Source organism: Schistocerca americana, chromosome 1 (assembly GCF_021461395.2).
Source record: "Schistocerca americana isolate TAMUIC-IGC-003095 chromosome 1, iqSchAmer2.1, whole genome shotgun sequence".
Classification (NCBI taxonomy): domain Eukaryota; kingdom Metazoa; phylum Arthropoda; class Insecta; order Orthoptera; family Acrididae; genus Schistocerca; species Schistocerca americana.
Window position 1 is genome coordinate 1,099,285,789 of NC_060119.1, and position 144,179 is coordinate 1,099,429,967.

General features: G+C 41.5%; 1 protein-coding gene across 1 annotated transcript; it reads right to left on the bottom strand.

Annotated features, from left to right (window-relative positions):
• Positions 1–288: 288 nt before the first annotated feature.
• Positions 289–98,716, bottom strand: LOC124618088 (protein halfway). Its single transcript, XM_047145317.1, has 9 exons — positions 98,630–98,716; positions 58,307–58,529; positions 57,865–58,170; positions 57,535–57,704; positions 49,981–50,148; positions 48,225–48,383; positions 14,685–14,795; positions 14,533–14,604; positions 289–3,388 (listed from the first exon to the last, which is right to left on the bottom strand). Exons 2-9 carry the CDS (start codon positions 58,527–58,529, stop codon positions 3,179–3,181), a joined length of 1,419 nt encoding a protein of 472 aa, XP_047001273.1. The 5' UTR covers positions 98,630–98,716; the 3' UTR covers positions 289–3,178.
• Between the last annotated feature and the right edge of the window lie 45,463 nt (positions 98,717–144,179).

The window sequence follows — 144,179 nt, forward strand, 5'->3', positions numbered from 1 at the left end:
AATATGTTTGTGTGCCAAAATTTTTAAAGGTGCTGATGAAGCTCTCTTCTTTGTTTGTGTGATGATAGTGGCATATCATCCTTGTATTGTGTTGTCTTCTACAACTTACTCCAGGCTGCTGTTTTATTGTCTAGAACAATATGTATAAGACTCCACATTCTTGAATGTCTTGTAGTACTAACTTTTCTTTATTTCTTGGTTCTTTCTCAAAAAATTCACAAGAGTACTTAAACTAACACATGAAATGGAGCTGCAAGTGAGTCTTATTTAAAATGAAAAGCTGTTAAATTGGAAGTAAAAACTTTGTTTATTTGAAATATAAAGACATTAAAAACAGACATCAGTTCAAATCACATTTCACATTCATTTAAAAATATATATATCAAAGTGACTAAAATTGTGTACAACATATGAAGCGCAACAGAAGGCGGCATCTGACTATCTTTGAGGTTCTTTAGAACTGTTACTCATACTGCAGATGTAAATTTCAGTTGATTTGAATCTGATGATATATGAAGATATAAAGTTAGGTGATAGGCATTTCAGTTTGGCATTAGAAAAGAGTCTCTCTCTCTCTCTCTCTCTCTCTCTCTCTCTCTCTCCAACACACACACACACACACACACACACACTTATTATAACTTTACAAAAATATATGTACAAATGTAAATTTATATCTACATACAATAAAATACCATATAAAATATCAATCAGAATTACTACAGTTATCAGCAATGACTGATATGCTATATGTTTACTCAGTCCATCAGCCTACTCAATCCATTATATGCTGAATAAGTTGCAGATCAATCTTCAGTATTTAGACATTGATTTAATGACAAAGAAAACCAACAGGATACAAGAGAGCTGCAATTCACATGAAAGGTTTAGACAGAAATTAAAAGATTTCTAGTTCTTGCACTACTAAAGTCATACTGAATCAAATCTGCTTGGTTTTCAAGGCATGTCACTTTGAAAAGACATTCAAGCTTCTGACAGCTATCTCTACCACTGCCATCAGGATTAAATACCAATGACTGCTGGAGCCAGCTCGGTGTTCCACTTATATAGGCACGATACCAGTATCTGTAATCTTCCGGAGAAAGCTGAAGTGATACTTGCATGAGAAGGTGAGCTGGGCAGCTCGTAGCAGCTGCAGCCTGCCACAGGGCTGAGTGACATCAGATGATGTGAAAGGCTGGTACCACATTCGAAAATGACACTTCCACCTTCCTAACAGCATTAAGCATCCATCTTTGCTTCTGCTTGATATCCAAAGCCAGCCCTCATGCTCTACTAAGGGTGTAACTTTTTCTCTGTTAAAACTGTTGCAGTTTATTCTAATTTTGACCACCTCCTTTATAATGGAATCCCAATGTGGTGATGCATAAGCCAATACTCTTGTCTCATGGTGAGTCAGAGCCACTACAAGCTGCCCAACTCATTTTACCATGCATGCATCACTTTGGCTCTATATCAGGTGCAGATGCTGCTATCATGCCCAAATAACCATATACACAGAACAGTGTGGCAGTTCTGGCATTCAGTGGTTTTTATCCCTAATGATGATGGCAGAGCCAGCTGTCAAAAGCCCAAGTGTTTTATGTGAAGTGATATGGCTTGAAAGCTGAGATGATTTTACTCATGCATGCCACTGTGAACAAGTCGCATTGATTCAAGAATTGTTTGTCAGATGCAATATACTTGTCAACAGTGAGAAACAATTAGATTTTCTGTACTATAAGGCAGCCATTCAAATGCCTGTTTCCTCCCCTGACATAATGATTGTGACTTCTTGTATTTAAAAAAAGACATGTTCACAGTGTAAAGTAGCTTTTTCTTTCACTTATTTTCTTCACATGACAAATTAAATAAAGTTCACAGAAACACAGCACATCCAACATATGCTAAATAATAGCACTGAAACAATACATTTCTAGTTCAAGAAACACAAATAAGATAATTTTTTTTTTTAAATCAGATCTCAGAAATAAAGAAATTATTAACATCTTCAGATCTCACGTGTTGCTATGAAAGGTGTACTGGACTAGAAAGAAATGAATTGAGATTATACACCAGTAAAAAAGTTACAGATATTGTCAAAAACAGAAGTCATTTTTTCCGTAGTACTGGAGAACAATAAACAACTTTTCAGGAATCTGATCTCTACATAACTATTATAAACAAAACAAACAGAGGGGATGGGCATAAAATTTTAAGAAAACATGTACATCACAGAAAAAGCAATGCAATAAAGAAAATGAGACCATAATAAAATAAACTGGAAGTGTAAAGCACTACACAATTCAGAAAAATAGGTATTTGAAACTTGTGTTAAAAAAGTCAATACACTGTCACATCTCAGTTGCAAATTTTCTTTTTAAATTTTAGGTGCACTAAATTTTTTACACTATTGTATATTAATTTTTTTGTAAAGCCAAAAAAATATACTGGAATGAACACTACGGCATGGCCATGTCTTCACACCTATTGTGCAAACTGTCATACAGCAATTTCAACACCTCAGAGAGAGCATAAGAATTTGTATTTCCCTTAAAAATATGATGAATTGCTGTATTATTTATGTTTGCCTCTCACACTGTCTGCATGTACACAATGCAATACACGCTCTGTAAATGTAAAGCTCAAAATGAAGGAACTGCCTAGCTAGTACTATAATAACAATAATAATAAATCATATTACTAAGTTTTTGGACCCATGAAATGGAAATTCATACTCTAATAACTCTTCATATGTATCTCAATCTCTGACCATCAAATTTTAGCAAAAGCTTTCAGTTTATTCTTTAAAATATAATGTACATACATGATGCATTTGATTTGTTATAGTACCACTTTAACTTCATAAGGACATGAGCAACAGCAGTAAGCAAGATTCCACACCACTCCACTGATGTGTACGGCATCAACAACTGATAATTTATATGAAATTTGCTGAACTGTAATAATGGTTACTTTACAGTCTTCATCACATGGGTCCAGCATAAAGCAACTAATTGTAAAATTAGAGAGAGATGTTCTAATGCTTTCAGAATTATTTGTACATTTTTCAACACCAGTATAAATGGCAAGTAACATTTGTATAAAAATATACAATATGAAATTTGAGTTTCCACTACAGGAAGCTTTCAGAATAGGCAAGGCTGAATTAGTGACTTTAGGCTTCACAAAGCCAGTCACAAGGCAACTTTGGCATTTTAGAAGCAGGCCATGGTAAGTGTCCAACAGTCCTAAAGACCCAGTAATCATAAGAGACCTTACTGATCAATAGTGCCAGCAACAGTACTTCTCCAGCTATTATGTAGTAAATGTAGTCTGTTAACACACGATTGGCTGCACATATTTCACTGATTTCAAGGTTAACAACCTGCAAAATGAACAATGCTGCATCAAAATTTCATATTATGACAGATGATTGTAATAAATGATAATACACCACTACAGCAATTTCAGAAGAAAGAAATAAAATCAGTACACAACAAAACATAATATTTCTAATGCATAACAAAATTCTCCCACTTTGATAATGCTTAGTAATACAAGTCACGTGTCACCAGCTTAAATAACCTTCATGAGTTTTCAGTTCTCTCCTACTGTTTAGTAAGCAGCACATTATCTTATCACTGACAGATTCAGATGTTAAAATGTGGTTAAGCTCATTCTGTCTCCAGAAGAAACTTCCAATTAGAATTTATAAATTTGAAGATGCCAAAACTACAGTCACAGGATATCTTTTACATGCACCCAAGCTTTTATTAAAAGCAGAAAAGAATCACAAAAAGTATCAGTCAGTCTTTCCTTCTCATCCCATGCAGTAAGTCTTCCCTGACCTGACTTTCCCGAAATCTACCCCTTTTCCTAGACATCTCCAGTCCTTTTCCTTCATCCCCCCCCCCCCCCTCTTCCTTCTCCTTCAACCCTTCTGTCTGAAGGAGCCACTGGCTCCAAAAGCTTGCCAATTGCAACCATCTTTTATGTGTGTGTTCTGCCACCACTTGGTGAGTACTTTTTTATCCATCCAGTTAAATTATTTTGACAAAAAGTGACTCATTCTTCAACCACCTACAAAAAATTTTCAGCATCTAGAAGCACTAGCTGGTACATGCTTAATCAACGAAAATTCAGATCAATGTAAAACTAATGTCTGTCTGATTTTTTACAGGTGTATCGTAGTTTACAAATAAGAAACAGCTGAACTGATGAATCCTGCAACCATAAACAGAACAATATGTTCCCCATAAGTTGAGGAGCACTTATCTTTATGATCGTTGTTGTAGTTGTAGTAGTAGTAGTTGTTGTTGTTGTTGTTGTTGTTGTAGTCTTCAGTCCACAGACTGGTTTGATGCAGTTCTCCATGTTACTTTATCCTGTGCAAGCTTCTTCATCTCCAAGTAACTACTTCAACCTACATCCCTCTGAATCTAATTAGTGTATTCATCTCTTGGTCTCCTTCTATGATTTTTACCCTCCAATACTAAAATGGCAATCCCTTGATGCCTCAGAACATGTGGTACCAACCAATCCCTTCTTATATTCAAGTTTTGCCACAAATTCCTCTTCTCTCCAATTTGATTCATTATCTCCTCATTAATTATGTGATCTACTCATCTAATATTCAGCATTCTTCCGTAAAACCACATTTCGAAGGATTCTATTCTCTTCTTGTCTAAACTATTTATCGCACATGTTTCAGTTCCATACATGGCTACACTTCATACAAATACTTTCAGAAAAGACTTACTGACATTTAAATCTATACTTCATGTTAACAAATTCAAAAACACTTTTCTTGCCATGGTCAGTCTACATTTTATATCCTTCCTGCTTTGCTTCCCAAATAGCAGAACTGATCTACTACTTTAAGTGTCTTATTTCCTAATCGAATTCCCCCAGCATCACTTGATTTAATTCCATTACTTTCCATTATCCTCATTTTGCTTTTGTTTATGTTCATCTTATATCCTCCTTTCAAAACACTGCCCATTCCATTCAACTGCTCTTCCCAGTCCTTTGCTGTCTCTGACCTCAAAGTTTTTATTTTTTCTCCATGGATTTTAATTCCTACTGCTTGCTCAATGTACAGATCGAATAACATCGGGGATAGGCTACAACTCTGTTTTACTCCCTTCCGAACCACTACTTCCATTTCAAGTCCCTCAACTCTTATAATTGCCCTCTGGTTTCTGTACAAATTTTAAATAGCCTTTCACTCCCTGTATTTTACCCCTGCCACCTTCAGAATTTGAAAGAGAGAATTCCAGTCAACATTGTCAAAAGCTTTCTCTAAGTCTACAAATGCTAGAAACGTAGGTTTGCCTTTCCTTAATCTATCTTCTAAGATAAGTGGTAGGGTCAGTATTCCCTCACGTATTCCAACATTTCCATGGAATCCAAACTGATCTTCCCTAAGGTAAGCTTCTACAAGTTTTTCCATTTGTCTGTAAAGAACTCCTGTTAGTATTTTACAGCTGTGACTTATTAAACTGATAGTTTGGTAATTTTCACATCTATCAACACCTGCTTTCTTTGGGATTGGAATTATTATGTTCTTCTTGAAGTCTGAGGGTATTTCACCCGTCTCGTGCATCTTGCTCACCAGACGGTAGAGTTTTGTCAGGGCTGGCTCTCCCAAGACTATCACTGGTTCTAAGGGAATGTTGTCTACTACCGGGGCCTTGTTTAGAATTAGGTCTTTCAGTGCTCCGTCAAATTCTTCACGCAGTATCGTATCTCCCATTTCATCTTCAGCTCTTCTATTTCCATAATATTGACCTCGAGTACATTGCCCTTGTATAGACCCTCCATATCCTCCTTCCACCATTCTGGCTTTCCCTTCTTTGCTTAGAACTGGTTTTCCATCTGAGCTCATGATATTCATACAAGTGGTTCTCTTTTCATCAAACGTCTCTTTAATTTTCTAGTAAGCAGTATCTATCTTACCCCTAGTGATATATGACTACACACCTTTACATTTGTCCTCTAGTCATACCTGCTTAGCCATTTTGCACTTCCTGTCAATCTCATTTTTGAGACGTTTGTATTCCTTTTCGACAGCTTCATCTGCAACATTTTTATATTTTCTCCTTTCATCAGTTAAATTCAATATCTCTTCTTTTACCCAAGGATTTCTACAAGCACTCATCTTTTTACCTACTTGATCCTCTGCTGCCTACACTACTTCATCTCTCAAAGTTACCCATTCTCCTTCTACTGTATTTCTTTCCCCTGTTCTTGTTTCTTTGACCTGTTCGTGTCAATTGTTCCCTAATGCTCTCTCTGAAACCCTCTACAACCTCTGGTTGTTTCAGTTTATCCAGGCCATTTTTCTCCTTAAATTCCCTCCTTTTTGCAGTTTCTTCAGTTTTAATCTACAGTTCATAACCAATAGATTGTGGTCAGAGTCCACATCTGCCCCTGGAAATGTCTTACAATTTAAAACCTGGTTCCTAAACCTCGGTCTACGCATTATATAATCTATCTGAAACCTTCCAGTGTATCCAGGCCTCTCCCACATATAAAACTTCTTTCATGATTCTTAAACCAAGTGTTAGCTAAGATTAAGTTATGCTCTGTGCAAAATTCTACCAGGCAGCTTCCTCTTTCATTCCTTATCCCCATTCCATAATCACCAACTCCTTTTCCTTCTCTTCCTTTTTCCTACTATCAAATTCCAGTCCCCATGACTATTAAATTTTTGTCTCCCTTCACTATCTGGATAATTCCTTTTGCCTCATCATACATTTCTTCAATCTCTTCATCATCTGTGGAGCTAGTTGGCATATAAACTTGTACTACTGTTGTAGATGTGGGCTTTGTGTCCATCTTGGCTACAATAATGCATTCACTATGCTGTTTGTAGTAGCTTACCCGCACTCCTATTTTTTTATTGATTATTAAACCTACTCCTGCATTACCGTATTTGATTTTGTATTTATAACCCTGTATTCACCTGACGAGAAGTCTTGTTCCTCCTGCCACCAATCTTCACTAATTCCCACTATTTCTAACTTTAACCTATCTATTTCTCTTTTCAAATTTTCTAACCTCCCTAGCTGTTTAAGGATTCTGACATTCCACTCTTCGATCCGTAGAACGCCAGTTTTCTTTCTCCTGATAACAAAGTCCTCCTGAGTAGTCCCTGCCTGGAGATCTGAATGGGGACTATTTTACCTCTGGAATATTTTACCCAAGAGGAAGCCATCATCATTTAAGCATACAGTAAAGCTGCATGCCCCCAGGAGAAATTATGGCTATAGTTTCCCCTTGCTTTCAGCCATTTGCAGTACCAGGACAGCAAGGTCGTTTTGGTTAATGTTACAAAGCCAGATTAGCATGCAAGCCTCCCCACCAACGGCAAGGTCCATGGTTCATGGGAAGATGATGATCAGAAGACAGTTTATTATAACGTCAAAGCACAATATTTTGCACTTTAACATTTTATAAAATAATCATAACAAGGTTTCTGTTGACCATTACAATGGATTTCAGTTAAACACTGTTTGAAATCAGCTAGCATACATAATATTAAGAGATTGTAATAATCCAACATTAACCATGCCTACACTTAGACTTGAGTGCATTCTGAAGACTCTTCTGAGCTATTCACCCTTTGACATAGATTAACATATATTCTGGAGTGCTACACATTTTTTGTCATGTATGGGCAGTTACTACATCAGCAAGTAACAAATACATCTTTATGTGCCACAAAAGAAATATTCATTTCAGGAAATGCTATAAATATGATTATGCTCCTATCTCCAAACAAACATGCTTGATCAAACAAAACAGCTAAAATAGCCAAAAACAAGATTTCAGAAGATAATTCCAAAATAATCAAGAGAAGAAGATAAACAGAAGGAATAACATAAAAATCTGCCAAGAGCCAGAAATGTGCTATGGGCACTGATATGAGTGATAAGAATAACAAGTGGAGACCACCATAGATCTACATGTAGAAAGCTTTCCAAGCAATTTGAAATCTTCACATCTATTGCAGAATATATATTCTTCCTCATGTGTTTCATTTTAGGGGGGAAAAGGCCCCTTTTAAACCCAACAGAAAGTATCACACAGTCATGATACCTGTGTGAAGATCAAAGTTCTCAAAAACGTGTTAATATTCAGCAACAAACTACTTGAAGTCTTGATGTACAGGTTAAGGTTGTTGAAATGATTCTGTGCGCTTTGATATGTTATGTTTGAGGTACTCCTACGGCTTAGTGCGGCAGTTGGAGACCTCCATTCAGGTCGCTGAGATCAGTGCAAGTTTTTGCTGACAGTCTGCAGTACTGTACAGCATGTCACAGTGTACAATGGATTGGGAGATTCCATGGTGGAGCCATGCAACAATCACAAATACTGTATGTAGCTACAGAAAAAAGAAAAATGATACTCAATGTAAAAGAGGAGAGTTATGTTTGCTACAGTTCAAGCACTCAAGTTAGAGTCTGAAGTATTATCGTACTTTTGAGAGAATAAATCAATCATTAATATGCACGACTACTCTGCAATTCACAATAAAGTGGCAGCAGGGTGTTCTCCACACCAAATTCAGACTATTTCTCTACCATTCCACTCTCTCAAAGTGCATGCAAAAATGAACACTTAAATCTTTCTGTATAACCTCTGATTTCTCTTATTTTACCATAATGATGATCTCACCCAGAGTAGGTGGGCAACAACATAATATTTCTGCATTTGGAGGAGAAAATAAGAGAGTGAAATATTGTGCAAAAATCCTTCCGCAACTAAAAATGCCACTGTTTAATGATTGCCTCCTCAGCTCACTATATTTGTGACACTCTCTCCCCTATTTCACAATAATACAAAATAGCTGACATCCCTTGGACTTTTTCAATGTCCACCTTCAATCCTATCTGGTAAGGATGCTATATTACACGGCAACACTAGCAGTGAATGGACAACCATAGTGCACACACTCTCTTTAGTACACCTGTTGCATCTTCTAAGTGTTCTGCCAATAAAAGACAGTCTTTGATTTGCCTTCCCCATAATTTTATCTACGTGATCATTCCAATTTAAGTGTGTGAATTGTAATTCCTGGGTATTTAGTTAAATTGATAGTGTTTAATTTTATGTGATTTATTGTGTAACTGAAGTTTAGCAGACTCCTTTTAAGACTCATGTGGATGCCGTAAACTTTTTATAATTTAAGGGCAACACCATTTTTCGCAGCATACACATCACAGATTGCGAGGCAAAAGTCTTTCTGGTCTTGACTCAAGGGCCGTGGGACAAACCTGGTGGTAACACGATGCATTCCAAGATACTGTGCCAGTATTTTATCACATGATAGAACTGAAATGTTATGTTGTTCTGCAATCTTTCAGATAGTCAGTCTTCGATTGGCATGCACAATTTCATTGACATTCCTGACATGAGTGTCGTCAGTAGACATCAAAGGGCGTCCTCAAGAAGGGTCATCTTTAACTTCTCTCTAGCCATTTTTTAAACATGTGAACCATTCATACCACAGCGTATGATTTAAGCACCATAGGCTTCCTGCATCGTTTGGTGTGTCTCTGTAAAGATTTTTTTTTTCACGCAAAATTTAATGTAGACGTGTTGTTCCTTTAAATCTGCTGTCTTGAAACTCAAACTGTGCAACACAACGTTCTACTCAATACAGCACTGAAAAATAACTAACAAACATACAACAATGAACTTCCAACACATTAAACACAGACATGTGCAGGGATGCCAACCGCATTTTGCTCCAGCACACCATTTGTGCAAAATTATCAATGTTCTGAGATTTTTGAATGGACCTCGTATACAGCCCAGAGGAGGGAAGGAATGACATTACTTTCATTATGACCTTCACAAACAAGTGAACAAAATTAACAAGCTAGACCATGTTGTCATCGCTGGTAGTTTTAATGCAAGAGTTGGAAATCTACCTATACCAGGAATAGTATGATTATTTGGAGAAAAAGACCCTTAATAATGATTGATGGGAGCTATGCCAATTTGCCTCTTTTAATAATTTTAAAATTACTAACACATTTCACAGAAATAATGAAATTCACAAGTTTACTTGCAATGTACGAGGACTGATGTCTGTGATTGATTAATATACTAATTAATAAAAAAAGGAAGAACCTTATGCAAGATTTACATGTTTATAGAGGAAGCAACATAGGTAACAGCGACCAATTCATTTTAGGCAGCAAAATAATGCAACTATTAAAATGGAAGAAAACAAAGAAACCTCAAAAGAAGCCACAACATGAGTTTTTCAAAATACATCTCCTGTCAGAATATAATATTAAGAAACATTATCAAGACGGCCTCCATGAAAAGCTTGCTTCACTGCCAATCAATAAAGATGACATAGACACAGAATGGAATAATATTAAGACCTACATCAATGAAGCAGCCTCAGAAGCACTTGATAAAGGGGATGAAACAGATGAGAAAAAATGACCCAGAATTTGGAACACAGAAATTAAAGAAGCCATTACAGAAAAACAAGTAGCTTATTTGCAGTTTCTACAAACAAAAACCTCATCAGAGAGATGGGAAACATACAAAACAAACAGGAATGCAGTGGAACAAATAGTGTGCAAAGCACACCAAGAGTTATGGGACTCATTCAGAAGTATGTTAGAACATGACATACGTGGCAGACAGCAAGGGATTTCAAACTGATTCCATAATTATTTCAAATTTATTCTGTATTTCTAGTTTTCTATAAGGCTTTTGACACTGTACCTTGCAAGAAACTTGTAGTAAAACTGTGTGCTTATGGAATACCTATACAAATGATTTAGGAGACAATCTGAGCAGCCACCTTAGGTTGTTTGCAGGTGATCACCCAGTTTGCAGGTGATCATCCAGTTTGCAGTTGATCATCCAGTAAAATCATCAGAAGAGCAAAAGAAACTGCAAAATGATTTAGAAAAGATACTTGTATGGTGCAAAAATTGGCAACTGACCCTAAATAATGACAAATGCTAAAAGAAATACGTTAAACTTTGGTTACATGATAAATCAGTCAAATCTAGAGGTCATAAATTCAACTAAATGCCTAGGAATTACAAACTACTTAAATTGGAAAAAACACATAGAAAATGTTGTGGTGAAGGCAAACCAAAGACTGCATTTTATTGGCAGAACACTTAGAAGATGTAACAGATCTACTATAGAGACTGCCTACACTATGTTTGTCTGTCCTCTTTTGGAGTACTCCTTTGCGGTATGAGATCCTTACCAGAAAGGGGTAACTAAGTACATCAAGAAAGTTCAAAGAAGACCAGCACATTTTGTATTATCAAGAAATAGGGGAGAGAGTGTCACTGACATGATACAGGATTTGGGGTGGATGTCATTAAAACAAAGGCATTTTTCATGGAGACAAAATCTTCTCATGAAATTTCAATTACCAACATCCCCTTCAAATGCGAAAACATTTTGTTGATGCCAACCTACATAAGGAGAAATGATCACCATAATGAAATAAGAAATCATAGCTTGCACGGAAAGATATAGGTATCTGTTTTTTTCCACGAGCTGTTCGAGATTGGAATAATAGAGAATTATTGTGAAGGTGGTTTAATGAACCCTCTGCCAGGCACTCACATGCGGCTTGCAGAGTATCCATATAGATACTGATTTACAAGAAATACAACAGTAAAATTAGTAATAAAACAAAAATACAGTGAAACCCCTATTTTACGTTTTCCTGTGGTCCAGACTTAAAAATGCAAAATTGAGGAAAACACAGAATTGAATAAAATGTTAAAACCCCCCATAATATGAGCAAAGACACATGTAATTGCCTTATACGATTAAATATTGCAATCTTCTCCAATACTTTGTATAAAATCTAAGTACAGTACAGTAAAGTGTTTATACAATAATTTGTGGTAATGAATTTCATCAGTTCTTAAAAAGTCACAGATGTGTAACAGCATGCAAAAACTCATCAAAGAATTGAAATTGGTATCTGGGTACAAGGTAACGGAGCTATTTTACAACATGCTACAACCACAAATTATTTGTTCAAAACACACATTTTCGAGAGATCATCCTTTGTGCTTACCCAGAGAAAAGCAAAACCTAATGAACATGTTGAATTAAACCAAAAACATCACAGCAGCTAAGTGGTTAAACCAAAAGCATAAATGCGAACATCTGCTAAATGATGAACTTTGTCACCATTGCTTTCTTATGAGCCATACTTCATATGCTCACCACCATTACAGTGTTATTTCGAAATTGGTGAGAGAAACAGAGATGCAACTGTATTGTATCAGATTTGAACACAAAAGTCTTTCAAATACATTATCATAAAACTCTTGCTCTATTTCTGTGTGACATCTCTGCCATAGCACATCATCTTCATAAAAAGTATATTTTCTGCACTTCACAAAATGCTTTCGTCCGTACCTGCATTCTCATAGCTGAAGGGCCACTCCCCCTCGCCCCACATCCAGTATGGGAGCGCATTTTATGTGTGTTACTATGGTGTAGTGGCTGTGCTGCCTATTGAGTGACTTAACAAGTTGCCAGCCAATAAGAGTTCACTAGCCAGAAATGGGCAACATTTCCTCGATTATGACCGAGCATATTCTTCAAGACTCAGTGTTTGAATTTAAAAGGTTGATGACTTATATTGATGCTAAATACAGTACATCGGAAATACATGCAAAATGATGAGACTGAGTTCTAAGTGACATAAGAAAAGGTAGTGGCTGGGCCCCTTTGTCATGTATTGGCTCAGTCCAGAACACTTCACGTCAACTGCCTTGTTTTTCCATTACCACTGCATCCCAGCAGCAGTTGTATTGTAACTGTGTGGTGAAGCTAAATATTGCAAGCTGTGTTGGTAACACCGATTGTGGATTACATCAGCATTTCCTCTCTCACATCTCCCCTCTCCAGAACAGCCTAAAATATTCCCTTAACTCCACAACCACCCATGAGAACCATCTGTCTTTTGTGCCCCTTATAACTCATTCAGTCACATCAAATGTCAATAGGACGAAAATGGGATGAAGTCAAGAGAGATGACGAGTAAGAACTTAGAATCGAGGAATACTTTACTCGGAAAAAATGTAAAATTCAGGAATTTTTAGCAGTGATATTTTTTTTTTTTTTTTTTTTTTTTTTTTTTTTTTTTTTTTTTTTTTTTTTTTTTACAGGGGCTATGAATTTACAGTGTAGAATTGCGAAAACAAAATCGGAGAATGTAAAATCAAAGTACCGTTGCAATGGCAACCCGAGGAAAATACCCAGTCAAAACAAAAATTGTTTTGGATAATTCAGTTTTAGAACAAGTCTCTCAAATTTCTTATTCAGAGTGTGCTGTAAGTTTTGATTTTGATATTGATATTGAAAATAAAATATACAAATTCTAAGCTGTCTGTGGTACCATCAGGACAACATTTGGCTATAAACTACAAAACGAAACAATCACGAAATTCTATAAAGCGAATGTGGTTCCTTTGTTATCCTCTGAAAGAAAAAGCTGGGAAAAAGATACTAGAACAGAACGTTTTCAACATGAATTAAAACATTCAAAAGTGTCATGAAGATTGGAGACAACTCCTCATGAGAACACCACGTAATGGGATTCCCCAGAAGATACTGAACTACAAGCTGAAAGGGAAAAGCAAAATTGGGAGGCCTCAGAAAATATGGGAATGATTTTCTTTGTGAGTTTGGAACAAGCAACAGCCTAATCCTTGAAAAGAAGAAGAAGAAGAAGAAGAAGAAGAAGAAGAAGAAGAAGAAGAAGATGATGATGATGATGATGTTGATGACTTTTAAATTGTTCATTGTGATACCTTCCTGTTCCTTTGTCTGATTACAATCAAATGTTTTTGCTTTCTCTATGTGCTTGGAGAGGATTTTAGTGAAAATATTGTACATTAGAGAGATGAAGTTAACAGGTAAGGAATCTAATTTTTTTCTGTATTTCTTCTTATGAAATAGAATAGTTACAGCATTGTTCCAGTTTTGGAGCCATGTCTTATTTCACAGTCATTCTGCAAATAATTTTTCAAATTCCTTTGTACTGCATTTACTCCAGTTTTCATCATCCAACAATCTGACATCACACATGTCAAAACTGCTTTACCAAAACTTTTGGATTTATAGTTGGACTACATTGATAAACATTAGTTTCTCCATGCCTGCATGATGATGCCTTTGATTCCGCAACTGATGTTCAGTTTATGAAAATCTGCTCCAGTCACTGTTTTTTTTAAGAATCTTATTAAGTTAACTGCTTAGGTGAAGTTAATAAAGTTCTAAGAAAAGTAACCAGAGCAGCTTTTCATTAATTAAAATACAGCAAATTATTAGCCTGAGTGTTACATAACTCTCTTGAATGCATAATCCTTATTTCATAATCAACACAATTCAATCTGTGAACAAGTTACACTGTATGCAGAATACTTCAAATGGTGCATAGATCAATTTATACATCATTTTATTTGCCAGGTTTCCATGATCTATTAATGATATCAGCAATAAACTTACCGATATTGGAAGATTTGCACACATTACTTTGTCTGTATCTTTTATATGACCTTTATTTGATAGAAACCATTTCTGCAGACAAAAATAAATGATTAGAAACAAAACCATAAAATGAAAGGAAAATAAACAGACTTATGTACCATTTTACAAACCTTTAAGGCCTGTGCAGTATTACATTCACAAGACAGTTTATTTCCAGCCAGGTTTATACTTAACATATTTCTGTTTCGACTAAATGTGTCAGTCAGAAAATATGTTGGCACCTAAAACATTGGACAATATATCATTTTCAAAACCACATTTGGAAAACATGATAAAGATATTATAACACAAAGATTATAAAGCTGAAACATTTTGTCCAAAATCTTCAATTATATTACTGAGGTTTCTGCATTATACAGTAGAAGAAATACATTCAATCACAAATTCATTATAAATTATCAATTACACTTTGTAATACGAGTTCCTGCATGGTGAACATTTATACTGAATACATTATCAACTGTAGCTGTTATTCTGTTTGTCAGTTGGAAGACTGGTTTGCTGCAGCTCTCCATGCTACTTGATCTTGTGCAAGCCTCTTCATCCCTTTGAACCTGTTTACTGATTCATCTCTTGGTCTCTCTATGATTTTATCACCCCCCCCCCCCCCCCCCACACACACACACACACTTCCCTAAATTGGTGATACCTTGATGTCTCGGAGTGGGTACTATCAATCAATCCCTTTTTTTAGTCAAGCTGTGCCACAAGTTTCTTTCCTCCACAATTCTATTCAGTAGCTCCTCACTAATTACGCAATCTACCCATCTAATCTTGCCGAGCAAAGTGGGTGGCGTGGCGTGGTGGTTAGCACACTGGACTCGCATTCAAGAGGACAACAGTTCAAACCCAAGTCCAGCAATCCAGATTCGGTTTTCCGTGATTTCCCTAAATTGCTTCAGATAAATATCAGAATGGTTCCTTTGAAAGGGCACGCTCCATTTCTTTCCCCACCCTTGACAAAATCCAAGCTTGTGGTCAGTTTATAATGACCTTGATGTTGACAACCTTAAACCCAAACTTCCTTTCTTTCTCATCTAATCTTCAGCATTCTTCTGTAGCACCACACTTCAAAAGTTTCTTCTTGCCTGAACTGTTAATTGCCCACATTTCACTTTCGTACAAGTCTACATTCCATACAAACACCTTCAGAAAAGACTTTCTATCACTTAAATTTATATTAGATGTTAACAAATTCTTTTTCTGAAATGCTGTTCTTGTCATTGTCAGTTTACATTTTATATTCTCTCTACTTGGGCCTTCATCTGTTATTTTGCTGCCCAAATAGCAGAACCCATATACCACTTTTAGTGTCTCATTTCCTAATCTAATTCCCTCAGGATCGCCTGATTCAGATGGACTACATTCCGTTATTCTTGTTTTGCTTTTGTTAATTTCTTTCCTTTCAAGACACTGTCCATTCCATTCAACTGCTCCCCCAAGTACTTTGCTGCCTCTGACAGAATTATGTTGCTGTGAGCAAATCTCAAAGTTTTTATTTCTTCTCCTGAACTTTAATTTCTGCTCCAAATTTTTCTTTGGTTTCCTTTATTGCTTGTCCAAGGCATATACTGAACAACATCAAGGATAGGCTACAATCCTGTCTCACTCCCTTTCCAACCACTGCTTCCCTTTCATGCCCATTGACTCTTACAACAGTTGTCTGGCCCCAGTAGAAGTTGTAAATAGCCTTCTGCTGCCTGTATTTTACTCCTGCTACCATCAGAATTTCAAAGTGAGTGTTCCAATGGACATTGCCAAAAGCTTTTTCTAAATCCACATATGCCGTGAACGTAGGTTTGCCTTTCCTTAACCTATCTGTTAAGATAAGTCATTGGATCAGTACTGTCTCACGTTCCTACATTTCTCCACAATCCAAACTGATCTTCCCCAAGGTCAACTTCTACTAGTTTTTTTTTTTTTAATATTTTTCTGTAAAAAAATTAAGTTTGTGTTTTGCAACTAAGACTTACTAAACTGGTAGTTTGGTGATACTCACACCTATCAGCACCTACTTTCTTTGGAACTGGAATTATTACCTTCTTCTTTGAAGTCTGAAGGTATTTCACCTGTATCATACATCTTTCATGCCAGATGGAACAGTTTTGTCATGGCTGGCTCTCCTATGATTATCAGAAGTTTTTATGGACTATCATCTGTTCCAGAGGTCTTCTTTCAAATCAGATCTTTCAGTGTTCTGTTAAATTCTTCTCACAGTATCATATTTCTCATCTTTGTCTACATTCTCTTCACTATCTATAATACTGCCTTCAAGTTTATCTTCCTTGTATAGACTCTCTGTGTACTCCCTCCACCTCTCAACTTTCCCTTCTTTGTGTAGTACTGGTTTTACATCCAAGCTCTTGACATTCATGCAGCTGCTTTTCTTTCCTCCATGGGCCACTTTAATTTTCCTGTATGTAGTACCTATCTTACCCCTAATGCTATATGCTTCTAAATCCTTACATTTGTCCTCTAGCCATCCTTGCTTAGTATTTTTGCATTTCCTGCCACTCCCATTTTTTAGACATTTGTATTCCCTTTCGGCTGCAGCATTTGCTGCATTTTTATATTTTCTCCTTTCGTCAATTAAATTCAGTATCTCTTGTGATATTCAAGGACTCCTACTATGGTTTGCCTTTTTATCTATTTGATTCTCTACTGCATTCACTATTTCATCTTTCAAAGCTTTCCTTTTAGCCTCTGTCAGGTTAATTTAGTGCAAACTCTCAAATCAGAAAAATATTGAACACAGCAATAATTGTGACAGCACAGGTGTAGTTGCTAGTTTTCGCACATTGTATATTTCAGTAGACTGAAAGTTGTCTATCTGGAGGACATCTTAGGAAATCACCATAGCCTGTGATACTCCAAACACCATACCATTCAAAGGAATCTGTCCTCTATTGTATTCCTTTCCCCTGTTCTTGTCAATTGTTGACTAATTCTCCCTGTGAAATCCTCAACAACCTCCAGTACTTTCAATGTATCCAGATCCCACCTCCTTAATTTCCTATGTTTTTGCGATTTCTTCAGTTTCAATCTATGGTTCACAACCAATAAATTGTGGTCAGAGTACACATCTGCCCCTGGAAAGAGGCTAAAACATATTAATGAAGTCTAGTCATTACAGACAGCATTATGTGATTTTATGCACTTTCAGGAATAGTAAGTTGTGATTTACTCGAATGCTAGCATACAGATACCAATCATTTGTTCTGATTAGAGTACAAGAGACATGTAAAAAAATTGTTAATAGAACTTCACTGATATGAAACTGTAGCTAATAAGATAGAGCGTTATTCAAACTTTAATGTAATTTTTTTGTGGAAAGACATTTATATTCACATAACTAGATGACTGTTCAAATATTAGGTCATCCTTCATGAAATCTTCAACTGAGTTGTAACATTAGTCATGTAGAGTATCATGTAGCTTCCATTGCAGTGAATCTAGGTTCTTAGTCAGAATGTTCTTGGCTTTTAGTTTGTTGTAAATTTTCAGTCTCAAATATTGTGTCGTCGTAACTGCCATCTGTGTCACGTCTGCTGTGCAGCGAGCTACATTACTTTAAGTATTAACTGTATTTTTCTTACTTGTCACTTTTTCTTCCGTGTGTTTTTGCTTTTAGGAAGCTTTAATTGTCGAGTGCTAGTAATAGTGTTCCATAGATTTCGTGTTTGTTTTGAATACAGTCAGAGAGAGTCCCTTTAGTCAGCCACAGTGCCAGTAGTGCTAGTGTTTGTTTTGAATACAGTCCAGAGACAGATAGTGCTATTTTCATTGTTTTCTACAAGAAGTGTCTAGTAACCACAGTTTAGTCAACTATCAGCTGCCTTTAGTGAATTAGCAGTCTAGTTAAAAGTCAATTAACTCTCTATAGTAAATTGATTTCTTAGGATGGATAGGATGTGTGACTGCTGCGTACGGACACAGAAGGAGCTGGCCACTGTTCGCGAACTGCTGCACGTGTTGATGGCCACGATCAGCCGTCTTCAGGCTGCTGCCTCGGAGTGTAGCGGCAGTGGGGAGCCTGGTGCGTCGCATGGTACACCCCAGGTGTTACATGCTTCACCCACTGTCCCTGCTGTCGAAACATCTTCGCGGGTACCGTGCGCGGTTGGGCCACCCTCTCCCCAAGGGGAGTGGCGGGTTCAGCGGTGTTTGCGGCACACGAGGCGGACGGTCAATGTGGAGGCTAGCCGTGTGGCATCGCCCGCTCTGCCTGTGAGTGGACATGTGGCCGCTCCTTCAGCAAGGTCCGAGCAGGCACACGGGGGCAGGGGTTTATTAGTGATTGGGAGCTCCAACGTTAGGCGGGTGATGGAACCCCTTAGGGAAATTGCGGAAAGGTCGGGGAAGAAGGCCAGTGTTCACTCTGCCTGCTTGCCGGGGGGTCTCATCAGAGATGTGGAGAAGGCCCTGCCGGCGGCGATAGAGAGAACTGGGTGCACCCGACTGCAAACTGTTGCTCATGTCAACACCAATGAGTCCTGCCGTCTGGGTTCTGAGGTCATCCTCAGTTCATACAGGCGGCTGACGGAGTTGGTGAAGGCGGAAAGCCTCACTCGCAGGGTGGAATCTGAGCTAACTGTTTGTAGTATCGTTCCCAGAACCGATCGCGGTCCTCTGGTTTGGAGCCGAGTGGAAGGCTTAAACCACAGGCTCAGACGATTCTGCGGAGATCTGGGGTGCAAATTTCTCAACCTCCGCTATCGGGTGGAGAAATGTGGGGTCCCCCTGAATAGGTCAGGCATGCACTACGCACAGGAAGCGGCTACAAGGGTAGCGGAGTACGTGTGGAGTGCACATGTGGGTTTTTTAGATTAGAGAATTCCCTCCTTAGGCCCGACAAGATGCCTCCTGAGACACGGCAAGGTAGGAGTAGGCAAAATGCAACAGGGAATAACAATATTAATCTGACAACAGTAAACTGCAGGAGCGTCTATAGAAAGGTCCCAGAACTGCTCTCATTAATAAATGGTCACAATGCCCACATAGTACTAGGGACAGGAAGTTGGCTGAAACCAGATGTAAACAGTAATAAAATTCTAAACTCAGATTGGAATGTATACCGCAGAAACAGGCTGGACAGTGAAGGGGGAAGTGTGTTTATAGCGATAAGAAGTGCAACAGTATCGAAGGAAATTGACAGAGGTCTGGAATGTGAAATAATTTGGGTGAAGGTCACAGTTAAAGCAGGCTCAGACATGGTAATTGGATGTCTCTATAGGCCCCCTGGCTCAGCAGCTGTTGTGGCTGAGCACCTGAAGGATAATTTGGAAAATATTTCGAGTAGATTTCCCCATCATGTTATAGTTCTGGGTGGAGATTTTAATTTGCCAGATATAGACTGGGAGACTCAAATGTTCATAACGGGTGGCAGGGACAAAAAAATCCAGTGAAATTTTTTTAAAGTGCTTTATCTGAAAACTACCTTGAGCAGCTAAACAGAGAACTGACTTGTGGCAATAACACATTAGACCTTCTGGTGACAAACAGACCCGAACTATTTGAAACAGTTAACGCAGAACAGGGAATCAGCGAAAAGCGGTTACTGCATCGATGACTTCAGCCGTAAATAGAAATATTAAAAAAGGTAGGAAGATTTTTCTGTTTAGCAAAAGTGACAAAAAGCAGATTTCAGAGTACCTGATGGCTCAACACAAAAGTTTTGTCTCAAGTTCAAATGGTTCAAATGGCTCTGAGCACTATGGGACTTAACATCTGTGGTCATCAGTCCCCTATAACTTAGAACTACTTAAACCTAACTAATCTAAGGACATCACACACATCCATACCCGAGGCAGGATTCGAACCTGCGACCGTAGCAGTCAAGCGGTTCCGGACTGAGCGCCTAGAACCGCTAGACCACCACGGCCGGCTTTGTCTCAAGTACAGATAGTGTTGAGGGTCAGTGAACAAAGTTCAAAACTATCGTACAATATGTATTAGATGAGTATGTGCCAAGCAAGATCGTAAGAGATGGAAAAGAGCCACTGTGGTACAACAACCGAGTTAGAAAACTGCTGCGGAAGCAAAGGGAACTTCACAGCAAACATAAACATAGCCAAAGCCTGGCAGACAAACAAAAATTACGCGAAGCGAAATGTAGTGTGCGGAGGGCTATGCAAGAGGCGTTCAATGAATTCGAAAGTAAAGTTCTATGTACTGACTTGGCAGAAAATCCTAAGAAATTTTGGTCTTATGTCAAAGCAGTAGGTGGATCAAAACAAAATGTCCAGACACTCTGTGACCAAAATGGTACTGAAACAGAGGATGACAGACGAAAGGCCGAAATACTAAATGTCTTTTTCCAAAGCTGTTTCACAGAGGAAGACTGCACTGTAGTTCCTCCTATAGATTGTCGCACAGATGACAAAATGGTAGATATCGAAATAAACGACAGAGGGATAGAGAAACAATTAAAATCGCTCAAAAGAGGAAAGGCCGCTGGACCTGATGGGATACCAGTTCGATTTTACACAGAGTACACGAAGGAACTTGCCCCCCTTCTTGCAGCGGTGTACCATATGTCTCTAGAAGAGCATAGAGTTCCAAAGGATTGGAAAAGGGCACAGGTCATCTCCATTTTCAAGAAGGGACGTCGAACAGATGTGCAGAACTATAGACATATATCTCTAACGTCTATCAGTTGTAGAATTTTGGAACACGTAGTATGTTCGAGTATAATGACTTTTCTAGAGACTAAAAAATCTACTGTGTAGGAATCAGCATGGGTTTCGAAAAAGACGATCGTGTGAAACCCAGCTCGCGCTATTCGTCCATGAGACTCAGAGGGCCATAGAAATCGGTTCCCAGGTAGATGCCATGTTTCTTGACTTTCGCAAGGTGTTCAATACAGTTCCCCACAGTCATTTAATGAACAAAGTAAGAGCATATGGACTATCAGACCAATTGTGTGATTGGATTGAAGAGTTCCAAGATAACAGAACGCAGCATTTCATTCTCAATGGAGAGAAGTCTTCCGAAGTAAGAGTGATTTCAGGTGTGCCGCAGGGGAATGTCGTAGGACCATTGCTATTCACAATATACATAAATGACCTTGTGGATGACATTGGAAGTTCACTGAGGCTTTTTGCGGATGATGCTGTGGTATATCGAGAGGTTGTAACAATGGAAAATTGTGCTGAAATGCCAGAGGATCTGCAGCGAATTGACGCATGGTGCAGGGAATGGCAATTGAACCTCAATGTAGACAAGTGTAATGGGCTGCAAATACATAGAAAGAAAGATCCCTCAACATTTAGCGACAATATAGCAGGTCAGCAACTGGAAGCAGTTAATTCCATAAATTATCTGGGAGTACGCATTGGGAGTGATTTAAAATGGAATGATCATATAAAGCTGATCGTTGGTAAAGCAAATGCCAGACTGAGATTCATTGGAAGAATCCTAAGGAAATGCAATCTGAAAACAAAGGAAGTAGGTTACAGTACGCTTGTTTGCCCACTGCCTGAATACTGCTCAGCAGTGTGGGATCCGTACCAGATAGGGTTGATAGAAGAGATAGAGAAGATCCAACGGAGGGCAGCGCGCTTCATTACAGGATCATTTAGTAATCGCGAAAGCATTACAGAGATGATAGATAAACTCCAGTGGAAGACTCTGCAGGAGAGACGCTCAGTAGCTCGGTACGGGCTTTTGTTGAAGTTTCGAGAACATATCTTCACAGAGGAGTCAAGCAGTATATTGCTCTCTCCTACGTATATCTCGCGAAGAGACCATGAGGATAAAATCAGAGAGATTAGAGCCCACACAGAGGCATACCGACAATCCTTCTTTCCATGAACAATACGAGACTGGAATAGAAGGGAGAACCGATAGAGGTACTCGAGGTACCCTCCGCCACACACCGTCAGTATGGATGTAGATGTAGATGTAGATTGGGGAGGTGAAGCATATAAATTTAAACAATTTGTAGTGACTTACGTTATCTTTATTTCCTGTATTATAGGAGTGATCAAAACAGTCTAACTTGCTTGATTCTAAATAGCTATGTCAAAAGATAATAATATTGTAGATATGAATGGAAGGAACTGTTAACAATTTCAGACTTATAAATAAGGGTGATGATATGCAAGACTGTATATTTCAGTTTATTCTTCGTTCTTCTAGTGACTGATTGTTACTGATTTCTTGCATGAAAGTTAAAATAAAGTACCCTGCATCAATACCTTTCGCCAGTGCTCCTTACATTAGGGTAAAACAAGTAACTAAAGTGGTGACTCCACAATTCAAAGACTAATTCGTCCACACTGCACAATATATTACACCACCACAAAATGGTAGATCAAGAGATGCCTCCGTTCACACAGAAATATCACAATTCCCTGGTTTTGTCATCAACTTCTTTACAAATGAATATTTCACCTATAAAAAAATCAGTACGAATACTGACTTTCTGGACAACTCTTCCTAAGGAATATTCGTACAAGTGTTATGCAACTTTCAGCAATAGTGTGTACAATGACAAAGAGAAACTGAACTATATCTTCACCAACATGGATCAGGAATTGGTTAAAGTGGTGCATGATCTGGTATCACAACCAATCACCAACCAGTCATATTAAAGCTTTAAAGACACAGTAATAAAGCACTTGTTGGTGCTGAAGGAACAACATATGCAATGCATTCTACATGAGGAGGTCATCAGAAACCAAAGCGCGTCAGAACTATTGCAGCACTTGGATAATTTGGTGAATCAGAACCTTTTTTCAGAACAAGCATAATGCATGATACGGCTCAACGACCTTCCATCAACAATGAACATCATTTTGGTGACATACAACAGTTTACCAATGTTGACTTTAGCTAAGAAATTTTCCATTTTTCCCAGTCCGCACTCACTCAGTATACATGCATTACAACAAGGTCAGTTCCAGATGCTCTATGTCATGGTGATGTAATAGAAAGTAACACACCAGACATTCACACTGACACCACCTCTGCCAAAATGTATTGAGAAAAGGATACAATTTAGGTGCTTTAAGAGATCTACAACACCATTTCAGTATTTTGGAAGAGGATATCAGTGTCTACCACCACGAAAATGGTTCTCAATCTGCATGACAACAATACAACCGCAGGTCAAGGCTCAACAGAAGTCATATTTACAAGTGGTCCTGGTGTCATGTCAAATTCAGAAATAGAGCTAGGAGGTGTGAACAATAGTGCTGTTACCCAAGTGCTAAATGCAAGTGATATAGGACATTATTGGCTACAAACAAAAGTTCAATCACACTGCAGACACTGAACGAAAGTGAGTGCATGACAACTCCACCTACTCACACTGTTCATATCCGCAAGTATCAAACACTTCAGTAAAGCATATAATGCTAAAGACATAGTGACCAACATCAAATATTTAATTCACAGAGGATAATATATAAGCAACATGTTCCCACAGTGCACTACACCCACACATTTTCACCTGCAAACAATACAGTCATCCCTGCTTCTGGCATAGCTCACCTGGCAGTGAACCTCAGCATGCAAATACATGGTGAATGGACTTTTAAAGTTGGCACAGTCTCTCACTCTATCTTACGGATGGATTTTTTAAACCACTTCAGACCTCTTGTGGATGTACACAACCATCAGCTATATACAATGGATCTACAACAAATAATCCTGCAACAATGATGAAAAGTCAAATGTAACCACCACTGCTACGGAGGACAACGATCCACTTCAAAAATTTCTACAGAGCTTTCCATACTTAATCACACTAAGCATACCCAAAAGGATATGAGGCATTCAACAGTGCACTACATTCCAACAATTTCTAGACAGCCTTTTTCCACCCACACCCATCACTTAGCACAAGAATATTATGCTGCAACCAAGCAGCATTTCGACAAGTGGTTGGATGCAGGAATTACATGCAGATCAGACAGCCACTGGGCATCACCACTTCGTTCGATGGCACCATCTTGATTTTAGGGATCTGAATGTTAGGACTGTCCCAAATCATTACGTCATTACAAATGTCCAGGACTTAACATGTCCTTTACACAGTGCTATGAGTTTCAGTGCAATTTAATGGGTCTGAATTTTTATTTCACATAATACAGATAACATTCTGGTTATTTTACACGATGAATAAGAACGCAAGGAATATTTATAGTTGCTGTTTCAGTGTTTCCAGCAATATGGCTTACTCCTAAATGCAAACAAGTGCACATTAGGGAAGCCTTCTATTAAATTTTTAGGATACGAATTGTCAGCAGAAGGTATAAAACCAATCCAAGACCATGTTCAGACAATTTTGAATATGCCTCAGCCAAAAACTTATAAAGATTTAAAACATTCTGTAGGAATGATAAACTTTTACTGACGACATTTGCCAAATGTGGCCCAAATCCAAGCCCCTCTCAATGCCATTCTCAAAGAAAAATACAACACTGGCAAATGCTTAGTACTATGGACACAAATGATGACAGAAACCTTCAACAGACTTAAGGATGCACTGGCAATGGTTATCTTGCTCTTTCATCCAAATCATTCTGCACAGTTAGCTTTAACAGTAAGCACTAGCCAAACAGCCATTGGTGCAGCATTACAACAACAGGTATTGGGAGTTCGTTATTAATTTTTTTCTCATAAACTTACACAGGCTTAAACCCTTTGGTCAGTAACTGATCAAGAATTATTGGAAATGTATGAATGTTCACCATCTTCATGGATCATCGACCTCTCGTCATGGCTTTCCGGGGAATTTGTCAGTAATTAGTCAGCAAAGCCCACCACACTGCAGGACACTTTTAGGGTGTATAGGGCAGTTAACTACAGACATTCACCACATAAGCAGGTTAAAAAACATTGTCACCTGATTGCATCTCACAGCCATGCAATGCAATCAGTGGAGTGTCATGGCCGGACACGGCTGACACAACATTTTATATGGACAGAAGCCAATAAACAGTGCCAACAGCTAGCAAGAACATGTTTGCATTGCCAAAAAAACAATGTCAATCAGCACACCTTGCACCTATTGGAGATATATTCACCCCAGTAACCAAATACACATATGTGCACCTGGATATCGTTGGACTACTTCCTTACACCAACACGTACAAGTACGTTTTGATGACAATAGACCATTCTACCCGTTGGTCAGAAAATACAGCAATTATCCAGCAAAGACTGTGGCTGAAGATTTTGTTTACACATGAATTGCAAGATTTGGAGTTCCAGCTACAGTGACCAAGGATTGTGGTTGTCGACTTGATTGCTCACTTTTTACGAGCTCAAAAAACTAAGTGGAATCTCCCATCTCAAGACTATGAGCTACCACCATGCAAGTAATGGAATGGTAGAACAGCTGCACAGAATACCTAAAAGTAGCATTCATGTGCCACAACAGTACCTGCCTGTCATGCTACTCAGCTTGAGAACAGTTATTAAGCCAGTCAGAGACCTGGCCCTGACCCACCTAGTTTATGGACAGCAAATTCTTGTTCCAGCAGATCTCAAAGAAAGCCAGGAGGTTACAACTCTCCTGCCCCATGTATGGCAAGAGTTTGCACAGACACTGCAGCACACAATGCAGTGGCTCATTCTGGAAAAACCAACCTGTCATGGCATCAAGCGAACATTTTTTCAGAAGGATCTCAGAAACTGAAACTTCCTGGCAGATTAAAACTATGTGCTGGACTGAGACTCCAACTCAGGAACTTTGTCTTTCATGGGCAAGTGCTCTACCAACTGAGCTACCCAATTACAACTCATGACCCATCCTCACAGCTTCACTTCCACCAGTACCTCGTCTCCTACCTTCCAGACTTCACATAAGTTAACACGAGTTCAAGGAAGGTAACTGAAAAGAAATCATGCGTGACAGAAGAAAGACTTCAACTGATCAACAAAAGAGGGAAGTACAAAAATTTTCCTGGAAATTCAGGAATAGAGAAATACAAGTCACTTAGGAATGAGATAAACAGAAAGTGGAGGGAAGCTAAGGCGTAATTGCTGCATGAAAAGTGTGAAGAAATCCAAAAAGAAATGTCTGCCAAAAGGACTGATTCAGCAGGCACAAAAGTCAAAACGACCTCTGATGAAATTAAAAGAAACGGCAGTAATTTTAAGTGTGCAGTGGGAATTCCATTGTTAAATGCAGGGGAGAGTGTGGATAGGTGAAAAGAGTACACTGCAGGTCTCTATGAGTGGTATGACTTGATGGTGACATTACAGAAGAAAAAACAAGAGTTGACAGGGAAGAGATATGGGATCCAGTATTGGTATCAGAATTTAAAAGAACTTCGGGCAACTTAAGATTAAATAAGGCAGAAGAGAGAGATAATATTCCATAGGCAACAAAATGGCTATTCACATAGGTGTGTAGAATGTACGAGACTGGTGATATACCATACCTGCTCATCACTACTGATGCCACCTTCCTGTACACTAACATTCCTAATTCCCATGGCCTTACTGCTATCGAACACTACCTTTCCAGATGCCTTATGGATTCCAAACAAACAACCTCCTTCCTCGTCGCCATGACCAACTATATCCTCACCCACAATTACTTTTCCGTAGAAGGCATTACCTACAAACAGATCTGGAGTATGGCTGTGGGCACCCACATGGCACCATCCTATGCCAATCTATTCATGGGCCATCTAGAAGTATCCTTCCTAAAAACCCAAAATCCTAAACCCCTCACCTGGTTCACATTCCTCCAGAACCTCAACAACTTCTCCCCCATTTGCATCACCTGGTCATACTCAACCCAACAAGCCACCTTCCTAGATGTTGGCCTCCACCTCATAGATGGCTATATCAATATCTCCATCCATATCAAACCTACTAACCACCAGCGATACCTCCACTTCGACAGCTGCCACCCATTCCATACCAAGAAGTCCCTTCCGTACAGCTTAGCCAACCGTAGTAGTCGCATCTGCAGTGACGAGCAATCCCTGTCAAAATATACCGAGGGTCTCACTGAAGCCTTCACTGACCGTAATTATCCTCCCAACCCAGTATAAAAACAAATCTCACATGCCTTATCTATCCAGTCTCCCACCACCTCCCAAAGTCGCGCGGTCCAGCCACAGGGGAGCATTCCCCTCGTAACTCAGTGCCATCTGGGATTGGAGCAACTGAATTACATTCTCCTCCAGGGTTTCGATTACCTCTCATCATGCCCTGAAATGAGAAATGTCCTGCCCACTATCCTTCCCTCCCCTCCTACAATGGTATTCCGCCATCCATCGAACCTACACAATATACTTGTCCATTGTTACACAACCCCTGCTCCCAATCCCTTACCTCATGGCTCATACCCCTGTAATACACCTAGGTGCAAGACCTGTCCCATACTTCCTCCTACCACCAACTACTCCAGTCCTGTCACTAACATTAGCTATCCCATCAAAGGCAGGGCTACCTGTGAAATCAGTAATGTGATTTACAAGCTAAGCTGCAACCACTGTGCTGCAGTCTATGTAGGCATGACAACCAACAAGCTGTCTGTTCGCATGAATGGCCACTGACAAACTATGGCCAAAAAACAAATGGACCACCCTGTTGCTGAACACGTTGCCAAACATGATATCCCTCATCTCAATGACTGCTTCACAACCTGTGTCATACGGATCCTTCCCACTAACTCCAGCTCTTCTGAATTGCGCAGGTGGGAACTTTCCCTGCAATACATCCTACATTCCCATAACCCTCCTGGCCTCAATCTTCGTTAGTTACTGTCCTCACCCATCCAGCCCCCTCCTTGTTCCCGTTCCAGCACTACACAGCCATCATTTCACCGCCACACCCTGTCTTTTAATTGATTTTTATTTCTCTCCTTTCTGCTACTTACACCCCCCCTCCCCACCTTCTCTCCTGCCCTCCATCAAAACAGCAGCACTTTACTGTCCACCACCCCCACGATACTATCCCTCCTTCTCCCCATCCCAGCCTCCTCCTTACCCTCACCCAGTTGCCACTCCCATCATGCACTGGTGCTGCTGCTCGCATTGTGGTTTCAGTTGTCTGAGACTGCAGATGTGTGTGCAAGTTGCATTTGTGTGTGTGTGTGTGTGTGTGTGTGTGTGTGTGTGTGTGTGTGTGTGTGTGTGTGAGAGAGAGAGAGAGAGAGAGAGAGAGCTGCTCCGCTATATGATGAGTAGCAACTTTCCTTCTCTAATATTGAGACATTCCATCCTGGATTTTCCATTGTTTGATATACCATCAGACTTTCAGAAAAACATCATCCACATAATTCCCAAGCTTACAAGAGCCAACAAGTGTGAGAATGATTGCACTATCAGCTTAATAGCTCATGCTCCCAAGTTGCTGTCAAGAATAATGTACAAAAGACTGGAAAATAAATCGAGGTTCTGTTAGATGACAATCAGTTCGGCTTTAAGAAAGGTAAAGGTACCAGGGAGGCAGTTCTGATGCTGCAGATGATAATGGAATCACGACTGAACAAAACTCAAGACTCCTTCATAGGACTTGTGAATACAGAAAAAGTGTTCAAAAATATAAAATGATGCAAGATGTTCGAAACCCTGAGAAAAATAGGAGTAAGCTGCGGAGAAAGGTGGGTAATATATAATATGTACAAGAACCAAGAGGAAACAATAAGATTGGGAGATCAAGAACGAAGGTATTGGATTAAAAAACGTTGTGAGACAGGGATGTAGACTTTCACCCTCACTGTTCAATCTATACATCGAAGAAGCAATGATGGAAATAAAAGAGAGGTTCAAGAGTGGGATTAAAATTCGGGGTGAAAGGACATCAATGATACGATTCTCTGATGACTTTGCTATCCTCAGTGAGAGTGAGGAAGAGTTACAAGATGTGTTGAATGGAATGAAAGGTCTAATGAATACAGAGTGTGGACTGAAAGTAAATCAAAGAAAGACAAAATTAATGAGTAGTAGGAGTGAGAACAGTGAGAAATTTAACATCAGAATTGGGGATCATGAAGCAGATTAGTTAAGGAATTCTGTCACCTAGGCAGCAAAATAACCCGTGATGGATGGAGCAAGGAGGACATAAAAGGCAGGCTAGCACTGGCAAAAAGGGCATTCCTGACCAAGATAAGTCTGCTAGTATCAAACATTGGCCCCAATTTGAAGAAGAAATTTCTTAGAACATTAATTTGAAGCACAGCATTGTATGGCAGTGAAATATGCAACTGTGGAAGGAAAACTGGAACCAAAGAGACTCGAAGTCTGCAGAATCGGAGAGGAAAGGAATATATGGAGAACACTGACCAGAAGAAGGTACAGGATGATAAGATATCTGTCAAGGCATCAAGTACTTAAGGGAGCTGTAGAGGATAAAAGCTGTAGAAGAAGACAGAGATTGGAATACATTTAATCCTAAAAATTGCCGATAATCTGCTTCTTCCAGATCTTGATTTTAATGATTTATACTAATTTCCTGGGATGCTGAGTACTTTGTTCTGAACTGGAACATGCATTTTTGCGATGTTCAGGGTTAAACCATTGAGCAAACACTGTTTCTAAATGATCATGTATTGATTATGCAAAGAGGGGTGTTTTTTCATTCATAGTCCTCAATTAATACAGATGTCTCATCTTCAAATAAAGCAGATGGGTATTTACATTAATTGGCACGTCATCAATGTGGAATAGAAACAAAATAGGTCCTAGGACAGAATCTCGAGTGACACTTTGTTTCAATGTCTTCCATTTGGAAGAATAATTTGCTGCATATATTTTCTATTGATCAGGTACATAATTCCACACCTGTGAAGTTTATAGATAAGTAGCACATGATTTACTGAATTAAAGGCTTTTGTGAGGTCACGAAAGATTTCTGAAACACTATTCTTATTTTCTAATGATGTGTTAATCTTGCCAACAAATTTCTTCACTGCACCTAAAGAGCTTTTTCCACCCTGGAAGCTAAACTGATTTTTCAAAATAATCTCTCATTTTTCAGTAAAATTTTGAATCTGGACGGCAGCAACTTTTTCAAATAATTTTGCTTTTCTCTCTAGACACTTTTTTGAACAGCAGATTTACTTCTGCATACTTTTGCACCTCTGGGAAGCATTTGTGTTCAGAAGATTGGATTACTATAAATAGCGGGTGTCCTATCATTTCACGAACAAGTTTAGGGACTTTTGTGTGAATACCATACCAAACTGAAGAATTTTTTATTATCCAGTGTTAATATATTTTCTACTTCTATTGCCGAAACTATTTTAAATTTTATGAGGCACTCAGACACTCGAACTAGTTCAAAGGGACAACTTTGTTCTCACAATTTGCAACACTGACATCTGCAGTTGGCAATGTATACATAATGCTTCACTATGCAGGAAACTATGTTATAAAGAGTTACTGATAAATTACAATGAATCAGTAGTTCAATAAATTTCTTCCACTATTATAATATATTTATAGATTTATAGAAATTATATCAAAAATTAAACCAAGTGGCTGGACTGACTTCTTTTCAATCCTGTGCCCACAAGCGGAAATTTAAGTGTTAGTGTTTTCTAAAAGAATTTAGTTGGAGAGTAACCTTACAAGGAAGTGAAACATGGACAACAAACAATACAGGCAAGACCAGAATATAAATTTTTCAAATGTGATGTTACAGAAAAAGGCTGAGAATTACATGGATTTACTCTGCAACCAATGAAAAGGTACTGAATCAGACTGTGGAGAAAAGGGTATAAGGACACAACTAGACTGAAACAAGGGATACGTTAATAAGACACATACTGAGGCATCAAGGAGTAATTAATCTGTTAATAAAAAGTTGGGAGGGGGCAGTAAAAATTGTAGATGGAGAGCAAGGATTGAATAACATAAACAAGGTCAGATGGATCAGGTGCAGCTGTTATGCTCATATGAAAAGACCTGCTTAGGCTAGACTTGCATGGGTAGTTTCATCCAACCAACCATTCAAATGATGATTACAACAACAACTGTTGAATATGGGTTCTGTTTTTTAGTCACTGTGGGATTCGGGTCAACCTCTGTAATGAAGTTATTAGCATTAGCATTGTTAGGATTTTTGTGATTACCGAAAAAAATCAAACTCGACTTGTGTAACCATGACACCAACTTAACCAAATCATGAATCAAATCACATAGCAAATGAACAAGTGAAACATTTAACCCTCAAATAATGCCACATTTTATCAGAAATTGAGAGATTACTTTTTATAGCCACAACATGATGAGGTATTTTGACAAGTTTATATTTAGAAGAATACGTTGTTCCTGATGTTAAACATGGTGGAATATTATAAAGTAATGGGAGGTGGAGATGTTATGACACAAATTACAACAAATGGAGCACTTTTAATGAAAGACAAATCAGAACTATAACACATTCTTTCACTAAAACTAACACAAGGACCACACTATGAACAGAAACAACATTAAGTTAGCTAACAATGAAGGAAAAGACAGATTGTTACTTTCTATAAAGAAGACACATTAAGTTGCAGACTGGAACAATTACCAGACACTTACATAAAGCTTTTGGCCACAGCCCTCATCAGTAAAAGAAATACCCACAAGCAGGCACACCCCATGCACATGTGACCGCTAACTCCAGCACCCGGCCCAAGATGCTTGTGTGTATGAATGATGTTGTGTCTCTCCTTTACTGATGAAGGCTATGGCCAAAAGCTTTACATTAGTGTCTTTTAATTTTTCCCATACGCAGCTTAATGTGTCTTCTTTAAGATAAGTAGCAATCTGTCTTTTTCGACATTGTTAACTAACTTATCACAAACTAACAATATCTCAAAATTCTATTAACACATTTCCAATGTTTGTCAGAGTATAAATACACCAATCAGCCAGGACATTTTGAAAACCTACATAATAGCTAATAGTCCACCTTTGAAACAGATAACAGCAGTGACAGGTCATGGCATGGAAGCAATGAGGCATTGGTAGGTCACTGGAGGGAGCTGGCAACACATCTGTATACGCAAGTCACCTAATTACCACAAATTCCAATGAGGGTGGGGGCAATGAGCTCTGATGCCACTTTCAATCACATCCTAGATGTGCTCAGCTGGGTTCAGATCTGGTGAGTTGAGGGGCCGGCACATCAACTAGAACTTGCACCGTGTTCCTCAATCCATTCCATCACACTCCTAGTCTTGTGGCATGGTACATTATCTTGTTGAAAAATGTCACTGCTGTTGGGAAATGTCACTGCTGTTGGGAAACATGATTGTCATGAAGGGATTCACGTGGTCTGCAACCAGTGTACGACACTCTTTGGGTGCCATGGTGACTTGCATGAGCTCCACTGGACACATGGATGCCCATGTGAATGATCCCCAGAACATGATGGAGCTGTCACCAGCCTGTCTCCATCCTGTAGTACAGGCGTCAGGGAGCTGTTTCCCTGGAGATGACAGATTCGTGCCCTCCTATCGGCATGATGAAGAAGGTATCAGGATTCATCAGACTGTGTAACACACTGCAAATGCACCAATGTCCAGTGCCAATGGTCACGTGCCTATTTTAATCAAAGTGCTGATTTTATGGTGTTAACTCTGCACATGGAATGGATCATCGGATGTGGAAGCCCATCATTGGGACTGCTTGGTGCAATGCGCACTCAGACACATTTGTACTTTGTCCAGCATTAAATTCTGATATTAGTTCTGTGACAGTTTACCATTTGTACTGTTTCACCAGTCTGCACAGCCTATGATGTCCAACATCTGTAGAGAAGTGGGCCGCCTAACCCCATGAATTCTGGATGTGATTTCACCACATGTTAAAGACATTCACCACAGCACTCCACAAACACCCAACAAGTAGAGCAGTTTCTGAAATGCTCATACCGAGCTTCCATCACAATCTGCCCTCGATCAAACTCAGATAGATAGATTCCGTACATTCATCATTCTACACACAGACAGCACACTCATTGATACTATAGGCACCATGCAAGTGTCTGACTAGCAGTCATTTCTCACCAGGTGACTTAGCTGGATGGGTTTATATTGATGTGGGTCAGTGGTCATAATGTTCTGATTGATCAGCGTATTAAACTAGCTTAAATGGCTCACACTGAAAGGACTATAACTGCGTACATCACACCTGGATATCTGCCATGGTACCAGATTGCCGACTGCTACACTCAAATACTTCGCCAATGGCATTTGTGCGATCTGGCCAGAAGAGACTTGTGAACACCGCATAGCATATGCCATACTGTGTAACGGTGCTCTCCTCTCTATAAGCACAATGTGGCAGGCACCCATCCCCAGACTGTGTTCTATTACTTGTTGTACATTTTTCTATGTTTGTTTTTTATTTGAATGTGGATACAGAAACTCTTGTTCTTTGTGGCTGCACTACTGTTTGTGCCTAGCATTATGATACTGTAGTTGATAAGTGTGGTGTTCACTTCCATGTGCTATGTTTATTGGTTGTTCCTTTGGTTCATCTAGACATAGAGGCAGTGCTCAAATCTTTCCTCGAGCAGCAGAAGCAGGCTCTTATGGTTGCTATCACAAAGCTGCCGGTCACACTGACTATGCAGTCTCCCACGTCGTTGACGTAACCCCCCCCCCCCCCCCACCCTTCCCCTTATGACAATGTGGTCAAAGACTGGGAGTCATATGAGAAGCGGCTTCAGCAACACTTCCTCACTTTTGGTGCCAGTGATGATAACATGTATGGCTTTGTTCCTTTCTTAGATTTGCCCACCGATTTACCAGCTGTTTGCCTATTAGCCCTGCTCCAGAAACCTGCACCACTTTCATTTGATGAAATGCATACGTTGGTGACCAATTAGCCCTGTAAGTGCACACATGTCATTGTAACATGTATTGAGTCCTACATTACTGGCCATTACAATTGTTACACCAAAAAGAAATGCAGTTGATAAACGGGTATTAATTGGACAAATATATTATACTAGAACTGACATTTTCACGCAAATTGGGTGCATAGATCCTGATAAATCAGTACCCAGAACAACCATCTCTGGCCACAATAATGGCCTTGATACGCCTGGGCATTTTGCTTGGATGGTGTGCCCATGCAGCTTCAACATGATACCACAGTTCATCAAGAGTAGTGACTAGCGTATTGTGACGAGCCAGTTGCTTGGCCACCATTGACCAGACGTTTTCAGTTGGTGAGAGATCTGGAGAATCTGCTGGCGAGGGCAGCAGTCAAACATTTTCTGTATCCAGAAAGGCCCGTACAGGATCTGCAACATGTGGTCGTGCATTGTCCTGCTGAAATGTAGGGTTTCGCAGGGATCGAATGAAAGGTAGAGCCACGGGTCGTAACAATATCTAAAATGCAACATCCACTGTTCAAAGTGCCGTCAATGCGAACAAGAGGTGACCAAGACGTGTAACCAATGGCACCCCGTACCATGACGCCGGGTTATATGCCAGTATGGCGATGACGAATACACACTTCCAATGTGCGTTCACCACGATGTCGCCAAACACAGATGCGACCTTCATGATGCTGTAAACATAACCTGGATTCATCCGAAAAAAAGATGTTTTGCCATTCATGCACCCAAGTTCGTCGTTGAATACACCATCACAGGCACTCCTGTCTATGATGCAGTGTCAAGGGTAACTGCAGCCATGTTCTCCGAGCTGATAGTCCATGCTGCTGCAAACATCGTCGAACTCAAAATATCCACGGGTATGCTGCCGGTCTATAGTGTCCAACGGGCACAATATTTTGGCGATAATACATGTCGCCGTCATCAGGTGAACTGACGGGCTGAGCTCCTGTGAACGTGCCGGCACGGAGATCCGTATGCTATGGCTGCTCAGAGGGAACTGGGTTCGGTCGCGGCGGCGGCCGATTTAAATACCCTCCGCCCGCGGCACGCTCCCTCCGCCGTACGTGCCCCGTGCCACAGTCGCGCGGTGGAACAGATTGTGACGGCGTCTGAGATGACGTCGGTGTGATGGCTCTGTCCGCCGTGGTCGTCACAACTATACGTTTGCTCGACTTACTCTTGATTAACCCGATCGCTGGTTCCCCAGCCTTGCTAAGATTATAGCCACAGTCACGGTTTATGAGGTCGTCATTGGTGCGAATTTCGATGGCCTCTCTAACAACGCTGTCCCAGTATCTCGACGTCTGTACCAGAATCCTCGTGCGGTCATACTCCACGGCGTGATTTTCCGACAAACAATGTTCAGCAACCGCCGACTTGCTCGGATACATCAGTCGAGTGTGCCTCTGGTGTTCACGGCATCGATCCTCGACGGTACGCATCGTCTGACCAATATACGACTTGCCACATTGACACGGAATCTGGTACACGCCGGCCTACCTCAAACCGAGGTCATCTTTGGCGCTCCCCACCACTGCATGAGTTTTATTTGGAGGACAAAACACAGTTCTGACCCAGTGTTACTTCAGAATGCGGGCGATTTTCCCCGAGAGTGCGCTTGTGTATGGAATAAATGCAGTGCCTACCTCCTCCCTCGTGACTTCATCCATCTCAATAGGTTGTGCTGCAGTGGTTGGGCGGAGAGCACGTTGAATCTGCCACTCCGAGTACCCATTTTTTCGAAATACAGTTCTCAGATGTTCCAATTCCTGGGGTAGACTCTCTGCGTCAGAGATAGTGCGCGCCCTATGTACTAGAGTTTTAAGTACCCCATTCCTCTGTGAAGGGTGGTGGCAGCTGTCTGCGTGCAAATACAGATCAGTGTGCGTAGTCTTCCGATACACCCCATGACCTAGGGTGCCATCAGCCCCTCTCTTGACCAAGACGCCAAGGAAAGGTAATTTACCCTCCAATTCAGTCTCCATAGTGAATTTGATGTTGGGGTGTATGGAGTTTAGATGTTTAAGGACGTCAATGAGTTTATCCATACCATGTGGCCAGATGACGAACGTGTCGTCCACGTAACGGAAGAAGCAAGTAGGTTTCCATACGGATGACGACAGGGCTTCCTCCTCAAAGTTCTCCATGTACAAATTCGCTACCACCGGTGAGAGTGGGCTACCCATGGCGACTCCCTCCGTTTGTTAGTAGTATTCTCCATTAAAAAGAAAGTACGTGGAAGTCAAGACATGACTAAAAAGTTCAGTGGTCTTCTCGTCAAACTTCTGACTAATCAATTCTAGTGACTCTCGCAGGGGTACCCTCGTAAACAAGGAAACGACGTCAATACTCACCATGATATCTGACTCATCCAACCTGAAGCTATCAAGGCGTTTAACAAAATCCACGGAATTACGGATGTGATGAGGGCATTTACCCACATAAGGACTTAATATTCCCATCGGGTATTTGGCCAACAAATATGAGGTGCCCTGATGTTGCTGACAATGGGGCGTAATGGTACCCCCTCTTTGTGAACCTTCGGGAGTCCATATCGTCTAGGCGGTACCGGACGAGGGTACCCCTGCAAGAGTCACTGGAATTAATTAGTCAGAAGTTTGACGAGAAGACCACTGAACTTTTTAGGCATGTCTTGACTTCCACGTATTTTCTTTTTAATGGAGAATACTACGAACAAACGGAGGGAGTCGCCATGGGTAGCCCACTCTCACCGGTGGTAGCGAATTTGTACATGGAGAACTATGAGGAGGAAGCCCTGTCGTCATCCGTATGGAAGCCTACTTGCTTCTTCCGTTACGTGGACGACACGTTCGTCATCTGGCCACATGGTATGGATAAACTCCTTGACTTCCTTAAACATCTAAACTCCATACACCCCAACATCAAATTCACTATGGAGACTGAATTGGAGGGTAAATTACCTTTCCTTGACATCTTGGTCAAGAGAAGGGCTGATGGCACCCTAGGTCATGGGGTGTATTGGAAGACTACGCACACTGATCTGTATTTGCACGCAGACAGCTGCCACCACCCTTCACAGAGGAATGGGGTACTTAAAACTCTAGTACATAGGGCGCGCACTATCTCTGACGCAGAGAGTCTACCCCAGGAATTGGAACATCTGAGAACTGTATTTCGAAAAAATGGGTACTCAGAGTGGCAGATTCAACATGCTCTCCACCCAACCACTGCAGCACAACCTGTTGAGATGGATGAAGTCACGAGGGAGGAGGTAGGCACTGCATTTATTCCATACACAGGTGCACTCACGGGGAAAATCGCCCGCATTCTGAAGAAACACCGGGTCGGAACTGTGTTTTGTCCTCCAAATAAAACTCGTGCACTGGTGGGGAGCGCCAAAGATGACCTCGGTTTGAGGAAGGCCGGCGTGTACCAGATTCCGTGTCAATGTGGTAAGTCGTATATTGGTCAGACTATGCGTACCGTCGAGGATCGATGCCGTGAACACCAGAGGCACACTCGACTGATGTATCCGAGCAAGTCGGCGGTTGCTGAACATTGTTTGTCGGAAAATCATGCCATGGAGTATGACCGCACGAGGATTCTGGTACAGACGTCGAGATACTGGGACAACGTTGTTAGAGAGGCCATCGAAATTCGCACCAATGACGACCTCATAAACCATGACTGTGGCTATAATCTTAGCAAGGCTTGGGAACCAGCGATCGGGTTAATCAAGAGTAAATCGAGCAAACGTATAGTTGTGACGACCACGGCGGACAGAGCCATCACACCGACGTCATCTCAGACGCCGTCGCAATCTGTTCCACCACGCGAACGTGGCGCGGGGCGCGGACGGCGGAGGGAGCGCGTTACGGGCGGAGGGTATTTAAATCGGCCGCCGCCGCGACCGAACCCAGTTCCCTCTGAGCAGCCATAGCGTACGGATCTCCGTGCCGGCACGTTCACAGGAGTTCAGTCCGTCAGTTCATCTGATGATGGCGACATGTATGATCGCCAAAATATTGTGCCCGTTGGACACTATAGACCGGCAGCATACCTGTGGATATTTTGATTATCAAATACGCCGGGAGAAACTCAAGAATCACATCGTCGAACTGTTCGGGCAGATGATTGTTGTCTTGCAAACGTCCCCATCTGTTGACTCAGGGATCGAGACGTGGCTGCACAGCCATGCGGATAAGATGCCTATCATCCCAACTGCTAGTGATACGAGGCCGTTGGGATCCAGCACGGCGTTCTGTATTACCCTCCTGAACCCACTGATTCCATATTCTGCGACAGTCATTGGATCTCGACCAACACGAGCAGCAATGTCGCGATACGATAAACCGCAATCATGATAGGCTACAATCCAACCTCTATCAAAGTCGGAAACGTGATGGTACGCATTTCTCCTCCTTACACGAGGCATCACAACGTTTCAGCATGCAACACCGGTCAACTCCTGTTTGTGTATGAGAAATTGGTTGGAAACTTTTCTCATGTCAGCACATTGTAGGTGTCGCCACCAGTGCCAAGCTTGTGTGAATGCTCTGAAAAGCTAATCATTTGCATATCACAGCATCTTCTTCCTGTCGGTTAAATTTCGCGTCTGTAGCATGTCATCTTCATGGTATAGCAATTTTAATGGCCAGTAGTGTACTATTGTAATAAATAGCCTCAACAATTCTACCAGGCTTGGGCAGCCAAACTTCACAGACTCAGTTGCAAATCATAGTTTGTTACTGATGCTCATCATATTTTTCATATGCTGCTCCTGTGGTCCATGACACCATCATTTGGTAGGCTCCTGGCAAGGAGGTGTGTCAACAAGCACTACAATGTGAGAATCTACCTTTGCCTGAAGTGTTGAATATTGCTCAATCTTTCAAGGTATTTCATGTTGCTGGCGATCAGATTGAGGCTACAGCCAACCTAACATGCTTGTTCCATTTCTTATTGGCTTGCAATGTAATACCTAGATATTGAATCAATGTGACTGTGTCAAGCATCACACCACTAATATTATACGAGGGGGGACCCAAAAGAAACCAGAACCGTAATGCTGCACATCGTGTACTTATAGTAGCAGGTTGCGCCACCAGAGGGTTGTAGTAGGACCTCTGCTGTCATTCTGCCACGCAGCGTCACGCAACAGTGAGAAGTATGGTTTCTTTGGCAGTTCTTTGAGTGTGCATACAGTGCAGACGTGACACAAGGAAATGGCTAGTTCTTATGAACAACGTGCGGCAGTGAAGTTTTGTTTCTTGCTCGGCAAGAACGCAGCAGAAACTGTTGCGATGATTCAGACAGCCTACAAAGACCATGATCTTAGTAAAATGCAAGTGTATGAACAGTTTTCTAGGTTTAAGAAGGGAGAAATGGTGGTTGAAGATCAGTCCCGTTCCGGTCGACCTTCAACTGCTCAAATCGAAGACAACATCGACAAAATCTGTGGTCTCATCAGTGAAGATCGACGCAGGACAATCAACCAGCTCAAGAACTTGTTTGGGTTGTCCTGGAGCTCATTTCAGCACATCTTGACCATTGATTTGGGGATGCGAAGAGTGGCAGCAAAATTCGTGCCGAAGCTTCTTACCGGAGATCAAAGGCATCGTCGCATTCAAGCCTGTCTCGAAATGAAGGACGCGTTCAAAGATGATCCACATTTTTTCAATAAAATCATTACAGGTGATGAGTCATGGTGCTATGGGTACGACCCAGAAAGTAAACAACAGTCATCACAATGGAAGTCACCTGGCTCACCTCAACCAAAAAAAGCTCGACAAGTGAAATCGAATGTGAAAACGATGTCAATCTGTTTTTTTGACATCAAAGGGATCATACACACTGAATTTGTCCCTGAAAACCAGACAGTAAACCAACAATTCTACTTGGAGGTTATGAAACAGTTTCACAGAAGTTTGTCACGAAAATGTCCAGCTTTGTGGGATTCTGGCGTGTGGTTCTTGCATCACGACAACACTCCCACACACTCAGCTCTCAGTGTTCGCCAGTTTTTGGCCTCAATGGAGACGACTTCCTTGACCCACGTGCTCTATTCACCGGCTTTAGCACCCTCAGACTTCTTTCTGTTCTCGAGGATGAAAAGAGACTTGAGAGGGAAACGTTTCGCAGGTGTGGAAGACGTAAAACGCAATGTCATGAAAGTGCTAGCAGGTATCAAAGAGGACGAATTTAAAAGGTGCTTCAAACACTGGAATGAACATTCGGACAAGTGCATTAATGCTAATGGAGAGTACTTCGAAGGAGATTAGAGTTGTATTTGCAAACAATAAAGTATATGCTTTCTAGAAAGAAAGTCCGGTTTTTTTTGGGTCCTCCCTTGTACTCTAACATAACGGAATTGTTTTTCCTATTTATCTGAGGTGACATAAATTTTTCTACGTTTAGAGCAAGTTGCCATTCACTGTGACAAATAGAAATTCTGCCTTGGTTACCAGATATCGCCTTACAGTCACTCAACTATGACACTACCCCATACACTACAGCGTCATCAACAAACAGTCACAGGCTGCTGCTCACACACACAAGAGTTGTCCTATCACATTTTGCTGTGGTATTCCCGATGATACACTTGTCTCTGAAGAACACCCACCATCATCAAGGACAATATATGGCTTCTATACTTAGGAAGTCGTTGAGGCATTCACATATCAGAGAATGTATTCTGTACGCTCAGTCTGCAGTGGAGCATTGCATCAAACACTTTACGGAAATCTAGGAATATGGAATCTGCCTGTAGCTCACAAGTTAAAAGAAAATCATTGCTGACAATTTGAGATGAGCATGAAGCAATTCACCCCTACAATTCCAAACCTAGCCATTACAGTGTTTGAAAAACACTATCATGGTTAAAAGAGCCCTCATTTGTGACCAATATAAGCTGTAAGAAGTGTGGAACTGTAGTACTGTGCTGGATAATCCATTAACTGAACTAAACTCTGGGTTTAAAAACATTTGGCCCCACTGCTTGCACACATTGTTCATGGTAGACGTTGTAATTGCTTCTCCACCAGTACTCTTCATACCTTATTCTTAAAAGTGCGCATGCCACAAAGGCAGCTGATGGGTGTCAATTCCCAGATAATCCAACACCATCGTCTCAGTTGCTATAGTATGAATGATGGCCAGTTATCTGTGGTTTGAGTGAACCAGTCCGTGATAAATTTCTTCAGATCTGAATGGCGCTTGTAGCCAGAGCGAGTTTAATAGCCAAGTGCACAAGCAGCTGCTTGGGGCACCCACCTGAGAGGCCAGAGACACAGTTTGTGTACAGGCTGTATCATAATTAGTAACAAAAATTAACACTGCTGAAAATATACAATAATGGAAGTAAAACTGTTGGCAGAAACAATGGTCTGCAAATGATTCATCAGATAGATTGCTCCCCCCACCTCATCCATCGAGGAGACTGCCAAGGGGCCTAATTTTTTCTGCCTCATGCACAGGTCACCAGTTAATCTTCCAATGATAGGTGCAATCCTGCACACTGCGCCCAAGCACTCCTCCTCAAGAACTCACCGTAAATTCTAGTTCTCATATGCCCAGCTACGTTACACAAACAAACTAGTCATCCAAAAAACCTGTACACTGTCTGCATAATTTGTTACATAATTTTACACTTTACTGATTTTTCTGAGAAGTTTGCTTTGGCCATCTTCATCACAAAGCAGTTGCCGGAATAAAGATCAGACAACACGGCATTGTGCTGTTGCATGGAGATGTTATATTCAGTGATAAATTTCTCCAGATTACAAAGGCACATGTAGGCAGGACCTTTGTCAATGTCATCAATGTTCCACTATTGGTCAGACACTTCCTTCAAGAGTGACTACATGGTTTTAAATTTATCCTGAGAATTAGCTATTCTATTCACATATCACATGATTTTTGTCTTCCTAATAACAATTTTAAGCACTTTACAACACTGTCTGTAATGGGTTATTGCAGCTCAGTAATGACTAATTGTAACATTTTGACAAACTCCCACTTTGTTCTAAATGATATCTTTAGCCCATCAAGTCAGCCACCCATGATGCATCTTAATTCTAATAACATGTTTAAAATGTTCTAAGGGAAAGCAACTTTCAAAGAGCATGAGAAATGTGTTAAAGAAAGCATTACATTTATTGTCTATGTTATTAGCACTATAAACATCATGCCACTCTTGCTCTTCAATGAGATTTCAAAAACTCCAAATTACACTACACCGCAGTAGAAGTGTAATTAGAAGAGATTTACCTAACAGATACTGCACATAAGAAACTTAGTTCCTTCTTAAATAACTTCTAGCTGGAAGTAAATCCAGTTTTTCTTCAAAATATGCAGAACCTATTTGAACAAAGCCTATTTCACTGAGAAGGAAGAACACTATTTAATTCTCATGACCAGCTGTATCCAGAAATAAAATTATGTTATTTACAAAAGTAAATCTAATCATTAAAACAAGTAAATATCTTCCCCCTTCCCAAAAAAAAGAAAAAATCCAAGAGTAAAACAGAATTAAAACTGGACATTAATAACTGACCCATAAACCAACCTCACCCAATCTGCAATGTAATAAATTTGTCATGAAAGATGAAAATTTTTCCCATTATGGGACACAATCACAGATTTCCTATTTTTCCCTTGAGCAGCTTCCTTAGGCAGGCTGAGCACACCTCCAGATCTAGCTCAAACTTTCATTGTCACTGATGTTTCCACCTACAATTTACAAACAGTACTAGCAGTTCTCTCTCTGGATGAGCTCCCATATCACTTTTCACCAAATTCAGGTCATTTTTAAAATAATATACAAAAACTCTGGACAAATGAGCAGAAATCAACCACACATTGATGAGAGGTTAACAGTAGCATTGCACGTACAAGGGTCACTCAGTAAGTAATGACCCATATTTTTATTCTCAGAGCATATTTATTGTTAACAGTCAGAATTTTTCTACACAGTCTCCATCACGCTCCATGGCTGTACACCAACATTGTGGAAGACCATGTATTCCCTGCTGATAAAAGCTCTTTCCAGCACAGAGTGGTGCACCCAGATTTTGTCTCCCGTTACAATCCATGACAGAAAGGCCTCTCTGTCAGTCTCAAAATGCTCCAACAATTCAGTTGAAATGGCCTTTCTTTGAATCTTGTGGTCCACTGTGAGCATTCATGGAACCAATCGTGAGTATCTCTTTGGATATTCGAGAATGTCAATCATTGCAGGCACATTTCCAATGCTGACCGACAACTACAGAGCCAATTTTTGAGTTGTGATGCGCTGGTCAGAATGGATAATGGCATCCGCACGATTCAGAATGGATAATGGCATCCGCACGATTCAGCATGTCTGGAGCAGTGGCTGTGACAGGACATCCCATCACGAGTGGCTGGTCGTGGAGCTCTGTTTCTTCATTTCCTGAGGCTGAAACTTCGCCCAACTGTACTCCTATCAACTGCAGCATCCCCGTACACTGCACACAAGCGTTTATGGATGTTCACCATGGTTTCTTTTCCTGCATACAATAATTCAACAGCAGCATGTTGCTTGTAACATGAGTCATATGTAGACACCATTTTGATGCTGTACTATGGCTCTGGCATCTGCCAGAATGCTTCGAAACTTCACAGGCGCACAGAACAAATATCAAATGTGAAGCACCAAGAAAGATGTTTGTCTATGTATACTACAGGCTTTTAAAAAAAATATGGGGCATTACTTATTGAACAAACCTAGACAATTTAGATGTAAATATAAACAATAATTTCACACAGATTATATGGAAGATGATGGCACAGACACATTGTTACTGTCACTTGTGTAGTACTGTTTAGTCTGTGTATTTGCTCTAGAAGTTTATTTTCATTAAGTATCAAATTGCATAAGCCCATACAAGGGAGGCTAACAAATGTGGCTATTATCACTGTCAGAGCTTTTACTGTTTTTAATTTAAATCATTAATTACCTCCATTTGTTCACAAAGCTTAATTACAGAAAATGCTTTTTCAATTGATGCATTAGAACTGAAATAGCTAGTGAAAATTCAACCAAACTTCTAATAAGTTTTAGACAAACTCATTCTTGTGAAAATGAGTACAAATTTCCTGCCTTTTTCACTAACATTAATATTTGATTTTATATTCCAATCTAGCAGTTTACCTTCATGATATTAACATACTAAACAGCACGTGACAAACAGTTTTCTGTCATCTCAGTGAAGTTCATGACACTATATTTTATTAAACTATATATTTTTGAACGCTAATCCAGCTGATGATTTTTCTTGGGGTGGGCCACTTCATTGGCTGAAAAGGTTCCAAAAATGGTTCACATCATTCACTGGTATATCCATAGAGCAGATATCATAAAAGCTGTGGTGATACTATTAAACTAATCAAGTGTCACTTGCCCTCACTTTCCAACATGTTTAACTGCTGTCAAAAATATTTCAAAGTTTCTGGCTTCTAATTCTGGTATAACAAAATTATTTTGTCTGCAACTTCAATTACAGTTACAATTTCTTTTTCAGTGACCAGAATATTGTTCAAAAAATCGATTAATCGACTTGAAAAGAACTGAAAGATGATGAAGGAAAAAAATTGTTCAGGGTGATTGGACACTTGTCAAGGGACAGGAAATAGGATTTTAATGCTTGGAAGAGATATGTAGTTACTCTTTCAACAGCTGATAGGGGAGATAACCACCTACTTTTACTACGACCTAAATCTTTCTTATACTCCACTTCAGCAAACTCACAGGCTGATTTTCGTTTTTCAACTCATACAGAGTAAATATGGAAAGGACAGGTTTTACCAATTATGAGCTGTATATCAATGAGTAAGCTGTCTGTGCCAATTTGGACAGTATTCTGCACTATATGAGGGCATCCCACATGTACTACATTATTTTCACTCTCTTCTTCCAATTTAAAACTCTGATTTTTTTGCATCTTTCCTTTTCTTTTGCCAGATTGCAGTGTTACAAACTTTTTCTTAAGAATGAAATTTTACAATACATATAAAGCACACGAACACAAAAACCCTGCACTTAACACCAAAGGTCACCAACTCCAACACTCACATTAAGATATCTGGCTTGTAAACCTGAAGGAACCACCTTCATACCCATGTGGCAGGGAGAATCTATCACCACTGACATAGACTACGTTTCTTTCAAATCCATCATTTGTTCCATAGCAAAGGGTGATATCATGTTAATGAAAGGTGATTTGGTTTTCATGTATGACCACAAGAACTTCTTCAACACTGATTTAATTATTGCACAAGTGTGCATTCTTGCACTACAAATTGCTAATCCATATCTGAACCTACCTTCACTAATAAGTAGTTATCCAGTTTTGATCTTGAAGAGTTTACCTGAAGCACAGCTTTATCTCTGTTGATATCATATGAGTTACTATGTTGGTGTCCTCTGTATCCAAAGGTAAATTTCGCACAACAAACAAACAGGAATTCTTGCTGTTTGTTGCTGTTTAGTTTCCACTTCTTTTTTTCCATTATTAACACAGGTAACGTTAAGATAAAGTCAGTCAAACTCACTGCTGAAAGCACTTGAAACATTAAACTGTGACACAATAGAACAACACACTGAAGTTGAATATTAATGTAGCCAGGTCCTAACTGGGACCCTACAACCACCAACATTTTCCCCACATCCTGCTGGTTGCCTAGGGACTGTGCCACAGGCGTTTCATTATCCAAGGCACCAGTTTACCGCTATGCTGCATGTGCACAGTGATCATGAAACTATTAACTTCATCCAGGATCATGTGGCTACACACATCTGTGCATGCATCATTCATAGTGGCACTGTGATCACAGTCACGCAATTATGCACCTGTCAGTCCATCTGCCTTTACGGGCAACACCAAGGCCACCAGCAGGCAGACAGTTCTTCCACTCTGGGCATTTATATTGGCCTCTTGCGGCCCACCAGTCAGAGCCTCATCATCTGTCTTACCCATACATCAGTATCGTAGTGTCCTTTGTGGCCACCAGTGATCACGCCGTTACTCCCATCAGTCACTGATGCCTACCAATGTCATCACTCGCTCATCGCGGGGCCCTGCTGGTTGAGTGCCGCATCCTAGATGCCATCCATCCTTGCTGACAGTGCCATCACTGCACGGCAACATCACCCTTGCTGGAGACCACCAGCAGACAGACAGTTCTCCCATTCTGGGCAATTACACTGGCCACTTGCGGCCCAACAGTCAGAATCTAACCATCTGTCTTGTCAGCCTGTCTGTATTGTCCTGTCCTTTGTCATCACCACTGGTCATGCCATTTCTTCCCTCAGTCACTGACGCTTGCCAAAATCATCACTCCATTGGCAGCATTGCATCCCAGGGGACCTCCTGCTCAAGCACCATATCCCTGCTGCTGCCAATGTCTGTTGACCACAATCCTCTTGCCACTCTGTCAATCACCGAGCACCTGCTGCACCCTGTTGGGCATCACCAAGCACCAGCTGTATCCTAGCCACAGCACCAAGCTGGATCCAGACCACATCCGGAAGAGCTTTCTATATTTTAATACCATCCGTCTTCTTGTTGTTATGCTTGTGCAATAAACCCTTGCAGATGTCACTGGGAACCACTGTTTAATTCCTGTGTCCTTGCCACCATGCAAGGACACAAACAGAGCATGATGCCAAAGATTTCAGAACTTCAAAATTGATGTTTAAAGACAGGTGATTAGTTTAGAAACACAAAAAGACATGCTACATACCATGAAAATCCAGGACATTCCACAGACTCAAAAGAGGATTTGCGGACATTCTGTTGAATTTTGTTAAAAATTGAGACAGATCTGGAAAAATCTGTATGAATGGGAACCCTACCCATACAATATGTGGAAATGCCACCACTGGAGGTATGGAGTCAGTGGAGGACCCTGATTTACCCTCCACAAGGAGTACATAGTTACTGAGTATCAACAAATATATATTTCTTTGCACTGCATAACAACTGACACACATTCCTTGTGGTAGAACAAACCATGGTATTCTGCTGACTTTGCCGTCCTCTCCTCTCCCTCTCATGATATTGTTCCCATGTACACTGTGGAAGAACTTCTGATACCGCGGTACTGTTCAGAATCTGTAAGTGGAAACAATGGTGACAATGGTAGTTTATGTCAAGCCTAGAGGCATGCTCATATGGCCCAGTTGTTCTGGTTTGTATCTTCATCTGGCACAAAATTTTGTTAGACATAACATATTCAGGTGGAGATATACTGATTTAACTGGTCATCAAATTTTATGGAACTTTTTCACAGTGCAGCATTTAAATAACTCCAACAGACCTGACATGTACCAATAAAATATACAATTTTCACGAACTCAGTGTCAAATTGATGCTCTGAGTCAATCTACACAGCACAGAATATAAATTATTCATCACTGAACATTTTATATACACTACTTTCAGCTTGAGAAAAAGTTACCGTATGTTTGAACTGCTACTGAAAATGGGTCACACAATAAGAAAAATGTCAGAACCAATGTACAAACCAGTGGACAGATTAAATATCCTCTGAAAGTCTGTTGTGTACTTTGATTACATTAATTTGGCAGTGGTTGGGATGAGGTGGCTGGAACTAAACAATGTTCATCGGACATATCACATGATAAGGATTTCACATGTCTAAGAGCAAGTGGATAAGTAGGTATAATGAGAGATACCAATGGCCTTCACAAGCATGTTAAGAATTATGTGCCTACAGATTTTTCAAATATGTTCTCTTATATGATACGATGTGCCACACAGATCCATTATACATCAAAAGAATGCATTTGCACATGGAGATACATATTCACTTACTGATGCTATTCTATTATTCTGGAGACTAAGTACATGAAAATTGCTAATGAATTTTGTTCCTTCCAGTTCACTTATTGATGTTATGAAATTGTTATCTGCATCAAGTTCACGTATTCCTTCATAAGTAGGATCAGTGCTCAGTGCAGCTAAAGATGTAATCTGCAATAGAGAAAAACAATGTACACCCTCTGCCAGGCAGTTAATTGCAAACTGCAAATTAATCATCTAGATGCAGATGAAAGATAACATGTATTTCCAGCCAATATAGCCTGGTCAGCATAATTACATTAGAATCATACACATAATCTTCTACGACAGTATGTTCTAATCATTAAAATATATTACAAACTCATGACTTAAATAGTACAGAATTAAGGCAGCAGAAAATGCTATACAAGGAAAACTGTCAGTGCATATGCAATATCTTCAACATAAAATGTCAGAGATAAATTGCAAAACAGGAAACTTAAGTTGCTGAAGTTAATATTAATATTTCCAAAACAGGTGACAGTATTTATCGTCAAAATTTAGACCATGTCCACAGAATATATGCTATTATGGGAAAAATGGAATTCCACCATGGTATGGAAATGTAATGTTATTACCACATACATAACAAAAAAAACTCTCAGTACAAAAACAAGTTACATAAAATTGAACAGTTGAAATCACAAGAGCTAAAAGTAGCATTTCACACAAAAAAAAATAAATCACAAGGATTGAAAGTAGTGTTGTGTACAGTATGTACTGATGGGTCAAGATTGCAAAGATTTCGCAGTGGACTTTGAATAGCTCACTAGCCTGCAACAGGAGGTGGTGGGTGGGAGAGTGTATAGATCACATCCTGCTCTTGGTTTAACCACAGATAAATGAACTACAAGATGCGCTCCTGGGAGTAGAAGTGACATTGTGCTAGAGCAGAATACTGAGTGGATGTAATGAACATCAAGATGTCATTTTGGAGGTGAGGATAAGTGTTAAAGTATTATATCTGTTATCTCACAGCAGGATCAGACGTAGTCACACCCCGTCAATGTATGTGGTAGAGTTGTTCAAATTGTTAGTGAGATGGGGAAAACTGATTGGTAGCTGATTGTGCAGTGAATTTGTTACTGTCAGTGGACAATATGGTGTAGTAATTATACTTTTGGAGAAAGAGAGGGGGGGGGGGGGTGTAGACTGTAGAAAGAGGAGAATGGGAGATGTAGAAGCTACTAAAAGAGAGAAGCACATGAATATAAGCCTGTCTGTCTTAATCGCAAAAAATAACCTCTACTTAACTTGCATTCATAAGTTTGTAGGTTCCTTACAAATGGCTCTAGTCCATTATCCAGTGGGGAAGATCTGTATTTCCACCAATAAAAGTGCAAAAAAGAAACGTAAACAATGTAAGTTCATTTAAGTGCAACGAATGGAACAGTAGAGAAACTTTGAAAGGGCAGAGAATGGCTTTTTATAGAACCTGGCACCAACTCACCAGTAAAGAAGGCTATAATGTAATAGGCATCTGTAACCCAAAACACATCTATTGTGTCAGTAATGGAGTAGTAATAAGGATTACGAAAAAGAAATATTAGTTTGAAAGAAAACACAATAAACAATAATATTAACACAGGTAAAAATACTTCAGGATAACTACAATAACCAATGTAAGTCAAGAAAGAGTATTTGATTATTCAATAAAAGAAACTTGTAGCAAAAACAGTCTAATTTAAACCATACAATCTTAATAAGAACAATGTTACTTGTTACTTACATTGTTGTTAGAAACATTCAGATAATATGTATTCTGTGGTAAGTTTGGAGGTAGGCTAGTTAAATTGCTATTGGAGCAATCAGCCATCACACTGAATGATGGTTCTCTTCCAATGAACATAGTCCTTGCAGCATCACATTTGCATACTGGTGGACATGTCTGCTCCGCCTATTGGGAAAAGAAAAATCATAATATTTATTTATGTTATTCTTGAAGTTTTCCTGACAAGATAGAATATTTCATCAAGTTTCATGTGTACATCTGGGACATCATTATTCCCTCTTCCAATCAATCACCAGTTTCACCACATAACATTAAAAAACGACTTCTTCTGTTCTCATATCTACTAGTTCGATAGAGGGATGGGGGCTATAGGACATCTTGTGCACAATATATCAATCCATAAGAAGTTATACTTACCGATATTGAGCTGTCATCGTCCTTTGTAGATTCTGAATGTTGTTAGAACTTTGACTGACAGGAGACAAGTACTGTCTGATACTGACACTTACCAAGGTAAACTGGTACGCCCAAAGCTTGTGTCAAATATCTCTTCTTGAAAACAGTAATGACATTGGCATTTTTATATAATTCACAATACTTTTTAGCTCCAGCAACACTTACATAAAATTTAATAGGTAGTTTGGCCTTTCCCCTATTAAGAGACTGTATAATTTTGTTCATAGCTGTAGCTCAGCAGTTGCAGAATACTTCAACGAAGATAATAAGTCATGTGTCAGCTGCACAAGAAAACCTTTATTTGGTTCACTTTACCAGTTTCTTAAGTTTAAACTGTCATCTTCAGAAGTGAAACAGGCTCAAGTCATTGCAGGCCAACAGAAAAATAACAATCGGGCACTAGTGTCCTACAAGGGATTCGCAAAAAAATAATACATAAAGCAAGTGTTTTAAAAGCAAATGTACAAAAATTGAACAGGAAATATGAAACAGATTTTTTTTAAAACAGATGTAAAGTAGTTAAGCTTAAGAGCCACAACATACCTTTCCTACAGGGTCAATAAAACAGAGTACCATCTCTGAAAATGTATGACACGCGTGACGAGTGGCAAACAGTTAACTTTCAAATTTCATATTGTACATAGCACATGCGAGAAAAGTCAGCCACCAAACTGACGACATGAAGAGCACTGAACACACCTATGTACAAAGTGGGAGCTCTAGCGTACATACAAACCTGATTCTGCAACAGGTAATGTGCAAATACGCATTAAATCTTATAAAACCACTTAAAATGATTAACAGAAGACAGTAAACCATGGACCAAGTGTTAAGCAGACAGACACATAGAAATAACATCATTACTACGTGAAGGGAGAAAAAAAGGAAGGTAAACTGTTTAAATGTTATCATCATTTTATGGTGGCAACATCGGCTACTGGAACAGCAGTAATACATTGCACTGTTTAATATCTTGGAGATGAGGCCAGCCGCTGGATGCGCATTAGCAGGAAACACAAGTGAGTGAGCTGCAGTCCAGCTTCGATAGCAGGAAGTGGATAACACCAAGTTGAGGATGTGCGAGGGGTCCCAGCAAGTGTTTACAAGCTGCTTTACTGTGTGCAAACATTCCTGTAGCATGTCTAGGTGCTAAGTAAAACTTGGTGCATGGAAACTAAAAACCTTGGTTGGCATCTAAAAAGTCAGCAAGTGACAGTTACACATTAAAAATAAGTAGTAGTTCATGGTTATACAGAGGAGACATTGTCAGATTGTAAAAAATCTATGTTATATAAATGCGTTAGTACATGTTGGATAGAAAAGATACAATAAAATTACTTTAAAACCTGTGAGCAAGTCAGCATCAAATGAGTAGTCAGATAAAACAAGAGCTGGACATGATGTAGATCAAAGTAAATCATTTAACAGAGAAGCTATACAATCAAAAAATAATCTGTCTTTCAGTGTGATTTGTACCATTAATTTTTTACATTCTAGACAATGTCTTCTCGGTATAACCACGAACTAATACTTATTTTTAATGTGTAACTGTCACATGCTGACTTTTTAAATGTCTACCAAGGTTTATTATTTCCCAAATACCAAGTTTGGCTTAGCATCTAGATACGTTACAGGCACGTTTCCATACAGAAAGTCAACTTGTAAACATGCGCTGGGGCCCCTCGCACAGCTTCGACTCGGCAGCATCCACTTCTTACTATCGAAGCTCGACTGTAGCTCACTCACTTGTCTTTCTTGCTAACATATGTAAAGCGGCCAGCCTCATCTGCAGGAACTTAATGTATCACTGCTGTTCTCGTGGCCCATGGCGCTACTATAAAATGATGATAAAATTTGAACAGCTTACCTCCCTTTGTTTATACCTTTACATAGTAATGATGTGATTTTTAAATGTCTGCTTATTTAACACTTGGCCCATGGTTTACTGTCTTCTGTTAATCATTTTAAGTGGTTTTATAAGGATTAATGCATACTTGCTCTTTACCTGCTGCAGAATTTATGACAAATTGTGTGTACAACAGAGCTCCCACTTTGTATATAGGTGTGTTCAATCCCCTACATGTCGTCACTCTGGTGGTTGACTTCTCTAACATGTACTATGTACAATGTGAAAATTGACAGTTAACTGTTTGCCACTCATCGCACGTATAATATATTTTTAGAAATGTCACTCTGTTTTAATTGGCTCAGTCACAAAGGTATGTTGTAGCTCTTAAGCTAAACTATTTTACATTTATTTTAATGAACCTGTTTTACTTCTGCTGCTGGAACTTTGTGCATTTGTTTTTAACACAATTGCTATATGAAACTTCCTGGCAGATTAAAACTGTGTGCCGGACCGAGACTCGAACTTGGGACCTCTGAGTCTCGGTCCGGCACACAGTTTTAATCTGCCAGGAAGTTTCATATCAGCGCACACTCCGCTGTAGAGTGAAAATTTCACTCTACAATTGCTATATGGTTTACCAATGATTTGAGTCTATTTCACTTGTGTAGATGACACAAGAAGAATATGGAATCCATCCACTTTGATTTGTTTTCATTTTTCAATCATCCAATTCTGACTGACATTTTAAAACCCATTTATATTTCGAGTCATGAAATTTTGGTAAACGTTGCTTCAGTTCATGCAGTCTTTGCCTTTTTGGTTCACAGCTGCCCGACAAAAGTGTTTTGTTGCAAACCGTGCAAATGGCTATAGATAAATCAGTGGTACTTTTATTAAAGTATGTCCAAATTGGATTCTTCTCTCTCTGTTGTGACATTTTATAACCAAAAAAATTAAAGTAAATTACAGAATAAGTAAACTGAACTAGATGTAACTACCACAAAAAATTCCACATCATATTAAAAACGTTACAGCCCTGCTTATCTACTAGTAGGTAAAATATTCTTTACGTGTACTACAAAACCGCCAAGTATATGCTACAAAATGCTATAGCCTGGACATGACTAATGGCATATCACACCATAATACAAAATACAGACAAACTAATAATTTGTTTGCTTCCACAAGTAGCCTTTAAAACACCTTTCTTGGGAGCGTTAGTTTCATACAGCCATCTTCATTTCCATTTTTGCAATCGACAAACAACTCAATATATCTTCTGTTTGTCATTCCTAATTACTAGTGTACATAAGTTACAGTCAGTAAATCAACTTCAAAGAGTGCTGCGGAATCTAGTTCAAAAAATAACATCACAGTTGTGACTAAAAGTGGAATTGTTGTCGAAAAGTTATGCAAACTGAACCGGAACCACATGACCATGTTTTCTAAATTCACCTTGATTATTAAAGGAAAAAACCCCTTGCTTTCGAAGAAACTCATTAATAAAACCTTTCTATGTAAGAATAACATGACAACCCATTCTATTAAGTACAATACCAAGTCAAATTGTTACTAACTCAGTATAAGATTACCACTATCAGATACGATTACATTATATTGTGATTAACAACAAGTCACTCACACTTTTTACACATGAGGAAAGACTCTCCTAACAGTTAAATGGCACCTCACTATTAGAAGTCAAGCACTACTGTTGACTGAATCCATTCCGAACGTGACCTAACTTCATCTGTGAGTTCACAAAAACTGGTTTAGAATGAGCTGAAGATTTGGCTGATTTATGGCCAAAACCAATATTTTTGGTTGAAACTGAAATTTTGATCAGTCCTTACAAAATACATTTCAGTTGTTCTTGTCTAACTGATAGTAACCTTTTAGCAATTCCTTGTGACAATGAGAAATTGCCTCCTGCGTAAGCCATAATCAGATGGCTGAAGATGCTGTTCTCTTTTTAATAACCAGGTAGTGACCCTAAAAGTTGTCTATTCTTAACCTATTACATTTTTTCTGCGAACTAAAATAATTTTGAAAATGTTGTTATCTCTCACTTCTCTTCACTGCTACTTCAACCTCTCAATATTATCACATTTTGAGATTAACTCCAGATTCCTGAGCCACTATATGCAGTTTGTTTCTTTACATCACACCATAAGATTATTTTTATGCACAAAGGCCCACTACACACTTTCTCTGTGCATTCATACTTTTCTGTGGTTCAGAATTTATTTCTTCAAACATATTTATTTCATCTTAGGTCTTTTTTTATTTTTTATTTTTTTATTACAATATACTATATTAATTTGACAGCATATTATTTCTCCAATAGGTTCATCACCCTTCTATGTTCCCAATACTGGATTCGTTGTCTTCATGAATTCTGAAAGACATTCATAAAAATTTTCTTTGTATCATCATGGGTGTCTCCACATATTCTTTCAGAAGCAATTTTGAATTCCAGTCATATTCATCTCCCCTTGTCCTCATATCAAGTGAGTCCCTCTCATCCTGGCATATGAGTTACTTGGCCCTCATTCCCAACCTTCCAAGCCTTATCTCCCTTCCTCTCTGATGAAAGAACTAATGGTTCCAAAACCTTGGAAAAGATTTTTGTTATTTTTACTGTGTCTACTGCCAACATTGCAATTTTGACTCTTGAAAGTAAGAATTGACCAGCCATGCTGTCTTCTACATCTACCTCTACATCAACATCTACAGTCTGCGAATCACTGTTGGGTGCATGGCAGAGAATATGTTCCATTGTGCCACTTATTAAGGTTTCTTCCCATTCCATTTCCATAAGAAGTGGGAAGAATGACTGTTTGAATGTCTCTGTGCAAGCTGTAATTATTCTAATTTTGCCCTTACGATATCTATTTGAGTGACACTTAGGAGATTGTAGTATATTCCTAGAGCCATCATTTAAAGCCAGTTCTTGAAATTCTGTCAGTAAACTTTCTTGGGATAGTTCACATCCATCTTCATGAGTATGCCAGTTCAGTTTCTTCAGTGATTCTGTAACACTTTCCCACAGCTCAAACAAACATGTCACCATCTGTGCTGCCCTTCTCTGTATGCATGCAGTATCCTCTGACAGTCCTATTTGGTATGGATTCCACACAATTGAACAATATGCTAGAATGGGTCACACAAGTGATTTGTCAGCAATCTCTTTTTAGACTGACTGCACTTCCCCAATATTCTAACAATAAACTGAAGTCTACTCACAACTGAGCCTACGTGATCATCCCATTTCATGTCCTTACAAAGTGTTACATCCAGGTTTTGTACCAGTTGGCCAACTCACTGATATTATACTCATAGGACACTACATTTTTTTCATTTTGTGAAGTACAAAATTTTACATTTTTGGACATTTAAAGCAAGCTGCTAATCTGTACAGCACTTTGAAATCTTATCAAAATGTGACTGAATATTAATGCAGCTTCTTTCAGACAGTACTTCATTACACATAACTGCATTATCTGCAAAAAGTCTGCGGATACTATTAATATTTTCTTCAAGGTCATTAATATACAAAGTGAACAGCAAGGGTCCCAGCACACTTCCTTGAGGCATACCCGAAGTTGCTACTACAACTAACGATGAATCTCCATCCAAGATAACATTCTGCACCCTCCCTACCAAAAAGCCCTCAATCCAGTCACAAATTTCACTCAAAACCCCATATGATCATACATTTGAAAATAAGCATACTTGTGGTACTGAGTCAAATGCTTTTCATGAATCACGAGATATTGCATATACATGACTGCCTTGATCCAAAGCTTTCAGTATGTCATGTGACAAAAGTACAATTTGGGTTTCACATGATCAATGTTTACATAATCCATGCTGGTTGGCATGGAGGAGGTCATTATGTTCAAGATACCTTATTATGTTTGAGCTCAGAATATATTCTAAGATTCCCCTACGAATCAGTGTCAAGTATACCGGATGGTATTTTTGTGGGTCACTTCTACTACCATTCTTGTAGATGGGTGTGACCTGTGCTTTCTTCCAACTACTGGGCACAGTTTTTTGTTCGAGGGATCTACAACAGATTATAGTTAGAAGAGGGTCTAGTTCAGCTGCACGTTCAGTATAGAATCTGATAGGGATTCAATCATGCCCAGGAGCTTTATTCAATTTTAACAATTTCAGCTGTTTCTCAACATCACTGACATTAATACTGATTTCACTCACCCCTTCAGTGGTATGAAGATTAAATTGGGGCAATTCTCCTGGGTTTTCATTAGTAAAGGAATACTTGAAAACAGAGTTAAGCATTTCAGATTTTGCTTGGTTACCCTCAATTTCAGTTACTGTCTCATTTGCTAGGGACTGGACATTATCTTTGGTGCCACTCAGTTCCTTTACATATGACTAGAATTTCTTTCGGTTTTGTAAAAGATCATTTGACAAAATTCTGCTAAGGTAGTCATTGAAGACTTCATGTATCATTCCCTTGTAAAAGTGTTTCATTCAGCATCTCTCTATCTATAGTCCTACAATTTATTTTTCACTTCTTTAGAAGTTTCTTTACAGTGGTTGTATAGCATGGAGGGTTCCTCTCATTATGAACTGTTCTACCGAATTCATATCTATCCAGCACAAGGTCAACCATTCTTTTAAACAGGCAATAGTTCCTTCACATGCTCCTGCCCTCCGCTGAAAGTTTCGACTTCTCACTGAGATATGACACAACTGACTTCTTATCTAGTTTACTGAGCATATACATCTTTTGTCTTGTTTTAGTTGTCCTTTGTAGTTTAGTAATCACTGTTGCTACAACCGCATCATGGTCACTGATACTAGTTTCGACATGGACATCCTCAAAGGGGTCTATTTGTTGCCATTATATACAATATATTTCCATCATGCGTGGAATTCTGAACTATCTGTTCTAGATAGTTTTCAGGAGCAGCATTTAGTAATGTTTCACAGGATGTTTTATCATGCCCACCACTAATAAAACTGTTATTTTCCCAAAGGATTGTTGGATGATTAATGTTCCACCAACAATTACAGTTTGATTGGGGAACTTCCATACACGCTAACTGAAGTGTCCTTGTAATTTTATATTTTTTTGTAGTGCAGTGGTGGAGGGAGGGGGGGGGGGGAGAGAGAGAGAGGGGTGAGAGAGAGAGAGGGGGGGGGGGGGAGAGAGAGAGAGAGAGAGAGAGAGAGAGAGAGAGAGAGAGAGAGAGAGAGAGAGAGAGACTTACCTTGATAGATTCTTCCAGTGCTTTTAGTGAATATTTATCAGTTGAATTAAACCAGTGGAATGTCTTATTTGCTAAACAGTATGTGTCATTAGGATTTCTGAAGTCAACAGGATCACTCCGATTTGGAGCCAGCAGGCTCTTCACGTCTGTGCACCACAATTTGAAATTTCCTGAAATAAAAAGTAAAACAATTAGTGAAGTTGTTTCAGAGCTGCACATAGAAACTTCTAGCGTCTATGATAAAATATTGTTTTTTCATGTACTATTACAGTTTCCTGTTGTTTCATTAAGGTTATAACTGTTTTTAGTTACCAGACACATACTACTTACCTGAGATATCTAATGTAAGGTTCCTGATGGACATGAGGCTTTTTGGTAAGCTTGAAAGATTATTCCTCGATAGATCTAATATTTTGACCTGATTCAATGACGCAAATGTGTTGTCATCTATTTCAGAAATAGAATTGCCTGAGAAGTTTAGACATACAGTCGTGTTGTGCAGCTCACCACTGATACGCTTCAGTTTCCCACCAGTGATGCTTAGGACGTCAAAATTAAATATTTTTGTTATGCTTACATCCACTGTATCATAACTAGCATTATATACATATAGAGAACGAATATTTGCATTTTTGGCTGTTAAAAAGAGAAAAAAAATTAGTTACAAAGAGCAGGTGAATACTGCTGTAGCTGTATAATGTAATCCAGTACCAATGAAAGAAAATATGAAGAAAAATAAAATGGAATACATATATTATAAATTTAGACTTACGGGCTATTTGTGCAACAGCTTCCTTCAGGTGGAAATCACTGTCTAGGTGGCAACAGAGCAAAGTAGTGTAGTTAGTCAATGCGCAGCAGTTCTCCACACACAGGGTGGTGTTCACGTGCAAGCAACTCTCCACTTCAGTGCCTGCTGCATTCCACAGAGCTGGTAGGAACATCAGCAGCAGGCAGCATAGCGGCAGTCTAGCAACTGGCACACCACCCTGCATCTGAAATTGCACAAAATTTTATGTACAATGTGGCAAAAATTTTAAAAAAGACTATGATATGTAACAAGATAATGTTCTGCAGTGACACAGAAAAAGTAAATTGCATGTTGACTCATCAAATAAGTAACAGTATGTAAAAGTCTATGAGATAGTGGTGGTTTCTATTGAAATATTTGAAATATGAACTACAAATTTATGTTAGTACCCTGCGAACAGAGATTACAATTTAATCAATGACAATAGCTTACAACATAAACTGACACTAAAATGCATTTCAAAAACAGTAAATGCTATTCAAGCGTAAGTATTCATCCATGCATCCCAACACATGATAACGTACACAGTAAATATGCAACACGCTTTCATAAACCACTAATTAAAATGCTGTGAACACACGTTCCAGAAACATGGAAGAAAATTCGTCATTTTATTGTTACTCAATTGGTACAATGTGATACGAAACCAAGTCTTTTTTTTTTGGTCACTTTCACAGTCATGAAATGAACTTTCTGTCTCAAACTACAACTGTGTAATTTACCACAGCAAAATCACCATTAACATTTTAAATTCCCTCTATTATGGAGCATAACCACCCCCCATGAACCATGGACCTTGCCGTTGGTGGGGAGGCTTGCGTGCCTCAACAACACAGATAGCCGTACCGTAGGTGCAACCACAACGGAGGGGTATCTGTTGAGAGGCCAGACAAACATGTGGTTCCTGAAGAGGGGCAGCAGCATTTTCAGTAGTTGCAGGGGCAACAGTCTGGATGATTGACTGATCTGGCCTTGTAACATTAACCAAAACGGCCTTGCTGTTGTGGTACAGCGAACGGCTGAAAGCAAGGGGAAACTACAGTCGTAATTTTTCCTGAGGGCATGCAGCTTTACTGTATGGTTAAATGATGATGGCGTCCTCTTGGGTAAAATATTCCGGAGGTAAAATAGTCCCCCATTCGGATCTCCGGGCGGGGACTACTCAAGAGGACATCGTTATCAGGAGAAAGAAAACTGGCATTCTACGGATCGGAGCGTGGAATGTCAGATCCCTTAATCAGGCAGGTAGGTTAGAAAATTTAAAAAGGGAAATAGATAGGTTAAAGTTAGATATAGTGGGAGTTAGTGAAGTTCGGTGGCAGGAGGAACAAGACTTCTGGTCAGGTGAAAACAGGGTTACAAATACAAAATCAAATAGGGGTAATGCAGGAGTAGGTTTAATAATGAATAAAAAAAATAGGAGTGTGGGTAAGCTACTAGAAACAGCATAGTGAACGTATTATAGTGGCCAAGATAGACACGAAGCCCACGCCTACTACAGTGGTACAAGTTTATATGCCAACTAGCTCTGCAGATGATGAAGAAATTGAAGAAATGTATGATGAGATAAAAGAAATTATTCAGATAGTGGAGGGAGACGAAAATTTAATAGTCATGGGAGACTAGAATTCGACAGTAGGAAAAGGGAGAGAAGCAAACATAGTAGGTGAATATGGATTGGGGCTAAGAAATGAAAGAGGAAGCCGTCTGTTAGAATTTTGCACAGAGCATAACTTAATCATATCTAACACTTGGTTCAAGAATCATAAAAGAAGGTTGTATGCATGGAAGAATCCTGGAGATACTAAAAGGTATCAGACAGATTATATAATGGTAAAACAGAGATTTAGGAACCAGGTTTTAAATTGTAGGGCATTTCCAGGGGCAGATGTGGACTCTGACCACAATCTATTGGTTATGAACTGTAGATTAAAACTGAAGAAACTGCAAAAAGGTGGGAATTTAAGGTGATGGGACCTGGATAAACTGACTAAACCAGAGGTTGTACAGAGTTTCAGGGAGAGCATAAAGGAACAATTGACAGGAATGGGGGAAAGAAATACAGTAGAAGACGAATGGGTAGCTCTGAGGGATGAAGTAGTGAAGGCAGCAGAGAATCAAGTACGTAAAATGACGAGGGCTAGTAGAAATCCTTGGATAACAGAAGAAATATTGAATTTAATTGATGAAAGGAGAAAATATAAAAATGCAGTAAATGAAGCAGGCAAAAAGGAATACAAACGTCTCGAAAATGAGATCGACAGGAAGTGCAAAAAGTCTAAGCAGGCATGGCTAGAGGACAAATGTAAGGATGCGGAGGCTTATCTCACTAGGGGTAAGATAGTTACAGCCTACAGGAAAATTAGAGAGATCTTTGGAAAAAAGAGAGCCACTTGTATGAATATCAAGACCTCGGATGGAAACCCAGTTCTAAGCAAATAGGGGAAAGCAGAAAGGTGGAAGGAGTATATAGAGGGTCTATACAAGGGTGATGCACTTGCGGACAGTATTATGGAAATGGAAGAGGATGTAGATGAAGATGAAATGGGAGATACGATACTGCGTGAAGAGTTTGACAGAGCACTGAAAGACCTGAGTCGAAACAAGGCCCCGGGAGTAGACAACATCCCATTAGAACTACTGATGGCCTTGGGAGAGCCAGTCCTGACAAAATTCTTCCATCTGGTGAGCAAGATGTACGAGACAGGCGAAATACCCTCAGACTTCAAGAAGAATATAATAATTCCAATCCCAAAGAAAGCAGGTGTTGACAGATGTGAAAATTACCGAACTATCAGTTTAATAAGTCACAGCTGCAAAATGCTAACACGAATTATTTACAGGCGAATGGAAAAACTGATAGAAGCCGACCTCGGGGAAGATCACTTCAGATTCCGTAGAAATCTTGGAACACGTAGGCAATACTGACCTTAAGACTTATCTTAGAAGAAAGATTAAGGAAAGGCAAACCTACGTTTCTAGCATTTGTAGACTTGGAGAAAGCTTTTGACAATGTTGACAGGAATACTCTCTTTCAAATTCTAAAGGTGGCAGGGGTAAAATACAGGGAGCGAAAGGCTATTTACAATTTGTACAGAAACCAGATGGCAGTTATAAGAGTCGAGGGGCATGAAAGGGAAGCAGTGGTTGGGATGGGAGTGAGACAGGGTTGTAGCCTTTCCCCGATGTTATTCAATCTGTATATTGAGCAAGCAGTAAAGGAAACAAAAGAAAAATTTGGAGTAGGTATTAAAATCCAGGGAGAAGAAATAAAAACTTTGAGGTTCGCCGATGACATTGTAATTCTGTCAGAGACAGCAAAGGACTTGGAAGAACAATTGAATGGAATGGACAGTGTCTTGAAAGGAAGATATAAGACGAACATCAACCAAAGCAAAACAAGGCTAATGGAATGTAGTCGAGATAAGTCGGGTGATGCTGAGGGAATTAGATTAGGAAATGAGACACTTAAAGTAGTAAAGGAGTTTTGCTATTTGGGGAGCAAAATAACTGATGATGGCCGAAGTAGAGAGGATATAAAATGTAGACTGGCAATGGCAAGGAAAGCGTTTCTGAAGAAGAGAAATTTGTTAACATCGAGTATAGATTTAAGTGTCAGGAAGTCGTTCCTGAAAGTATTTGTATGTAGTGTAGCCATGTATGGAAGTGAAATATGGACAGTAAATATTTTGGACAAGAAGAGAATAGAAGCTTTTGAAATGTGGTGCTACAGAAGAATGTTGAAGATTAGGTGGGTAGATCACGTAACTAATGAGGAGGTATTGAATAGGATTGGGGAGAAGAGAAGTTTGTGGCACAACTTGACTAGAAGAAGGGATCGGCTGGTAGGACATGTCCTGAGGCATCAAGGGATCACAAATTTGGCATTGGAGGGCAGCGTGAAGGGTAAAAGTCGTAGAGGGAGACCCAAGAGATGAATACCCTAAGCAGATTCTGAAGGATGTAGGTTGCAGTAGGTACTGGTAGATGAAGGAGCTAGGACAGGATAGGTTAGCATGGAGAGCTGCATCAAACCAGTCTCAGGACTGAAGACCACAACAACAACAACAACAACAACAACAACAACAATGGAGCATAGACACATTAACAATTTAAAAATGCTAAGAATCTACAGACTGAACTGAATAGTTGTTGACAGCATCCATGTCATATTACAGCCTGTCGCATTTTTATTTTTCTCAATTTTTGCAAGACCATCAGAGGAAAAAGTACTTGGTCACATAATCACAACATTATATATTCCTAGTGACCTGCTCTGGCTTTCCATGGGAAGCACTAAATATTTATGGCCAGACAACTCGTAAATAATACACACAAACCTTTCTGGTGAATGTGTGTATCTAAAAGTGAAAACCGTATCCTAAATCTTAAAAGTCATTCTGGTGGGACCTTCATTTGTAAAATGTATAGAAGAAAAAATATACACAGATATATATATTCTGCTAAAAAATAATTTTGTTTGGCCCAGTGACCTGGTACTGAGCATTTCAATCAGATGACATTTCTGCAACTAGCATGTTCCTAACCTATCTCAGTTATCCAACCAGGGAAACGGGATCTACAGTTTAACATGGAATCCAAACCAAATTTATTTTCTGGTGAATCACCACATCACTGTGAGGAAAATGTTAGATTATAAAGCAGGCTGAAAAAATTGCGGTTCGACCGGGATTTAATAGTGTGATCTTCGCGGTTCAAGGCACGCACTTGATCGCTAGAACTCATGGTCTGAGACAGTTTCCAGTCATATTTTGCTGTTCCCTGGAGTTGCGGCAGCTGTTTATTTTACTGATTTTCTAACCAGATACTGCCTTCCTCTATAGCTGACCAGCTAATGTTGTTGTTGTGGTCTTCAGTCCTGAGACTGGTTTGATGCAGCTCTCCATGCTACTCTATCCTGTGCAAGCACCTTCATCTCCCAGTACCTACTGCAGCCCACATCCTTCTGAATCTGCTTAGTGTATTCATCTCTTGGTCTCCCTCTACGATTTTTACCCTCCACGCTGCCCTCCAATACTAAATTGGTGATCCCTCGATGTCTCAGAACATGTCCTACCAACCGATCCCTTCTTCTAGTCAAGTTGTGCCACAAGCTCCTCTTCTCCCTAATTCTATTCAATACCTCCTCAATAGTTATGTGATCTACCCATCTAATCTTCTTCAGCATTCTTCTGTAGCACCACATTTCGAAAGCTTCTATTCTCTTCTTGTCTAAACTCTTTATCGCCCATGTTTCACTTCCATACATGGCTACACTCCATACAAATACTTTCAGAAACGACTTCCTGACACTTAAATCTACACTCGATGTTAACAAATTTTTCTTCTTCAGAAACGCTTTCCTTGCCATTGCCAGTCTACATTTTATATCCTCTCTACTTCGACCATCATCAGTTATTTTGCTCCCCAAATAGCAAAACTCCTTCACTACTTTAAGTGTCTCATTTCCTAATCTAATTCCCTCAGCATCACCCGACTTAATTCGACTACACTTCATTATCCTCGTTTTGCTTTTGCTCCCATCATTTCCACGAGATGTCACTGCAAATACCAATTAAACACGGAAAAGATAATAAAACATATATGTCACATTTCTTATTATTTAATGGTAATAAACTGAGGTGACAGAAGTCATGGGGTGACGAAATGCACATATAAAGAAGGTGGTGGTATCGCGTACACAAGGTATAAAAGGGCAAATCACTGGTGGAGCTGTCATTTGTACTCAGGTGATTCATGTGAACAGATTTCTGATGCGATTAAGGCCACACAACAGGAATTAACAGGCTTTTGACTGTGGAAGAGTTGTTGGAGCTACATGCATGAGACATTCCATTTTGGAAATCATTAGGGAATTCAAGATTCAAAGATCCACAGTGTCGAGAGTGTCCCGAAAATAGCAAATTTCCCGGCATTTCCTCTCATCACAGATAATGCAGTGCCCTACAGCCTTCACTTAGCTGAGAGCTGCAGCTTTTGCGTAGAGTTGTCATTGCTAACAGACAAGCAACGATGCATGAAATAATCACAGAAATCAATGTGGGACATATGACAAATGTATCCATTAGAAGAGCGTGGTGAAATTTGATATTAGTGGGCTACTGCAGCAGACAATTGATACGAGTGCCTTTACTAACACCACGGCATCACCTGCAGTGCCTCTAGTGGGCTCCTGACCATTTTGATTGTACACTAGATGGCTGGAAAACTGTGGCCTTGTCAAATGAGTCTTGAATTCAGTTGGTAAGAGTTGATGATACGGTTCAAGTGTGGCACACACTCCACATGTCAACAAGACAGTGTGCAAGCTGGTGGTGCCTCCATAATAGTGTGGGCTGTGTTTACATGGAAAGGACTGGGTCCTCTAGTCCAACTGAACCGATCATTGACTGGAAATGGTTGTGTTCAGCTACTTGGGAGACCATTTGCAGCCATTCAAGGACTTTATGTTCCCGAACAACAATGGAAGTTTTATGGATGACAGTGCACCACATCACTGCGCCTGTCTGCACACCATCACTATTGGTGCTCTCTCTCTCTCTCTCTCTCTCTCTCTCTCTCTCTCTCTCTCTCTCTCTTACATTTTAACATTCCCTAGTCTACATCTCTCTCCTGCCTGAAAAAGGATGTAATAGTTCCTAAAGCTAGGATAGGATCATGTACTTTTACTTGCATATTGATGGTATAGACTTTGTCATCAAACACCAGCTTCAAATGTTTGACGGCTAAAGCTTTGCTCAAGTCACTTTTTGGAATGCAAGCAAAGCCTTAGAATGTGTAGGGCACATACCTCTTCTGGAGAAAAAGGACTTCTATGGCATTAGAGATAAAGACTTGAACTTATCTGTAGAGCAGTAAGCAAGTTGTCTGTGTTGACAAAGAAATGTCCGGTGAAGAACAAGTTAATGTAGGTGTGGCAGCTTTGTTATTGTTCTTAGTAATTATTAATGACTTGATTCCATTTATTAAATCCACCACAGGACTGTATGCAGATGAAATAACTTTTATTCAGAGTAGTAACATCAGTAGCCTTAAATCGTGTGACACAAAAACAATTGCTCAAGCATCCTATCCATTTAAAGCGAAAAGATTTTCCTCAAATGAGAACAAAATGCAGCAGATGGCTTTTATCTAAAAGACGAGCCTCAGTCAGATGATACAAGTTAAGTTTCCAGGGGTATATTTAGATGATAAACTGTCTTCGGGCAACATGTCCATTACATCAATGGTAAGTTGTCTACAGTAATGTGTTACGGCAGCTTATGGATTGTGTACCTGAAATGTACACTTAAGACAAAAAAAATCATTTGTTTATCTGAACATGTACATCACATCTACCAATTTCCATCCCATTTAGATAATCCTTTCATGGTGCATAGTTTTTTGACTTAAAGAGTCTATGATAGAATGTCTTATTTATCACCACATGGTATTATTTTATGGGGGAACTCTAGTTGTGTGCATGAGATCTTAATGCTGCTAAAGAGAGCTATTATGGTAGTTTCTGGTTACTCATATAAGACACACTGAAAACCTTTGTTTCGTGAACAAGAAACCATGAATGTAATAAATGTATACACACTGTGTTTTAATTTATACAAAGAAGAAATTACCAGGAGCAAAACGCTAAGAGAATGTACATTGTTACAGAATATGAACTCCTATGGCACAAATTATTTAATAATATTTCACAGACTGTACAGGATTTACCAGAACAACCATTCAAACAAACACTGCATGACTGGTTAGTTAATCCACCTATTCTACAGTATAAAGGAATCCATAAATTTTTAATGTAATGCCATAATGTTGATAACTCTCCTGTTGTTTCTTTTAAATCATCAGTTGTTTTGTGTTATGTATTCTAAATTGACAAAAGTGGTGGGGTTCCTCCTAATATCGTGTTGGACCTCCTTTTGCCGGCTTAGTGCAACAACTCGACATGGAATGGACTCAACAAGACACTGGGAGTCCCCTGCACAAATGTTGAACCACACTGCCTCTACAGCCATCCACAATTGTGAATGTGTTGCCAGTGCAGGATTTTGTGCAAGCAGTGACCTATCAATTATGTCCCATTAATGTTTGATGGAATTCATGCCAGGTGACCTGGGAGAACAATTCATTCACTCAAACTGTCCAGAATGTTTTGCAAAGCAATCCTGTTAATTCCCGTAGTGCAGCCATAATCACATTGGAAACCTTTTCACATAAATCACCTGAGTACAAATGACAGCTCCGTCAATGCACTGCCCTTTTATACCTTGTGTACGCGATAATACTGCCAAAATCCACGGCTTTTGTCATGTCAATGTATGTGGCACTGTCTGTTGTTCCAATGGCCTAATGACGATAACATGATTATTTTTATTATTATTGCTTGCTGAAGGTGAGTACTGGTCTGAAATTCTGCCTCATACTTTAATGGTTTTTCTGGATTGAATTTTTCATCCTGTACAAAAAAGAAGTAAGACAATATCCATATAACTTCTGCCACTGCTTACAGTATACTGACAAGGCAGGTACAAGTAGCTGTCAGAACATTATGTTTATATGAAAGACATACGGACCGTATAGTCACTCTCATTCATATTTTCTGTTGTATCTCTGTATCAATTTAGCAAACTGTGGGATGACTGACTGATCAAGGAAAATGCTGACTACCTCCCTCTCCCTTGCCCAGCTGAGATAGTATTTCACATCTAAAACAACTCAAGTGTCAAAATGTATTTATTTACACATCATATTCCACAAACCCTATAATGAAGGAAAGACTTCAGAGATGTGCAGCAAGCCAAGAGATGCATTAAACCATCATAGGTTACTTCTGCAATGTGCTACTACTCAATTACAACTATCACTAATCTACTTTATGTGTTAATTATGAGAAAAAGACTTCCACATCACATTTTTGAAATGCACTATACATCATGATATCATGTTCCTTGGATGAAATGCAGCTACTGCTCTTTCTCAGTTGTTGTTTTTATCTACTACTACATATGAAGTATTTATGCACCTGTTCTGATATTAGAGATTGCTATCATCTCTCTCTACATGGGAAATGTTATAAACTGTTTCACGCGAACGTTAGTGTTAGCCATAATTCACATCCTTCAGTTCACATATTCAGAAACATTATAGTTCACTTTTGAATATCTAACTATTTCCAATTTTCTTCCCCATGTCAGCCAGCAATCTGTTAGAAACTTTTGTACCTGAATATGAAACTTCATTCTGATCCCTAGATGGTAAAGGAAAATCAATATGAAAATTATATTTATTCCTATTATTGCAGCTTTTAATGTCGCTATCTGTTCTAAACTAACTCTTGTTATGCAGTTCAATTAGGATTAGGGAGTAAAGGGAATCACCACACAAGTGTAAAAACCCCAAAATTGCGTATAAAGATCCTGCAGGAGGTTCATTCCTACAGGAAAATTCTTAAATCTGGTCATAACAATTAATTTAAATAAAATTTGTTTCAAAATCAAGCAACGATTTGGGAGAAATTTTATGGCACAATAACAAAGCAGCGTATGTTAACACACTCTTACGTTTCCTGATCAGATAAAAAAGACAAGAACCTGGATAGTCACGTTTGATTTATTTCCTTATATAGCTTTGTTTCAAACACAATTAAAGTATTGTAAAATAAAATTAACTTTTTGTCATTTTTCTGACAAAGGTGCGGCGGGTGGAAAAACAATAATAAGTAATTCGCGCTCAACAATGAGGCCATGAATTGAAGAATGGCAGTGAAACGGATACTGAAGAATCCGTTCCAGTATTCGTCTGACGAGACTTACTTCCACAACGCAAAATATACACCAGGCCTTGGTTAGTGTTTACACCTTGCTGCCAGCATGTCACCAGTTCCTAACACAATCACAATACCAGCAGCGGCAAAAAAAAACTGTAATAATACCGTAGCGTTCACAGTACGTCCCAGGTGGTCAATGATAAAATTTATTTATGAATCATCTACCCTGACCCCGCACTAAAAGTTATACTTCATCTGACGCAATCTCACAAACAACTATGACAAAACATTACGAGAATGGTTGATGGCAGTAAATTTCGTCATCCCTGAGTCTTTGCTAAGAAGCGCAGACACTGGCAAGTGCCGCCTCGTGTGTTTGCCCCCATCGCCGACTGCGTCACGTTGCCATAGCAGCGGCGGCAATTTGAAGATAATAGCTCGCTACTTCTGGACGAAGCTATCGTCGAATCCACCAACACTTCTTCGGTCTCTCTAGCTGTTTACTTCCTCAGAAAGCAACGTGAGAAAGCGTAGCTCTAGTCGTAAGAGTCAAATTCTTTCGCCCCTTTCAACATGCCCCCGCATTCGCTAAGCCTATTAGTGAATTAAAATTCAGATGATTTTCTTTCACAGTTATTTCTATAACAAATAGTTTGCAAAGGGCTCTAGTTCTAGGATGTAAGTCAAATACGCACTTTATTCTTTATTCAAATAATATGTACGGTACTTACACAGTACGGTAATTACTCCAAATGATATGTAGACTTACAAGGTGTGATCAAAAATTAACGAGATTTTGTTTAATTTCGCAGGTTTATACATCCGATCAAAAAAAAAAAATTATCTGGCTGATAAACATGTTCCTGGTGTACGTTTGCATTTTTAGCTGTTCTGAATATTTAGTTTATTGTTGACAGCTTTTACTTTTGAAAACGATAGATCAAAGAATTTGTATTAAATTTTGTTTTAAAAATGAAATAAAGTATAACACTGAATTCTAAATGCTGACTTTGCCCTTTGGCGAATCTACCGTAAGTTAAGTCAAGATCTTGCGACCGATGTAAACGTTTAAAAGAGGGTCCAGAACACATTGAAGACGACGACTACCCTGGCCGCCCTTGTTGAAGTTTCGCGTTGTGAACAGTTTTTTTAATAACTTCACTGACATTCAATATCTCTGTCTTCCCAGACACGAGCTATTCTGCGTTCTTTGCCGCAACGGAAATTTACTATCGTCGTTAAGCGTTGTTCTGCAGACTTCTAATAAACCACTGTTTTTTTTATCTACAAACAACTTGTGTCATTCTTAAACAATCAAACAAGTTAATGCCCAGGTGTGCTACGGCGTAATTATTTAAACGAATTTAAGAAAGTATTGGTTAAGAACAGTCTTGGTTGCAATTTTAGTTTTTCATTTTTCAACTACGCGTTTCGCCTTACTTAGGCATCTTCAGGTTATCTTAATTTGATATTTCTTAGAAGGATCCTTTCGTCAGTGTAGCCAAAAGGCATCGTCGAATATATCAGGCCAACATAGCCTTCGTTAAACTCAGTAAAAACTTTTCTTGATGGACGCGAGTGACTCCAAGACCTGCATAACGCGTTCCCGTTCACAGGTGCGACTAACAGAATAAGATGGGGCTCAGGTAGTAATCCAGAATTACTCGATTTATTTTTAATCTTTAAAATTTTTGGCATAGTACCAAATGAGTACTGTATTTTTGTTGATAACTTGACAACTCAACTTTCTGCATATGAGAAAGCTTTGTCGAGTAAAGGAGGAGATTCTACATCGCAAGAGGTTTTTATAAGTAACTTATTGAAACAGTCTTCAACACAACCACAGTGGAAAAAGAAAGTCGTCTGTCATTACTGTAAGAAGTTACATCACTGATCAAGAAATGCGGAAAGTGGGTTGCAGATGGTCGACAACAAATGCCTCAGAAAAGTGATGTGTCTGAAGCTGCTGAAACTTCAAATACGAACATGGTTCTCTTTGCTGAAACGTCTGCTGTTACGTCATCTGAGTGTGATAATGGTAGCTGAGTTGTAGATAATGGTGCAACAAGTCATATCACCAATAGTGACAATTTTTTCAAGACATTTGAACTATTTTCTACGACACAATTACATCAGCAGATGGTGGTACTGTTGAGGCTGTTGGCGAGGGCACAACAGAAATACAAGCAACAGTGAATAGAAACTGACATGAAATCACTTAGACTGATGTATGATACGTGCCAAAATTAAAAAGAATTTGTTTTCAGTCATAACAGCACAAGACAAAAATCCAAAAACTACATTTTTATCCGCAACGGAAAGATTTTATTTTAAAATTGGTGAGTCACTAAACTACCAGGGTTGGAACTTTAATAGTGACAACTATTTATTTACAGCTCGTACAAAATAGATACGAGTTTCAAAGTTTTACTGACCTTCAAAGTAGTCACCAGCATTGTGTATAACCCGCTGTCAGTGATGTGGAATTCGTAGGATACTTTTAGCAGTGCCAGTTGTGTTGACAGTTCGAGCAGCGCTGTCTATTGCCCGACAAATTTGTAGCAGTTCTGAAGCGAAAGCCGTGAAGTGTTTCCTTCAGTTTAGAAATCGAGTTGAACTCACGAGGGCTTAAGTCTGGGGAGTGCAGTAGGTGGTATAGCACTTAGCAGCCCCATCAGTCAAACAAATCAGTAACAGCTTACACTGTACGTGCTTGAGCATTGTCCTGCAAAATGATGGTCAGTTCCCGCAGAAAGTGTCATCACTTCTGTCTCTATGCTGTTCATTTTTGGAACACAACCTACGAACAGCTCAGAGACTATGGATTTATCTTCAAAAGCGGTGAAGACAAAGGCATTCTTGAACGTTGCAGGTGTTCTCTGCCTGTACATTGGTGCACCTGGCAGTTGGATAAGTCAGCGACAAACTTCAGTTCCAATCTCTACTACACAAGCTGAAATTGTAGCGGCTAGTGAAGTAGCACGAGAAATGGTCTGGACGACGAGATCTGTAACTGAGCTTTGCCAGCTAAAAGACACGAAGCCTTACGAGGAGACAAAGAAGACCTGCAGTTCGACTAACACAAAATCCTGAATTTCACCGACGGGCAAAATACACTCCTGGAAATGGAAAAAAGAACACATTGACACCGGTGTGTCAGACCCACCATACTTGCTCCGGACACTGCGAGAGGGCTGTACAAGCAATGATCACACGCACGGCACAGCGGACACACCAGGAACCGCGGTGTTGGCCGTCGAATGGCGCTAGCTGCGCAGCATTTGTGCACCGCCGCCGTCAGAGTCAGCCAGTTTGCCGTGGCATACGGAGCTCCATCGCAGTCTTTAACACTGGTAGCATGCCGCGACAGCGTGGACGTGAACCGTATGTGCAGTTGACAGACTTTGAGCGAGGGCGTATAGTGGGCATGCGGGAGGCCGGGTGGACGTACCGCCGAATTGCTCAACACGTGGGGCGTGAGGTCTCCACAGTACATCGATGTTGTCGCCAGTGGTCGGCGGAAGGTGCACGTGCCCGTCGACCTGGGACCGGACCGCAGCGACGCACGGATGCACGCCAAGACCGTAGGATCCTACGCAGTGCCGTAGGGGACCGCACCGCCACTTCCCAGCAAATTAGGGACACTGTTGCTCCTGGGGTATCGGCGAGGACCATTCGCAACCATCTCCATGAAGCTGGGCTACGGTCCCGCACACCGTTAGGCCGTCTTCCGCTCACGCCCCAACATCGTGCAGCCCGCCTCCAGTGGTGTCGCGACAGGCGTGAATGGAGGGACGAATGGAGACGTGTCGTCTTCAGCGACGAGAGTCGCTTCTGCCTTGGTGCCAATGATGGTCGTATGCGTGTTTGGCGCCGTGCAGGTGAGCGCCACAATCAGGACTGCATACGACCGAGGCACACAGGGCCAACACCCGGCATCATGGTGTGGGGAGCGATCTCCCACACTGGCCGTACACCACTGGTGATCGTCGAGGGGACACTGAATAGTGCACGGCACATCCAAACCGTCATTGAACCCATCGTTCTACCATTCCTAGACCGGCAAGGGAACTTGCTGTTCCAACAGGACAATGCACGTCTGCATGTATCCCGTGCCACCCAACGTGCTCTAGAAGGTGTAAGTCAACTACCCTGGCCAGCAAGATCTCCGGATCTGTCCCCCATTGAGCATGTTTGGGACTGGATGAAGCGTCGTCTCACGCGGTCTGCACGTCCAGCACGAACGCTGGTCCAACTGAGGCACCAGGTGGAAATGGCATGGCAAGCCGTTCCACAGGACTACATCCAGCATCTCTAGGATCGTCTCCATGGGAGAATAGCAGCCTGCATTGCTGCGAAAGGTGGATATACACTGTACTAGTGCCGACATTGTGCATGCTCTGTTGCCTGTGTCTATGTGCCTGTGGTTCTGTCAGTGTGATCATGTGATGTATCTGACCCCAGGAATGTGTCAATAAAGTTTCTCCTTCCTGGGACAATGAATTCACGGTGTTCTTATTTCAATTTCCAGGAGTGTATATTCGTCGCAGACCCTTCTTTGTCCTGGTGAAATTACCATTTCAAGAGTAGATACAGAAAATCAGCTTGCGGATTTATTAACAAAACCATTGTTTGCTGCCCGACTAAGACAGCCGTGCAAAAATATGAGAATGTGTAAATATGGAATAGTGTTGCGGTTTTGCGTCGTGAACAGTTTTATTTAATAACGTCATTGGCATTTAAATATCTCTGTCTTTCCAGACACGGCTTGCTTTGCGTTCTTTGCCCCAATGGAAATTTATTATCGTTGTTAAGCGTTATTCCGCAGACTTCTAATAAACCAGTGCTTTTTTCCCTACGAAAAACTTGTATCATTCCTAAATCACCAAATAGCCGTAACACATTAACTACTGACGAAAATGTGTAAAACATAAGGAAAATAGTTCTGGAAAAGCGCTAAATCACAATCGAAGAGCTTTCTGGTGATGTCGGCAATCCTTTGGTTCATGGTAAGAAGCTTTTTAGGGTGTTCTGGACATGAAACGTGTTGCAGCAAAGTTTGTTCTGACATTGTTGAAGTTCGAGCAAAAACGATGTCCCGTAGACATCGCTCAGGTATTGCTGAATGAAGTCGACAAGGATCCACGAAACACGGGTATAGGGGTATGACGTCGAATCCATGGCCCAAACGTCCCAATGGAAATTGCCTGAAGAGCCAAGACAGACAAAATTTCTACACGTTCGATCACATGTGAACGTCCTTTTCACAGTTTTCTTCGACTACAGTGGGATAGTGCATCATGCGTTCCTGCCTTATGGTCGTACGGTCAATAAGGAATACTGCCTGAAAGTTAGGCGTCGTTTGCGTGAAGCAATCCAAAGAAAACGACCAGAACTGTGGCAAAACCGCCCTTGGAACTGCATCATGATAACGTTCCCAATCACACCTCACTGGTTGTTCATGATTTTTTGGCAGAAAACAAATCGTGTTGTCTCAGCCACCGTATTCGCCCTGGGGCTTCCTTCTGTTCCCGAGGCTGAAGAGAAGCACGAAAGATGTCACTTTTGCCATCACTGATGAGATAAAAATAGAATCGCCGAAGGAGCTGAACACCATAAGGAAAAAGTGAGTTCTCGGAGTGTTTCTAAGATCAGAAAAAGCGCTGCACAAGTGTAGGCTATTATATTTGAGGGGGGGGATTGCTTTGAAGGGGGCAAAGTTAATGTTGATGAATCAATAAAGATTCTGGAATAAAAACAAAATAGCCGTTACCTTTTGATCACACCTATTAGGTCTACAACTTTGCTTCCGCCGTTTTGCAATAGACGGCAGTAGCGGCAAGTGAGGTTCGGGTGGTTGGTCATAGGTGTAATACAATTAGCTTAGACATCTGTAAACATAATATCATAAAATTATTAGTCGATTTGTGATTGCATCATAAGGTTATTCTCGATTAAGTACGTCAACTTCTCGCCATTTGCGGGAAGATTTAATTTTCTGCTTTAACATGACGAAAATGTGGATGTGGCTCTTAAAATGCTGGGTAAGACCAATGATGAAGGAACTATTAGTGGAAGAACGTGCAGAGAATGTTTTCAGCGCCTTAAGAACGGTGATATTGATGTCGAAGACCGGCATGGCGGCGGAAAACAGAATGTTTTCGTAGCTACTGAAACAGACGAAGACAGTCACAGGACATCACCACGAAAGGAATTGATGCGTTCGAGCCCAGCACTGAAACACAAACGGCCACAATGCAGCGGTAGACACGTAAAGGCAATTTTGCAGCAGGTCAGTGCTCGGCCCCATGTCGCAAAACCCGACAAAATATACATGGAAAGGTTGAAATGAGAAGTCCTATCCCTCCCTCCGTATTCTCCATACATAGTTCTCTCTGACTACCGCCTTTCTCGATCAGTGGCATACAGTCTTGGCTGACCAGCACTTCCGGTCATATGAACAAGTGCAAAATTGAATCGATTCATGGATTCCCATAAAAGACGCCTAGTTCTTCCGCCACGGGATTCGTATGCTATCCGAAAGATGGGAGAATGTAATGGCCAGCGATGGGCAATACTACTAATCATATTTTTTTTGTAAGTTTTTCACAATAAAGTCCCAAACCTCGAGAAAAAACGGCGGAAGCAAAGTTGTAGAGCTAGTAGTATACTGTGAAACTGGAAAGATCAGTGTAGGGAGAAATGTAAGGGGAATCACTAGTAAAATGTACGTATTTGTGTACATATTTACTTGTATAAATGTACTTATATTAAACGCAGCCGGCCGAAGTGGCCGTGCGGTTAAAGGCGCTGCAGTCTGGAACCGCAAGACCTCTACGGTCGCAGGTTCGAATCCTGCCTCGGGCATGGATGTTTGTGATGTCCTTAGGTTAGTTAGGTTTAACTAGTTCTAAGTTCTAGGGGACTAATGACCTCAGCAGTTGAGTCCTTAGTGCTCAGAGCCATTTGAACCATTTTTATTAAACGCACTGACGAAGCCAACTGCATAGAAAACATGCTGAAAGGCTAATGAAGATTCGATTCTACTAGAAACTCCATATTCTCGAAAGAATCGAAATCCCACCTGCAAAGAACTTCAAATTTGTGATTAGAAATGAGGTAATGTATTAAATATTCGACGTCAGGTACAGGGTGTTTCAAAAATGACCGGTATATTTGAAACGGCAATAAAAACTAAACGAGCAGCGATAGAAATACACCGTTTGTTGCAATATGCTTGGGACAACAGTACATTTTCAGGCGGACAAACTTTCGACATTACAGTAGTTACAATTTTCAACAACAGATGGCGCTGCAAGTGATGTGAAAGATATAGAAGACAACGCAGTCTGTGGGTGCGCCATTCTGTACGTCGTCTTTCTGCTGTAAGCGTGTGCTGTTCACAACGTGCAAGTGTGCTGTAGACAACATGGTTTATTCCTTAAAACAGAGGATTTTTCTGGTGTTGGAATTCCACCGCCTAGAACACAGTGTTGTTGCAACAAGACGAAGCTTTCAACGGAGGTTTAATGTAACCAAAGGACCGAAAAGCGATACAATAAAGGATCTGTTTGAAAAATTTCAACGGACTGGGAACGTGACGGATGAACGTGCTGGAAAGGTAGGGCGACCGCGTACGGCAACCACAGAGGGCAACGCGCAGCTAGTGCAGCAGGTGATCCAACAGCGGCCTCGGATTTCCGTTCGCCGTGTTGCAGCTGCGGTCCAAATGACGCCAACGTCCACGTATCGTCTCATGCGCCAGAGTTTACACCTCTATCCATACAAAATTCAAACGCGGCAACCCCTCAGCGCCGCTACCATTGCTGCACGAGAGACATTCGCTAACGATATAGTGCACAGGATTGATGACGGCGATATGCATGTGGGCAGCATTTGTTTACTGACGTAGCTTATTTTTACCTGGACGGCTTCGTCAATAAACAGAACTGGCGCATATGGGGAACCGAAAAGCCCCATGTTGCAATCCCATCATCCCTGCATCCTCAAAAAGTACTGGTCTGGGCCGCCATTTCTTCCAAAGGAATCATTGGCCCATTTTTCAGATCCGAAACGATTACTGCATCACGCTATCTGGACATTCTTCGTGAATTTGTGGCGGTACAAACTGCCTTAGACGACACTGCGAACACCTCGTGGTTTATGCAAGATGGTGCCCGGCCACATCGCACGGCCGACGTCTTTAATTTCCTGAATGAATATTTCGATGATCGTGTGATTGCTTTGGGCTATCCGAAACATACAGGAGGCGGCGTGGATTGGCCTCCCTATTCGCCAGACATGAACCCTGTGACTTCCTTCTGTGGGGACACTTGAAAGACCAGGTGTACCGCCAGAATCCAGAAACAATTGAACAGCTGAAGCAGTACATCTCATCTGCATGTGAAGCCATTCCGCCAGACACGTTGTCAAAGGTTTCGGGTAATTTCATTCAGAGACTACGCCATATTATTGCTACGCATGGTGGATATGTGGAAAATATCGTACTATAGAGTTTCCCAGACCGCAGCGCCATCTGTTGTTGAAAATTGTAACTACTGTAATTTCGAAAGTTTGTCTGCCTGAAAATGTACCGTTGTCCCAAGCATATTGCAACAAACGGTGTATTTCTATCCCTGCTCGTTTAGTTTTTATTGCCGTTTCAAATATACCGGTCATTTTTGAAACACCCTGTATTTACGCGAGAAAAAGTTTAGAAAAGGGTTGAAACTGTGTTTAAAGTTCGTCGGATGTCGTTTACTGCTCTCATTATCAAATACTGAATGAATATATCCTGGGTAATTTGGGCACAGTTTTAAGCAAAAGCTAGTTTTCACGCACCCCAATTTTTGTGACGTCGTACCTTGTGAATGATGTGTCTTAGAACGAGATAATTTTGCAAGTACATACAGTGATATAAGCAGATACTGTCTGCAAAATGTGTTACGAACAGAGTTAGTAGTAAACAAGTAATAAATTGAAAGGTCACGCCTGACGTAGCAGTTTTGCTTCAGGAACAGGGAAATTGTAGTAAGCGACAAACCTTTTTCGTTTCATCATTTAATGGAGGATGTCATCGAGAAAAAGTTTCGTTAAGGTCTGAAATTATGCGTAAAGTTTGTTGCAAGTCATAAGTGCTCTCATTCTCAAATACTGAATAAATATAGTCAAGACACACCATCATCACAAGTTGTCGTTCTCATTGCTCAGCATCCAGACGCCTTGAACCAAACGTCTCCATACCGGACGGTTATCAGCTTTTGAGCCCGCTGAAGAGGCAGACTGGAGATCTCCATTTGACACACGCTTCTTCTCGCTGTTCTCCCCTTCAGTCTCGTGCCCTCGATCTCTCCTCCAATGATTATTTTCTCTCTATTTTCTCCATCTCTTCTCACAATATGTCTAAATAGCTGGAGACTTTTTTGACTGACACGAGAAGAAAAGGGCCTGGAGATACTGAGTTGCTCAGTGATGGACATATCAGTTCTTCTTTCGGCCCATTTTATGCACATCATCCTGCATCAGCACCAAAGCCGCTTGCCTCTGCCCTGAAGTGTGCATGTTTCGTAACCGTAAAAGAAGACGGAAAACACGAGTGTTTCAACAAGCCGGATCTTTGTACTGTTTGTTTATCGCTCTGTTCTGACAGATCCTCGTGAGTTTCTTCACAGCCAGTCGCCCTAGCGTGATCCGCCTTCTTATCTCGTCTTCACAACTTCCCGTGGCACAGATGGTTCAGCCAAGATATATGAAATATGCACGACTTCCAATTCCTTTAATCGACATGTGAGTTGGACCTGTACTCCTCGATCAGTTGTCTTGAGTCTGGACTTGCTGGGATTGATGTGCAGCCCATATGACTGATTCACGTACTTTACTTCTGTTAGTAGCTCAAGAAGTTCGTCCTTGTTGCTGGTTAAAAATCCTATGTCATCAGCAAATCGGAGGTTGTTAATGGTTCTTCCATCATAAGGTCTACATCAGGATCTTTCCTAATGACATGTTCGGCATAGATGTTGCACAGTTGCGGGGATAGGACACAACACTGTTTGACACTTTCTGGCACACTCAAGAAATCAAAAGTGCCAGCATTTGTCTTGACAGCTTAGCACTTGTCTTGACAGCTTAAAGTTAAGTACGGCATAGCGTTCTGATCAGTACTATCATCACGTGTGGTGGGCTACCGACCTTTTCAGGTACCTGACACAGTCCTTCCCAGAAAACACAGTCAAAGTACTTTCTATAGTCCAGGAAGCAGATGTAAACGGGAGCAGAGAACTCTCGTTATTTCTCAGTTATTTGTAACTCTCGTTATTTCTCAGTTATTTGTCGTATGTGCAGGATCTGATCGCGAGTTACTTTTCCTTCAACAATAATTGTTTCGTCTGTAAAAATATGAGGCTGAGCGTGCGGTTTCAAACGATTATTCAAGATGTAAAACAAAATTTTGCTTGCGTGGGATATGAGAGCAAGTGTTCGGTAGTAGTGCAGTTCTTGACTGATCCTTCCTTTGTAGGGGGATAAGTAAGTCAACAAGGCGACTACGCAAAAGCAAATAATTTCGTTTACCCACAGTTGATTTCCCTCTGGAGATACCCGAGCTCTTATTCCGATGCCGTCCACGTACTCCTGCGGCCTTGTGGCTGTCGAGTGGATGGACACCATCTGCACGCTATTCCTCGTGGGCAACACCTGGTCGGGTGACGTCAGTCTATTGCTCTTGCGCAACCCACTTTATAGAGCAGTTTTCCGGTTTGTATCAACGCGAGCAGGAATTACAGAGCAGGTAAAACTTGGTTGTTTAGCTTTAGTTTTATGTACGAAAAGCGGGATATAGGTCGATGATAGCTACACTGAGGGGGAAAAAAATCAGAACACAAAAGAAAAACAATTAATGTAATGACATTTCAGGAATACATTTGTCTACGTTAAACATTTAAGTGATCAACATTGCAAGATCACATGTTAATGTAAGCAAGAGATACGCCTTTGCAAATACGAAATGCTGGGATGTTAATAAAGGGTGTAACTGCCAGAATGTTGAATGTAAGCGTGCAAACGTGCATGCACTGTGTTGCACAGGTGCCGGATGTCAGTTTGTGGCATGGAGTTCCATGCCTGTTACACTTGGTCGGACAATACAAGGACGGTTATTGCTGTTTCCGGCTGATCCTGGAATTGTCATCCGATGATGTCCCATATGTGCTCGATTGGAGACAGAGCTGATGATCGAGCAGACCAAGGCAACACGACGACACTCTGCAGAGCATGTTGAGTTACAACAGCGGAATGTGTGCGGGCGTTATCCTGTTGGAAAACACCCCCTGGACTGCTGTTCATGAATCTACATCTACATAGATACTCCGAAGCCACCGTACGGTGCGTGGCGAAGGATAGGTGGAACCGCTACTGGTCATTTCCTTTCGTGTCCCACTCGCAAATAGTGTGAGGCAAAAACGACTGTCTGTACGCCTCCGGATGAGCTCTAATTTTTCGTATCTTGTGATCCTTATGCGCAATGTGTCTTGGTGGCAGTAAAATCATTCCGCAGTCAACTTCAAATGCCGGTCCTCTAAATTTTCTTAATAGTGTTCCTTGAAAAGAACGTCGCCTTCCCTCCAGGGATTCCGATTTGAGTTCCAGAAGCATCTCCGAAATACTTACGTGTTGTTCGAACCTGCCGGTAACAAATCTAGCAGCCCGCCTCTGAACTGATTCGATTACCTCCTCCAATCCGACCTGGCACGGGTCCCAAACACTAGAGCAGTATTCCACAACAGGTCTCACCAGCGTCCTATATGCTGTCTCCTTTTCAGATGAATCGCACTTTTCTAAACTTCTTCCAATAAACTGAAGTCGATCATTCGCCTTCCCTACCACAGTCCTCACATGCTCATTCCATTTCATGTCGCTTCGCAACGTTACACCAAGGTATTTAAACGACGTGTCTGAGTCAAGAAGTACACAACTAATGCTGTATCCGAACACTGTACGTTAGCTTTTCCTACTCATTCGCATTAACTACATTATCCCACTTTTAAAGCTAGCTGCCACTCATCACACCAACTAGAAAGTCCTCTTTCATCTTCCTACAGTCATTCAGTTTCGGTACCTTATCGCACATCATACACTACTGGCCATTACAATTGCTACACCAAGAAGAAATGCAGATGATAAACGGGTGTTCATTGGACAAATATATTATACTAGAACTAACATGTCATTACATTTTCACGCAACTTGGGTGCATAGATCCTGAGAAATCAGTACCCAGAACAACCACTTCTGGCAGCAATAACGGTCTTGATACGCCTGGGCATTGAGTCAAACAGAGCTTGGATGGCGTGTACAGGTACAGCTGCCCATGAAGCTTAAACACGATACCACAGTTCATCAAGAGTAGTGACTGGCGTATTGTGACGAGCCAGTTGCTCGACCACCATTGACCAGACTTTTCCGTTGGTGAGAGATCTGGAGAATGTGCTGGCCAGGGCAGCAGTCGAACATTTTCTGTATCCAGAAAGGCCCGTACAGGACCTGCAACATTCGGTCGTGCATTATCCTGCTGAAATGTAGGGTTTTGCAGGATCGAATGAAGGGTAGAGCCACGGGTCGAACACATCTGAAATGTAACGTCCACTGTTCAAAGTGCCATCAATGCGAACAAGAGGTGACCGAGACGTGTAACCAATGGCACCCCATACCATCACGCCGGGTGATAAGCCAGTATGGCGATGACGAATACACGCTTCCAATGTGCGTTCACCGCGTTGTCGCCAAACACGGATGCGACCACCATCATGATACTGTACACGGAACCTGGATTCATCCGAAAGAATGGCGTTTTGCCATTCGTGCACCCAGGTTCGTCGTTGGGTATACCATCGCAGGCGCTCCTGTCTGTGATGCAGCGTCAAGGGTAACCGCAGCCATGGTCTCCGAGCTGATAGTCGATGCTGCTGCAAACGTCGTCGAACTGTTCGTGCAGATGGTTGTTGTCTTGCAAACGTCCCCCTCTGTTGACTCAGGGATCGAGACGTGGCTGCACGATCCGTTACAGCTATGCGGTTAAGATGCCTGCCATCCAGCACGGCGTTTTGTATTACCCTCCTGAACCCACCGATTCCATATTCTGCCAACAGTCATTGGATCTTGACCAACGCGAGCAACAATGTCGCGATACGAGAAACCGCAATCGCGATAGACTACAATCCGACCTTTATCAAAGTCGGAAACGTGATGGTACGCATTTCTCCTCCTTACACGAGGCATCATAACAACGTTTCACCAGGCAACGCCGGTCAACTGCTGTTTGTGTATGAGAAATCGATTGGAAACTTTCCACATGTCAGCACGTTGTAGGTGTCGCCACCGGCGCCACCCTTGTGTGAATGCTCTGAAAAGCTAATCATTTGCATATCACAGCATCTTCTTCCTGTCGGTTAAATTTCGCGTCTGTAGCACGTCATTTTCGTGGTGTTGCAATTTTAATGGCCAGTAGTGTAGTACTACAAGCAAACAACGGCAGACTGCTGCCCACCGCGTTCGCTAAATCATTTATGTACGTAGAGAACAACAGCGGTCCCATGACACTTCCCTGGTACACTCCTGACGATGAACACTCGCCGTCGAAAACAACATACTACTTTCTATTACTAACGAATTCTTCGAGTCACTCACATGTCTGTGAACGTATTCCAAATGGCCGCACCTTCGTTAACAACCTGCAATGGGGAAAAGTGTCAAGCGCTTTCCAAAAATCTCGAAATATGGAATCTGCCTGTTGTTGCCTTCCTTCACAGTTCGCAGTATATCATGTGAGAAAAGGGCAAGCTGAGTTTAGTACGAGCGATTTTTTCTAAAACCATGTTGATTCGTGAACATAAACTTCTCAGTTTCAAGGAAATTTATTATATTCGACCTGAGAGCGCGTTCAAGGATTCTACAGCAAACCAAAGTTAGGGATGCTGCTCTGTAATTTTGCGGGTCCTTCTTATATACGTCAATGAAATAATCGGGAAATCCGGATTCGAGCACCGGTCCGCCACAAATTTTCGTTTCGTCATTCCACTACAAAGTTGCTGCTTGCCCATATTGGCAACTGCGATATAAATTTCTTGTATTTCGTAGCGGCTATAGTCGCCGCAGTGCCTGTTCCTTCGGAGATGCATGCATGCAATTCGGACTGACATGGGCACTGCAATATCGTATAATTCCGCATTTTGTCAACCGAAAATGGCCAAGAAAAAGATGTATTGCATTACTTATTGGACGCCCCTCGCATTTAGTTGATTATATTGATGAAAGCTTGAGCTCGAAGAAACGTATTACTGAGCTTAAGTTTTGCATATTTTTTTCTGCGTATTATAGCTAGTCTTGGAAACAAGCGCATCGACGTACTAACATACTCGGCATACTTCCACACAATATCGTATAGAACAGTTTTCTGGGGAACTCAACACGTAATATTTATTGCACAAAATCGAGGTACTCATATGTGGCGTTCACCGCTGTCTTCTTGTAGGTACCTCTTCAAGAAGTTCAGTATTTTAAGTAGTTATGATAAGGAAACCATGTCTGTAACTGTACCGTTTGGATATGAAATGGGTTCGAGGACCGCAACGCTTTCGTATTTCCCGCTTCACGGTACGCGATCAGCAGAGACAGTGAGCTTTGACCAGTGTGCCATACAAGGCCTGCTACAAGTCATGACCCCGCTGTTCGTTGCTCAACCGCGACACATGCTTTCGTACGAGTTCCACAAACCCTGATGTACAGCTGATGGTTGTCCATATTCACGAAACTCTTGTGTAAATGCGAAATTTATTGAGACACATCGTGGAATGTTCCGGCTTCAGCCCCTATAGTTTCATGTAGTGCCAATATATGGCAGTGCTACTCGTAGCCTTCAAAATGGCGCCTGTAACGGAGGTGCGTTCCGAGCAGAGAACTGTCACTGAGTTTCTTTTGGCGGAAAACCAGAGCATCTCAGACATTCATAGCCGCTTGCAGAAAATCTACGGAGACATGGCAATGGACAAAAGAACGGTGAGTCGTTGGGCGACTGCGTGCCAGCCAGCTGCACGCATCTGTCTCTCCTGCAACGTTGGAACGTGCGGACACTCTCACTCGAGATGACCGACGGATCACGATCAGAAACCGCGCCGCTCAACTAAATGTCTCTGTTGGAACTGCTGACACACTCGTCCACAAGTTTGGGGTACTCAAAGGTTCCTCGCAGCCTACTGAAGATCATAAAGAGCTTCCATCTGTTTAGCCCGATGAAGAATGGACTCCACGGGAAGCAGTATGTGGATGACGGGAAGTTTATTAATGTAGTAAGACGTTGGTCCCGACGTCGACGAGTGGACTGGTACCGTGTGGGCATACAGGCCTTCCCAGTAAGGTGGCGTAAGTAAGGCCGTTGCACTGAACAGAGATTATGTCAAAAAATAGGGTTTTGCAGGAAAGATAGTGGGGAATAATGTGATGTGTTGGAATCCTGAATGAAACCAACCTGCATCGGAAGAAAAAAATGTGCTGCATTACTTATTATGTGGGTGCCCCTCGTATTCTGAACACTGTACCGTGTTTACCGTTCCCCTATGTTTACCGTTCCCTGTTCACATGATACATTAACTGCTAGTATGGCTCTATTTGTTGTACAGAACTAGACGCAATTTGTTTTCTCAAAACTAAGGGAGTCAATTTTCAGAGAATCACTTAATGATTCATAGAAAAAAAAAACACTTAAAAATTTCTTCTGTTGCTATCTCTCGAATGGAAATTATTACATCGTCTGAAAAAAATGCCAGTTCTTCTTGGTTAAGGTTAAAAGATTTAAATTGCATGTTAGCATTACATAAACTATTATGAAGAATCAAACATAACTGAAGTGACGGTTTACATGTGGTAAAAAAATATATTATTTAGCAGTTCAGAATACTCAGAAATCAAAATGACATTACGCAAAACTGAGGTGAATTTTAACTTATCGAAAACTACTGGTTCACATTTGAGGCAGATGTAAGTGGTTGATTCGTGTGGGTGCCGACAGGTGTCTGTGGTGCAGCTATCTCGCTCGCTCGCTCATTACCCAGTGAACTTAAAGCCGAGAACATGCTGGAAGTCTCGTTTTTCAACAGTACGGAACATCGCCGCATGGGCACTTACCGGACTGTAAGAGCATTTCTTAACAATAAGCTGCCTCAACAATGAATTGGCCTAAAGCGGTGTATGTAGGGGGTGCAGTAAACGCTGCGGAGAAGCAAATGCGTTTCTTCCACTGTGCGCAGGACATCAGAGGGGAAGGCTTCGCGCTCTTATTTGTATGATGGAGGCTGTGTGACTTCGTGAGTGGTTTCGTTTTCGCTTGGTTACTTTTGTGTAGTGAGTGATTTGCAACTGTGCTGCAATTTGTGCTGTTGTTGGCCGCAATTTTCACAATCGCGATGGAGGCCTGCAAAGAGAAATTGGTCGTGGAAATGCTGTTGAAAAGACGCTGTGAATGTTGCAGATGCTAGAATATGCTCTCGTCATTTCAAAGAAACTGATTGTTCCGAACTGCTAAATTTATCCGGCAGTTGTGGCCGAGCGGTTCTAGGCGCTTCAGTCCGGAACCGCGCTGCTGCTACGGTCGCAGGTTCGAATCCTGCCTCGGGCTGGATGTGTGTGATGTCCTTAGGTTAGTTAGGTTTAAGTAGTTGTAAGTTCTAGGGGACTGATGACCTCAGATATTAAGTCCCGTAGTGCTCAGAGTCAATTGAACCATTTTTTTTTTTACTAAATTTACCACGGAAACGAGCGATTAAGAGTAATGTAATTTGCCTTGTTGTAGGAGTGCCAGTGTTAACGCACCACGTTAACAGGAGAAGCAAAAGAAAGTTACAACAAAAGTGAGACCTATTGAAGAAGCACAATGACTTTGGGAGGGTTTTATAAGAGCTTTTCTAAGGACCTTGGATACTCGGATCTCACATCACACCACTGGGCTCCGAGAAGGAACACAGAAAAAGTATCGATTGATTTTGGTATCGAGTACTTTTATCTCGATATCAATATTTTCCTACTCGACACCTTTCGAACGATACCCTTACTCATATCAGTACTTTATAGAAGATATTGTATCGAATGATCGTAGTAATGATTTATTACATTATTATTATTATTATTATATAACCAAAATTTCTGGGGCGTTACCGAGTTTCGATTCTTTTAACAACAGAACACGCTAACATCAACAGATAACAATTGAACGAGCGGTATGCGTGGGATGGGCAGATTGACTGCACCAAAACATTTGCGACGGTTCGCCAAACTTGCCAAAGTGACGTTTGCAGTTCGTTTACTTTCTGCACTGGTGTTTAAAACAGTGTAAGTGTATGAAACATGAATCATCAAAAGGCGCTTGCAAACGTGAAACTTGGCCGTATTTTGATAAACTTGATAATAATGGGATGAGGTGCAAAACCTGTTTTAAAATGCCAAAGTCTTCTGGAAATACAATAAGAGAGAGAGAGAGCCATGCACCACGAAGGAATTATCCTAACGAGACGGGAATCGATAGATGTGATGTACATGTACAGACAAACAAATGGTTACAATTCAGAAAAACTGAATGATTTATTCAAACGAAAAAGCTTCACAAATTGAGCAATTCAATAAGGCGCTGATTCACCTCTAGTCCTTACGCACGCATGCAAGTAGTTATTCGGCTTGGCATTGGTTGACAGAGCTGCTGAATGTCCTCCTGAGGGATATCGTACCAAATCCTGCCCAACTGACGCGTTCGATCGTCAAAATCCTGAGCTGGTTGGAGAGCCCTACCCATAATTCTCCAAACGGTCTCAACGGCGAGGGATCCAGTGACATGGCTGGCCAAGGTAGGGTTTGGAAAGTATGAAGACAACCAGTAGAAACTCTCGCTATGTGCAGGTGGGTGTTATCTTGCTGAAATGCAAGGCCAAGATGGTTGCCATGAAGGGCAACAAAATGGGACGCAGAATATCGTCGACGCATCGCTGTGCTGTAAATCTGCCGCAGGTGACAAGCAAAGGGGTCCTGCTATGAAATGAAACAGCACCCCAGACCATCACTCTTGGTTGTCGGGCCATATGACGAGCGTTAATCAGGTTGGTATCCCACCACTTTCCGGTGTGTCTTCAGACTCATTGCCTGGAGTAGAATTGTCCTCCGTGATGAGTTCCATTTCAAACTGAGACCCGACGATCAAAGATTTCTGACAGGCGCAGAATAGTAAAGGAGGACACAAAGACCCGACAAAAGGAACTGAAAGCACACAGAGTGTGACAGTGGTTGGCCGACCACAGAAACAAAAGAGGAAACGCCAACTACCAAGAAACACACTAAAAACCCCAATCTAAAACCTAGGCCAAAGGCCGAACTCGACACAAAAAAAGGAGAGAAACGCGTAGATCGAGCGATAAAAGCCCCCTGCACGAACAAAACTCAATATTAAGTCTGCCATTGCAGTGTCATCCGATAAAAGTGCAGGGAGCGTATCAGGCAGCGCAAACGTCTTCCGGAGGCGAGTTAAAAACGGACAGTCCAACAACATGTGGACCTCCGTCAATGCCGAACCGCATCGACAGAGGTGGCTCCTCGCGGCGCAACAAATATCCGTGCGTCAGCCAAGTGTGGCCGATGCGAATGCGGCAGAGGACCACAGAGTTCCTGCGAGAAACCGGCAGAGAAGACTTCCACGCAGTTGTGCTCTCCTTGATAGCGTGGAGTTTATTGGGCGTAACTAAGCTGCGCGAATCAGCACCCAAATACTGAGAACTTTGCGGCGTTGACACCGATCGGAGGTAAGGTTCGGGTATTCCAATCTCCAGAAGCGGCTTACGAGTAACCTGTTTGGCTAGCCTCTCAACGAGTTCGTTTCCCGGGATTACAACATGCCTTGGGGTCCATACAAAGACAACTGAACGACCAGATCGTTCGAGGGCATAAACCAACTCCTGGATAGTTGCTACATGAGGTTGGCGTAAATAGCACTGATCAACGGCCTGTAAACCACTCAATGAATCACTGCAGACCAGGTGGGACTCACTGGGGCAGGAACGAATATGCTCAAAGGCACGAGAGATGGCCACCAGCTCAGCAGCGAGGACACTGCAGCCATCCGGCAAGGAGCGCAGTTCGATATGCGCCGAGTGGGCATAGGCAAAGCCTACGCGACCATCAACCAGCGAGCCGTCGGTATAGATGACTTCAGAACCCTGAGCCGCGTCAAGAATCGATAAAAAGTGATTGCGAAGTGCCTCAGGAGGAACAGAGTCCATGTTCTATATCGTTCCTTGTCATCTCCGTTACTTTTTTTTTTAATTCCTTGTAGGTTTTTATCGTCGTGGAACAAGGGACCGATGGCCTTGTAGTTTTGTCCCTTCAATCCCGCCGGCCGGGGTGGCCGAGCGGTTCTAGGCGCTACAGTCGGGAACCGCGCGACCGCTACGATCGCAAGTTCGAATCCTGCCTCGGGCATGGATGTGTGTGATGTCCTTAGGTTAGTTAGGATTAGGAAGTTCTAAGTTCTAGAGGACTGATGACCTCAGAAGTTAAGTCCCATAGTGCTCAGAGCCATTTGAACCTTCAATCCCCACAAACCAACCAACCAACAAAATACTACAGCATCTCTGAGGTCTTGTATTGGACATACCACGCATATATGAAACTTTACAGTGAGCTGCCCACTTGTATTTTACCTTTGTGTCTGTAGTGCTGTATTTATCCATAGTTACTGAGTGGTGAGACTTTGCTAGAATCATCATCAACGAACAATCTGTGAGTTTTCCTCATTCACCCCGACGTCCTGTCCATGTAGATAAATTCAAAACATGACTGGCCATCAGATCCTTCTTCGCAACTAACAGAAGTTAACGTTACGCGAATTTCTTTTCTTCATCTTAGTTTTCGTAGCGTGGATATTCCTCTGTGTCGTAATGTACTTAGAATGGGGAAGTGTGAGTTTAGCTACGCGACAGAGGACATGTTTTTACCAAGACACCGCTCTGATACAGAGGTCATGAACTTTGACAGTCTGAGTTTTATCAACATGTCAACGCTGCTCCGTAAAAAGTTCTGCCTCTGCACTGTACTGCGCATTTAAACATCTTCCCAACCGCATAATGCAATAGCCAAATGTAGGTTAAATTTGGTGGCTACATAGGATTTACACTGCACTGTCCTCAAAACCAAAATTAATTATTTTTAGCGCGTTACCGCGTACTTTTGTAAAATAGTTCATTGCAATGATTAACAAATATTATTCTAGTCCTTTCTTGCATGTGCTCTAAACTCAATGAAGATTTGGCGAGAAGCAATAAAAAACAATACTACCTCAATGGCTTCATTAGTAACACACTGTTTGTCAAATTGTACACCTTCAAATTATTTATCCCCAGACAATGATCACGAAATATCATAAACATGGATGCTTCAAGAAGTTCTTCAGAAATATTTAAGTTTTTCGCAGTGTCACAGGACATGCAATTTTGGATGATATTCATAATGCTGTCCACTACACGCCATTATATCCTTTTACTTCATCGTTTTTTGCGTTCTCTGTAGTTCCCTAATTGTTTCTATATTCCTTGAGATGTGGTCCGTCTGTGCAACTAAATGAAGGCTGTTTGTCTTGCGCCACACGCGTGTTGCTTCTTTTTATCTATGAAGTATCTTCAGTGGCGGTTTCCTGATCGTATTATTACTTGCGTGTAGTCCTGAAGTTTTACTTAGTTGGCCTGCGTACACCAGGATGTCCAAAATTTCGGCAGTTTCGAACAGATGTCAATGGAACATTTCAGTTTCATTGTTTACTGTGTCATATTAATTCTTTGAGATTTTGCCTCTTCAAAAACGTATTTTAGTATTAGTGGGTCTGAAAGAACTCCGCAGCTATACAGGAAATGCAAATAACGAGAAGGAGAGGACAGGGACAGTTTGGCGCATTAGATGGATGTACTTTTTCATTTTAACAGCAATTGTTAACTTCATAATTTTTTGTGCTTCTTTCGTTTGTAACTGCCTAGGTAACATCGATTCACTTCTTTGCTGAGTGGACCTCTTCTACATACGAACAAAAACTAAAGATTTGTTTTGAACACTTTTAAACCCTATGCTCTTTCATTTTGTACACTGGGAACGACCCGAACATTTTCAACACTCAGTGTACGAATACCAAATTGGAAGGCGCTCGCGTCCACTAGGACGAAGATAAGCAGTCATTTAATTGGAAGAATCCTTCACTATAATACAACGCATTTCCTAACCCCACATAAAGGGTATTTCAAAGTCTTTGCCACAGACGTCTAGGGATGACAGATCACGTCACGGCGAACAACTTTTATTCGAGACGCTTCCCAGCGGTGCTAGACGTCCTTTAGTATTCACCAGGCCTGAGACGACGGCATTTCACCGACCTGTCATGGTCTACTAACCTGGAGTGCAGCATACTACCTCTCCTAGTAAACTGACTCAGTGACTTTTGTAAGAATCAGTGTCCCAAAGTGGGCAAAGATATTTTAGAAGAGACTCAGGAGCTTGCACTCTGCTCGGATTACCGCCTTTCATGTGGGCAGGTGACTGGATCATAGGCAACAGAAACTGCACGTGTGTACATGGCCAGGGAAGAGGAAAGAAGGAGGCAACACAAACTGCACATGTGTACATGGCCAGGGAAGGGGAAAGAAAGAGGCAACACAAACTGCACATGTGTACATGGCCAGGGAAGGGGAAAGAAAGAGGCAACACAAACTGCACATGTGTACATGGCCAGGGAAGGGGAAAGAAGGAGGCAACACAAACTGCACATGTGTACATAGCCAGGGAAGGGGAAAGAAGGTCACTGCATCCGGCTTGTGACGACAATGTACAGGAGGTCGAGCGGTCAGTACTTGTAGAATATATTTCAGTGTACGTTATACAAGAGGCGCACATAGGGCCGGAAGTTGCCAGGTTTAGGACAGTCTAGGCGATCGAACAACTAATTTTGTGGGCAGCGGATGGCGAGGCGGTTCATGTTAATTGGTGTCGGTGGCAGGACATGGAACGCAGAGCCGGAGGTTCTGCCTCCTAAGAAGACGTCTGTTCTGCTGGAAGTCTGGATCATAAGAGAGAGAGGCAACTGTGTTCTGCACTATAGAATCCTCCAGAGTCCGCACACGTGACCTGTATCCTACGCACGCTCTTGGCTAAAACCGATGGCGTGAATTCGCTAGCAGTTTCAGCAGAGGGCTCAAGGCGTCTCTTGTCAGCAGCTTCAAGACAGAACTGCCACGGTTCTGAAAGCCAGGCAACCTGTGTCACGTAGACACACTGGAAGTTCCTCTGGGAGATTTGACTGGGCCTTTGAATAATTCTTTTAAACCAATTCCCTACAATATTCCTTGACTGACTGCCATCCTGTACACATGAATGCCGCACACTGGCTCTGCCCCGCCACCTCTCAGAGCATAATCAGCCGTAAACGATGGCTACTAGTGTCGCTGAGCAACAACGAACATTTTGTGTCTTACAAACTTTGTTCCCCAAGTTGCGTTCTATTACCCCTAGACGTATGTTGCGAAAGCTTCGAAACACACCGTACAATGGGAAAACGAAATTGCCATTGCAGCTTAAATTGGTTTAAAATACCACCAGGCACAAAAACATGTTTCAAACACGGCTCTACGATCGGTTAGTAATCACTCATATCGGTATGAGCACGCATGAACAATGGCATTATCGCCGTTAGTTCAGGTCAGGCAACCATTTTTGTATTGCAGTGCCATGAGACCTACAAGAATTCAAATTAAAAGTTTAAAAAATAAACACAAACGAAAAACTCTGAAAAAGTAAAAAAAAAATATTTATTGGCCTTTACGTTTAATACACATAGTAATATTTTGATCTAATCGTCGTCGCGTCGAGGGTTCGCTAGTAAATAAAACAAAAAAAGGTTAATAGTACCTGTCCTTTCTCTATTCTGTTCGTCGTAAGAGTAAAACTCATGTAAATAAATATAAACGCGATGATTGGTCAGACGTCCTAGCACAAGTACACTGGTGCTGTTAAGCTTACACTGTACACACACAAAAAAAAAAGTTTTGGATCTCGTCGGTTCCGAGAGTTCCGGGATTGGAATAGAGATCAACATAAACATCATTTCCGCCCTTTTTATTGCTCACGAAAACCACACACTGCATGTTGGACCACCATACACCGAGACCTTCAGAGATGGTGGTCCAGACTGCTGTACACACCGGTACCTCTAATACCTAGTAGCTCGTCCTCTTGCACTGATGCATGCCTGTATTAGTCGTAGCATACTATCCACAAGTTCTTCAAGGCACCGTTGGTCCAAATTGTCCCACTCCTCAACGGCGATTCGGCGTAGATCCTTCAAAGTGGTTGGTGGATCACATTGTCCACAAACAGGCCTCTTCAATCTATCCCAGGCATGTTCGACAGCGTTCTTGTCCGGAGGCCATGCTGGCAACTCTAGTCAAGGGATGTCGTTATCCTGAAGGACGTCATTCACAAGATGTGCTCAATGGGGGCGCGAATTGTCGTCCATGAAGACGAATGCCTCGCCAATATGCTACCGATATAGTTGCATTATCGGTCGGAGGATAGCATCCACGTATCGTACAGCCGTTACGGCGCATTTCATGACCAACAGCAGTATACGTCGGTCCCAAATAATGCCACCCCAAAACAGCAGGGAACCTCCACCTTGCTGCACGCGCTGGACAGTGTGTCTAAGGCGTTCAGCCACACCGGGTTGCCTCCAAACGCGTCTCCGACGATTGTATGGTTGAAGGAATATGCGACACTCATCGGTGAAGAGAACGTGCTGCCAATCCTGAGTAGTCCATTCGGCATCTTGTAGGGCCCATCTGTACCGCACTGCATGGTGTCGTGGTTGCAAAGATGGACTTCGCCATGGACGTCATGAGTGAAAAAAAAATTGTTCAAATGGCTCTAAGCACTATGGGACTTAACATCTGAGGCCATCAGTCCCCTAGACCTATAACTACTTAAACCTAAGGACATCACACACACCCATGCCCGAGGCAGGATTCGAACCTGCGCCCGTAGCAGCTGCGCGCTTCCAGAGTGAAGCGCCTAGAACCACTCGTGAGTGAAGTTGCGCAACATGCAGCCTACTGCGCACAGTTTGGGTCGTAACACGACGTCCTGTGCGGCATGAAAAGCATTATTCAACATGGTGGCGTTGCTTTCAGGGTTCCTCCGAGCCATAATTCGTAGATAGCGGTCATCCAGTGCAGTAGATCTCTTGGGCGGCCTGACCAAGGCATGTCATCGACAGTTCCTGTCTCTCTGTATCTCCTCCATGTTCGAACAACATCGCTTGGTTCACTCCGAGACGCGTGGACACTTCCCTTGTTGAGAACCCTTCCTGTAACAAAGTAACGAAGGGGACGCGATCGAACCGCGGTATTGACCGTCTAGGCGTGGTTGAACTACAGACGACATGGCCGTGTACCTCCTTCCTGGTGGAATGACTGGAACTGATCGGCTGTCGGACTCCGTCCAATAGGCGCTGCTCATGCATCGTTGTTTACATCTTTGGGAGGGTTTAGTGACATCTCTGAACAGTCAAAGGGACTGTGTCTGTGATACACCATCCACAGTCAACGTCTATCTTCACGAGTTCTGGGAACGGGGTGATGCAAAACTTTTCTTGATGTGTGTATGAGATATCTTATTACTACTTTACATTAAATGAAACTTTAATATACTATAATGTATTAATAGTCCTCAACGGTTTCTTAATCACGCTTTAGCTATGTAGTTTTTATTTAAAAAGTCGTATACAGTGCTGTGCTCTGATTATCGCGCTGTTAATACGCAATATGAAAATTGATGAGGCTGCTACATTCTCCGTACTGTAAAACGGTTAAAATGTGCCGAAAATAGGTTGTTCTTAATGTTTTTCCTAAATTTACAGAAAAATCGGCTTTGAAGTTTTCCGAGGGACTGTATTTGATAGAGTCAAGATACAAAGCAAACAGGATGTACAGCGGTATCAGTAGCGTAGTATATTGATAACCTAGTGCAGTTCACAGATCGCTGGTTCAAGTCTCGTCTGTCATTTATTTCGTTCAATTTTAAATACCTACATCTCGTAATTCTAAAATTCATCATCATTCTTATGAATAATGCACATCATCTTGTTTCTAATTACACACTGCACGCGAAATTCCTGTTTTCATTTGAAATATAAATTCTTAATTATACATATTTTATGAAAATTGTTAATAAAGGATGCTTAAATTAAGAAAGCATGTCAACTTAATTTTTAGGGCACAAACGAAAAACCAAATACTCTTTATTTGGACTATATCCATTGTTTTATACAACATATGTGGCCTCACACGAACCAGCTGATAAGTGTCGTAGAAACATGAAAAACAACGATTTTCACAGCATCGAGCACACCGTACAAAAGCTGCATTTTTACATTTGCCACTGTACCATTGCAATATAAATCCAGCTGATCCGGAGTTAACGGGAATTGGCCAGAGAAATAACAAGACTTACGCTACCAGATGTACTGGAAGTAACGGGCGCAGCTTTTTCACAAGTCACTGCCGAACGCTGACAGAATATACAACGGCACGTAATAGGAGAAATGCGCAGCCTGGATGTCTTCGTAGATTCTGTTGTTGATCGACTCGTTATCAACGTATCAGATGACAATTCCAGAATTGAAATCTATTTCTCGGATTAGGGCAAGGAAAGATCTAAGAGACTGCCAGACGACTGACTGCAATTAATCTGAAGAAGTGTTTTTAACAATGGAAGAAATTTACCACTTCCAAAAATATACCACAGGCAAAAAAGTTATCAATGGCCAAACAGTACTGTGCAATAAAACGCTATTTAACACTCTTAAACTAATTATCAGACAAAAACAAATACGCACGCGCACGCACACGCACACGCACACACACACACACACACACACACACACACACACACACACACACAGGCTCGCGTGTATATGTACGTGTGTGCGCGCTGAATGAAAACAAACGGAACAGATTCACAGTTCGCGGACGTCGAACCAAAATAAAACAGTGAACTAACGGCAGTCGGAAGCGCATCAGGAACATGAATTTGTGCAGTTAAACGCATGTTTACGTCACAGGAATATAGCAAGACGCACATTCACAAACGAGCGCAGAAAACGTGAGTAAACATTGTCAAAACGCGAAACATAGCTCGCCGTACCTAAGCTTCACCAAACGTTTAGCTGCGTCCACAGCTTCAGCTCAGTTACACAAAAACACGTTTGGGACACAAAAGCAAACTTGCCACAGCACAGGACAAGCCAAATACTACAATGGTAAGTCAAATATTAAACGAGTTCTACCCGAACATAAATTTTAGACATTAGATTATTAAAAAAGAATCGATGCAAACGTTTTCTATCATTCTTCATGTTTGCAGATGACATCAGGTACTAATTTAGACCTGAGGATGATTTCAGTTGGCAGCCAAAGGAGACACACAATGTAAAATAAATTGTAAAGTGCGGATATACTTTAAATAACATCAATATCTGATGCAAAATATTTCCTAACTTAAACATAATCTGAATATATGCATTCCAGAAAAATAAAAGGAAGAAAAAAAAAACACTGAAGATGCCACAGATGAGGTGAAACATGTTTGGGTGTTAAAACAAACCGATAATTTGTGTACTTGCAAAAAGGCGAATCCGCCCTTAACTCATTATTATTTTATGGAAGCACAAGAACTGAGCTCAAAACTCCAATATTATAATTACGAGAGTTACTTTCAAAAGTTACAGAATACTACGGCAGACTTTTATTGAACTTGACTTTTATTGAACGCTACACTATACTTCAAAACGAAACAGATACAAGACACTGTTTTTCAAAACAAGTCACCAAGTCTCTTTAAACGATTGTCAAAACGTTCTACCAATCGTTTAATTTCGCGACGACAGAAATCCGCTTCTTGAAATGGAAATGGAAATGGTTCTGAGCACTATGGGACTTAACATCTGTGGTCATCAGTCCCCTAGAACTTAGAACTACGTAAACCTAACTAACCTAAGGACATCACACACATCCATGCCCGAGGCAGGATTCGAACCTGCGACCGTAGCAGTCGCGCGGTTCCGGACTGCGCGCCTAGAACCGCTAGACCACCACGGCCGGCCAGCTTCTTGATCACGGGGCCATTCGAGAACCGCTGAGTGAACGTTCTCAACGTCGGAAAGGCTGCAATTTCTCCGAATCAGTTCCTCGATTGCCCGGGCAATATCGTCTGTGGTCCATGTCTATGGCCTTCCTTCCCTCTGCATCAACCCACCTCTCTGCAGTCTCGGTCAAACTGTTATTTTGGCACTGCTGGACGCAAACTGCATTTCGTTTATGTACCGCCACAGTTAAGGTGTTTTGCCCCACAAGAATCCTGTCGTACCTCGCAATTCAACTTTGGATCAAATTTAGTTATCTCGCCATTTCACTCCCGCACTGTGAAGCACCTGTCATCGTACGCCAGCAAAAATCTGTACTCCGTTCTTCTGACAATGCGCCACTCTTGTTTGTTGGTTGATTGATTGATTTTGGGAAGGGAACCAAACAGCGAGGTCATTTCCCACATCGCATTAGGAAAGGATGGGGAAGGAAGTCGGCCGTGCCCTTTCAAAGGAACCATTTCGGCATTTGCCTGAAGCGATCTAGGGAACTCACGGAAAATCTAAATCAGGATGGCCGGTCGGGGGGTTTGAACCGTCGTCCTCCCGAATGCGATTCCAGTGTGCTAACCACTGTGCCACCTCTCTCGGTCATTCATGCTGCGCAAAGGTCTTAGTGTGGGACAACATGTGTAACTTACTTTTTGAAGTCCCCTCGTGGACCAGAAATACACTAATGACCATTAAAATTGCTACACCAAGAAGAAATGCAGATGATAAACGGGTATTCATCGCACAATTATATTATACTAGAACTGACGTGTGATTACATTTTCACGCAATTTGGGTGCATAGATCCTGAGAAATCAGTACCCAGAACAACCACCTCTGGCCGTAATAACGGCCTTGATACGCCTGGGCATTGAGTCAAACAGAGCTTGGATGGCGTGTACAGGTACAGCTGCCCATGCAGCTTCAACACGATACCACAGTTCATCAAGAGTAGTGACTGGCGTATTGTGACGAGCCAGTTGCTCGGCCATCATTGATCATTCGTTTTCAGTTGGTGAGAGATCTGGAGAATGTGCTGGCCAGGGCAGCAGTCGAACATTTTCTGTATCCACAAAGGCCCGTACAGGACCTGCAACATGCGGTCGTGCATTATCCTGCTGAAATGTAGGGTTTCGCTGGGATCGAATGAAGGGTAGAGCCACGGGTCGCAACACATCTGAAATGTAACGTCCAGTGTTCAAAATGCCGTCAATGCGAACAAGAGGTGACCGAGACGTGCAACCAATGGCACCCCATACCATCACGCCAGGTGGTACGCCAGTATAGCGATAACGAATACACGCTTCCAATGTGCGTGCACCGCGATGTCACCAAACACGGATGCGACCATCATGATGCTGTAAACAGAAACTGGATTCACCCGACAAAAATGACGTTTTGCTATTCGTGCATCCAGGTTCGTCGTTAAATACACCATCGCAGGTGCTCCAGTCTGTGATGCTGCGTCAAGGGTAACCGCAGCCATGGTCTCCGAGCTGATAGTCCATGCTGAAGCAAACGTCGTCGAACTGTTCGTGCAGATGGTTGTTGTCTTGCAAACGTCCCCATCTGTTGACTCAGGGATCGAGACGTGGCTGAAAGATCCGTTTCAGCCATGCGGATAAGATGCCTGTCATCTCGACTGCTAGTGATACGAGGCCGTTGGGATCCAGCACGGCGTTCCGTATAACCCTCCTGAACCCATCGATTCCATATTCTGCTAACAGTCATTGGATTTCGACCAACGCGAGCAGCAATGTCGTGATACGATAAACCGCAATCGCGGTAGGCTACAATCCGACCTTTATCAAAGTCGGAAACGTGATGCTACGCATTTCTCCTCCTTACACGAGGCATCACAACAACGTTTCACCAGGCAACTGCTGTTTGTGTATAAGAAATCGTTTGGAAACTTTCTTCATGTCAGCACGTTGTAGGTGTCGCCACCGGCGCCAACCTTGTGTGAATGCTCTGAAAAGCTAATCATTTGCATATCACAGCATCTTCTTCCTGTCGGTTAAATTTTGCGTCCGTAGCACGTCATCTTCGTGGTGTAGCAATTTTAATGGCCAGTAGTGTAGCTTTCACAAAGATTTAAAGTCACTTACTCCGGTTCACAAAGGTGTCCACTATTCGGCTATACACATTTTGAATAACATAGCAGACCATAAAAAGTTTAACTTATAATACAGTTCAGTTGGAGAAGAGTCTAAACGACTAATTGGTGGCCAACTCCTTCTACTTTACTGATGGATTTCTTAGCCGAACCACTGATGACAGTATGCTATTAATAATATCGAATAATGTGAATATTGCGTACAATCTGACTTCTGTACAAATTTTGTGCAGTAATGCAATAATTGTAAATATGTGCTGTAAATTCTTTTAAATATTTTTGTACAACAGGCCTACCCTAAGAATTATCATATGCACCAAGTACATTGTACATTTAATATTTGATGACAAGTTTTTTATTATTTTTAATTGTAAATACGCTTACGACTTTTTCCCCGATTCCACATCCATAAGAGCAATTTCATTTGGGACATGTGGAAGGTGCATTAGCATATGTATTCGTATTTTGTAAATATTTATTGTGTACTCTCCTTTCGTGACATGTTCCACACCCCAGAGGATCTCCTCATTATGGATCAATTGGGACGAAAAGTACATCTAATAGTGCATCTAATCTAATCTAATCTAATCTAATTTTTCCTCCTCTACGCGTATCACGGAGTTACCACGACGACAAAATCGGAGAAATTATAGCTCATACGGTGCTTTACTGTCAATCACTTTTCCCATGCGCCATTTGTCACTGGAACACTTGGTGTCGTTGGATGGAAGAATTGGTCAATTACGTGGTCGACACTCCCCTGTCCTGGTCGTTGTCTTCGGTTTCAAAACGGGAACTGCCGAGTCTCCTACAAGAGATTCTTCACGTTGACACAAAACTTTCTGAATCTCTATCAAGTTCTACCACCAAAGAAACGTCTTTGGCACCTGTAGGGAATCGAATATGTCTCTTCTGTATAGTTAACCATTTAGAAACGCCTTACACGGCATTTCTTACAGACAAACATCATGTCCTTACCTTTTACGCGGAAAAAATTATTGAAGCTGTGCACATTATTTCTTACTGAGAGTTTTGTCACATGCTACGTAACACGGAGAACTTAGGCGACAATAACCTGTTATAGGCGCTGGCCACCCGTTCGCTATCGCAGCAATATTCGCACACACGCACACATACCTTATCTGGGTAGGCGAGTAAACAGCTGCGTCTGTTTGGCTTGGGCTGAGCAGCAGTGCTGTAGCGCTGAGCCGAGGATCTGTGCTGGCTAAGCACTTACTTCTAAACGGGAGCCGCTCCGTGCGCCTCTGGCTCAGCGCCATGTGTACGTGACGCGTGCAAACAACAACATACTACGCCAAGGACACTGAAGGACTATAGTTCGAGTTAGAAGTGTACGCAAGTAACATATATTCGTGTAATTATGAGCCAAAACATTATGGTCACTGTCCACTGCTGCCTCAGAGCTCCTATACAGTGGTGGAAATCAGTATAAAGGCATAGATATTTGAAGGAAAATTAACATTGTAAGCTGGAATAGTTGTGCACAGTGTATATGCAATAGTATGAGATTCATTATACCAACAAAGGTAGGCAAATGGTACCGCCTTTGATGTCAGTAGTACAGTACATAACAAGGCATCAACGATTCATAGGGCAGGAGCGGCTCTGGGCGGTGCTAGCGTGTTCGTACGTGCCTTCACTGCAGTTCGGAAACAGACACCTTTAGTGACAGAGCGTGTTGTATACATAAGCCATGATTGTGGCAATACCACACGGAAAACGTTTATCATGTGATGAAAAAGCAAAAATTGGTGTGTACAAGGAAGTGAGACTCTCTAATCGCCAAGAAGTCGAACCATTCAAGAACAGTGATTGATAATTTCGTTAGATTGGGCGCACGTTTGGACAGAACGGAAAATATGCGCAAAGTGGAGTTTCATCCGAGGCATCGAAAAGATTATTTTTGCGCAAATCAAGGACCACAAAACGTTATTCTTCTCAACTTGTTGCTGATTTACAGCTGCCACTAACTACCAGACGTGCATGACAAATTTTGTCAAAAGACAAACATCTTGCATGCAAAGACCGACTGCAGAAACCTGCTCTGATACTTAAACAGGCTACACTGAAGTTCGCTGAAAAACATACGTCATGGATTTCAGAATGAACTAGGATGATCTTCAGTGATGGGAAGAAGTTTGAATTAGATTGGCCAAATGGATTCCAGTATTATTGGCATGATCTGAGAACAAAACTGCAGGCACGGGAGGGGAGGAGGAGGAGATTAGTGTTTAACGTCCCGTCGACGACGAGGTCATTAGAGACGGAGCGCAAGCTCGGGTGAGGGAAGGATGGAGAAGGGAATCGGCCGTGCCCTTTTCAAAGGAACCATCCCGGCATTTGCCTGAAGCGATTTAGGGAAATCACGGAAAACCTAAATCAGGATGGCCGGTGACGGGATTGAACCGTCGTCCTCCCGAATGCGAATCCAGTGTGCTAACCACTGCGCCACCTCGCTCGGTTTCAGGTACGAATGAGCAGAATTTTAATGGTGAAGTGTTATGATTTGCGCAGCCTTTTCCACTAAAGATAAATCACGCTTTGCTCGGCCCAACACTAGAATGAACTAGTATGAGGACCTCGGGAACGGAAGTCTAATGTTTCAACGAGATAGTGCATCTGTGCACGTTTCTGTTACAACCAAAATTTGGTTTGAAGATAAAAATATCGATGTCTTGCCTTGGCCTGCGATTAGTCCGGATCTGAACCCTATGAAAAACCTTTCAGGAATACTTTCAAGGGGGTGTTTATCGCAATGGATGGTAATTTGTGGCCATATATCAGCTGGGAAGAGGGATACGAGAAGAGTGGTCGATAATTTCACTGTAAGAACTACAAACTCCATCAAAATCAATGCCGTAGAGAATTTTTGAGGTACAGAGAGAACGCAGGCTGGACAAAGTACTAACAAATCAATAACACAACAGGACAGTGAATGCCTTTATACAAATTTCCATCTAGGAAATGCAAACGCCTTTTTTTTTTTTTTTTTTGTTACTCGTAGTATGAATGAACCTATGTAATTCGTTGATGACTGTTTACGTCTTATATGTATCTACTACTTTCATAATAAATTCAATACATATATGATACATTGATTTTAACATTTGGTCAACATGTATGAGACGGGTCTCAAATTCAGTTGAACTTGAACCGATGGGAAGAATCGGTTATGGCCATGTCAAAGCAACCACCGAAGCTTTTACGTTAAGCGATGTAGGAAAATCACAAAATAATAAAGTTGGGCAGCTCCCGAATGCGGACGCAGGTCGTCCGAGCAATATACCACCAAGGTCGGTATAATGTTTCAGGATGTGATGTTAAAGAGTCTTTCTAAAATTTAAATACTTTCGTCATCAGAGATGCCAGAAACACAGCATGAACTGGGCTACTGATGACACTGATCAACAAAATAATCTGTTTGCAATTACGAAAACAATATATCCCGTCGTGTAACATAATGCGACCGTGAATCCAGATCAAATTCTGAATTTCTGTTCCCGCCTCAGTTTCCATTGATAAAGGTACTTGTGAATATATTTAGAATGCCTTTTCCTTCAACAGAAAAACTGAAATGCAATATTACACGGCTACAGAAATGTAGGCTCGGAACTAGCGTGGTAGTTTGTTTAATGTTAAATGTGTCTTCGAATAAGTGTGTTATGCAGTAACAACCTGCGACTGTTTATTAGTTTGCGCCCGTAAATAGGCATTTTCAAAAGTGGTGTTTATTTTTTAACATAAGAATATATTTTAAGAAATGCGGCACTATAAAGCCCCTCGAATTGTACAGTATATGAACTAAATCCTAGAAGTAGGTTCATATAGGCTTATTACTCAAAACTAACATTTAGTTTTTTGTTCATCAGATTAAATTAGTTCTTTATGATGATTACCTGACACTGTCAGCTGTATTGGAGGCGATCTCAGAATCTAAACACGGTTTTTCTTCTTATTACAGAAGTTTACGTGGTCAATGTTCACATTAATTGGATACAGCTGAAATCAAAATTCGAATAAACATACCTGATATATGACGAGAGATAGTACTATGGAATATCGTCTCTATAAGATAGGTTTTCTTTGAAATTGTATGCATTTTATGTTGGTTTGGCGTTAGAATTTTCCGTAATTGTTCCTGTGCGTACATTACAGTTTGTAAGTATGCTGTCATATCGCTGGTTTAGTTGTGGAGTATTTTTGCGGGCAGTCTGTCTGTCGAGTCGAGCATGGGACACGGAACTGTTATGTCGTGTAGTGTGTAGCTCTGTATGTGACAGGCATTGTTAGTATGGAAGTTGAAGTGTTGCTACAGGTGTTATTACAGTAAAGTGATAAAATAAGTAAATGATTCAGAGGAAAGTACGTCAAGAAGTAATTTAAAAATGAGCGGTGCTGCTGATAACGGATGTGTGTATTCTCTTTGCGTGTCGTACCGTTCTGTATCCATCATCCGCGCCGTTTTCGGTCTCCCAGAATGAACTAATGTGAATCAGTACAAATTAGTTACCATAAAAGAGTGCAGTCATGTGCCAGTGTCTTGTAGCGAGCGTCAGGACGTGCGTTCGATCACCGCGTTTCCACACTATCAACATCAGCCGCGCCGCGACGGTTACGCGCACGCTCGTACACGTGAGAGCTGAGAACTGATAAATTAACTTTACCGACAGTGTTGTATCGTTACTAGTGTCAGGGAGGATTGGCACCAAAAGAAATCTGTGTATGCGTGGAGGGCATAAGAACTTTCGTTCGATTATTCGGCTTTCGCATTATCAACAATCATCCGCGCCGTGTTCGGCACGAGTACCCTCGTCCAAGTGATATTGTGGTCAGATAATCACCAAGACTGTCAATTGGAATAAAAATTTACGACTTAGGAGTGTAAACAGTGCAACCTGTGATTTCCATATCGCCTCAGAATATAGATATTCATACCAGACGTAGATTAGTGTGGTGTTTTAACGTTGAGTGGCTCCCCTAAACCCGCTTGCATATTTCGATAGATAATTTCCGGCACGCCAGCAGCAGTGTGGAGCAGAATAGTATGACCGCCGCGGGATTATCAGGTGCGTGGTGTGGACAGGGCGCACGGTCCAGAAGTGATGATCAGTTTAAGTGTCCCCCAACCCCACTTGTACCCCCGGGCGTGTTACAAGTTGTGCCCAACTAATACGTACAGTCGACGAAGTGGATTGACACCGTAAAAATTTTTTCTATGTAAATGATCTGAAGATTGTAACACCTCCGTTTATCATCCCGATCGAATAGCAGCCCAATACTTCTTATTAACATGACCGTGAACCTAGTGGGGCTGGTAATCGGAACTGACTGCTGCGGAAGTTGTAACTTTCCAGTTTCCTGTTCAATACTATAATACTGAATGTCTGGTAATAAGGAACACCAACACAGTTTTACTAATTACGAACTTATATTCTTCTCAAAACACAAAAAGGAGACAGCCACTGCCTTCGTCATACATATCTAATTACGGCTAATCTCAGCACAGGCTTTCTTCATTTTCCATTATCGTCACACACTAATCCATCACTGCATCCAACACTGCAATCCAAGGTTAGGCCGGCGCGGTAGACGCGAAACTCCATATCGGCACTGGTAACGTCACTGATCACTTTCACTTTCATAATGATACTTCTTCACTTTCCCGGTATTAATCTATTACATAGGGGTCTAACCACGGCGATGGTGATACCCTTCTCGGTTAAAGACCCTGTATTTCAACAATGGCCTTGACACACACATATACCCGCCAACAAATCTGGCGCATCTCGACACTCGCTCTCTCAACACGTCACAATCGATTGTTCTCCCTATCGACCTGTGCCAAGTGCAAAGTTATAGTACGGGCCTATGGACCCCTTACAGGATGGAGACTTAATTCCACTGAAAACTAGTAATCATTGTGTATTTTTATGCGATCTCAGCGAATAAACTTCTGTAATAAGAGGAACAATCGTGTTTCGATTAGTTCTTGACAAACAGAGAGGTCTGAGTAACCATTTCCCCCTTCGTACAACAACTATAAAATTTGTGCATCCGGAATTCACGCTGTTATTAAGTGACTTTATCGTTAACAAAAACATAAAAAGGAAAATTTGTTTCTTGTTGAGTTGTGGTCAAAATTTGAAGATTATGTTACTTGTGCAGGTTACCTCACAATGACCAATCTGCTATAAAAATATCTCACTCGTCCAACGGTGTATATACTGTACAAGCTATGGGGTTAAATATTATTCAGTTTGTTAATCGTATGTATGTTCATGATGACGATGTATAAATACATCATAATAAATATTGCTCTCCACTTTCCGAACTGCGAAAATATCTCAGATATCGAAACATTTTGAGGCGAACTGGTTGGAAACAACTGAGTGCAAATGGAACGCTAGATACCGACCTTTAACAGATACGCAGTCATACAGGTAATGGCAGCGGTCGAGAATAATTTACTAACATATGTTTGCAATACACAATTGAGCGCCAGGTCCTGTTTCCCGGTTGTTTTTTCTTTATTCAGGGTCACTCGGAAATCTAAAATTGTGAAAACCATTTTTGCAATGATTAAAACAGTTCACAGTTGAACTGCCATCCTTATTTACGACGTATTCTTCAACATATTTAACTAGAAATATCCACTCGCATCCTGACACATTTGTAAACAATTATGAATACCCTATTACTTTGGCGAAAACATGGCCTACAGTTCAGCTCAGGTTAAAGAAGTCTTAGCTGCCTGGTGACGTTGCCATCACGTGACGCGCTAAGGAAAATATATAATCGGAGCAGGGATGAGTGGTACGTCATTGCCGGCCGTGGTGGTCTAGCGGTTCTAGGCGCTCAGTCCGGAGCCGCGCGACTGCTACGGTCGCAGGTTCGAATCCTGCCTCAGGCATGGATGTGTGTGATGTCCTTAGGTTAGTTAGGTTTAAGTAGTTGTAAGTTCTAGGGGACTGATGACCATAGATGTTAAGTCCCATAGTGCTCAGAGCCAAGCCAAGGTACGTCATTCCAGTGTTCTCGTTACGTTGCACTATCTCATTTCTACAAAAAGCGATTTTGCTAAATGGGGCAATCTACACGAAAAGATCCCTGAGTGGACGAACAATAAGGGTCACTTGGGCATATAGCCGGAAATGCTTTCTAAGGAAGGTACATCCACTCGAAGGTGAAGATAAGAGCTGTTTGACAGTGACCCCTGTATCAGCACCAAGCAGGTGGCCCGCCAGCCACACGACCGTGTCGAACATTCTCGACAGCTGCCACTATCTGTATGGCGTGCAACGAGTGCAAGTCTTATGGTAGGCAGGGGCATGGGACAAAGATCCAAATCTAGTGTTCTTTCTTGTGAATGTAGTGTGGCAACTCTGCATCTTCGGTTGAGAGCTTTCATGGTGGAAGTTTCAGGTGTGTTGTGTTAGTGGTTTGCGCTTTGAAGTTTTCAAGATATGAGGTGAGTGGGTTTTTTGGAACTTTCGATTATAAGTATTTATCAACTGATGGCTATATGCCTTCTATAAGAAAAATCACAAAGAATACGCAAAACCTCGTATGTAAGTACATAATCTAAGTCACGCCTTAAGCTTAGTTGTTAGTTTAATAAGTAGCGTTTATGGCTGCTGTTACCGTAAGTTCAGAAATGGTGGTGGTAAGTTCCTATTGGATCAAACTGCTGAGGTCATCGGTCCCTAGGCTTACACACTAATGAATCTAACTGAAACTAAGTAACGCTAAGAGCAGACAAACCAAAGCCCGAGGAAGGGCTCGAACCTCCGACGGGGAAGCTGCGCGAACCGTGGCAAGGTGCCGTAGACAGTGCGACTACCCCGCGCGGCAAGTTCAGAAATTTGTGGCGCGGGCCAAAGATGCTGCGAAGTAGCTGGGGTAAATGTCCGTATGCGTTGTTGTTGTTGTTGTTGTTGTTGTTGTCTTCAGTCCTGAGACTGGTTTGATCCAGCTCTCCATGCTGCTATATCCTGTGCAAGCTTCTTCATCTCCCAGTACTTATTGCAACCTACATCCTTCTGAATCTGCTTAGTGTATTCATCTCTTGGTCTCCCTCTACGATTTTTACCCTCCATGCTGCCCTCCAGTGCTAAATTTGTGATCCCTTGATGCCTCAAAATATGTCCTACCAACCGGTCCCTTCTTCTTGTCAAATTGTGCCACAAACTCCTCTTCTCCCCAATTCTATTCAATACCTCCTCATTAGTTATGTGATCTACCCATCTAATCTTCAGCATTCTTCTGTAGCACCACATTTCGAAAGCTTCTATTCTCTTCTTGTCCAAACTATTTATCGTCCATGTTTCACTTCCATACATGGCTACACTCCATACAAATACTTTCATAAATGACTTCCTGACACTTAAATCTATACTCAATGTTAACAAATTCCTCTTCTTCAGAAATGCTTTCCTTGCCATTGCCAGTCTACATTTTATATCCTCTCTACTTCGACCATCATAAGTTATTTTGCTCCCCAAATAGCAAAACTCCTTTACTACTTTAAGAGTCTCATTTCCTAATCTAATTCCCGCAGCATCACCCGACTTAATTCGACTACATTCCATTAACCTCGTTTTGCTTTTGTTGATGTTCATCTTATACCCTCCTTTCAAGACACTGTCCATTCCGTTCAACTGCTCTTCCAAGTCCTTTACTGTCTCTGACAAAATTGCAATGTCATCGGCGAACCTCAACGTTTTTATTTCTTCTCCATGGACTTTAATACCAATTTCCGAATTTTTCTTTTGTTTCCTTTACTGCTTGCTCAAAATATACAGATTGAATAACATCGGGGACAGGCTACAACCCTGTCTCACACCCTTCCCAACCACTGCTTCCCTTTCTTGCCACTCGGCTCTTGTAACTGCCATCTGGTTTCTGTACAAATTGTAAATAGCCTTTCGCTCCCTGTATTTTACCCCTGCCACCTTTAGAATTTGAAAGAGAGTATTCCAGTCAACATTGTCAAATGCTTTCTCTAAGTCTACAAATGCTAGAAATCTAAGTTTGCCTTTCCTTAATCTATTTTGTAAGATAAGTCGTAGGGTCAGTATTGCCTCACGTGTTCCAACATTTCTGCGGAATCCAAACTGATCTTCGCCGAGGTCGGCTTCTATCAGTTTTTCCATTCGTCTGTAAAGAATTCGCGTTAGTATTTTGCAGCTGTGACTTATTAAACTGATAGTTCGGTAATTTTCACATCTGTCAACACCTGACCTGTCCTAAAACGTTCGTCTTTTCTTTCTACGATTTTAATAGTGAACACGAATGTTTATTTAATATATTTAATGGACCTTAATTTATAGTTCACCATTTGACATCGACTGATGCAGTATTAATAAGACTAGTTCAACTTTATGTTACAGAAACTACGAGAGAGAAACGTCCTCCACGCCGCTGTCTTCTAAAACGTTATAGGGAGGCTAAGAAGCTAACAGAGAATGGCCATTCCATCAGAAATGCAGATAAAAGGCTTAGTTGTAATTAATTCACGTTATGTAAAAGATTTAAAGCAGTTTATGGAGTGGCATCCTTTGGGCGTTTCAAAAGAGTACTTTCTGTGAGCCGGCCGCAGTGGCCATGCGGTTCTAGGCGCTTCAGTTTGGAACCGCGCGACCGCTACGGTCGCAGGTTCGAATCCTGCCTCGGGCATGGGTGTGTGTGTGACGTCCTTAGGTTAGTTAGGTTTAATTAGTTCTAAGTTCTAGGGGGTCTGATGATCTCAGATGTTAAGTCCCATAGTGCTCAGAGCCATTTGAATCACTTTCTGTGAGAGAGGAAACTGAATTGGCGAAGCACTGTACCAACTATGACCTTACGTCTAAACACTTCAGACATTTAATATATCAGTTTGTGGACAGTAATGGCGTAAAGTAGCCGTTCAATAAAAAAAGCCAAGTGGCAGGGGAAGACGGCGCTCGCTCATTCATCGTTCATCACAATTTGAGTCAACTGGAGAAAATGGGAGCATAATGGGTTTCAATAAAGCACAAATGGAACCTTTTTCAGCAACTTGGAAACTTTGTAGTCAAAATATAATTTTCCGCCCCATAGAGTCTGTAACGAAGGAATAGAGACTTTACCGGGAAAACTGCAGAAAAGTGTGACAAGAAAAAGGCCAAATAATAATGAAACAATGTGTTTCCATGTGTTAAAATGCTCTGTATTTAAATTAGTGATACCATAATGTCATGCTTTGAGGTTTAATCCGATCACGATGATCGAGGCAATGATGATGATGATGATGATGATGATGATTGTGATTTTGATATAGTGAAACATTGTACAAGTTAATGGGGGCATTCTCCTTTAGCCTGTTATAATAATTTATTTTTGTGTGGAATTTTGCCTCATAACATTAGGATGCCCGAGGCAAAGACCCGGTTTCTTTATTTGCAACATTTTGTTCAATATAACTTTAAGACATCATACAAGCAATGATCCTAAGTGTATTGTGTACAACTTTCATTGTGACGTAACCAGAAGGGGAAAAACAGAAAAGTGTTAAATACGCATCTTTGGACTTGCCTCCGCAGAGTTGGTTTCGTTGCTGGTTATTCCCAAAGGTCACCAATGTGCTGGGATTTCTGTTATTCATCCTCATAACAGCTGAGGCTACCTCTTCGAGAGACAATGTCGACAATCTTCGCGACACCCGTCCGTGGGCTACGGAAAATCCCCGTGACGTGGTGGTAGAGAACCATCAGCCCGGATTCAGCCTCAATGTGTGGGCGGGGATTACTGGCAAGCAGCCCGTGTGACCAGTTATCCTTCCACAACGTCTCACAGACGAGACATATCTACACTATCTGCGGGTGACCCTACCTCCCATGTTGGAAGAAGTGCCTTTGGTGGTATGAAGAGTAACATGACTATAATCCGTTCATCATAAGAATAAACCTGATGTAAACATTGCACTATGTATTCTTCCGCGTTTGCTGGTACCTCATTGGATTTCCATTTCTTGTGGGACTGCAGCCAAGCTGTCTCGAGTACTGTCAAGTACGATAATAAGGGTACATCGACCTAGCGATAGTACGGGACAACAGCTTTACCGGCGCATTTAACTTGGACAGCACTGGCCGGTTAGCTGGTACAGCTATTTAGCTTACAGTGACGTGGCCAGTCGCAGTTCACACGTAAAAAGAGACGAACAGAGGAACAATACCGCTTCGAATGTCATTTAATTTTTAAGCAGAATGAAATAATACACTGTAAATCTCCCACAATACTCTCCTTAAACGACTAGACGAAAAACCACAACACGTTACCGTTTTTAGCCAACGTACTATTGTAACTAAAACCAAGAATGATGAAAATTCCTGACTTAACCACAGGGTAATTTTTCTGCATAAGCTGCGTGCAACGTAAGAGAGTAGTTAAATATCGAAGCCACTGAAGGTATTACTTACAGTCAGTCGTCTGGTAATGTCTTAGCTCCTTCCTTATCCGAATCCAGTTTTTCATTTTTGCCTTAAAAAGTTAAATCCGAAAGGGACGTCACTAAGTCAGATCCCGTTCCCAGAATCAACAACACTTCATATGCCCATGGGTACGTGAACATCGTTCATGGTGTGAAACGTAGTGTTCTTGTACGAGCCCTGCTTTAACCTGTTATGCTACATGTTTTCTAGACACTATCCTTGTGATCACATTTGGGAACATGCAAGTGCGATTGTTTTGAGCACCACCGTATACAACTTGCGTTCGCAACTTCTAAAGAGTGAGGATAATTTATGCAGAAAAACCTATATGGAAAAAGTTTCCGAGCCACGGTACAACATAATAACTGGCCACGCTAGGGAACAATATGAAAATCCTTCATCGAAGAAAGATGCTTAACACTGTTTCCCTGGTGTGCACTGCAGGTTCGTGTGACGTGTTATTTTTTTTATATATTTTATTTATTTATTTATTGTTCCGTGGGTCCAAATTAAGGAGAAGTCTCCATGGTAATGGAACGGGTCAATACATGAAATTATAACACGATATTAGAAACAGATAAACACTTGGTTTAAGAATCATGATAGAAGGTTGTATACATGGAAGAACCCTGGAGATACTAAAAGGTATCAGATAGATTATATAATGGTAAGACAGAGATTTAGGAATCAGGTTTTAAATTGTAAGACATTTCCAGGGGCAGATGTGGACTCTGACCACAGAAACTGCAAAAAGGTGGGAATTTAAGGAGATGGGACCTGGATAAACTGAAAGAACCAGAGGTTCTACAGAGTTTCAGGGAGAGCATAAGGGAACAATTGACAGGAACGGGGGAAAGAAATACAGTAAAAGAAGAATGGGTAGCTTAGAGGGATGAAGTAGTGAAGGCAGCAGAGAATCAAGTAGGTAAAAAGACGAGGGCTAGTAGAAATCCTTGGGTAACAGAAGAAATACTGAATTTAATTGATGAAAGGAGAAAATATAAAAATGCAGTAAACGAAGGAGGCAAAAAGGAATACAAACGTCTCAAAAATGAGTTCGACAGGAAGTGCAAAATGGCTAAGCAGGGATGGCTAGAGGACAAATGTAAGGATGTAGAGGCTTATCTCACTAGGGGTAAGATAGATACTGCCTACAGGAAAACTAAAGAGACCTTTGGGGATAAGAGAACCACTTGTATGAACATCAAGAGTTCAGATGGAAACCCAGTTCTAAGCAAAGAAGGGAAAGCAGAAAGGTGGAAGGAGTATATAGAGCGTCTATACAAGGGCTATGTACTTGAGGACAATATTATGGAAATGGAAGAGGATGTAGATGAAGATGAAATGGGAGATACGATACTGCGTGAAGAGTTTGACAGAGCACTGAAAGACCTGAGTCGAAACAAGGCCCCCGGAGTAGACAACATTCCATTGGAACTACTGACGGCCTTGGGAGAGCCAGTCCTGACAAAACTCTACCATCTGGTGAGCATGATGTATGAAACAGGCGAAATACCCTCAGACTTCAAGAAGAATATAATAATTCCAATCCCAAAGAAAGCAGGTGCTGACAGATGTGAAAATTACCGAACAATCAGTTTAATAAGTCACAGCTGCAAAATACTAACACGAATTCTTTACAGACGAATGGAAAAACTAGTAGAAGCCGACCTCGGGGAAGGTCAGTTTGGAATCCGTAGAAATACTGGAACACGTGAGGCAATACTGACTTTACGACTTATCTTAGAAGAAAGATTAAGGAAAGGCAAACCTACGTTTCTAGCATTTGTAGACTTAGAGAAAGCTTTTGACAATGTTGACTGCAATACTCTCTTTCAAATTCTAAAAGTGGCAGGGGTAAAATACAGGGAGCGAAAGGCTATTTACAATTTGTACAGAAACCAGATGGCAGTTATAAGAGTCGAGGGACATGAAAGGGAAGCAGTGGTTGGGAAGGGAGTAAGACAGGGTTGTAGCCTCTCCCCGATGTTATTCAATCTGTATATTGAGCAAGCAGTAAAGGAAACAAAAGAAAAATTCGGAGTAGGTATTAAAATCCATGGAGAAGAAATAAAAACTTTGAGGTTCGCCGACGACATTGTAATTCTGTCTGAGACAGCAAAGGACTTGGAAGAGCAGTTGAACGGAATGGATGGTGTCTTGAAGGGAAGATATAAGATGAACATCAACAAAAGCAAAACGAGGATAATGGAATGTAGTCGAATTAAGTCGGATGGTGTTGAGGGTATTAGATTAGGAAATGAGACACTTAAAGTAGTAAAGGAGTTTTGCTATTTGGGGAGCAAAATAACTGATGATGGTCGAAGTAGAGAGGATATAAAATGTAGACTGGCAATGGCAAGGAAAGCGTTTCTGAAGAAGAGAAATTTGTTAACTTCGAGTATAGATTTAAGTGTCAGGAAGTCATTTCTGAAAGTATTTGTATGGAGTGTAGCCATGTATGGAAGTGAAACATGGACGGTAAAAAGTTTGGACAAGAAGAGAATAGAAGCTTTCGAAATGTGGTGCTACAGAAGAATGCTGAAGATTAGATGGGTAGATCACATAACTAATGAGGAAGTATTGAATAGGATTGGGGAGAAGAGAAGTTTGTGGCACAACTTGACCAGAAGAAGGGATCGGTTGGTAGGACATGTTCTGAGGCATCAAGGGATCACCAATTTAGTATTGGAGGGCAGCGTGGAGGGTAAAAATCGTAGGGGGAGACCAAGAGATGAATACACTAAGCACATGCAGAAGGATGTAGGTTGCAGTAGGTACTGGGAGATGATGAAGCTTGCATAGGATAGAGTAGCATGGAGAGCTGCATCAAACCAGTCTCAGGACTGAAGACCACAACAACAACAAAATGAAATATAAAAAAACATATTCAGGTGACAAGTCGTAAGTTTAAATAAAGAAAATCAACACTGTAACACTGGAATTTGCTTAATTTTTTAGCTCTTCCAGGAGCTCCTCGACAGAATAGAAGGAGTGAGCCATGAGGAAACTCTTCAGTTTCGGCTTAAAAGAGTTTGGGCAACTGCTAAGATTTTTGAGTTCTTGTGGTAGCTTATTGAAAATGGATGCAGCAGAATGCTGCACTCCTTTCTGCCCAAGAGTCAAGGAAGTGCTTTCCACATGCAGATTGGATTTCTGCCTAGTATTAACTGAGTGAAAGCTGCTAACTCTTGGGAATAGGCTAATATTGCTAACAACAAACGACATTAAAGAAAATATATACTGTGAGGGCAATGTCAGAATTCCCAGACTATTGAATAGGGGTCGACAAGACGTTCTCGAACGTACACCACATATAGCTCGAACAGCCCGTTTTTGAGCCAAAAATACCCTTTTTGAATCAGAAAAATTACCCCAAAAAATAATACCATACGACATAAGCGTATGAAAATATGCGAAGTAGACTACTTTTCGTGTTGAAGTGTCACTTATTTCAGATACTATTCTAATGGTAAATAAAGCAACATTTAGTTTCTGAACGAGATCCTGGACATGTGCTTTCCACAACAGCTTACTATCTATCCGAACGCCTAGGAACTTGAACTGTTCCGTCTCGCTTATAATATGCCCATTCTGTCTGATCAAAATATCGGTTCTTGTTGGATTGTGAGTTAGAAACTGTAAAAACTGAGTCTTACTGTGATTTATCATCAAATTATTTTCCACAAGCCACGAACTTATTTCATGAACTACATTACTTGGTACTGTTTCAATATTACACACAAGATCTTTCACTATCAAGCTGGTGTCATCAGCAAACAGAAATATTTTTGAATCACCTGTAATACTAGAAGGCATATCATTTACATAAATAAGAAACAGCAGTGGTCCCTGCAGCGACCCTTCGCGAAAGCCCCACTTAACAGTGCCCCATTGGGACTGAACATCACTACCACTCTCAATATTGCGGAGAATTACCTTCTGCTTTCTGTTCTTAAAGTAAGAGGCGAACCAGTTGTAAGCTACTTCCCCTTACTCCATAATGGTCCAACTTCTGCAGTAATATTTTGTGATCAACACAGTCAAAAGCCTTCGTTAAATCAAAGAAAACACCTAGCGTTCGCAACCTTTTATTTAACCCGTCCAAAACCTCACAGAGAAAAGAGAATATAGCATTTTCAGTTGTTAAACCATTTCTAAAACCAAACTGAACATTTGACAGCAAATTATGTGAATTTAAATGCTCCAGTAACCTTGTATATACAACCTTCTCGATAACTTTAGCAAACACCGATGGCATAGAAATAGCTCTAAACTTGTCAACATTATCAATGTCTCCCTTTTTATAAAGTGGCTTCACTACCGAGTACTTTAATCGGTCAGGAAACCGACCACTCCTAAAGGAAAAGTTACAGATATGGCTAAGTACTGGGTTAACATACATAGAACAATACTTCAGTATTCTGCTAGATACCCCGTCATATCCATGAGAGTTCTTGGTCTTTAGTGATTTAATTATTAACTCAATCTCCCTCTTGTCAGTATCATGAAGGAACATTTCAGGTAATAGTCTCGGAACACTTTTTTCTAAGAGCGCTATATGATTCCCTGTTGGGACTACGTTTCTATTTAGTTCGCCTGCTATATCCATCGAACCTCTTCGTCAAGGTCATCATTGAGTTACTGTTGGTGTTCTATGCACTATCTGTGTGGAGGGCGATTCTCCAGAATTATATAGAACCTATCTTTGATTTAGAGCCACGATGTTTAGAAACTCTGACAAACTGTCTGTAGGCTTCTGTCTCGGGTTCATCGGCCGACATTTGTTTGATGAATTTTTTCTTACGTTTCACCAGCGTTGTCGGAACTTCACCGTATATTACTAGTGCCGGGTGAAGCTTTCACAATGCCAGCCACTAACTCTGGTGAAACGTCAGAAAAATCACCAAACAAACCTCGGCCGAAGAACCCGAGAGAGAAGCCTACAGGCAGTTTGTCAACAAGTGACCACAAAAGCCTGAACCAGTTAGTTAGTTACGTGTTCCATTGATCAATAGCACGGAAAAACCGTTATGGTGTAGAACGTGTCAAATGCATAAGAAATGCGCACAGGAAACACGTTTTTTTTGTTTAATTTATAGTGTTATACCAAATATTTCTATTATCTATCCCATTCCCTTAAATGGCACAAAATGCATATATCTCCACATTTATTTACTCATATTCAAGAATTAATCTATGGTATAGGAGTTGTCAAGGAGGTATGATTTCAATTTGTTTTTGAAACTATTACTGCTGTCTGTCAGACATTTTATCTCATCTGGTAATTTATCAAAAGGTTTTATAGCAGCATATTTTACCCCTTTCTGTGCCAAAGATAGGTTAAGTAAAGGATAGTGTAGGTCTTTATTTTTTCTGGTATTGTAATCATGAATGTCGCTGTTGATTTTAAACTGGTCCATGTTGTTGATAAAAAATTTCATTACTGAGTAAATGGACTGTGAAGCAGTTGTAAGAAATCCTACCTTTTAAACAGATGCCTACACGATGTGCGACAATGAACCCCACACATTTTTCTAACTACTTTATTTTGAGCTGTGAATACCTTTTGCCTGAGTGTTGAGTTGCCCCAGAATATTATTCCGTATGACATCAGAGAGTGGAAGTACGCAAAGTATGTTAGCTTACTAACTTCTACATTCTCAAAATTGGCAATTATTCTGATTGCAAAAGTTGCCGAACCTAGTCGCTTTAGGAGGTCCAAAATATGAATTTTCCAATTAAGATTCTCATCTATATGTACACCCAAAAACTTAGTATGCTCTACCCTGGCTACTGACTTCTTTTGATGTGTTATGTTTATTGAAGGAATTATACTTTTTGCATCAGAAAATTGGATGTATTGTGTTTTTTCGAAGTTCAGAGCAAGCCCATTCGCAGAAAGCCAATTAATAACTTTTCCAAATACCTTATTTGTATCATTTTCTATAGGACTTTCTTTTACTGGATTAGTAATTATGCTTGTATCATCAGCAAAAAGAGTCAGTTCAGCATCTTGTTTCACACAATTCAGAGTGTGTGCAGTGCTGTGGTTCTAATCTTTTACGTGCCGCCAAGCAAGTAGTATTATTTCAGATACATGTATTCTTGGTACAGTTTTCACAAACGTCAGTATATCTGGTCGATAAACAGTGTCCATAATTGAAGTTCATGTTTCAAAACGCCGTAGAAAGAGAACCACAGCTCAGAATGGCGTCATATTTGAATAGCACGTTATTAACTCAGGGGGAAACGTCGTGGAACCAAAAAAATTAACATAAACCTGACCAGTAGTTGGCGCTGTAAGCGTCAGAATACGGACACCAAAAGACGCGCGGCACACGCTGTTCCTGACTTTGTGTCCGAGACGTCCAAGACGACTGTTCCGTGAAGGATCGCGCGCTGCTGGTTATAAGAATAGTGACTGTACGCCAGTAGGCCTGCAGCAGTTCCGGACATGTCTGATAAGTAGACCACGGATTTTTAGGTCATAAAAAAGTGTGTTTTAGGCACCTAAAATAGGCTCCTTCACTAGTTCATTTAGGCTTTATAAAACCTTAAATAGGCTCTAATAAAAATGATGCAGAGAAAACAAAAATAAATTAAAATACACAGTGTTGACAGTATGAACATCTTATTAGTCATTAAAACAAAGAGAATGAATATTTACGCAGTTACAGAGCACAGCAATCTACAACATTAATGTTGAATATAACTCCAAATATTTTTGAGTTCCTGCAAGATAAAGATCTCCGTAAAAAAGATGTGGCAATGATTTAATTAATACATTCGCAGTTTCACTTATTCTGACCATAGTTCATTAACCAAAATCTTTTCTAGGTTTTCTAGTGAAAAACTGTGGCACGTGTCAGTCAGAATCAATTTATACATCAGCAGATGTGACAGGGGCGTACTTCATTTTCGGCACATGTTGGACAGGAATGCTGCAGTCAGGAGTGCTGCATTTTCCACTAAGTATGTCGGCAGCTGCACACAACTCCTTCAGGCCAGTGTTCTTCTGCAAAACCGTTTGCATACTTTTTCCCCTACTTCACCTGGCGCTTCATTAATTTTCATTTTCACTTCTTCAAGCAAAGACATATTGTCGTAGATAGGTCTCCCTGAGCCTTCTAATTGTGAAATTATTCTTGCCATAAATGTGTAGTGGGCCCTAATGTAAGATAAGTCCCGTTTTAAAGAAGAATCTTTGAGTAACTCCATTGCTGCAGTTACGGATGCAGCATCCTCCGGTATATTTTCAACCACCTTCTGGACAGCTGAGAGATGCGTACTATAGTATTCTGCTGCTATCAGCCACGTGCCCCAGCGGGTGACAACAGGCTCTGGCGGCAATGGGACATCTGGTTGGTTGGTTGTTTTGGGGAAGGAGACCAGACAGCGAGGTCATCGGTCTCATCGGATTAGGGAAGGACGGGGAAGGAAGTCGGCCGTGCCCTTTGAAAGGAACCATCCCTGCATTTGCCTGGAGCGACTTAGGGATATCACGGAAAACCTAAATCAGGATGGCCGGACGCGGGATTGAACCGTCGTCCCCCCGAATGCGAGTCCAGTGGCTAACCACTGCGCCACCTCGCTCGGTGGGGCATCTGGAAGCTGTTCGTTGAATGCCTGTATTCTTGATGGTGCCTTAACAAAAATTTTCTTCACCATAGATATTACTTTATTTACTTTAGGAAATTGTAGCCTTACTTGCTCTGCTATGCGGTTGAACCCATGCACTGCACAAGTTACGTGCAGCATCAATGGGTAGAATACTTTTAATAGTTGAAACGCTGCTATCATATATGCAGCAGCATCAGTTATGGCCAGAAGCACCTTATTCTCATCCACTCCGTTTGGGTAGAGCACCTTAAGCCCATTGTTCACAAACTGTGCTATTGTTTGTTGGTTAGTTTTCGCAAGCTGTTTTGAGTAAATCAAATAAGTCCTGGATGGAGCATCTGGATCTAGCTTGCCAAAACTCTCGTTTGCAATGTAACGGCCAACACTGTCAGTAGATTCATCCACAGAAATCCATATACAAGATTCTCCAACATCATGTCGGATTCCGTGCAATGCAGCATTGTAAGCTCAATCCACATAATTCTTACTTAAAGTTGACTCTGCAGGAATAGACAAATGGCAGTACTTCTCAAGAAAACCTCTGAAAATAGGGTTTTCTAGTTTCCGAAAGGGGATGTTTGCTGCCACAAGTGCATGTCACAAATCACTGCAGAACTTTTTTTTTCGGAGGATTCACCAGATTTATTGGTTAAAAGAGTTTGCTTCAATTTTGACTTTCGTTCAACATTAGCTTTATGTGCGATTCCATCTGCATGCTGAGTTAAGTGAGATTTGTTAACACTCGAAACCTAATACGAGAGAAAAGGGAAATGCAGTTTAGAATCGCATATAAAGAGTATTTCGTATTACTAAAGGATAGCGATAAAAAAGTATCCTAAGTGACAGGAAAATAAGAAGTCTAAGAAAAACATCAACTAACCTCCTTGTTGCATGCTTGGCAGAAAATAATTTTCCCATTTGTTGTATAATGAGGAAAATCTTGCAGCCACTGCCTTATATGAGTAGACTTTGAACTAGCTGTTTCCGGCATGGCGTAGTAACCTCACACAGAAACTAGAATTTATTTTGCACTTAGAACGACAGTAACACTTAACACGTCGGTCCCTACACAATGTACTGATTTGTTTTCGCTGGGAAAAAGTGGACGATGACCTGTGTTTTTTTTTTTGTTGTTTTAACTGCGGTGCATGGGAGCGATAGGGGAAGTACCGTACTCGTTGCTGGACATATGGCACCTAGCAGATGGCCGCCCCTTCTGAACAAGCGAAAGGAATCTACCGGTGCTTCAGATGAAAACATCTCACTACTGGCAAATTATTTTTCGAACCGGAAAATTCACGTATAATACCTTTCACGAAACAGAATAGTTCGATAGGACTGCCTGTAGACAGCAGCGAGAAAATGCGCGAAGGGCAGTAATTTAGCTATAGAGGGCGTCTACGATTAACATTGTGATTTTTTAATCCGTGCTCAACTTAAGACCTATGAAACCTCGCTGCACGCTGGGCAGAAAATATTTTTTTCCATCTGTCGTATAGTGTGGAAAAATTCAGAGCCACCGTCTTATATGATGAAATAGGCACTTTTTAGAATATTAAATCCGAAATAGGCAAAAATAGGCACTAACGTCGAAATAGGCTTTTTTAGGTCCTATAGAACTAATGCTATTAAGTGTAAACAGTCATGAAACGCATAAGTACAAATTTTTATGCAAATAGGAACTCAGGAACAAAATAGGTTTTTACCTAAAATCCGCGGTCTACTGATAAGGGTCCGGAGAACATGATGACGTCAATACGCTGAACTGCAGAATACGGGGAACGGAAAATCCGCACGCGCATCAACCGGCACCACTTCATTCTGCAAAAGTGACTCTGTGGGCGTGTTGACCGCATCGTTTATCGTAGGACCGTACTTTTTGAGATGAGTCCTGCGGCACTTGTAAATGCTATGAGTGTCTTTCGCGCACCAGAGTCATTCCAATCCTCCAACAGTCGTCATTATGTCCCTACAGCCTGGCCAGCCACATAGCCTGATCTTAATCCGTGTGACTTCTGGCTGTGGAGTTAACTGAAATATGTCATCAGTACTCCAATTACGAACGTAGCTGAAGGCACGCGTTGCGCAACGTGTTCTGAACGTGACTCCCGAGACACCCCGGTCGTTTCTCGGTTTCAACTTGTGGCTGAAAATGATGGACAGCACATTGAACATGTCTTGCGCCAGTCTCGCGAGAGAAACAGATATCATTTTGCTTTTATGCTGCATTTGGTCCCAGAACAATCAAAAACCGATATTATTTCGCTTTTCATGCGATTTTTTATCTCAGGACAATTAAAAACCGATTTCATTTTGCTTTTTATGCAGTTTTTGGTCTCAGGACAGGTAAAAACCGATTTCTGTGATCCGATGTGGCACGAGCTTGTCGTGGTGGATGGGTTACCTAATTACCAGTGTCACAACTGTTGACTGCCGAACTCGTGCAGTCATGTACATTGAACAGTACGGATGGTGTAACGTGCAGCTCGAATCATAGCCGTCGTATTGCGATTCATCTATCTTCTGTAGCCGACCCCATTTAACTTAACAAGCTTACAGTGTCATCTATCGGTAAAATTTTCGTGTTTTTTTTCCCACGACATTTTCCCCTGCGTCAATAATATGCTGTTCAAATCTCACGTCATTTTGAGTAGTGGTACTCTTTCTACAGCGTTTTGAAACTGCAACTTTACTTATGGACATCCTGTATATATACAATATCCTATTCTGAATTTGCGTTCCTTCGAAATTTATCGTATTCACATTCCCTGAAGTATTTGCCGGATCTGATTATCGGTAGCATGCTGAATGATTATATTTCTTTATTGGTTCGCTACACTGATTGGTTCCGGCTGACAATGAGATGGCTAGAGATAGGGTTTCCTCTCTCGTGACATTCAGCAGAGTGGAGCTAGCCGGCAGTGTGGGCCTTCTCTAGCGGCTGTGATTATAGCTTTCCTCCTTCAATCGTTGAGATTCAGTGCCTATGTTAATGCTGTTGTGACCAGTTCCTATCCCGTTGTCATGTACAAAAGAGTGGAGTTGCCTGTTATCCACTATTCTCATAAGTAGCGGAAGTGCTTCGAACTTTTTCTCAGTTGTCCGATGGTGCGGCTAATCAACTGTGAATAGAAAAAACATCGTTTAGAGTCATTATATTCTACCAGCTGTATTTACAATTCTGTTGTGTGGGCCGCCAAGTTGACGTCTGCGTGGTTTCGTGGCTGGTTAAGTGTGCGTGCGTTCCTAGTCGGTCATGTACCGCATCTTCGGAAATTAATTTCGGCTTTGTTGCAAGTGTTTCCGCAAAGACGTGTGGTTGGTGATTAGGGACATTTGTGCTGTCTCTTTGTATACAAACCGTGTGAAGCATTAGTTACTAATAGTTGTCAGTCAGATATTTTCGGATTAGTGATGTTCCTGGTCGGTTTATACAACACGTCTGTGTTGCTAATGGCGACATTTATGCTCTCTGTGCGTTTCAACCATGTGGAGGATCAGGGACCAATAGTTTAGTTGTCTGGTGCTTTGTACTATCAACTGCCAACTGAGATCGTTGTCTTGCTGGAATTCATTGAATTCTTGCACTGATTCCCTACATCAATGATTGCGTAATTCGCGTAGAGAGTTTAGTGAAGTGGAACGGTATCTGCAGGGAGATAGATACAGTGTGGTATGCTCCTGGAAGTGGAAATGATTTCGAGTTGTTTCTCTCAGTTGTCACAGGGCTCGGAAACACAAGTATCAGTTGTTGAAACAACCAGCTGGCGTCGGTCGTGTTCTATCAGCAGCAGTTTAGTGTTTGTTTCTTGCTGCAGGCACCAGCATGCTACCTCCGAGTGTTCTGCCGTGAATGTGGTGAGAGTATGTGTGCCCGGTTGATAACGTACCACATCTTGGGAAACTGGTTTAAATCCGCTTCTGAATATTTCCGCAACGACGTGTAGTTGGTGATTAGGGACGGTTAAGTTTTGCTCGTTTCCTCGCACGCAAATCAAGTGGAGGATCAGTTACTAATAGTTTGTCAGTCTGGTGTCTTGTATTCACAGTTGTTTTGAGATATTTGTGGAATTCGATTGAAATCTCGATGATTCCCTATCTCTGGGCTTTTATGGTAAGAGTAGTGCCTTTATTGATGCGAAAATGAATTTTGAACGCCATTCGGGCGTAAATCACAAGTATGTCTCGCTGTGTAATCCTGAGCAGCTACAACTGAAGTAAGACCGCTTGCACCACTATGAATTGAGCATTCTCGACGTGTTTTTGGTATTGTGTATTGAACCCACGGGGCTCACATCGACTCTCCTACAACGCGAACTGTTCTAATCCTTGAAGTGATAAAATAATCAGCCTGGAGCGGTGATTACTACTGAGGTTACCGCCGTATCCTGTGTTTAACTGTTAGTGACGATCAGGCTAATGCCTCTTTAGTTACAAAGTGGTGAACTCCACGCTCTTAACTCAAAAACGCCGGCCGTTGTGGCGAGCGGTTCCAGGGGTTTCAGTCCGGAACCGCGCTACTGCTACGGCCGCAGGTTCGAATCCTGCCTCGGGCATGGATGTGTGTGATGTCCTTAGGTTGGTTAGGTTTAAGTAGTTCTGAGTCTAGGGGACTGATGACTTCAGATGTTAAGTCCCAAAGTGCTCAGAACCATTTGAACTGAAAAACTAGATTAAGCTACGGCTAGTGTCTATTAGCAAAAGGGTCTTATCATCTAATAGTTGAGTGATATCGTATGATAAATGCCTACTCGCATAGTTGTAAGTGACGTTAAGGTCATTAAAGCTGACGAATAACGAGCGCTCTACCTTAAGTAGCTTGGGTGTAGCTCAGAGAGCGGCCGCTACTTTGTCTACTAATGTAATAACTTTTATTACTAACTGGGTGTGTGATAATATGTCAGATATGTAACTGCCTTGCAGAAGGTTGTTGTTTGTTAATGGTATTGTGTGTTGCCTTCACAATTAATATTTATTCAGGCCTAAAATATAAAGATTATAAAGAAACCGTCTCGATTGCAAATAGAAACCGGATGTTGGCCTAGGTTTCGGCGCGGATAACCACGCCTTCTTCGGAACACACTAAAACTACACTACTGGCCATTAAAATTGCGACACCACGAAGATGACGCGCTACAGATGCGAAATTTAACCGACAGGATGAAGATGCTGTGATATGCAAATGATTAGCTTTTCAGAACATTCACACAAGATTGGCGCCGGTGGCGACACCTACAACGTGCTGACACGAGGAAAGCTCCCAACCGATTTCTCATACACAAACAGCAGTTGACCGGCGTTGCCTGGTGAAACGTTGTAGTCATGCCTCGTGTAAGGAGGAGAAATGCGTACCATCAAGTTTCTGACTTTGATAAAGGTCGGATTGTAGCCTATCGCGATTGCGGTTTATCGTATCGCGACATTGCTGCTCGCGTTGGTCGACATCCAGTGACTGATAGCAGAATATGGAATCGGTGGGTTCAGGAGGGTAATACGGAACGCCGTGCTGGATCCCAACGGCCTCGTATCACTAGCAGTCGAGATGACAGGCATCTTATCCGCATGGCTGTTCAAATGGCTCTGAGCACTATGGGACTCAACTGCTGAGGTCATTAGTCCCCTAGAACTTAGAACTAGTTAAACCTAACTAACCTAAGGACATCACAAACATCCATGCCCGAGGCAGGATTCGAACCTGCGACCGTAGCGGTCTTGCGGTTCCAGACTGCAGCGCCTTTAACCGCACGGCCACTTCGGCCGGCTCCGCATGGCTGTAAAGGATCGTGCAGCCACGTCTCGATCCCTGACTCAACAGATGGGGACGTTTGCAAGACAACAACCATCTGCACGAACAGTTCGACGACGTTTGCACCAGCATGGACTATCAGCTCGGACACCGTGGCTGCGGTTACCCTTGACGCTGCATCACAGACAGGAGCGCCTGGGATGGTGTACTCAACGACGAACCTGGGTGCACGAATGGCAAAACTTCATTTTTTCGGATGAATCCAGGTTCTGTTTACAGCATCATGATGATCGCATCCGTGTTTGGCGACATCGCGGTGATCGCACATTGGAAGCGTGTATACGTCATCGCCATACTGGCGTATCACCCAGCGTGATGGTATGGGGTGCCACTGGTTACACGTCTCGGTCACCTCTTGTTCGCATTGACGGCACTTTGAACACTGGACGGTACATTTCAGATGTGTTACGACCCGTGGCTCTTCCCTTCATTCGATTCCTGCGAAACCCTACATTTCAGCAGGATAATGCACGACCGCATGTTGCAGGTCCTGTGCGGGCCTTTCTGGATACAGAAAATGTTCGACTGCTGCCCTGGCCAGCATATGCTCCAGATCTCTCACCAATTGAAAACGTGGTCAATGGTGGCCGAGCAACTGGCTCGTCACAATATGCCAGTCACTACTCTTGATGAACTGTGGTATCGTGTTGAAGCTGCATGGGCAGCTGTACCTGTACACGCCATCCAAGCTCTGTTTGACTCAATGCCCAGGTGTATCAAGGCCGTTATTACGGCCAGAGGTGGTTGTTGTGGGTACTGATTTCTCAGGATCTATGCACCCAAATTCCGTGAAAATGTAATCACATGTCGGTTCTAGTATAATATATTTGTCCAATGAATACCCGTTTATCATCTGCATTTCTTCTTGGTGTAGCTATTTTAATGGCCAGTAGTGTAATAAGATGGCCATAATGTTCTGGCTCAACTGTGTACACTACATCGGCTACCGCAAGCATTCACAAGTACCTTTATCAATGGAAACTGAGGCGGGAACAGAAATTCAGAATTAGATCTGGATTCACGGTCGCATTATGTTACACGACGGGGTATATTGTTTTCGTAACTGCAAACAGATTATTTTGTTGACCAGTGTCATCAGTAGCCCAGTTCATGCTGTGTTTCTGGCATCTCTGATGACGAAAGTATATAAATTTTAGAAAGACCCTTTAACATCACATCCTGAAACATTATACCGACCTTGGTGGTATATTGCTCGAAAGACCTGCGTCCGCATTCGGGAGCTACCCAACTTTATTATTTTGTGATTTTCCTACATTGCTTAACGTAAAAGCTTCGGTGGTTGCTTTGACATGGCCATAACCGATTCTTCCCATCGGTTCAGGTTCAACTGAATTTGAGACCCGTCTCATACATGTTGACTAAACGTTAAAATCAGCCTTCCCACCAGCTGTCAATCAGCTTACGAGGACCATGTCACTTTTAAAAAAAGAAAACACTTCTGACTGAGAAAAAACTACGTTTTACACTGCGTAGCTGATGTTCTTACCAATAAAAGAAATGTACAAATCGTAGTTCACTGCTACGACACACTCGTGCACCACAATTCTAAAACGGTTTCTGAACTCACACATGTTTAAAGAAAATCAGATCAGTTGTCTTCGCAAAGACATACTTGCAAGGACATAACATCTATGGCCAAGCATACGCAAACATAACGGCACAGGCGAACCCCTGTTAATCAGACGCATTTACTGGATATCCAGCTGAAATACACTGCCGAATAACTGGCACCACACAGGGAAGCCGTACCGTACACTGCATGCAAACAAGCTCCACACATCCCCCACACAGTGAGATGATCTATGGCCGATCTCCCACTACTGTATAACGATCTTGATTGTTCCACGAATGTAGCAGCTGCAGCAACTGGGACACATCGCCATCGCTTGTCACGGTAATGATGCATGATACCTATACTAACAAATCCAACCTTGCATGAGCTATCGCAGCTAGTAAGCCACTACTGCTCTTACTACCCATCCCACTGTCGCAGAGGTTTTTTTCCCACGGCACGAGCCATGGCACTTTTTTCCCTCTGATCTTCAAATCGCTACCCTCACTCGCGTTTCGTCCACTATCTATCACCTGATGGACCGTGTTAATGCGTGGTCTTACCCAGACGTACGGACAACATCACAGCCCAGCATCCTGTGATCCACCTACTAGATAACTAACATGTTTACGGAGGTGACAGTAGAACTTTTGGTTTGGTCACCACGTTGGTGCGGGCGTGGAGGGGCCCCATCTCTATATAGTTGTCTTCGCGTGTTGAGCTCATGTAACATCCGAAGTGTTGAATTTACGCCAGTCAAACGAAATGCATTATTCCATCCTACTAGTATCACTACTATTGCTGCTACTACGACCTCACTGCCGCCGTCCTAAAATGGTACAATACCAGTTATATACGTGTCACGAGCTTATTACTGTACTGCGCACATAATCGCCACACAGTTTTTTTTTTTTTACGTCCGTTCCTTAGAGGCTTCCAGTGTTGTGTTACACAAGACAAGGGCACAGAGTGTTCGAGAAAACTGACTAAAGCGCTGTCACCATAATGGGCAAGTCGTGTACCGTGTGCGACCTGCATTAACGCTAACATATGGCTCACAAACGATCTACGCTCACAACTTCACTGTATAGTCTTCCTTTATTTGATTCTTTTCATTTAATTAAGTTCAGATGCAAACCAAGCCACCTGAATTTTAATCCACGTACAGGTTGGCTGACTAAGAGCTTTACAGCTTTATAGGATATAGAAATTTCTTCGAAAATTGACAGTATCAAACGAAGTTTAGACTAAGTGTGTACTTTGTGAAACAGTCATCTTCGATCCGTTGACTATAGTTTGCGATGAAATAGGAGTACCATCTGAAGGTAAATTATTGGCAAACTCGCTTTTATACCGAACTTAATATGCCGATAGCAGTGCTGTCAGTTCGATTTTTCAAATCTATTGAACTGGATGTCGGACTTGGAAAACAAGTTTAAAGAAACTTCATAATAAAAACACAAGTGGAGAATATCTGGGCTGTAGATGGAATTACCCCGTCGAGCAGAAATTAGTAGTGTGATGTCTACTACAGGGCTATTACAAATGATTGAAGCGATTTCATAAATTCACTGTAGCTCCATTCATTGACATATGGTCACGACACACTACAGATACGTAGAAAAACTCATAAAGTTTTGTACCGCTGAAGCCGCACTTCAGGTTTCTGCCGCCTGAGCGCTCGAGAGCACAGTGAGACAAAATGGCGACAGGAGCCGAGAAACTTGTTTTCAGTGATGAAGCAACATTTTTTCTTAATGGTGAAGTGAACAGACACAATGTGCGAATCTGGGCGGTAGAGAATCCTCACGCATTCGTGCAGCAAATTCGCAATTCACCAAAAGTTAACGTGTTTTGTGCAATCTCACGGTTTAAAGTTTACGGCCCCTTTTTCTTCTGCGAAAAAAAACGTTACAGGACACGTGTATCTGGACATGCTGGAAAATTGGCTCATGCTACAACTGGAGACCGACAGCGCCGATTTCAGCTTTCAACAGGATGGTGCTCCACCGCACTTCCATCATGATGTTCCGCATTTCTTAAACAGGAGATTTGAAAACCGATGGATCGGTCGTGGTGGAGATCATGATCAGCAATTCATGTCATGGCCTCCACGCTCTCCCGACTTAACCCCATGCGATTTCTTTCTGTGGGGTTATGTGAAAGATTCAGTATTTAAACCTCCTCTATCAAGAAACGTGCCAGAACTGCGAGCTCGCATCAATGATGCTTTCGAACTCATTGATGGGGACATGCTGCACCGAGTGTGAGAGGAACTTGATGTCAGCCGAATCACTAAAGGGGCACATATCGAACATTTGTGAATGCCTAAAAAAACTTTTTGAGTTTTTGTATGTGTGTGCAAAGCATTGTGAAAATGTCTCAAACAATAAAGTTATTGCAGAGCTGTGAAATCGCTTCAATCATTTGTAATAACCCTGTATATCAGATACGACAGACCGACCCGAAGTCACTTCCTCATGAAACATAATCTTGGAAGAAACTACTAATAAAGGAACGCATGGGATTAGAAGTGTCAGCAGTCATAAGGTGAGGAGGCGTTTAAAAACGATGCAGTTTCTTTTGTTCTGGTAAAGTAATTTGCTTGAAAATGGGCACTATGTTGACGGTATAGGTAACAACTGAAGCATATACAATACAAATTCGCGAACTGAGGATTGCACAAAATCTAGAAATTTTAAGACACAAAGCTGCACAACCAAATTCAAATCAAAATGAAAGGGCGAAAAGCGAATACATGCAGTTGTCAACACTTCTACGCAAAGCCAGTTTAAAGAAGAAACTAACCTACCGTAATTTTCCAGATTCATGTTAATCTTAACTTTTCTTCTATTTCGAAAATTTCAAAAACTAGCTTGTTGAAATTTTTATAAAACCATTTTATGAAAAAATGTTCATTGTTCCAGTTCATTTACGAAGAACGTAATTAATTATATTTGCCAGAAAACTGTAAATTGTGTATCAGTAATCTTGTTTCTCCTAAATTTGTATACTCGTATCTGTAAAGTAGAATTATATTAAACGAATGTCTTCGGGAGTACACAACCCACTTGGCTAGTATTTCCATGCATCACTTTTATGTGGTTATAAGAGTGGCTACAGGTGAAATAAAGAAAAGGAAATAAAGAAGCAGATTTTCGCTAAGTGCAGGAATTTATTACCGCCACAATTTATTTTCGTTTCCCACTTACTTATACCATATAACATTTCTTCTACATCTACATCACTGCTCTAAAATTGAAAATTAAATGCCTGGCACAAGGTTCATCGAACAACCTTCAAACTATTTCCCTACCGTTCCACACTAGAACAGCGCGCGGGAAAAACGAACACCTAAATCTTTCCGTGCGAGCTCTGATTTGTGTATCATATCCGTTACACTCTCTCCCCTATTTTGCTATAATACAAAACGGGCACGTTGGCACGCCACTTCGGGAATTCGGAGAGCCACGCCGCCCCGGATGAATCAGTTCGGTGGATTAATGACGAGGGCCGGTTTAACGGCCAGCCTGGATGTTATTTTTATGCGGGTTCCCATATTTGACCAGGTGAATAACGGGCTGGTACCCATGTCACGCCTCAGTTACACGATTCGCAGATATTTAGAAAACGTTCGCACACTTTCACATGAGACAATACTAGACGCAGGCAGTTGGGGTGCACGAATTCCATCCCGGGGAAAGGGTGTGGCGGCAGGAAGGGCATCCGGCCATACTCTACCACTAATATTGCCAAATCCACAAATAACATGCAGACCCAGTAAAGACGCAGGCTAAAGGCTAGGAAAAAGAAAAAGAGGGTCATATGTGGTAATTCCTTACAAATATTTCGTTTATTTTTCAACAATCAAAACTGCAGAATATGTAAGCCACAGAAATTCCGGATGGAATCCCAGTTCCATTTTACAAAGAGTACTCTACGGCAGGACTTCCCAACGTTTACAGCTGGCGGCCCCCTTCTTCCCTTCTTCAGTCGAAAATCCATGGCGGACCCCTAGTCAGTCAAGAGCACAGTAACTTTAAATTTCAGAGCGAAACCCATGGGAACTGAAAGCTTCTTAATGCAAGTGCCATGTTCCCAATGACCCCCCCCCCCCCCCAAAGTATCAACAGTCGTTGGTTTAGAGATGAATGAAAACAACTTGAAATTAACGATCCAATTTGAATTCCCACTGTATCCAGACACTTACTAATGGATTTACTCCCTTTGTTCAACAAACTATAGCCTGATTAAAGTTACTTGGTAATTGAAATTTCACATGATGGAGCTGTCTTCCTCCAAGAGCAATCAACGTCACGTCCAAACTGTTCGCTGTTGGCAAGCTGCCGCTTATGGTCTGTTCACTTCCACTATTTGGCTACTGTTGTGTAACGAGCATCCATATTTCTTAACAGTCGTGTGTTTGTGTGTGTGTGTGTGTGTGTGTGTGTGTGTGTGTGTGTGTGTGTGTGTGTGTGTGTGTCTGGTTTCTCGTGAAATCCGAAGAAAAATGTTCAAATGTATGTAAAGTCTTCCTTTGGTCGTCCTCCCTCCTCATTCATTTCAACTGGAAACTTCCCTTGTTGTGAAGGCGGTGGAGAAACAGCACCCTTCTTCAATGATCCTGACTTCAGCCACCGATCCATGTTAAAAGTAATACACTGGTCGAAAATCGACTTATGAAATAGGTAGTACACTGACAAAGCAAGTGTAAAATTTAATTATGCCTGGACCGTATACGTGCCAGCGAGCGCTGTGATTGGTCTACAAAACTCGCTCCGCGCATGCGTAAAAGGTTTCAGCGCATCTAGCGCCGTGAGCCGGCGCACAAACGACCCCCGTATTGTTGCGAAACAGTCGATCAGAGAAGCCGCATTCTCCGGCACTAAACTGTGTATGCCTTCGCACTTAGGAACCGCAAAGGCTGCTTGGGGATACGACCTGAAGTAAAAGGGACACATATTTTTCACACACACACACACACACAAAAAAGTGATGAATTTGTTTTCACATTTTTATTCAATAATTTTACTCATTATTTTACACGATTTGGTGCAAGGTGGATGCGGACCCCCTAGAAAGAGCCAACGGACCCCTAAGGGGTCCGCGGACCACAGGTTGGGAAGCCCTGCTCTACGGCATTGGCCGCTTACCTAGCTTGCATTTATCGTGAATCTCTCGCCCAGCACAAAGTCCCGAGCGACTGGAAAAAAATGCAAGTGACTCTAGTATATAAGAAAGGTAAAAGAACGGACCCGCAGAATTACAGACCAATATCCCTAACTTCTGTTTGCAAAAGAATCCTTGAACCTATTTTCAGTTCGAATAAAATAAACTTTCTTGAGACTGAGAAGCTCATCACCAGCTGCGACACAGTCGCGTATACGAACAGTGATCTAATGCTGTCAAATGTTTTTTGTTCCAGTCTTTGATGACAATAGCAATTCTTTTGACGATGACCGGTTTCAGTCCGTGACGATGCTATGCTGATTATATGTTTTGACTATGCCATTAAGGCCTTCTCACTTTAGGACAAGGTGTAGAAAAGATCTGAGGATGGTCATTACGGACTGAAACAGGTCATCGTCAAAGGAATTGATATTGTGATCAAAGACTGGAATAAAAAACATTTGAGAAGCTTATGGTTTAGAAAGCATCGCTCAAGCGAACCTTAGCTTGCCCTTTTCTCACATGAAATACTGAGAACTATGAGCAGACAGATTCCACATTTATAGATTTCCGGAAAGCATTTGACATGGTGCCCCGTTGCAGGCTGTTAACGAACGTACCAGTATATGGAATAATTCACAGATATATGAGTAGCTCGAAGACTTCTTAAATATTAGAATTCAGTATGTTGTCCTCGACGGCGAGTGTTTATCAAAGACAAGGGCATCGACAGGAGTGCCCCAGAGAAGTGTGATAGCACCGCTGTTGTTCTCTCTATATATAAATCATTTTGTGGACAGGGTGGGCAATAGTTTGCGGTTGTTTGTTGATGACGCTGTGGTGTACAGTAAAGCGTCGGAATTGAGTGACTGTATTAAGATACAAGACGACTTAGACAAAATTTCCAGTTGGTATTATGAATGGCGGCTATGTGAAAAATGTAAGTTAATAGAGATGAGTTTGGATACAGTATTATTAGTGTCCAGCTTGACACAGTCAAGTCATTTAAATATCTGGGCGTAACGTTGCAAAGCGATGTAAGGTGAAATGAGCATGCGAAAACAGTGGTGGGGAAGACAAATCGTCGTCTTCAGTTTATTGGGAGAATTTTAGGAAACATTGGTCCACCTGTAAAGGAGACCGGAATATAGGATGCTGGCGCGACCTGTTCTTCAGTACTGCTCGAGTATTTGGGATCCGCACCAGGACTGAAGGAAGACATCGAAGCAATTCAGTGGAGAGCTACTACATTTGTTGCCGCTAGGTTTGAACAACACGTAATTTTACGGAGATGCTTCGGGAGCTCAAATGGAATCCCTGCAGGAAAGGCCGCGTTCTTTTCGCGAAACATTATTGAGAACATTTAGAGAACCGGCATTTGAAGCCGACTGCCGAACGATTCTGCTACCGCCAACATACATCGCGCGTAGGGACCACAAAGATAAGATACGAGAAATTAGGGCTCATTCGGAGGCGTACAGACAGTCGTTTTTCCCTCGCTCTATCTGCGAGTGGAACAGGGGGGGGGGGGGGGGTTGGTTGGGGAAGGAGAACAGACAGCGTGGTCATCGGTCTCATCGGATTAGGGAAGGATGGGGAAGGGTGGGGAAGGAAGTCGGCCGTGCCCTTTTAGAGGAAACATCCCAACATTTGCCTGGAGTGATTTAGGGAAATCACGGAAAACCTAAATCAGGATGGCCGGACGCGGGATTGAACCGTCGTCCTCCCGAATCCGAGTCCAGTGGCTAACCACTGCGCCACCTCGCTCGGTTGATGGGGAGGGGGGGGGGTGAAAATTAGTGGTACAGGGCACTCTCCGCCACGCACCTTACGGTGGCTTCGGAGTATCTATGTAGATGTACAATAACCAATATCCAGTGTTTTCCAGAATTTCGAAAGAAAACTGAGCCCAATAGCAAAAACAAACTGATTTCATTTTCGAATTTGGCACCTATAACTTAACAAAGAAACCATTGTCTTTCTTTGCAACCCTGACTAGTACTGTCAGTTATATGTCCTAGTGAAAAAACGAATGCATAACGTTCATATACGGTGTTCCAAGGACGTGTGTAGGTAACGAAATGGAGATTATGAATTTTGGATTCGACCAATGAAATGCCTGCATAAGTCATGTAAAGTAATAACTTCGGAGCAATGATAAACTAGTCTTGTTAGCTTAAGGCTGATCATATTTTTGGGTTGCGAAGCATCATTCACAGAACTAACATACTGAATGACTGATAAAGGCACAAACCAGATGCTGCACGAAGTGAATTAAAGATCAGGTCTGTGGAATACATTATACTGCGTCCTCCTTTGTCCTGGCGCATATGGACGCCGGACAATAGGTACCTGGCAGATACTAGGCACGGGACGGATGGCACCCAAGCAAGAAGCAACAGGCGGAATTCGAGTGTACAGCATTTTGGAACTATGTGTGCGTAACCATCTAGCGTCAGAAAAAAGTGTCAAAATCCCATACCTGCTAGCGACAGTACATCGTATGACAAGCAGGTACGATTAGAGTTGTAAAACTACTGTCGTAAGGAAGTGTAGACTGCGGTAGTTTTCCTAGTAGGCTTGGTTATTTAATTATGTACCCGTGTTTCCTGAACAATAGATGAGGGCTTGTAAAGTACTGCATACCTGCAGAACATTTATGTTCTACATAGTTATCCTCTTGACTGTTACTTAAAAATACAGTACTGATAGCAAAATTGAAATTGTCAATGTTTAATTCAGGTTTTATTCAAAATTTGTTGATTTGTAACTTGAAGCAGAGAGACAGTGTAGAAACAAATTTATGCAAACAGCACTTTAAACCGCAATTTCCTCAAGAACAGTACAATTTGAAAAAAAAAAACGCAAAACAAAAATATATCAAACATCGCTCCAATACTTCGTCGAACATGTTTCTGTTATTCGTAAACAACTTTCGCGATTATCAATAATAACAGGAAACTCTTGCCTTTTATCAGGATGAAGAACGTTCTATTGAGTACAAAATAACAGTAATTGTATTGTTTTTTATATTTGTGCGTGTAAACTGTACTTGCATCAAAAGCAATGGCTTTGGTTACAAAAAAGTGCATAGGTCACGCGATCAACTAATTTTTATTAATTATAAAATGTAGCTTGTATTCAGAAGGAATATAAAATACTCAATGAAATAACTCTGAATGATGTGCATTTCTAATTACGAGCAAAACAAACAAGAAAACATTACACATTTATTTATGTTTCTTTCCCTACCAATACAACCAGTAATACTACCATTTACTACGTCATGTATGTATTGTACCACAACTACCGAACCGTAGATTTGGTAGAGCACAATTGTACGTATGACATTTCTGTACACTAGATCAAAGTGAAGCAGTGTAGTGTGATACCTCTCCTCACATACACCCAAAACACCACTACGCAAGCCCGTAAACTCATCACGGAAGGAGGGGGACTTAATATCAGGAAACAACCGAGGTGGCACAACAACCATCATACCTTGGATTCCGCCTCTCTTTCAGTATCTCCTTTCACTATTTACACAATGACGACAACCCACAAATAGCACCTTGACGATTTTTACCCAATAACAGCTTTTTAGGTCGGTGAATAAATTGTCCTTTCTATATAGCAGGAACCGCCTTCAAATTTCTTCAGCTGCAGGTATAACCTTAGTCTTGCTCTACACTTTCGCCGTGTTTCCAACAGTGAAGACTAAACAAGGCAGCAGTTTTCCGCGGATTCAGAGCGTCTGCACGCGCCGGAAAATGTGTGTGTTCGTCATCCAAAATGCACTTGGGAAAAAGTCTGATCAGAAATTTTGAATGATTAAGAAATGCAGTGAGTTAGCGATACTTATTTCGGAAAAGGATAGTATTAAAAACATCCCTATTAACCTTAGAGTGTCAATCTTTTGCAGCATAACTAACATTCCCTTGCTATTGATAAGAACATTTTTAATGATTCTGAACGTATGACCGATGTAATCAAATACACAGCCTGACAAAAAAGTGAAGGAAATGAGATGAAACTTCACAGTTTGGGAGGATATGTGATGCTAGTTTTGTGATTACATCATCTAGTTAAATGTAAATGTCGTGTGACTAGGGCCTCCCGTCGGGCAGACCGTTCGCGGGGTGCAAGTCCTTTGATTTGACGCCGCTTCGGCGACTTGTGCGTCGACGGGGATGAAATGATGATGATTCAACAACATCCAGTCCCTGAGGAGAGAAAGTCTTCGACCCACCCGAGAATCAAACCCCGGGCCCTTAGGATTGAAATTCTGTCGCGCTGACCATTCAGCTACAAAGGGCGGACATAGAGTTAAATGTACATGGTAGTAAGAGCCTGTTTATCAGTATGATGTTGCATCCCCTCTGACCTGGACGCATGCACTGAATCCTTCGGGAAGGGTGCCCGTTTTCTCATCTTCTGAAGCAAGATGGCCCAGAACTGTTTGTTATAATAGGTCCTTTATCTCATGATAATGGTTCTGGGGTGGAGTTTGTCTGACCTGGTCCCCAGCATCTTCCATCGGGGACCAATCTGGGCATCTTGCTGCCCTCTGCAGTCCCTCAGCATCACGCAGGCAGTTAATATACACAACTGCCATGTATGGAGGGGCGTTATCCTGCTCAAAAATGGAACCAAATACGAGTACTATCGCATGACAGGTAACACATAACAACGCAGTATGTCCGCAACGTACTGTTTTGCTGTCAAAGTTTCCGCTCACTACCAGCCCTGACCTGTCATTCTCGGTGGCTCCTTGTACCATTACGCCAGGAGTAACACCGCTGTGTCTCTCCACAACACTGGACGAATGAGATCGCTTCCCAGGTCGCCGCCGTTCTCGCCGACGGTGGTAATCCGGGATAGCGCACGACCGCGATTCATCGCTGAAAACAATGCGACGTCACTCGTCAGCAGTAAGTGCTTCCGGTCACAGCACTCCAAAGGCAATCGTCTGTGTCGTAGTGTTAACAACAGACCAAGCATGGGACTGTAATTCCCTAGTGTCCAGCTACTGCTGGTCTCCGACCAATGGTGCAGGATGGCCGAGATTCCGTTACTCGTTCTCAAAATGTTGGCACAGACGTGAGGGGTTTACGATGTGCTTGGTACATGTTGCGCAGGATACGGTGGCCGATGTGCAATGACCAGTTTTCGTCCAAAGCGCTGAGCAAATTCATTCCATCGCTTAGCAGGGGAGACCGACAAGCGTTTGCCGCCTTTAGGCCGGTCAGCGATGACAGAATCGACGCGCTCGCCCTGTAAGTATTTATATACTTGCTGTGGAGGATGGCCACACAAACTTGTTATCCACAACATTCCTCATATTTCATGAACGGTCTGAGATATCGAAATGAGATTTTGGGAAATGATAGCAAAGAAAAAGTAGAGTATTTCATCATATGGTTATGATGTAAAATTTCATTATCTTCCATATTATTCCACTAACTACAGACGTTTCCGATGAATTTTTAAGGTCCATCGATAGCTGGTGAAATGGAAAATGCTATTGGTGTTAGAACAACATAAGTGAAGTCATTACATGTTTATTTTGTACCGAGGATGTGCTAGTTCATAAGATGCTTACCTTACTTCTTCTCAGTTCCTCACTTAATAAACCTCTGTTTCAGAATTTTCTGGCAACTCTGTCTGCAAAACATGTTAGTGAGGTGAGACTGTGTAACCTGAACTGAGTTTTGGCAAAAGAAGTTTTAACAGGGCAACAAGAGAAATGGGTAGGTTTTACTCAAAACTCCCCACTCGTGACACTTCTCTGAAAGTTACAAATGGTTAATAGATCAGGGGAAAATAAATCGCTGCATTTTCGGTGGAACCATTGTTAGATACTTACCAAAGATGATGTGACAGATCTTTCTGAATGATCACGATGCAAGTGTGGGTGTGAAGGGGCTCCGGTTAATATTTACAAAAACTGTGAGTGTAGGCGTCAGTTTAGAACAACACTTCCCCTCCAGCGCTCATCATTTCCCCTACAGCGCCTGCCTACAGTCCCCACCACTACCACTCTCCCCATGTGTGCCCTGCAGTCTGCGCATCTACCGGCCAAGGTATTCTGCACGCACTATATACAATGGGGCGACTCTCACAGTACCATGCAATCCAACAGTGGGCCATTGGTCACATCTGAATGCCCCACAATAAGGCCCCTTTCCAGCTCTGTCAAGTGCTGATAACGCTGTCTCACAGTTGTGTGAGGCATCTCCGTACCATTCGCAGTGATCACTCAACATCTGACACTGTTCAGACCTCTCATATACCCTACCAAACTGGGTAACAAAACTAAACACAAACAATACTACCACACTCTGGTGGCTGCTCTGTCAAAGAATTGCAACCACAGTCATTTACACCCTAGCCAATGGCGTGTTCATGTTTGAAGTCACATTGACATTTGATTATGTATTCGGAGTGCTTCGCTTTTTCTCGTTAGGTAGTTTTAATAGCGTGTTCCGCATAATGTTAGAATCTACTGATAAGTTTTCGTTTTATGTGAATACTGGACTATAAAAGGAAAGTAAGAAACTGACTCTCTGTTCTTTTACATGAAATGTATTCACAGCTGCGACTAGGTACAACCTTCAGCTGTATAATGACATGACGACAATGAAAATTTGCATCTGACCAGCACTCGAACTCGAGTTTCCCGCTTATCGCGAGCCGAATGATAAGGCAACCGCTCGCCATAAATTTTCAATGTTGTCATTCCATTATACAGCTGATGGTTTGTTCATATTCGCGACTGCGAATATATTTCATGTATTCCATAATGGCTGTAATCGCCGCAGTGCCTGTTCCTTCGGAAATGCATGTACGTCCGAAGGCTTACTGCATCCCACTTCTGAACAGTATAGGCACTGCAATATCGTGCTCTGCTCGTTTTGATGCAATAATTCCATAGTCAGAGAAATTTTATCTGGAGCTAAATTCACAAGCTAAACGCTAGCTAGCACCAAAATATATTCCTCGGTAAGCGTGTTTCTGAAGAAATAAATTTGATTCTCACGTATCTTCGCAGAAATCTTTGATCAATATAACTTGGGGGCAACTTATTTAAATTGGTAACTTCCACAAAGGAGAGACAAGTCCCAAGTGCCTACGCCTCATCAAAAACAGTGTAACACGTTAAGCAAACCTACGAAAGCCATAATGTTTTGATTTGGCCGGTCGACAGTAACATAAAAAAGCTATGGGGTAGTCTAGCTAGGAGAAGGAAGAAGAAAATGTAAGCAGCTTAAAGATAACATAGGAAAACAGGAGAACAGGTTGTTTACGGATGAAATTAACAGAAAGTCAAACAGGTTAAATCAGAATGGGTTAGATGGTTCAAATGGCTCTAAGCACTATGGGACTTAACATCTGAGGTCATCAGACCCCTAGACATAGAACTACTTAAACCTAACTAACCTAAGGACATCACACACATCCATGCTCGAGGAAGGATTCGAACCTGCGACTGTAGCAGCAGCGCGGTTCCCGACTGAAGCGCCTAGAACCGCTCCGGTACAGAGGCCGGCAGAATGGGTTAGAGAAACATGTACAAATATTAATAAACGTATGATTCTAGGAAAACCTGATACTGCGCACAGGAAGATTAAAAATAATTTCGGATAAATAAAACGCAAAGGCGTCAACCTAAGAGATGTTGATGGGAACTCTAACAAATACAGAACAAAAGGCTGACAGATTGCAGGAGTACAACGTAGAGCAGAATGGTGGAGGGAAACTGTTCTGAAGAGTGAGACAGAAGTGATATTGAAGAATTAGGAGATCCAGTAACACAGTCAGAGTTTAACAGGGTGTTGAACTGACTTGAAGGTAGTCAGCAGTACTCGATGATATACAGTGGGAATTACTGACTTATCGCCCGATACTTTATCCATTTTTTCCGCACACGCTTTTTTCGTATTGTGACGATAATATTTTCGTGAAAATCTGATGCTAAGTCACCTGTTTCACAGACTTTCGACACTACGTGTAATAACCACTGATCTGGCCAAGACGTTGGGATCACAGATTTCCTTCCAAATCTGTACATCTTTAGTAGGCCATTAAAAGAACACAATGTGCAAGTAGTAAAGCGCACTACTCCGGCAATTCCGGGAAAATCGCAAGAGAAGTTTTACGCGTCTCTCTTTCTTTTCATACGCCATAGTCCCGCAGCGATCGCAGGGTCGGCGTGGTTAGAAGGGATTTGGCAAGGTTAGTTTTAGGGGTGGCCGGATGCCCATCCTGCCGCCACCCCGTACCCCCAGGGATGGGCTCAGTTTACCCCAGCTGTCTGCATCTAGTGTAAATCGGGAAATAGTGCGAAAGTGTTTCAAATGTCTGCGAAGCGTGTAACTGAGGCAGAACGTGGGGACCAGCCTGTTATTCACCTAGCAGGATGTGAAAAACCGCCTAAAAACCAAATCCAGGATGGCTGACCGGCACACCGGCCCTCGTCGTTAATCCTCCGGGCGGATTCGATCCGAGGCCGGCGCGCCTACCCGAGTCCAGGAAGCAGCGCGTTAGCGCTCTCGGCTACCTTGGCGGGTCAGAAGTTTTACGTGTCTATTATGTAACTATGTATCCGTACTTAGGGGCTGGACGTTAGAATCCATCGTGTCAAGTGCTTAGCGTTCGAGCTACGTAAGACGACTATATTTTTCTCATCACTGGTCATATTAATTCATACGACATTTGAGAGGTACTACAATTAAAAAAAAAAAACACTGTATGTGCATGAAGTGTTAGTGAATTTAATGTTATTTGACTATTTCCTATTTTTAATTAAATTCAATTATTAGAACAAACCCATTTATAACCATCGACAAGTAAATGAAGAAACAAATACAGTTTTCCTGAAAATATATGGCTGTCGCGATTTGTAAAATCCCTTATAAATGTAATCTGGTAAGGTATTCGGAATTGCTTTGTACCTCGACGCTTCGAGCCGCAGACACAGATGCAAGCTCCTTTCGGCAGTCAACCAGCGTAATGATGAGACGTTGCGAATGTAGCAAGAACGAATAGTGCATGTGCAATTTTTTTTAATATCACAGAATTTACACTTGTACTACAAAAATGAAGGTTTGAGCGAGAGTCGAACCGTCGCCTCATACAGGTTCGTCTTACATAGCTAGAATACTAACCGGGACTCGCGTAAAACGTCTCTTGCGATTTTCCCGGAATTGCCGGAGTAGTGCACCTTACTGCTTGCACTTTACGTTCTTTTAATGGCCTACTAAAGGTGTAAAAAGTTTGTAAAGCCGTGATCCCAACGTCGTGGCCTCCCCTTGTACGGTCAGTGGTTATTACAAGTAGTGTCGAGAGTCTATGAAACGGGTGACTTAGCATCAGATTTTCACGTAAATATTATCGCCACAATACGAAAAAAGCACGTGCGGGAAAATGTGGAAAGTATCGGAAGTCTAATAAGTAACACTTCTCAGCCGCTGACCAGAATAACATACACAAAAATATGCTAGATAAATTAGAGACATATTACACGAAGACAGATTTGGTTTCAAGACGGGAAACAGTACTAACTCTATGACGTTACGCTTAGTAATGGAAAACAAATTGAGGAAAAATCCAGAGACCTTCCGAGCATGTGTGGATCTAAGGTCATTCGTCGACAATGTAAGGTAGAATAAGACGTTCACGATCCTTAGACGATTGGGGACAAGGTACAGAGACAGAAGAATAATATACTTCATTCACAAAACCCAAGTCACAGTAATAAAAGTGGAAGGCAGAGAAACATAAGAGTAGAAGGCACGTTCACATGGGCCATAAAAAACTGCATATGGCCGACAATATGGCCTACGAAGTTACCCAGAACGTTGTCGCCTACACAAGTTGCAGCCAAACGATCGGCAACATTTCTGAGCAACAGTGGCTGGAAATGTTTGTTGCAACGCACAACGTGTAACATGTGTAAGTGCAGATATTTTATATTTGGTGCCTAAAAATGTGCACACGTCAATGTAATGGTTGTTTTTTCTTTGCGTCGAACAGTATTCAACACATATGTCAGAAGCTTTATGATTTAATGTTTTCTGCATGGTCGTACTGCACCACTAAATGGATTACGCCTGTCAGTGCAGACTAACCCATTTTGCATCCACATGACCACACTTGAGCTGTTGCCCAAGCGAAGAAAGCTTTAATGGCTTGCTCCTTCCAAATGTACTTTGAGGTTCTAACCAACCTAAACACATACGACTGGAAATGGCTATAATTATTAGTCTGCAAATGACTTAAATACTGATGTAATGTTGTTCAGTACGCCGTCCTCAGTCGGCCACTACACCATATATTTCCGGCTCACAAGCATTTAAAAGAGTACCACTGTAGCAGACGAAAGCGAGCTAGTGGAAGTGAGAACAGTTCACCTGCATTTGCATTCCACGAGGACAAACGATAGCAAGAGACAGACAAAATGGGCTTTGTGAATGCGTTGTTTTTTAAGTATTCAAAGCGATTCTGAAACTTAAAATTTGTGATCTAATGCTAGATACATACCTTTACAGAATGCAAAAGCATGATTTTTGAATATATCATATACATCGTTTGAAACCAATTTGTCCATGAATTGGTAATAACAATACCAGTGTGAAAAGGCCGCATATCAGTTACAGTCAGACTTTTGGCTATTGTTGATACATACCGAAGTTTGATGTATCTCTTTGAAGTGCGCTTCCCCCAATCGATATTCCTCTTGGTAAAAGACTTTAGCAAGGCAGTGGTGGAAATCGTTAAAGTGATTTGAAATAACTATCAGATGTTGTTGGGTATCGTAAGTTAATACCCCCCCCCCCACGGTGTCCCAAAGTTGACTAGGAAACGCACGTTACCGGCAGATGCTAATGGCGTTCACGTGGGGTGCCGGCGGATCCAATGATGCGCGCACGCTGAGCCATGCCTTCAGCGGCTTTGACGACGAGCGGCCTCTGCCACCGCGATATAAGATGGTCGGCGGCAGCTACACGCCCCTGTCTCAGTCGCAGTCTTCGACAGCCTTCAGTCTTAGTCAGCCTACAAACAGTTCGCTCACGCAATACGTGCGGGAGTCTCACACTACATGACACTCATTAGTATTGTAACAGCTGGACTTTATTGCTGATTGTTCTTTAGTAAAATTTCTTCGCAACGCTTGGAGAAAGCTATAAGTTAGTTAAAACTTCTGTTTACTGTATTTACGTTTTCACTAATCATTTCTGCTCCTGTCCACCTTCCCTACAATGACGGCTGTGCCGTTCTGAAGCCTGTTTTACCATAGTGTATGAAGTACTACACAAGAATTACGTTAATATTTTATTGTGATTCATGGTCCGCCTCCGTAGCTTAGCGGTAGCGTTACCGCCTACCGCGTAGGGGGCCCCGATTCGCGGTTGGCGACTAGGTGTTGTGTGTTCTTCATCATCATTGGCTTCCAAGTCGCCGAAGTGGCGTCAACTAAAAAGGACTTGCAATACGGCGGCCGAACTCCCCCGAATGGGGCCTCCTGGCCAAGAATGCCATACGATCATTATTTTTTCTTTTTTTGTACTTCATGAGTACTGCGACAATAATTATGAGTAGTAGGTGGTGTATAGAAATAACAATATTAAAAAAAAAAAAAATGCTTCGTAGGCTGCTGCCCATGAACACACCCGACGAAAATCTGAAGAACCTGACAATAAAATTATGGCTTATCACTGTAGATCTTCTACTACGAATCTGAAAGCGAGACTGTCATGTATAAGTTTTTGTCTTTGTATATAATTTACTTCTTGTGTTCCATAGCTCTGTTCATAGATACACGTATCAAATTCGTGGAATTAGTGGTTGTCTCGTTTTCCCAATTAGGCAGAGTGATTATTACTAAACTTTCGGTACTTGAGCCAGTGTAGCCGAAAACTACTTACCGTATGGTTCAAAATGGTTCAAATGGTTCTGAGCACTATGGGACTTAACTGCTGAGGTCATCAGTCCCCTAGAACTTAGAATTACTTAAACCTAACTAACCTAAGGACATCACACACATCCATGCCCGAGGCAGGATTCGAACCTGCGACCGTAGCGTCACGCGGTTCCAGACTGTAGCGCCTAGAACCGCTCGGCCACTCCGGCCGGCCTTACCGTATGGGTACCCAGTTTTACAGGAGTGATGTTCAGACTGTATGCTGCAGTATTTGCGTTGTTAGTAGTGTTACTGTTATGCCTTTCCGTTAGGCACCGGTACTGATAGGCGACGTAGGGTTGAAACACAAGCATCAGTGTGCAACACAGTTGGAGGAGGTCAACACGGGTCTGAATAAGGTTAGTGGGGCTTTACTTGTAAAGCTGTTTTCTCGAAACAACAACAATAGTGCTGCTGTTCTTCGCGAGTATCGAGCATTAAAAGAGTACGGAGAGGTTCTCTTTCCACCCCGGCGTTGAAGAACATGATTCGGAAGTCCGAATTAATTGGAGGTTTGGGAAATTCTCCTGAGAGAGGCTGACGGCCAACTGCGCAACAAATTATTGAAGAAGTTACTGCTGCCAAGGCTGAGAATGCTGCACGCAATATGTGATCTTCAAGCAGAGCATGAGTTGAGTCACGATAGCTGAATATCCCGTGGTCCACCGTTCCAAGTGCTGCGAAGAATTGTGAAATGGTACCTGCACAAACTTCATATTACTCAACAACTTTTGCCTCGTGACGCGGACATTCAAGTAGATTTTGTTCTTACATTTCTTGCAAAATCTGAAGTTGAAGACATATGGCCTTTCGTACACTTTATGGAATAATTATGCACGCTTTACGCTCACTGGGACAGTAAACACAACTGTCGCATTTGGGAATCGCCACCGCCAACGAACGTTCACGAAGTTCCGCTGCATAATGAGCGCGTCACTGGGCGGTTTGCCTTCACGGCACAGTCCGTGATTGGTCCATATTTCTTTGAGCAACTCTGACCCCAAGGACACGCAAATTGCTTCGTCAACATGTGATCTCTGTTCTACGGGAGAGGGGTACTTTGGACTAAACTGTTTTGATGCAGGGTGGAGCTCCACCTCACGTTGTTCGTGAAGTCACTCGGTTACTCCGCAATACATTTGGAGAAAACCAAATCATTGGCCGATCGTTCCAAGATAGCAGACTTGAACCCTTGTGATTTCTGGTTGTGGTGTTACCTGAAGGACAGTGTTTATCAACGGGACACTAACACTCGTTGGAGGCTAAAGACGAGCATTGCGTAGCCAACATCCCACCTGAGATGTTTCGGGCAGCAGAAGAGTAATCTCTAGTGCGGTACCAGGCTGTCGTGAATGCACGTGGACGTCACAATGAGCGACATTTGTAAACTGGGACCTCACCTTCGTACGCAATTAACAAATATTACCCTCTCATGTGAAGATTGAAATATGTTTCTTTCAATTGTTAATAGGTTATTTCTCTTCCACTTGTCCTTACAAATCTTGCCACAAGATTTCATTGTCCTACGACCGCCTGTTTTTTTTTCAGGTGGTTCTCTCAAGCAGCGAAATTTTAACCAGCCTGTATGTACCTGCAGACAACAAAGCAAATCTATGTGTCTACGTATTGTGTCAGTTTCCTAAATGAAACGAAATATTGTTTTACCGCTCACACTGCGTAATTTGGCACCGCAGCGCTGTCGGCGTGAGACAGAGGAAGCAAGGCTGAAAGTGAGAGGGAAGTATTGGTTGGTTGGTTGTTTTGGGGAAGGAGACCAGACAGCGTGGTCATCGGTCTCATCGGATTAGGGAAGGATGGGGAAGGAAGTCGGCCGTGCCCTTTCAGAGGAACCATCCCGGCATTTGCCTGGAGTGATTTAGGGAAATCACGGAAAACCTAAATCAGGATGGCCGGACGCAGGATTGAACCGTCGTCCTCCCGAATGCGAGTCCAGTGTCTAACCACTGCGCCACCTCGCTCGGTGGGAGGGAAGTATTCACAGACAGAGATAGAAATCGATATGGCGCGGCCTTACGAAATAATCTCCAATCTTTGTGACCAACACCGGCAATACCTCGGCGATACGTTAATGTTTCCGTACCACAACGATCTCCATCAGCTATCTTCCCCAGCCATACCGCAATACTATTGTGTACTGCAGCCACATAGCTCGAAGCCCCCCCCCCCCCTCCCAAGCCTTCCACCCTCACCACACACACACACACACACACACACACACACACACACACACACACAAACAAACAAACACGATTACTGGAAAAAAATTGCAGTCGATGGTTGGCTGGCAATGCTTAAAATCTACACAGAAAACAAATGAATAAGCATAAACACTGTGCTGATTGCGCAACACGAGAAACTACGGTACTATTTGCGTTGTGTTGTGAAGTTTTACATATGTGAGTTGTAGTAGAATAAATACGAATGCAGCGCATGCAAAATTTTCAAAAAAGGCGAAAAACAGATAAGGTGTATATGCAAGCAACTTTTCCCGACCTCAGCTACCGCAAACAACGAAGGAAAGAGCAGAATATGTAAACAAGTAAACTCCGCGCCAATTTTATAAGGACAAACTGTTGGTGTCTAAGTATCAAAATGTTGAGACATATTATAAATTCATATTTTCAGAATAACCACTAAGGACGCTTTATAAATAAAAGCGAAACGTTTCTGGTGAAAAATACAGTTTAATTGCAATACGCTTACGACGAAAAACTAATAACAACTGAAGCGAAACAACTTTCCTATCGAAGGTGCAAAACTACGCAGGATGCTGGAAACAAGGTAGATTGGCACGGAGAAAGATAACTTTCTATAATAAGGGCTTTATTGGAATCTGATATTGATATGGACACGAGGAAGAAGTAACGAAGTGTACATCTGGAACACAGAATGGTAGAGAAGTAAAACGTTGACCACCAGAAATAGAAATCTGAAGAAGAAGAAACTGGGAGATTTGAAAGCAGATGCTTTAGAAGGATACGAAAAATTAAGCGAAGAGATAACAATAAAGTTCCGTACAAAAAAAAAAAAAGGCGAGGAAAGAAAGCTACGGAAGTCTTATCGGA

Bases quoted from the DNA above. Each gene is read 5' to 3' on its own strand.
- LOC124618088 (XM_047145317.1), bottom strand. From the start codon at position 58,529: ATGCAGGGTGGTGTGCCAGTTGCTAGACTGCCGCTATGCTGCCTGCTG. The intron at 58,171-58,306 runs GTAAGTCTAAAT...TCTTTTTAACAG, and splicing joins AGCTGTTGCACAAATAGCCC to CCAAAAATGCAAATATTCGT. The intron at 3,389-14,532 runs GTAAGTTTATTG...TTCATTTTGCAG, and splicing joins GTGCAAATCTTCCAATATCG to GTTGTTAACCTTGAAATCAG.